General features: G+C 44.1%; 4 protein-coding genes, 1 non-coding gene and 1 pseudogene across 19 annotated transcripts; 1 reads left to right on the top strand and 5 right to left on the bottom strand.

Annotated features, from left to right (window-relative positions):
• Nucleotides 1–17280: 17280 nt before the first annotated feature.
• Nucleotides 17281–17415, bottom strand: LOC138081567 (small nucleolar RNA SNORA70). The gene has a single exon (XR_011145024.1). It is a non-coding gene; the product is annotated as a small nucleolar RNA SNORA70 (small nucleolar RNA).
• Nucleotides 17416–29226: 11811 nt separating this feature from the next.
• GNE (glucosamine (UDP-N-acetyl)-2-epimerase/N-acetylmannosamine kinase) lies at nt 29227–68485 on the top strand. 3 transcript variants are annotated; one of them, XM_068973719.1, is made up of 12 exons: nt 29227–29332; nt 37341–37543; nt 44777–45228; nt 50731–50883; nt 51300–51512; nt 53879–53966; nt 54699–54909; nt 57737–57866; nt 58200–58421; nt 61310–61492; nt 64227–64343; nt 65889–68485. In XM_068973719.1, the coding sequence occupies exons 2-12, from the start codon at nt 37380–37382 to the stop codon at nt 66122–66124; spliced, it is 2169 nt and encodes a 722-aa protein (XP_068829820.1). In that variant the 5' UTR covers nt 29227–29332; nt 37341–37379; the 3' UTR covers nt 66125–68485. The 3 variants fall into 3 exon arrangements, with proteins under 3 accessions (XP_068829820.1, XP_068829817.1, XP_068829818.1); XM_068973716.1 differs by lacking the exons at nt 29227–29332; nt 50731–50883 and having other exon boundaries at nt 37368–37543; XM_068973717.1 differs by lacking the exons at nt 29227–29332; nt 58200–58421 and having other exon boundaries at nt 37368–37543.
• A 3533-nt stretch (nt 68486–72018) lies between these two features.
• Nucleotides 72019–89512, bottom strand: CLTA (clathrin light chain A). 11 transcript variants are annotated; one of them, XM_068973837.1, is made up of 7 exons: nt 89192–89512; nt 87674–87692; nt 84554–84576; nt 82155–82272; nt 77651–77762; nt 74614–74667; nt 72019–72448 (listed from the first exon to the last, which is right to left on the bottom strand). In XM_068973837.1, the coding sequence occupies exons 1-7, from the start codon at nt 89402–89404 to the stop codon at nt 72277–72279; spliced, it is 711 nt and encodes a 236-aa protein (XP_068829938.1). In that variant the 5' UTR covers nt 89405–89512; the 3' UTR covers nt 72019–72276. The 11 variants fall into 11 exon arrangements, with proteins under 11 accessions (XP_068829938.1, XP_068829934.1, XP_068829939.1 ...); XM_068973833.1 differs by lacking the exon at nt 87674–87692 and adding an exon at nt 73412–73447 and having other exon boundaries at nt 84554–84591; nt 89203–89512; XM_068973838.1 differs by lacking the exon at nt 74614–74667.
• Nucleotides 89513–110916: 21404 nt separating this feature from the next.
• Nucleotides 110917–112683, bottom strand: CCIN (calicin). The gene has a single exon (XM_068974721.1). It carries the CDS (start codon nt 112681–112683, stop codon nt 110917–110919), a length of 1767 nt encoding a protein of 588 aa, XP_068830822.1.
• A 4036-nt stretch (nt 112684–116719) lies between these two features.
• GLIPR2 (GLI pathogenesis related 2) lies at nt 116720–136001 on the bottom strand. Of its 3 annotated transcripts, XM_068974406.1 has the most exons (5): nt 135936–136001; nt 126828–126936; nt 126375–126478; nt 124463–124540; nt 116720–118070 (listed from the first exon to the last, which is right to left on the bottom strand). In XM_068974406.1, exons 1-5 carry the CDS (start codon nt 135946–135948, stop codon nt 117910–117912), a joined length of 465 nt encoding a protein of 154 aa, XP_068830507.1. In that variant the 5' UTR covers nt 135949–136001; the 3' UTR covers nt 116720–117909. The 3 variants fall into 3 exon arrangements, with proteins under 3 accessions (XP_068830507.1, XP_068830508.1, XP_068830509.1); XM_068974407.1 differs by lacking the exon at nt 124463–124540; XM_068974408.1 differs by lacking the exons at nt 124463–124540; nt 126375–126478.
• A 2569-nt stretch (nt 136002–138570) lies between these two features.
• Nucleotides 138571–139320, bottom strand: LOC138081546 (small ribosomal subunit protein eS6 pseudogene; annotated as a pseudogene).
• Nucleotides 139321–143247: the final 3927 nt, after the last annotated feature.

Here is a 143247-nt window from a genome sequence, read left to right as displayed (position 1 = left end):
AAAACAGTGAAATCACCCCCCTTTTAAAACTGAAGAACTAGAACATCAGCTTGTGGAAGCGAATCGCTCAAGGTCACATAACTTGCCAGCAGTAATATTCCTTCCTTCCAACCTGAGTTGCAATAGGAAAAAATTAACTATATATGTGAATTTCAGAAGGCAAGACAAATTAACTTTCAAGTTACTACTCTCAATTACACCCAGAAAACAAATATGCCCAAGATAGTTTATGCCAGAAAGATCCTGGTGCCCCAGAATGTGTCAGGGCCATTCAAACATTGCACTTGAGCAAACAGAGGCCTGAAATTACAAAAGAAGCTCAAAAGCTCTGTTGGTTTAAAAAAAAGTTCCACATACCATAACCAAAACGTCTGCTTTTAGAGAGTTATTTACTGAAAGTCAGGACAGCCTTTACCCACTCATTTATTCTTTAATTTGTTCATTCATTCAGCAGAGTTCCACAGACATCCCTTAGGGAGCTTACTTCAGCCATGGAGACAGGGGAGTAACCAGTAAATAAAAGCTATGTGAGATGGACTGAACTGGAAGAGGCCCCAGTAAAGAATTAGGAGAGGATCCAAAATGAATAATAATAAATAATCTTCCTGGGCACTCATTATGTTCCAGGCGTTTTCTAAGTGCTTTACACGTATTTGTTTATTTAATCTTCACAAAACCTTTGAGGAGAGCAGTAGCCTTCTCCCTACGTTTACCTAAGAAAATTCAGGCACAGAATGGTTTTATCACTCACCGAAGATCACAGAACTAATAAATGGGTTTAGACTGTCTGGCTCCATAGCCTGTATCTTTCATCATCTCACTCCAGCTGTTGGGAAGACAAGGCAAGTGTTGAGGCTGCTTCTAACCAGAGGGAGTGGTGAAGGCTTCGTGGAAGAGGTGGTATTTGGGTTAAGCCCTGAAGGTGAAGGGAAAGAGCATTCCAGGTTGAGAGGGGAAATATAGAGATGCAAAAAGAAAAAATTGTATTGGGGGTAAGCAGTTGCTAGCAGGAGTAGGTGGACAGAGTGGATGGGGAGGGTGAGATCTCTGATAAGTTTCATATTATTCTGAAGGTGTTAGGAAGTCAGAGTTTTTCTGAGCAGGGAAGGGCTCCATTCTAACACTTTCTATGTATCCTTTCAATTAATACTTACTTAACATCTAATTAAACACCTGTTTGAACAGTTAATTTAACACCTAATATTGAGTGCTGATAGAGGGGAATTGTTTCTGCCATCAAAGAAGTACACCTTAATTGAAGGCACAGGAAATAATACTTCAAAAAACTGTACCACATTAAAAAATATGACAACAGGTGTTCCAAGGCAGTACATAAGGAATTGTTCAACAAACCATTTTGTGAAATTTGGCAAATTTCAGGGTCTGTTAGTTCTCTCTCTGGCTTGGGCTGAGGGTTTGCAAGGGCAAAGTAGGGGAGCAGTCTGGGGAGCCAGCTGGAGAAGTTCGTGGTGCCACATACACGGCTAGCCCTTGAGATACCAAACATGGGAACAAAATGGTTAATGTTGGATCTGGCTCCCTAGCACCTTCTTCCTAATCCGCATCATGGCTAGGGAGAGGAGAGTTCCCTGTAATCAGAGGCTAGGAGGAAGGCACTAGCTAGAAATAGGAGCCTATTGATTTCCTTGATTCAGAGTGAGAAAATTCCAACGCCTCTCTTCTAGACTGCAGTCTGCTGCTGCTGCTGCTGCTGCTAAGTCGCGTCAGTCGTGTCCGACTCTGTGCGACCCCATAGACGGAAGCCCACCAGGCTCCTCTGTCCCTGGGATTCTCCAGGCAAGAACACTGGAGAGGGTTGCCATTTCCTTCTCCAATGCATGGAAGTGAAGAGTGAAAGTGAAGTCGCTCAGTCGTGTCCGACTCTTAGCGACCCCATGGACTATAGCCTACGAGGCTCCTCCGTCCATGGGATTTCCCAGGCAAGAGCAGTGGAATGGTGTGCCATTGCCTTCTCCAAGACTGCAGTCTAATGATCTACATATCACTGGGGAAAACTGTCCAAGATTTGGAAATGGACAGGGGAGATTACTAGGTTTCCTTTCAGTGGAATGCTTATTACTGCCTATTGTAATCGCTGTGATTTTCTGATTCTACAGGTTTATGCAATTTGATTTCTTATTGGCCAGGCTATTTTTCTATCTCTGGAGGAGTTGAAGTAAATTTGTAGAAAAAATTATAATAATGCAAAAGTTTCTTGTTTATAGCAATGCAAGTGAATTTTATTTGGTGAAGGTACAACTGATTTCTCCTCTGTAGAAAAGGTAACCCCAAACATTATGCTTTATTGCATGAAGATATTAACCAGTTTTACATGTATTAGCAGAACCATTTTATCTTTCCTCATTACCTCTTCCTCAAATTCTCCTTTGAAACAGTCTTAACATCTTTCTGGTGCCTTCATTCATAACCCTAACCTTAACCCCCTAATTAATCTTTACTGTGGGACCATTGTATTTTTCCATTAAAAAAATGATTAAAAATCATGCTTTAACACTGTTAATTCATGTAGGTTTTCCAGCATCTAGGATAATCAGAAGAAAGGAAATGCCACAGTTTCCATTAGTGAGCCAAAAGTTGTTTCCAGAAATTCTAACTGAGACGCTTGTTGGCAATTCTTTGAGAATTCTAAATGGAGTTTTAAAACAAATGCTTTATGAGAATTTAGAAAGAAAAAGGAAAAAACATTTACTATTATATTGCCAATTACTGCATTAGCTGATTTATCTATATTATCGTAACCCTTGGGAAATCTTTGAAATATGTATTATTGTCCTAATTTTGTAGGTGAATAAACGGGAGATATTTGATTAAGTATTGTAGCGCCTATCTGCAGATCAAATCACATAAGTGGAAAATTATAGTAATGGTTCATAAACCACAGCAGTTAAAAGGGTACATGGTAAATAAGGGTATAAAATTCAATAAAGGTGAGTGAAAGGACAACCAGCAAGACTAACGTCCTAAACAAGAAAAACTGGTGGCGGTGCTTGGGCGGGAGCTCTTAAATACATGAGTACGGCTTGAAAGCTTCTTTAGATATCCTGTTTCTTTAGACCTCACCTCACGACAGACCTGCCCACACATCCGCCCTCTGCTGTCTGCTGGCCTTCCTGAGCAAGAGAGAGGGAACTTAGGACCACGTCAATGCCTGCCTTCCTACGTCACTTTCAAAGGGATTGTGTGGTCCACGCCCGCAAGGCAGCCCCACTGACCGCGTGGCTGATGGAGATGAAGCAGCTTCTTAGGAAGGCTGGATCCACAGACCCACTGCATCAGCGATATTTCCTCTCTCAACTGCAAGATCTGATGCAAAATGGCATAATGCTAAAACTGTAAACCTGGGTTGGTGCATTCTTCTATACTTGCCTCTTATATCTCATACCAAATAAGTTTATCATTAAGTAAAAAAGGAAAATCTGGAGGGAAAAAGGTTTATTAGTTTTGGTTTTGAAGTGAAAGTTGCTCAGTTGTGTCTGACTCTTTTTGACCCCATGGACTATATAGTCCATGGAATTCTCCAGGCCAGAATACTGGAATCAGTAGCCTTTCCCTTCTCCAGGAGATCTTCCCAACCAAGGGATCGAACCCAGGTCTCCTGCATTGCAGGCGGATTCTTTACCAGCTGAGCCACCAGGAAAGCCCAGTTTTGATCTGGAGCCATCCCTTATGAGCAGAGACAGAGGCAGAAGGAAAGCAAGGACGGGTCCAGGTGTGCCTAACAAACCTAATTAGCTGAACCATATCACTGCCCTGCTGCTGCCAGACCTCAGGCTCTTCTCATCCGTGTGGCCTCCTGATCAACAGTGCTTTTTACTTCTACTTTATCAACACTCCTGTTTTTGGACACCATCTCCTCAAAATGCAGGACAACTTTTTGGGAGAACTTTCAAGCATAAGATCTGGGACGTCAGGCCCCTAGAGTCTCTTCAGTCCTCCTCTGACTCTCGAGTCCTGCCCCTAGGTGTCACCCACCCTACCGTCCAGCTCTTCTATCCCTCCTCTCTGTGCCTGCGTCCTGCGTGCTTTATTTTATATTCTCATGAACGTGTCCCCCATCAAAGGCACGCACACATACATACAGCCCAGACTAGTGTGTTAGGGGTTCTGCAACTTATTGACATATATTTGTTAATAGAAACCAAAGCCTGGGGCGGGAATTTTGCCTGACGCTAACACAGCTCCTCTGCCTCTGGAAGCTGCCACTGTAATCAGGTAGATGGGAGCCACCTGTTCCTACTCCCTCATTACATTCTAGGGCGTCTGCTCAGGTGTTTGAAGGAATTTGGGCCTCCTGTTCCAGTGGCACTGGGACACAGCTCTGGGAAAGCACCCTTTGTTCCTCCCCAGGACGCCTGTTTTCTGAAGAGTGGAGAACCTTCTACTGGTTGCATTCAGAACCCGCTGCTATTTAAAGCAGGTATTGCCACTGTTTGATAAAAGGAGCGTGTGTGTAAAGGCCTCTAATCTGGTGCAGTGTGGATGGCTGGGGGAGCCAGAAGCGGCGGCGGGGAGAAGGCCCTGCCCACGGGCTGTTCCTGGAACACTTTCCGGGGCCTCTGTCTCCCTGTCACTGTTGCTGGGCGAGCCTCACCCAGGTCGTCTGACACAGTCTGGTGCCTCAGGAGCCCTGCTTCCTCCCTGTGTTCCCTCCATGGGTGCTTAAGCTGAAGGCTTGACTTCACTCTCACCTGGCACCCAGGTTGCCTTCCCTTCCATAGTTTATGATGATAAGCTGTGACTGTCACCTCCTCAGCCCTGACCTAGGCACCCAAGTCTGCGCTTGGCCCTGGCAGCTCCTCAGTTGGCTCCCTGTCAACAGAGGCAGCGTGGCCGGTCTGCCGCCCTGTTCTTTGTGAATCTCCTCATTCCTTGGGCCACCTGCTCCCAAGGCTCACACTTCTTTTCTGAAACTCTGAGCTGTTCCCGCCAGCCTTCCCAGAGGCCTGGTCATGAGGCTCTGGGCAATTCTGTTTTTAGTTCTGGGCTCTGAGAGGGGAGGGGAAGGCAGACTTTCTCTCTTGCTGAGGCCAAGGGCTGATGCTGGGCAGAAAGAGGGACACAGAGGGGCAGGAGAATATGAGTGTGGGCAACGGGAGGGCCAGACGGCCCGGGTCTCTGCGTGCCCTGGGCCTGCAGGCAGGAGGAGATGGGTTGGGAAGCCTTGAGATGGGGCAGCTCGTGGCCGTCTGGTGCTGGTGGCTGGGGAGGGTCCACACATCCCAGGCTACTGGGGTCAGCGAGGCTCCTGGGAAGGCCACTGCTGGCTCTTAAGAGAGCCGTTTCAGGCAGGGCCTGAAGACAGATGGGGAAAGTCAGCAACGAGTGGGCAGTTGGCAGGCGGAGACCCTATGTGTACCTCATTCTCCCAATATGCTTTCATGAGGAGCGGTGCTGACATGCAGGGGACATTAACAGGGAGAACTGGTTTGCATTGGTTGTGTTTGTTTTTGCCCTAGCTGCTAAGTCGCTTCAGTCATGTCCGACTCTGTGCGACCCCATAGACAGCAGCCCACCAGGCTCCCCCATCCCTGGAATTCTCCAGGCAAGAACACTGGAGTGGGTTGCCATTTCCTTCTCCAATGCATGAAAGTGAAAAGTGAAAGTGAAGTCGCTCAATCGTGTCTGACTCTAGCGACCCCATGGACTGCAGCCTACCAGGCTCCTCCATCCATGGGGTTTTCCAGGCAAGAGTACTGGAGTGGGGTGCCATTTCCTTCGCCATTTGCCCTAGAGACACATGCAGATACTCAGAGAGGAAGCCCTTGGAGAAAGGGACAGGCTGAAAAGGTGTTACAAAGGACATATTGACAAAGCCCAGTCCCCAGATCACACTGCAGGTGGGAGGGAGGCAGCCTGTGGAACCACCGGTGTGACTGACGGGCTCAGGTAAGGCCCACTAAGGCCCTTGGCTTAGAGTCTAAAGGTGGCACCTTCTATGCTCTCCCCAAAGCTAAGTCTCCCCCAAAGTTGAGTCTAACAGGGCCTTGCCTGAAGCCCAGGGCAGCCTTGTGAGAAGAATATGGGCCCCTCAGGGGAAGGAAGAGGGTGAGTCACACACACACACGTATGACGGCCAAACCCACAGAGCAGACATGAGTCATGAATTTTTCTTTCAGTCACCTATAAGGAAGAATTAGATGGGAAATAAGAAAACACCCAGGGTTAAAATAGACCCCTGTCCTTTCTAACCCCCCTCCCATTGCACAGGGGCAAATGCAGAGCAGAAGAAAGCCTCCAGTCTGGACTTTAGTGCACCCTGACTAGGTGTCTTGGTAAACACACGACAGAGCTTCCTAACCGGTGCAGCAGGTCATCCACTGACCCTCTCAGCCCTGGGAACGAGTGGGGTCTGAGGTCAACTGCCTTGCCTGCTGCTCAGAGCTTAGAGTTCTGCCAGGCTGTTTATACACATTGGATCGACCCAAAAGTTTGTTCAGGTTTTTCCATTAGATGTTATGGAAAAACCTGAATGAATTTTTGGGTCAACCCAATAAAAAGACACTCTAATACCTGCTGAATGAATGACTGCTTGAATGTATTCATTTTGATGCATATTAGAAAAAAGATCTATAATTAGCATGTTAATCCTATTAAGATCATAAAAGGCACCACTGAATGAGTAACAAAGTGTATTTACTGTGCACTGGAAACTATGTATAATTAGCAAGTTAAACCTATGGTTTCACAAATATTATCTAGGACAAGGCTATGTTTAGAAAAAGAATTGATTTAAAGTTGATTTCAGGAGAAACAAAACAGCATAATTACAAGCAGATCGGACGGGCAGTCATCAGACAACATACACTGTCTCCACCACTGCCTGTATCACTCACGAGGGCCTTGCCATCATTCTGTCTGGGTCTGGGGAGAGCAAGGAAACTCACTGAGTGTCAGAGGCTGCACGTACATTTTGCGTAGGTATCTCCTTCCACCTGGTACCAGCCTTCTGAATATTACCTCTTCAGAAGTACTATCAGCCTTAGAAAAGTTAAATAACTTGTCCAAGATCAGTCAACTGTAAGTGACAGAGCCAGAATTCAAGCTTGGCTCCCGCTGACTTCACAGCCCCACTCCTGTCACTGTGTTCCAGGCACGAAGAAGAGTGAGTCAGTCTACAGCACATGTTCAGTCTAGGGTAGGAAGAAGGAGGGAGTTTCCTTGGAAGGTTCTCTCTCTCCATGAAGTCAGTGATGAGTCCATCTGCTGAGCCACGGTGGGGGATTTGAAAAGAAAACACCCTAACTGATAGAAAATGAAAAGAAATAAAAGAACTGGGAAAGGAAGACCCTTAGAGAGGGTAGAACACCCATGGCGCCCCATGTCAGGAACTAATACTTGTGGATTTGTTCTCTGCAAGATACCTTTACACTTATCCCCACATTCAGGGGGAAGTCTCAAGTTTTCACAAGTCCCCTCCTTTCCTAGAGTAGGTACTCGTGTGGCAGGTTGAACGGTGGCCCCTGTGTTGGTCAGGGTTCTCCAGAGAAACAGAGCCAATAGGATGTATTATTTATAAAGAGAGAAAGAGGTTTATTTTAAGGAATTGGAAAATGTGATTGTTGGGGCTTGGCAAGTCCAGAATCTGATGGGGGAAGTGCCAGGCAGAGACTCGGGGAAGAATTGCAGTTGAGTCCAAAGGCAGTTAGGCTGGAGACTCAGGAAGAGCAAATACTGCAGATGAAGTCCAAAGGCTGTCTGCTGGCAGAAGTGTCCCTCCTGCTCTGGGGAGGTCAGCCTTTGTTTTATTCAGGCGTTCAACTGATTGAGTGAGGCCCAATCATGGAGCATGGAGGACAATCCCTGAATAATGTTTGAGCACATATCTAGGCACCATGGACCAGAGAAACTGACACATAAAATCTACCCCATCATATCCCCCAAAAGATATGTCCACGTCAAATCCTTGGAATCAGTGGGTATTACCCTATCTGAAAAAAGAGTTTTGGGAATTAGGTATTTGGAGATAAGGAGATCATCCTGGACCATCCAGGCAAGCCTTTAATCCAGTGACAAGGGTCCTTACAGGAGACACACAGAGGAGAAAATGCACAGGAGGGAAAAAGGCCACGTGGAGACAGGAGACGGGAGTGACAAAACCACAGTCCAATCAGCCCCTAGAAGTAAGACGAGACTAAGAAACGTTACTCCGCCAGAGCCTGCAGAGGGGGTGCAACCCTGCCAGCCCTCAGATTTTGGACTTACAGCCTCTAGACTGAGGGATATACTTATGTAGTTTGAAACCACCCAGTCTGCAGTGATTCCTTACAGCTGCCTCGGAAAACAAATTCAGCAGGGCAATGGTGAGTGCCCCCCTCCCTTGCTTGCGTGTTGTGGTTCCTCAACCTCAAACTTGCACACACAGAAGGAAGGCGAGAGGCAGTCTTTCTCCACTCCTTGTTCTTTTTGGGTACTTCAACTCCAGGCCCCCAGTCCCCTAACAGGACCCTTAGCCTCTCTTCTCCATCTCCTGCCCAGGCCTCACTCTGCCAAAACAGCTCAGTTCTGCTTCCCCACTGCTAGCTGGCATCTCTTGCCTGCTCAGCACCCCAATCCCCTGTGCCTGCTTCTTCCTAGACTGCCTGTCCCCAAGGACATGGTTCTGATTATCTCATTGGACCCAGGAGGATGTTCTACTCAGCCTTGGACCCACCTGCTATTACCGTCACTCAGGTCAGCAGCATTTGTCCTGTGTAATCCAGGAATCAGACCTCCTTCATATTTCTAGAGGTACCTTAAAGTCCCTGCCCTCTGTAAGTTTACCGTCTGCTCAATAACTTCCCATCTCCTTCTTTCCTGGAACACATAGCCTGTGGCCACCCGTTTCTAGCAGTCTGCTTTGTACCTGCTCCCCTTCTGACTTTCTAGGGGCAAGGATCTAATCATGGGCCCTCTTTGAAGTGTCATTTGTTGATCTTTGCCATGGAAGAAGCCATAGGCCAAACGGAAGTAAGGCAGGGGCTAAATTTAACACAAAGAGTTACGAATTGTTATTTCATCAAAGCTGTGTGTTATTTCATCAACACAATGCTTACCTATGTTTGTATAAGAAAAGATAAGAAACAACGATGTAATGTTTCCCAACCTAGAGTAGTTAAAATTGACATAAGTGTTAACAGGGTCACCAGAAAAACAGGAAGTGAGGCCTGATTTTAAATCTTATATCTTAAAAAAAAAAATTACATTGCAAAAGCCACTGTAATAATCAAGATATTTCATCAGTATAGATTTGTATTTATTTATTAATATATCATATTCTTTGAGTACAAGTATGCTTTCTCTACATCTGAATTTCTTAAACAAAAAAATCCTCTTTCATATCTTTGGTATAGTCATTCTCACTTTCAGTAATCTAAAACATGTTGAATCACTTTCAATAGTTCAAATAATCTACCCTAGACATAAATCATGAAGATTAAAACTGAACTGGAAAATTCCCTGGCAGCCCAGTAGTTAGGACATGGTGGTTTCACTGCGAAGTGCCTAGGTCCAACCCCTGATCAGGGAACTAAATTAAGATTCCTGATCTAAGAGAGCTAAGCCACCCAGTACAGCCAAAAACACAGAAACAAACAAATAAAAAGACTGAACTGAACTTCAGCTCCAAAAAGTCCATTCTGTCTGTCTCAGCTTTCTTTTGCCATCTCATAAATACTTTATCCTAGCCCATTTTAATTTAATTCACAATTCATTGAATGCTACTATATTCATTGAGTGCTTCTATGTACTTGGGGCTCCCTTTGTGGCTCAGCTGATAAAGAATCCGCCTGCGATGCAAGAGACCTGGGTTTGATCCCTGGGCTGGAAAGATCCCCTAGAGAAGGGAAAGGTTACCCACTCCAGCATTCTGGCCTGGAGAATGCCATGGACTGTATAGTCCACGGGGTCGCAAAGAGTCGGACATGACTGAGCAACTTCATTTTCACTTTCACTTTCATGTGCTTGGCACTATGCGAGATTCTGGAAATACAAAGATGAACAAAATAGCTGTGGTGCTCCTAATGGGGCCTACTCCCGGGGTCATCCTGTTGAACTGCTGGGTACTGGAGCAGCAGTTTTCAAAGTGGTCTCAGGACCCTTGGTAAGGGAGGAGCGGTCCCTGAGACCAGCTGTGTGTGAAGCCCAAATATATTTCTGTGTTCATCATAATACAGATTATTCTCTTTTTTGGTAGTACTTAGGGTCCATACAGTTGCTGTGAAGGCCAAGGTAGTGAATACCAAACTGTTTATTGCATCTAAGAGAAGCAAAAGATTAGGTTCCTGCAAACCTCTGGTCACAACATTCTTGTCAACTGATTGATATATAACCTTGTTTGGTGTGTGTTTCTGTTTAAAAGACAACTTACTGCGAGAGAATGGGAAACTTCTAGGGCATCTCCCATCTACTTCCCTACCTTCCCTGGGAGGATATCATGGTATGATTTCTCAGGCCTTCCAGGTTCTGAGGAGGAAGGGGCTTCTGCCCCAGTCCCCTTAAAATAGGGCTTCAGAGTGTGAAACTCCTTGCTGCAGCCTAGAGCAGGCTTCAGCAGTAAGATGTCCCACATTCCACATTGCAGTCAACGGGCCCTTTTTGTCTCTGTGTTGTCATTTTTGGTGTCTGTACAGGGACAAAGGGAGTTGGCACCCAAAAAGTAACTTGTTGTATATTCACTCTTCAACCAGCCAGGCCCATCTTTGGCCTGATGTGTGTTTAACAAATATGAGCAACCGAAGGGCAGCTGTCGCCTGAGTGGCCTCTCAGGGACACTGCTCACAGCTGAGCCATGGGGCCCCCAGAGCCGCAGCCTGAAAACCAGCCATGAGACTATTTCCCAGGTCAGCTCTCAGTGCTGGGCTTTACTGATAGAGACTAGAAAAGAAGGGAGAGGACTTTTTAAAACAAAATTTTTATGTGAGAAAAAGCAAACTGGATGTGAAGAGATGAATGGGAATGAAGAGTGGACATTAATCAGAAAATGCTGCTGAGGGTTATGTATACCCTTCATCATATTTGGGAAATGTAAGAAAATTTTTGAGCTATTTTAGAATTACTCTTTGGTGGTCCAGCTGGTTTCTCTGGTTGCAGCACTGCTTCAAGACCAGACCATGGTTTGCTTCAGAGTCCATAAATACTAATATGTAATGATTAACTAGGAATTTCTGTGCCTGGGGGGGAATCCATGATGCCTAACACTCCTGAACTTCCCAACAAAATTGCAGGAGACAATTCTATTATTTTTTATGTAATTATAAATTCCATAAGCTTTCTACATGTAAATATTTCAGTGGAATTTCTTAGTAGAAATATTCCCATCATTTGATATTGTGCTCAGTCATGTCTGACTCTTTGCAACCCTTTGGACTGTAGTCCGCCGGGCTCCTCTGTCCGGGGGTTTTCCAGGCAAGAATACTGGAGTGGGTTGCCATTTCCTCCTCCAGGGGTTCTTCCTGACCCAGGAGTCGAACCTGCAACTCTTGTGTCTCCTGCATTGGAGGCAGATTTTTAACTGGTGAGCCATCAAGGAATCCCATCATTTGGGGCAGAAGAAATTTTTATCATGCAGAACAATTTCTGACATTGCAAAAAAGTTCTTATCCAGTAAAACTAAAAGCATCTGTTGCTCATTGTCTCCCAGTACACATTTTGTAATATATCCCTTTGGGTATGGAACTGCCTCCCTTGAGAATGATTGCCACCCAGCAGTAGACGGAGAATACCGGGGAATTTCAGCTCCAGCCTCCCTCAGCCTAACCCTGTCGTAAGGTTTATTTCACTCCTGCAGTCATCTTGATGGGCTGAGTAAAGGGGCCCCATCCTGAGAGGCGTTGTTATGAACTAAACGTTTGTGCCCCCTAAACTCATATGTTAAACTCCCCCCAAATATGATGTCTTGGGAAGTGGGACCTTCACTGGGAAGTGGCAGTAGCATAAGAGGTTTTTGGTTTCACTGTCACATGTGATGCTTGCTCTGGATTTTGGTTGTTGTACTTTAATGAGTCAAGGAAGTTTCCAGATATCCTACATGACAAAAAGAGCTTTTCTCTTGGTTTCAGTTTTTTAAAATTGGAAACAGGTGTAGCAAACACTTTTTCAAAATCTAATTTTTGCAATTTTTATCTTTTGTTAATGTAACAGATCATATCAAAAGACCTCTAAAGCTGGATCATCCTCACAGTCCAGAGACAAACATTTGGTCATTTGGTATTATTCTTTTCATACATAGTTAGATTTTATTTACTATTCTTTAAGTCAATCTCATTTCTCAGTTTGTGCCTGCCTGTGATAGTTCGGTAAATGTGCTAGCCTATGCTCAGCTATATGCTCCCCATTCCATTCATTCGTTTTTAAAAATAGCAGTATAGAGTGTTCTCTTCTTAAAAACTGATTATTTTTTTTGGCTGTGCAGCTTGCAGGATCTTATCTTCTCAACCAAGGATAGAACCCCAAGCCCCCACAGTGAAAGCCCCAGACCACCAGGAAATTCCCCCAAACAGATTACTTCTAATCTTAGCTTTCCTTAAGTAGAATGTACAGTTATGTGGTAGATAAGGCTAGGACGGTGATGTGTTCAAATGAACATATACCAGTGAAATTAAAATAAGCAAATCATCAGCCTATATCCCTTGCCACCAATCTGGCTATGGGGCGTCCCTGAGCCCCTCAAATATAAGATTCCCCCCTTATACAATGTGTTAACAGTTTTCAGTCCTAATGCAGCTTAGATAAAGTGCAACAGGATTGATTTTCCTTCAGTCTCAGGAAATTAAGGGTTTTAAGTATCTTGAGGCCTGTGACTGTGAAGGAACCTTAAATCCTCTTGTTTAATCTCTTTATTTTCCTTCTTTGCTCTAAACAATACATCAGTAAATGTTTTGCCTGTGTATGAAACCAATATGAAGAACACTACTGAGATTTTGATCGTAGATTTTTGTTTGTACCTTTAAGAAACTCAGAAGAAAATAATTTTTCTAGTGGAAAATAAAATCATCAGGTAGAATAGTGCATCCAAAACAGGAAACTAACACTCAGACACTGACTGTCCTACTTTTAAGCTACTGTCCAGGCAGACAGGAAGAGTTGAGAGTCACATTTTTTTTTTCTTCCTTTTCAGAGAGGCGGAGCTCGAGATTTAGTTTGGAATTCAGACGTCTATTTAAGACTGCTCTGTGGTAGTTAAACCAAGAAAACAAACAGCTGCTCTGCTCACTGATTCAAACACCAGGTACAGAGCTCCAGGATGGAAATTAACGTGTATCCTCACCATGCCTTGGGGTTTCCAGGCCCCCATGTAAGTAACTTAGCGATTTGACAGACTTTTATCATTGAAAATGCAATCAGGAAAAAAAGGAGAAAATGGCCAGGAGGAAGAGGAAAAGCTTTGGTTTTAAATCTATCACACCTAGCAGTTTTTTCTAATGTCTTTTTTTTTTTTAAACTGCTGACTCCTGGTAGCAGTAATTCTCTGGTTGCTAGTTGTCTCTAAGCTCCTGTGTCGAAACTCACAGCCTCTTAACAATTCCAAACACAAAACCGAAAATGAAATCTTTCCATAAGATTCTTGATGCTTTCATCACATAAAGAGGATAAGCTTTTACTTTTTGAAATATCTGCTTCATAAATGTAGTTTTTTTTTTCTATAAGTGCAGTGTTTACTGCAGTTACTTTTATTTTTTCCTTTGCTTTTAAAACATGGTATATAGAGCTGCCTGATTTATAGTTCTTTTTCTCCCAGCTATATACCTATTGACTGACTATACTGGTGAGGGAAGTACATTTATTTTTAATTTAATTAGTATCTGAGCCAAATTAAATGGAAATTACTTATGTTTATCAATATATAATATATCATATTATAACATAGCTTATTTAACCTCAAATTTTTACTGAGAAATACGGAAATGCAGATGTTTCAGAAAATCATCATCACAATTCAATTTGGTGATTTATTAAAAAATATGTTTATATATATTCAATTTAAAGATCATTTATAGTTAAGGAATTGATTTATAAGCACCTTTTAATCAAATTATGTCATTCTTGCAATTATTTTCAACACAGTCTACTAGTTACATCGCTAATGCCTAATTTCAATTTATCTTCTGAGAATTTATTATTTTTTATTTTTTAGAAGCACTTCCCTTTAAATTCACGGTCAGATTTTCTGACCTTCTAGCTGGAAATTTGTAGGGTTTTTTTTTCCTCACGTCATCAATGAAATGTGAGAAATGGTTGCCTCTGGTTATAAAGTTACTCCTATTTTTCAAGTAACTGCTATTTTAAAATGCACTTTGAAATGACCATTTCATCCATCTGCTTAATGTGTGGTCGCTCTACAACCACGTCAGTTGTGAAATACTCCGTGTCTTTCACGTGGAGTGTGGCCTCTTTCAAGTCACTCTCCCACTTGATAGTCCAACCACGTTTTCCAATATTTCTCAACAAAACTTCTGTCAGGACTAGTCTCAATCCCTCCTTATTATCTTCAACCACAACGTATTCTCATCTAGGAAAATGCTCATTTAAACTGTAAAATGGGTAGGATTTCATGGCAGACTGAGTTTGAGAAAGAAAAAAGAAGTCAGGAGCAGCTCCCAGGTTACTGGGAGGGTGACTACTATCACTGAAAATTAGAATGGAGAAAGGCCACGTGTGGGGGGAAGAGGAAAACTCCACTGCGGCAAACTGAATTGAAATGCCCGTGGAACACATGCAGAAAAAGGTATCCTAAAAGGAGTTGGATACTTGGATTTGGACTGAGAAGACTGGGCCACAAATTCCGTCTAGTCAAGGCTATGGTTTGTCCTGTGGTCATGTATGGATGTGAGAGTTGGACTGTGAAGAAGGCTGAGCGCCGAAGAATTGATGCCTTTGAACTGTGGTGTTGGAGCAGACTCTTGAGAGTCCCTTGGACTGCAAGGAGATCCAACCAGTCCATTCTGAAGGAGATCAGTCCTGGGATGTCTTTGGAAGGAATGATGCCAAAGCTGAAACTGCAGTACTTTGGCCACCTCATGTGAAGAGTTGCCTCAATGGAAAAGACTCTGATGCTGGGAGGGATTGGGGGCAGGAGGAGAAGGGGATGACAGAGGATGAGGTGGCTGGATGGCATCACTGACTCGATGGACATGTCTGAGTGAACTCCGGGAGATGGTGATGGACAGGGAGGCCTGGCGTGCTACAATTCATGGGGTTGCAAAGTCGGACACGACTGAGCAACTGAACTGAAATGAAAAGGAGTTGGATATTTGGATTTGGACTGAGAAGACTGGGCCACAAATTCAGATTTAGAAATAATGTTAATGGTTGTTTTTTAAGCCCCGTAAGTGGATGAGATCACATTTGCACTAAAATGAGATGAAAGGAAGGCTAAATAGGGAAGCCTAGGAAACTTTAAGAAGGGGTTTGGTGACATATAGCAGCCAGAGAAATTGGAGGGAGGTGGAACATCAGGAGATATCATGAACCCAGGAAGAAGAAAGCTTTGAGAATAAAGCAGTGGGGACTTCCCTCCTGTTCCAATGGCTAAAACTCTGAGCTCCCAATGCAGGGGGGCATGGGTTCAATCTCTGGTCAGGGAAGTAGATCCCACATCCCACAAATATAGATCCCGCATGCTGCAACAAGGACTGAAAAGCCTGTGTGCCGCAACTAATACTCGGCACAGTTGAATAAACTAACAACCACAACAAAAAAAGATAAAGCTGTGACCATAGTGTAAAGAAGGGGTTAAGGGAATAGAAAGAGGGCAGAGAAGATTCTGTGCCTAGGCAGTTGGATGAAGTGAGCTGGAAAAGAGGGAACCTGGCCAGGAAACACCACGGTTTATTGTAACATAAGGTGCAATAAACTGGGTTTCCACGGAACTTTACTCCTCATGAAATTAAACAATGTCAAAGAGCCTATTTAAGACTTATATAACTACTCTATATAATATAGTACAGAAAGAGTTCTGAACTGGCCAAGAGTAAAAGTATAACAAACTGGGAGCCAGGAACATAATAAAAATCTGGTGAAACAGGTAGGACAAGAAATGTAGTTGGCTGCATTGGGCTAAGAGTGAACAGTGTATTTCAAGACAGATACACATTTTATTGGGTGAGTTGTGCCTATCACAGGTCTGTCTCTCCAACCCATCTCTCGCTTCAGGCCCTCAGTCACAAATTCAACATATCCAAATCAGATCTCACTGTCTTCTCACCCCCTCCAGCCCATCCCCACCCTGCTTCTCTACTTCGGGGAAGAGCACTGCCAGCTACCCCACTGCTCAAAGTGGAAACCTGTGCCATTCGCCCCTTCCCACTGTCTTCTTCTCCGTCTCATCTCTGCCGTCAAGTTATGTCCATTTTCTCTTCACATTCTTTTTTCTGGACAGGAAAGTAGGATTTATTGGTGGGCATGAGTCAGGAGGCAACAGTGTCAAGGCTCTCATGACTGCAGGCCCGCTGTTTGTCCAGAGGGCCACGATTAGGAATGTGTTTGACCCCACAGTCATCCAAGATGAGCTGCTTTTCTGCCACCATGTTTTCAAATCCATCCGCATTAAACTGAGTAAATCCCCACTTCTTGGAGATGCAGGTCTCCTGGCAGCCCAGGAACTTGAATTTGGCCCTGTGTAGGGCCTCAGTTGGGCTTCCCTGGTGGATCAGACAGTAAAGAATCTACCGACAAGGTGGAAGACCTAGGTTTGATCCCTGGATTGGGAAGATCCCCTGGAGGAGGGCATGGCAACCCCCTCCAGTATTCTTGCCTGAAGAATCCCCGTGGACAGAGGAGCCTGGAGGGCTACAGTCCATGGGGTCACAAAGAGTTGAACATGCTGCTGCTAAGTTGCATCAGTAGTGTCCAACTCTGTGATCCCATAGACGGCAGCCCACTAGGCTCCTCTGTCCCTGGGATTCTCCAGGCAAGAACACTGGAGTGGGTTGCCATTTCCTTCTCCAATGCATGAAAGTGAAAAGTTAAAGTGAAGTTGCTCAGTCATGTCAGGCTCTTCGCGACCCCATGGACTGTAGCCTACCAGGCCCTTCTGTCCATGGGATTTTCCAGGCAAGAGTACTGGAGTGGGTTGCCATTGCCTTCTCCCAGTTGGACATGACTGAGCGACTAAGCACAGCACAGGGCCTCAATCACGTACACCTTGTTCTGCAACTTGGACATTATGATTTGGCCAATTTGGACCCTGGCCACTCTGCCCTAGGGCTTTCCAAAGGCACTACACACACCTGTCTGGAACCTAGATTGGGGACAGCATGCCAATCATAAATGTCTACTGGAAAGGGCTGTCTCCAAGGTACCTTAGGGCAACCTGTACAGGCTACAGGCTTCCGACACTACTAAGGAGGCTGCTGTTTGCAGCCCTTGCACACTAGGCCCCCATGGGGAAAAGAGAACAGTTGGCTCAATGGGCTGCAAATCGCCACATTCTTTTTACTCCATTCTCTTGCTTTTCAGTCCCACCACCACCACTACCGTACTGAAATAGTGTTCTTAACTGGCCTACATTCTCCTGGTTCTTCCTCCTCTTCCCTATCCATCTCCCACAACTCTAATGAAGTAAATCTGATCAGGTCCCTCCATGACATAGCTGGCTGATTAATAAAACCTCCCAGTTCCAGTGATGAGAAAGAAGGTCTGACCTCCTTAGCATGACATCATGCTAACCAGCCCTGCCCTACATCTTACCTGACCCAGCCTAACGTGCTGACCCAGCCTTGCCCTATATCTTAGCTGCATCTCAAGACTTTCTGCCTCCTCACATCCACCTTAACTCATCATGTTCCTTTATATTTGATTTATGCTAAAGCCTGAGCAATAGTATTGTTCTGCTAAGATCATTATCTTGGGTGCTGGAGGAGGGCAGAATGGGAGAAGCTGAATATAAGTGATTAGGACCGGCCATAGAGAAAAGAATAGAGGTGGCCATGACCTTTGTTAATAGATGTGATCCCGTATTGAACTCAGCACTTATTAGACTGTATTTCTTAAATAAATCACAATTCAAGGGAAACAAGTATATCTAATAGAAATAACTTCAAAGACTTTGTAATTTGATGAGAGAAATAAGACATAGAATGAGGCAACTAATGTGACTGCTTTTTCCTGGGTTCATTATAAACCATCAGATTACTTGCTTTACACTCATAAATATATCACTGACTCAATGGACATGAATTTGAAAAAAGTCCAGGAGACAGTGAAGGACAAGTAAGCCTGGCATGCTGCAGTCCACGGCGTTGCAAAGAGTTGGACATGACTTAGCAACTGAACAACAACAACATACATATATACAGACATTCAAAGATACTAGATAACTAATAATATATTAGTATAATAATAGTATAATTAATTGATCAATATACTAATTAATTAATTAGTACAACTAATTATAATTAGTATAATAATATAATATTAGTATTAGTATAATAATAATATAATATTAGTATTAGTATAATAATAATATAATATTAGTATTAGTATAATAATAATATATGTGAAACATGGTGGCAGAAAAATGGATCATCCTGGATGGCTGTGGGATCAAGACAAGTCCTACAGGAATTTGGAGGAAGACGAGTATTTGGGGATAGAGTGTTCAGGTTACGTTTACAACAGAGAGAGAACTTGCAGTCTGAGTAGGGCATACGTAGCAGGAGGAATAACCTTCTAATTATGGGAAATGACACAAACAGAAGTAGAAGAGGATGTGTTCAGGGCAGAAGAATCTGGGTAGGGCAATTATACTGATAAGGACAGGAAGAGGTCAGGGTGTGATTGTGGGGTCCCTTCAATGTGTACTTTGACCCCCTAGGCATACCTACATACTTTACCTAGCAGAGAATGGGTACCACTGAAGTTGGTTTTTTTTTTTGGAGGGGGGTCACACCTTGTTCCCTGGCAATGGATGAACCTGTGCCCTGCAGTGGAAGCACAGAGTCTTAACCACTAGACATAGTGAATGCAGTCTTTTAAGGAGATTAATCAGACAGTAGTGTGCAGGACAGATTAGAAAAGAAAGGGAATTCAGGCTGAAAGAGTGGTAGCACAGTAATCTAGGTCTGAGATGTCATAGTTTTTTATTCTAAGACACTATTGAATAATAGGTTTTTGTAATAAAAAGGTCTACATTAAATGTCTACACTGATTATACAATTTTAGGTATATAAAATTATTAAAATGCTGGCATCTCAGAATTAAGAACATAAGATAAAGACCTGAACTAAGATGATAATGAAAGGAATGAGAAGAGTAGATGCAAAAAAGAAAAAATCTTGAAGAATTTGGATATTAAAAGTCAGAGGAAGTTAAAATCAGACTCCATTGTTTTGAGTCTGAATGAAAGTGACCAATTGTTACCATTAAATAAGCAGGACGGTCAAGAAGTAAAAAACCAAACTAAATTTTATGTAGAGTTGGAGGTGAGGAAATATCTAGCAGACAGTTGAAGATATCGACTTAGGACTAGGAAGAAAAATCAGGCCAGAGTATTATCCAAGGAACTACCTATACACAAGTCATAGTCAGAATGGAAAGTCAGAGTGAATGACATTCTGAAAGACCAAGTGTGCAGAAGACCAGTGGGAAAAGGTGTCATTGCAAGGGAGTGCCCACATTTCAGGACAGAAAGGAGGGTAGGGGGAAAAATTATTTGAAAGTTTCACTTAGATCCAGAGTAGGAGCATGGAAAACATGAGGAGAGGTTGAGGTCTTCTTTTCATGCTTAGAATTTATTGTCGTTCACCATGTATATTTGAGTGTGTCTTAAGTATTCACAGTCTGGGCTTCCCCGGTGATGCAGTGGTAAAGAATCTGCCTGACAGTGTAGGAGATGCAGGAGACATTGGTCTGATCCCTGGGTCAGGAAGATCCCCTGGAGGAGGAAATGGCAACCCACTCCAGTATTCCTGCTTGGAGAATTCCATGGACAGAGGAACATGGTGGGCTACAGTCTATGAGGGTCACAAACAGTTGGACATGACTAAGCATGCACGCCTCTAAGTATTCACACAGGTATGAAGAAGCCCACAGTGGCATTCCAAAGGAACATCCATGTGGGCCTGCGCCTTCATCTTAGCTGGATGCCGAGTATTAACTGTGGGCTGTTCCTCAGCTCCAGAGGTTCTGGACATATACCTGGGCTGGTTCCTCAGCTGTTGTGGAGAAATCATGAGATTTTTCCTAACGTTTATTGCTTAGCAGATCCTTTAAAGTCCAAAAGAACATACTTCCCACATTACTCTTTGATGAGCAGTTATTTAAGAATGTAATTTTGTTAATCCAACTTTTTATAACAGGGTCAAAGTTAAAAACGAACTAGTTTCGAACACTTTTCCAGTTCAGCTGGAGTAACTGTGCCAGTTCAGCTTTCTGGATCCTGCTGGTCAGGGATGACTGAGCTCTCTCTGGGTTAGCTCATTGCCCTAGCAAGACAGATAAGAAATAAAAGTATTTATCAGTGCAAAACATGATACTTTCACAACCCACAAAAATACATTAAATTGTCCAATGAAGGGCAATATTTCACAAAACCACACACATGGTCATTGTATTTATTTGTACTTTTCTTCTATCATTGGGAAAACTAGCACAGGCGTGGCTCACCGTGGCAGGCACTCTAAAATGCTAATTGGCTGACATGATTAGTAACTGGGGATATGAACAGTGATGATATTGTCCCGAAATATGAACCCCAAAAAAGGCTTCTCTTCTTGTCACAAATATTTTAATCAGGATGTGTGTAAGCATGTCTTATAGTCTTATAGACTATAGTCTTATAGTCTCTTACAAACCTGAAGTTGACCCATACAGTTCGTTCACATGTTACCGAATTATTTTCAGCCAGTATAAACTTAACCCTCACATGACTTTCCCAAGAGGAAAAGAAGTGCTTTCTCCTCTATATAGGGAAGCCTCATCAGTGTCACAGAAGTAATTCTCTCTTGTGAGGAGGTACTCACATGACTTGGTTAGGCTGTAAGCAATCTGGCTTATGTAGTGATACTTGCTTTGTAAGCTGTGCTTTATCTCTTCATATACTCAAGAGACTCTGACAGTTAAAAGGTCATGGCTGAAATACAGAGTTGGGTAGAGGGAATGGCTAAGGCAAGGATTATTAAACAGAAACATCCAGATGATATGGTGATTAATTACTCAGCTTTTCCTATCTGAGGTTGATTTCTTCATGATACGGGCCAAGAGCAGGAATGGCAAGTTCATGTCACCATTCCTGCCTCTCTTCCACAACCCCCCACCCACCCCTACCCTCCCCCACCAAAAACCCACGTGGCAGACACCACAATTTTCTTTTCCATTGGACTAAGTCTCGGAGTTTGGTGTTAGTATCTTCTGACTACGAGGAATAGGGAACCTTCAGAAAAAGAGGATTTATTTTAAGGATACACAGTTTGAAGTCAGAGAGTTGTTCAGGATCCAAGGCAAGTCAGAGACAGGATTCTTGCCCTATGGCCCCCCTGTTCAACCTCTTGTAACATATCTGTGCTCTCATTCCTTGACTGACCAATCTTCTTTGTACTCCACAGTCTAATTTCTTCAGAGAGTCAGTTTAACATGCTTACCATTGTATCTATTACTAAGCATAGCTTTGGTTCCAGGTTTTGTCATGGGTCATGGATAGGCAGCTCTTGGTTAGGCAGCCCATGGATACTGGTACTTTTTGTCTTTATCTTAGCGGTAGTTATCCAAGTGTGTTCACTTCATGAAAACCCAAAATTCAACACATGCTTGTTCTGTGCAACTTTCTTTGTTATATTTTAATAAGTTTATTTTTTAATTATGCCAAACTGACCTCATTTTCTTTTTTGAAGCCCATCAGGAGAATGTCATAGGCATATATGTTGATTTTAAAGATATCTTTTAAAATTTTCTAAGACCATTATGTGCAATTCAGAGAGATATGGGCTGTATAGCAGTTATGTGAATTCTTAACAACTTACCCAAAAATTGACAATTAAGATCACCCTGAAGACAGGTTTCTGTCATGATGTATGTGGGTTCTGCAGTACAGAGAGGAAATGTAGGTTGAGCATGTGGGATCAAGGGCTGGGGTTTCCTACTTAATAGCTGTTTGACCTTAAGGAATTTTTGCTTCTATGCTTCAGTCTTTCTATCTATGAAATAGAGTTGATAGAGTCTACATCTTAAGATGGTTAGGAGTACTGAGTGAACATAAAGTGTTCAGAACAGCAGGCTACTAACATGTATGCAGACAGGCTTTATCATTAAGGTAGAGTAGAGGTAGAGGTAGGTAGAGTACTTTGGCATTAAGTTACCAAGTTAAAGAGCAAGACAAGTCCCAGTTAGAATAAATGTGCCCAAAGTGGCCAGGGGAACGTCTGTCAGGGATGCTGTAGAGAGATCTCTTCTGTTAATGAGAAGGCTGAATTAGATGATCTCTCAAGGATTCTTTGACGATCTAATTGTGCCCTGAATCCTAAATTCTGTTTACGGAGTAATTCTATAGAGTTACTCACTAAGAAGGGCTGGAGTCACCCATAACAAAATGGGTGTGCTTTGGAAACATCTGAGAACCCGGAGAACCGGTAGCTCATCTTTCTAACGTTAGGTGAAAACATGAGAAAGTTCAATAGCCACAAGCTTGTGAAAAACACCTACCTGTAAAACTGAAGAATCAAGAAAGAAACAGAGAGGTCTGTCTGCTTCATTTTTTCTTTAAAATGACCATCTGGCTTTAGCCATCATCTGGAATGTACTTTAGGTTCAAAAGGAACAAACATACACCTTCGGTGATTTGCCAAGAGTATCAAGGTAACTGCCTTGCTTTGTTTGCAAGAAATGTTTCCTAAATTTTTAAAACTCTGATTTTATTACACTACAAAGCCATCAGTACTTTTTTGCAGTTTGTAGAGCCCTCAGATTACAGCCAAAGGAAATCAAACCACACAAAACATGTGACTTGAGGAGTGGCCGAGAAGATGGAGCAGGAAGACCTGGTGTTCACCTCCTCCCAGAGGCACCCCAAAATTGCAGTTATTTACAGACAAAGTGTGCATAAGAGCACCCTGAGGACGAACGGAAAAGGTCTTCTACAAGCTAAAGTTACAAAGAAGGAGCCACAGTGGGAAGGGGAGGGGGCAGAGATGCGGCTGGCCAAGACTCGTGTCCCCCAGTAAGTGATGCACAGCTGGCAGGATAATTACAGTTGCGGAGGTTCTCCCCCAAAATCAGGGGGTCCAAGCCCTGCATTGGGCTTCCCATCCCAGGGATCCTGTACTGGGGAGACCAGCCCCCAGAACATGTAACTTTGAAGGCCAGTGGCACTTTCTTTAGGGAGATCCAGAGAGTTATGGGAAATTGAGACTCCACTCAAAGTGCACACACAAAATCTCACACGCTCCAAGATGCATGGCAGAAGCAATCATTGGAAAGGAGCTTGGATCAAACCCACTTGCTGATCTTGGAGAGCCTCTTGTAGAGGCAGGAGGCAACTGAAACTCACCCTGGGGACATAGATGCAGCCATTTCGGGGAGGTCAACCCACCAGGAGGGCACTGGCACTGGCAAGCACCACTTTAGAGTCTTCCCTGTAGCTTATTAGTGCTGGAAACTACTTGCCCACCAGCCAGTCAGCACCAGTCCAGGGATGCCCCAGGCCAGGTGCCCCAGATGAGCAGGGTCTTGACCTCACCCACTAGCAGAAAGGACTCCTTGAGGCTCCAGCCTTGTGCCAGGACACACCCTCACCTACCAGATGGCCCAGGACCCAGCCCCACCCACCTAGTGGGTCTACATCAACTATAGAACCTTCAGCCCCTCAGTCAGAGATCCCAGGACTCAGCTCCACCTGTGGGTTGACACTAGTCTTAGAAAGAGGCCTCACCCACCTCTGGTAGACACCAGCTCCATGAACACCAAGACCCTGCAGCCAACTGTGTCAGGACCTGGTGCACTAACCATTAGACTAACACCAACTCCAGGAGCAGCAGGACCTGGCCTCATCCACTAGTGGATGGGCACCAGCCCTGGGAGCCCTGGGCCCAAACCCCACACACTGATGGGCTGACCCACCCTGGGGTCACACGGACCACTGCCAGCCGTGTCAAGACCAGGCCCATCTGTTAGCAGGCCAGTGCCACTTCAGGGTAGATTAAAGACTTAAACGTAAGACCTGAAGCCATAAACTCTGGAAAGAAAATAGGCACTACACTTTGACACTGGCTTTAGCAATTTTTTTTTTTTTTTTGGATGTATCTCCTCAGGCAAGGGCAACAAAAGCCAAAATAAACAAGTGCGACTACATCAAACTATAAAGTTTTGCACAGTGAAGGAAACTATCAACAAAATGAAAAGGCTGCCTACTGAAAGGGAGAACATATGTTCAAGTGATACATGCAATAAGCAATTAATGCCCCAAACACATAATGAACTCATACAACTCAACATCAAAAGACAATTTTTAAATGGCAAGAGATCCTAAATGGACATTTTCCCAAAGAAGACATACAGATGGCCAACAGGCATGTGAAAAGATGCTGAATGTCACCAAACATCAAGGAAATTCAAATCAAAACCACAATAAAATAGCACCTCACATCTGTCAAAATGGTTAGCATGCGTTGTCAAAAAGATAACAACAGCTGTTGTTGAGGACTTGGAGAAAAAAGAAACTTTGTGTATTGTTGGTGAGAATATATACTGGCATAGCCACTATAGAAAACAGTAAGGAGGTTTCTCAAAAAATTAAAAATTGAACTACCATACCATCCAGAAATTCCACTTCTGGGTATTTATCCACAGAAAATGAAAACACTAATTATTAGAAAAGATAATGCTCCCCTATAGCAGAGACCCAGAAATCCAGAATGGTAATCTTTACCCATAGAAAAGTGATCTTAAAAAGCCAAGAGAAAATGCTTCCTACAGCTTCTTGCTGCAACTTCATCTCAAGAGAACATAGGAGAAAATCCTAAAAAGGGATAATTTAGGGTTAAATGATTCTATGAACACAGAACTATTCAACTATATATGAAACTATAAAATTCTCAATATTGGTCAAAAAACCACAAAATCTATGAGTGGCTTAATAAGTGTACAAATTCTCAAAATTGTATTTCCTATTACTACAAGTATTTATATTTCTAGTTACATTTTCCCCAGCTATCATCTTAAGCATTAAGTATTTTAGAAACATATTGTACTTACAATATAAACACAAAAAGTGCACATACCTTAAGTGTACAATATGAAATTTTACAAACTAAACACATCCATGTAATAAGCCACCAGATAAAAGCTGAACATTAACAGTTTTGATATAAATTTTTATTCAGGAAAAGAAAACTCTTGTTCTGTTCTGGATAGGGTCTTCTCCAGCCAATTTGAAAGCATCAATTCTTCAGAGCTCAGCCTTCTTTATAGTCCAACTCTCACATCCATACATGACTACTGGAAAAAAAAATTGCTTTGACTATGCAGACCTTTCTTGGCAAAGTGATATCTCTGCTTTTTAATATGCTGTCTAGGTTTGTCATATCTTTCTTTCCAAGGAACAAGCATCTTTTACTTTCAAGGCTGCAGTCACCATCCACAGTGATTTTGGAGCCCAAGAAAGTCAGGTCTGTCACTGTTTCCATTTTTCCCCCATCTATTTGCCATGACGTGATAGGAATAGGTGCAACAATGATCTTAGGTTTTGAATGCTGAGTTTTAAGCATCAAGAGGCCCTTCAGTTCCTCTTCTGCTTTCTGTCATTAGGATTGTACTGCTTGCATATTATCTACTACTATCTGCATATCTGAGGTTATTGATATTTCTCCCAGCAATCTTAATTCCAGCTTGAGCTTCATCCAGCCCAGCATTTCTCATGATGTACTCTGCATATGTTAAATAAACAGGGTGACGATATACAGCCCTGATGTACTCCTTTCCCAACTTTGAACCAGTCCGTTTTTCCATGTCTGGTTCTAACTTGCTTCTTGATCTGCATACAGGTTTCTCAGGAGACAGATAAGGTGGTCTGGTATTCCCATCTCTTGAAGAATTTTCCACAGTTTGTTGTGATCCACACAGTCAAGGGCTTTAGCATAGTCAATGAAGCAGAAGTAGATGTTTTTCTGGAATTCCTTTGTTTCTTCTATGATCCAACAAATGTTGGCAATTTGTTCTCTGGTTCCTCTGCCTTTTCTAAATCCAGCTTGTACAACTGGTAGTTCTCAGTTCATGTACTATCAAAGCCTAGCTTGAAGGATTTAAGCATTACCTTGCTAGCATGTGAAATAAGCGCAGTTGTGCAGCGGTTTGAACATTCTTTGGCATTGCCCTTATTTTGGACTGGAATAAAAACTGACCTTTTCCAATCCTGTGCCCACTGCTGAGTTTTCCAAATTTGCTGGCATATTGACTGCAGCACTTTAATAACATCATCTTTTAGGATCTCAAATAGCTCAGCTGGAATTTCATCCCCTCCAGTTCGTATTAATGCCTCCTAAGGCCTACTTGATTTCACCCTCCAGGATATCTGGCTCTAGGTGAATGATCACACTATCATGGTTATCCCGGTCATTAAGACCTTTTCGTACAGCTCTTCTGTGTATTTTTGCCACCTCTTCTTAATCTCTTCTGCTTCTGTTAGGTCTTTGCCTTCTGTTAGGTTGTTGTTGTTTAGTCGCTAAGTTCTGTTCAACTCTTTTGCGACCGCCATGGATTGTAGCCTGCCAGGCTCCTCTGTCCATGGAATTTCCCAGGCAAGAATAATGGAGAGGGTTGCCTTTTCCTTCTCCAGGGGATCTTCCCAACCCAGGTATTGAACCCACATCTTGTGCATTGCCAGGCAGATTCTTTGCCACTGAGCCCCATCAGGGAAGTCTGAAGGTAGCCTTTAGAAATTGGAAAAGGCAAAGATACAGATTCTCCCCTGCAGCCTAAGGAAGACAAAACTACTGATATCTTTTTTTTTTTAATTGAGCTATATTTGACATATAACTTCACATTAGGTTCAGGTGTAAAACACAAGGATCTTGTGAAATGATCACCATGATAAATCTAGTTAACACTGATCACTACACAGTTATAAATTTTTTTCTTGTGATGATATCTATACTGCTTCTTTTATTTTAGCCCCTCAAAAACCCGTTTCAGACTTCTAACCTCCAGATTGGAAGTTATAATTATATTTTTAAGCTACTAAGTTTTGTGTAACTTGTTATAGCAGCAGTAGAGTCCATCTAGAGTCCAGTGAATCTGTGTGTTCAGATTCATATATCTTTTGTATACATAATTTTATTTATTTTTGGCTGCACTAGGTCTTTGTTGCTATGCAGGCTTTTCTCCAGTTGCAGTGAGTAGGGGCTTCTCATTGTGGTGGTTTCTCTTCTGGAGCATGGGATCTAGATGCACGTGAGTTTCAGTATTTGCAACTCCCGGGCTCCAGAGCACAAGCTCAACAGTTGTGGTACTTGGGCTTCGCTGCTCCTTGGCATGTGAGATCTTCCTGGACCAGGGATCGAACTTGTGTATCCTGCATTGGTAGGCAGATTCTTTACCACTGAGCCACCAGGGAAGCCCTAGATTCATGCATCTTATTGCCTTTATAATACTTTCCTGTGGCTGTCTCATAGGCATCTCAAATCTAACACATCACAAATTACACCTTTACTTTTAAATCCCTAAACCTGACCGCTCCCCCAGCTTTTCATCTTGGTAAATGGCACCAATCACCCAATTACTAATACAAGACATCTGGAAGTCAACATTTCTTTTCTCTGTCATCCTTGCATGTATACTAAGTCACTTCAGTCATGTCCAACTCGTGACCGTGTGCACTGTTGCCCGCCAGGCTCCTCTGTCCATGGAATTCTTCAGGCAAGAATACTGGAGTGGGTTGCCATGCCCTTCTTCAGGGGATCTTCCCATGTCTCTTATGTCTCCTACATTGGCAGGTGGGTTTTTACCACTGAGCCACCTGGGAAACCCCATCCTTTCATACCTAATTCATAATTAAGTTTCATCAGTTCTACTTCCAAACTAAACATCATATCCAACCATTTCAATCGAGTTTCACTGCCACCATTTTTTTTTACCATCAATTTTCTTTTCTTTGATATGGAATGTATGCATATACTACAAAATACAAAAGATATTATAAAAATAAATTCAGTGAAAAGTCTATCTCTTCCCAGTTCTGCCAAATGCAATTAGTGGTATGGGTTTTGTGTGTATATGTGTGTGTGTGTGTGTTTCCTTTCAGAGATTTTTTTCCCACTACCACCATTCTCAACTTTCAACCAGTCCATTCTCCACAGAATAGCAAAAGTGATATTTAAAAAAGAAATCTTCTGGTACTTGCTTGCAGGAAATCCCCTAATATCTGTCCTTTTGTAGCTGATGTGACCTTTTGGTGACAACAAGCTAGCTGCAGGGGAACTAACGGTTCACAAATATTCTGTAAATTAGAGCATCATTAACTGAAATAAATTAAGTGCAAAAGTTTATTGGGCTTGAAATTCACTTTAGCAAAACTGACAGTGAATCATTAGGCTGTTTAAACAGTTTCACTTGCGGTAAGTTATTTACTAGCTGTAAAAAATATTTTAATATACTGTATCACCAACTCAAAGCTTGTCAGTGGTGACTAAGGAATTTGAAACAATCATTAGAAACTGTTCATCAGGAGCTGTGTGAGGCCTTTCCCGCCACTTTCTCTGCCACCTCTGTGTTCCTCTCTGTAAGTCTCTGGGGCAGGACGGCCTGGGGGTTCCGCGCATCATAAGGATCAGCAGGTCTCCGCCTTGCCTTGGTCATCAGCATCCACAGATCCTTCTAGTAGACGCGATTCTGGAGGGGCACGGCTTCACTCGGGAGAGAGCTCTGGGTGGACCGCCACACGACCGTATTGTTTTGGTCCTGCCTATGAAATGACTGCGTGAGAAGCCTTCAGACATTGCCTCTAGGGCGCAAGGCCAAAACAACTACCCGTAAGGCGCTCGGGTTCCGAACTTGCACTTGACAGGCGGAGAAGCTGTCCAGGGGCGGGAACACCGGCTGAGAACAAGAGCTGGTCGCCTGGGGGCTACGCCACGTTCACGGAAGGCGCCGCCCCGGCCTGTCCTCCTCGCTCAGCCAATCGCAGAATTCCTCGCCGCTGACGTAGGGCGCGTCGGCCGATTTGGCGCTCGGGTGGGTGTGCAGGGCGCGCGGGGTGCGCTAGGAGCGGGTCGAGGCGAGTCATCGCTTGCGGTGCAGGGTGGCGGAAGCCGAAGGGGCGGTCTCGCGCCGGCCTACGTTCCGGATCGGCCCTCCGTTCTCACCCGCGAGGTCTGACTGCGGCGACGCGGGAGAAACAGCGGACCCGCTACTGGTGAGACCTGCGTGCCCGCCAGGGACTTGGGGAAGGGGGACGCGGGCTCGGGGAACGCCACCTGTCGGCCCGCAGGGCCTTCCTCTTTCGGCCTCCACCCGGAGGCCTCAGATCCCCGGCCGGCGGCTCCGCACCTCATCACGCCGCAGGTCCGCACCCGGCCCGGGCCTCGCTGTCTCCCGTGGGCCTGCACGTCAGGGCCGCTCCTTAGTCCAGTTGTGGGCTCAGCTGTTGGCTGGTGCAGCAGTTTTGAGTGCGGACCCCGGGTGAGTAACCCCGGAGTGGGGTTCGGGGTCTCAGAGGAAGGCCGGCTGCACTCTGTTCCTCCGGCTATCCTGAAAGACAGCGAGCAGCCGCTCACAGAGAAGTGCAGGAGAAGGCAGGGGGCTCCTTGAAGATGAGTGGCCCTGGGATGTAGTGTCTGACGAAAGATGATCTTCAAGGTCTGCGCCTAACCCTGACTGTACTCGGAGTCTGAGCTTCCCTGGAAGCTTGATATGCATTTATTTCACTATCCCCCTCCCCCACGTCCCCACCGCGCGCCGCAGCACAACACTTGTAAAATTGTTAGAGCACGAAAGTTTTTTTTTTTTTGAATCCTGATGGAGAAGCGGCGTAGGGTACAGCTTGACATTTAGAGATAACTGTTCGAGTCGACTGTGGAAGCTCTGGAAGGAGTCACACCCGAGTATAGCTCAAGATAGTGTTCTGAATTTCAGACCACTTTCGATAGACCTCTCCTGATTCTTGTGAGCCTCATCCGGTCTGCACTGAGGGAAGGGAGGGATTCATCATATGTGCCCTTCACTGCCGCGGTGCCTGGCAGGAAGGTTCTCACTCATGAGTGCTTATAAAATGAACAGACAGGCAAACACTGGATATGAGCACTATCTTGAATGCTGATTTGGTGTTTGGTTTTGGCAGTTATTAGCCAATGGCATCCCACTCCAGTACTCTTGCCTGGAAAATCCCATGGACAGAGGAGCCTGGGAGGCTGCAGTCCATGGGGTCGCGAACGGTCAGACACGACTGAGCGACTTCACTTTCACTTTTCATGCACTGGAGAAGGAAATGGCATCCCACTCCAGTGTTCTTGCCTGGAGAATCCCAGGGTCGGGGGAGCCTGGTGGGCTGCCATCTATGGGGTCGCACAGAGTCGGACACGACTGAAGCAACAGCAGCAGCAGCAGCTATGATTTGGGGCAAGTAAATTGGTTTTCACTGAGGTATGCCCATTTGTAAAACAGGGCTAATAAGATAGGGCTGTGAGGATGAAGTGAATTAATGCTTGTAAAGCTCTTAACATGTGCTTGGCAATTGTTTACTTTGATGGTGTCTTCTGCTCAGAAGGACTTCCCTTGTGGCTCAGCTGGTAAAGAATCTGCCTACAATGTGGGAGATCTGGGTTTGATCCCTGGGTTGGGAAGATCCCCTGGAGAAGGGAAAGGCTACCCACTCCAGGATTCTGGCCTGGAGAATTCCATGGACTATAGTCCATGGGGTTTCAAAGTCCATGGGGTCGAAAAGTTACTCAACTGAGCAACTTTCACTTCACTTCTGCTCAGAAACTGCTTGAGCCAAGTGTCTTTTTAGATAGTTGAATGGGACCACAGTATTTATTTCCCTGGAAGGGGTCACTCACCTTTTTGTCAGTATTTGTAATAGTCTTGAGAGAATGTAGGTTTCTCAGATTGCCAGTGAGTTCGAGGTGAAGGCTTATTTTCATACCAGTATCTATGTTTTAGTGGCTCTGGTTACTCTCATGGAATTGAGTGAAATGAATGTAAATATCCAGTCTATCTGCTTTCTGAGCTTTAGGCTTTAAGGACTGTGGACAGTGCATCTTTGTTGATCATTTAAAAGATTTCTCGTTTTCCATACAATATTTTATATATGCTGAAAAGGACAGCAGACAACATGACACCCTCTACCAATCCTCAAGATTTAACACATATTAATATGTTACCATGTTTATTTCAGATCTCTACTTAAACGATTTTTTAAAAAATGTTTACACAGACAACAGAAACCTTCTAAGCCCTCTTTTCCTTTACCTTCCCTCCTCCTTCAGAGGTAACTACTTTCTTGAGTTGCTGTATAATTTTACTATAAATCAGTAAACAACATATAGTAATGTTTTACATATTTTTAGATGGTGCCCTGTTGTATCTTTTTAGAATATGCTGTTTTCATCTAACATTATATTTTAGATGTTTATTAATATTGACACATTTCAACGTAGTCCATTTGTTTTCATTACTCTCTGGGAGTCCACTGTGTAAATAAAAAAGTTTTATCCTGTTTTACATTGCACTTTATGCAACTTTAAAACTCCTGGTATAGTTTAAGTCCATTATGTCACATTTATTCATTTCATACTGGTCATGGAGACTCTGATCACAGTTCTTAGTGTAAAAATGGATGCTTGGACATGACATTTTATCCAGAACAAATAATAATTATACTGGGCAGTGAAAGAAAATTTGTTACTTTTGTTTCTCATGCTTCTGTTGGGAAGGTGATCTGTTAATGTGGCTTGGTGGCATGTACTGGATTCTAAGCTCCTAAAAACTAGAGGTGAGATCTTCCTCGGCTCCGCATCTCTGCTTTCCATTGCTCTGCACAGAGTCAGTTCTCAATAACTGTTTGTGACACTTTCACTCTCAGGGCTCTCATATATTTGAAAAGTTGATGGCCAGCAATTTTCAAAATTGCACTGTAAAAAATACAATTTTATTTATTTATTTTGGCTGTGCTGGATCTCCACTGCTGTGCAGGCTTTTCTCTAGGTGTGGAGAGTGGGGGCTACTGTTCACTTGGGGTGTGCAGGCTTCTCATTGTGGTGGCTTCTCTTCTTGTGGAGCACTGGCTCTGTGGGACGTGGGCTTCAGTATTTGTGGCATGTGGGCTCCGTAGTTGCAGTTCCCAGGCTCTAGAGCACAGGTTCGATAGTTGTGGTCCACAGGCTTAGTTGCTCTGCAGCATGTGGGATCTTCCCAGACCAGGGATCAAACCCACATCTCCCGCATGGGCAGGCAGATCATTGAGCCACCAGGGAAGCCCAGACTTGCACTTTTAGATTTCATATCTCTGACCTGCCTCTTGAGAAACCTATATTCAGGTCAGGAAGGAACAGTTAGAACTGGACATGGAACAACAGACTGGTTCCAAATAGGAAAAGGAGTACGTCAAGGCTGTACATTGTCACCCTGCTTATTTAACTTCTATGCAGAGTGCATCATGAGAAACGCTGGGCTGGAAGAAGCACAAGCTGGAATCAAGATTGCCAGGAGAAATATCAATAACCTCAGATATGCAGATGACACCACCCTGATGGCAGAAAGTAAAGAGGAACTTTTTAAAAAGCCTCTTGATGAAAATGAAAGAGGAGAGTGAAAAAGTTGGCTTAAAGCTCAACATTCAGAAAACGAAGATCATGGCATCTGGTCCCATCACTTCATGGCAGATAAGTGGGGAAACAGTGGAAACAGTGTCAGAGTTTATTTTTTTGGGCTCCAAAATCACTGCAGATTGTGATTGCAGCCATGAAATTAAAAGATGCTTACTCCTTGGAAGGAAAGTTATGACCAACTTAGACAGCATATTCAAAAGCAGAGACATTACTTTGTCAACAAAGGTCCATCTATTCAAGGCTATGGTTTTTCCTGTGGTCATGTATGGATGTGAGAGTTGGACTGTGAAGAAAGCTGAGCGCCGAAGAATTGATGCTTTTGAAGTATGGTGTTGAAGAAGACTCTTGAGAGTCCCTTGGACTGCAAGGAGCTCCAAATTCCAAATTCTCCACATTCTAAAGGAGATCAGCCCTGGGTGTTCTTTGGAAGGCCTGATGCTAAAGCTGAAACTCCAATACTTTGGCCACCTCATGTGAAGAGTTGACTCATTGGAAAAGACTCTGATGCTGGGAGGGATTGGGGGCAGGAAGAGAAGGGGAGGATGAGATGGCTGGATGGCATTACCGACTCGATGGACGTGAGTTTGGGTGAACTCTGGGAGTTGGTGATGGACAGGGAGACCTGGCGTGCTGCAATTCATGGGGTCGCAAAGAGTCGGACATGACTGAGCAACTGAACTGAACTGAATGCCTTTAAGGGCTTCCCTGGTGGCTCAGTGGTTAAAGAATCCCTCTGCCGATACAGGAGATATGAGTTTGATCCCTGGGTCAGGAAGATTCCCTGGAGAAGGAAATGGCAACCCACTCCAGTGTTCTTGTCTGGGAAATCCCGTGGACAGAGGAGCCTGGCGGCTACAGTCCATGGGAGTCACCAGAGTTGGACATGACTTAGTGACTAAAACACTACAACAACAACGTCTTTAAACTTTCCCATTTTACCACTTGATTCAGAAACGTAATTAAGAACAATTAAAAAGCAAGGTATGTGACAGTAGTTTGTAGAATATATTGCTAATTGCATAATACACTCTCTATATTGTATTTATATATGTGAAGAAATATATGTGTATTTTTTGTATATATAGTTTATGTAGGAGGATGGATAAGTGACTAGCAACTCTAAGCTCCCAGGGAGAACTCCACGTCTGAGGACACAGATGAGAAGACTTTTAGAGCCTCTTGTGCCTTTTCAGTTTTAAACTGTGTGAATGTACTATCTAATCAAAAGTTAGTTAAATTAAAACTATTTTTTAAAAAGAATTCTCCCCTTAAAGAAGGATTTTTACCATTATTACACTTTTAAAAAAAAGATTTAGCTTTTTTCTTTAAAAAAACTTTTGGTCTTAGTAACATTATTGTATTTTTCATAGTTTGTGTAATATGGCTACTTTCACTTTTGGTAGAATAACCTTTGAATTACCTGCTAAGCACTAAGTGTTTTAGAATTGCCAGATAGAAAGTTTACTATTCTAAAATAAATACAAATTTACCAACCATTTGGTCGGTAACAAAATCCATTTGCTTTGCCTCACCTAGCAAATTAAATATCATCAGCAATTTATTCAGCTCAATTTTAATGAGTGGAAGAAGGTTTATGTACAAGAACACTTAGGCCAGCTGGTTTTGGAAAAATATCTTTGTCTCTTTGGTTAGGTAGTGCTTCTGGGAAAAGAAAATGTGAAAGTGTTAGTTGCTCAGTTGTGTCTGACTCTTTGTGACACCATGGACTGTAGCCCACCAGGCTCCTCTGTCCATGGGATTCTTCAGGCAAGAAAACTGGAGTGGATAGCCATTCCCTTCTCCAGAGGATCTTCCCTGCTCAGGAATTGAAGCCTGGTCTCCTTCATTGTAGGCAGGTTCTTCACCGTCTGAGCCATAGCTAGTGCTTAGACCTCACAAATACAACTCTCTTGACAGAATGTTCATTACACGATCTTATAAATGCTTTCCATTGGGTGGAATTAGTTCTAACTGGAGATTATAAATTCTGAGTGGGCCTAATGATGGGCAGTTTGTGTGATTATAGAAGTTCCAGCATAAGAGAGATGAGGTATCAACAGCAGAAGGTTACTGGCAGCATTTCCACCAAGTCTGGGTCTACCTTGATTGAAAAGGCAGCTCCCCTTTTATTGGCACCCTTACTCAAGCTTCTCTGGATTCCTGATCACAAATTCTAAATGTCGATACACTTCCTGAGACCTAAGCATTGAGATTAGTCCATGAAGTTAAACTTTACATTGATATAAGGAAGTGTTAAAAACTCCATGAAACATAACTCTTACACCTTGTCCCTGGTTTTTACTTTTTGAACAGAGAGTACAGGATGGTGGGGGATAGGGGTGCAGAGGAGTTGAGCAGTAGTAGGTAGCTCAGTGGTAAAGAATCCACCTGCCAAGCAGGAGTCTCGTGTTTGATCCCTGGGTTGAGGTGGTTGCCTGGAGAAGGAAATGGCAACCCACTCCAGTATTCTTGCCTGGAGAATCCCAGGGGCAGAGGAGCCTGGCAGGCTACAGTCCATAGGGTCACAAAAGAGTCGGACACAACTTAGACTAAACAACAATCCACGTTGACAGCTGTTAGAATAGTTCTGACCTGAGGTCAGGTATTGGACTAGGAGATGTCCTGGTTGAGGGGGATGGAGAGGAGATAGATTTGAAAGATATTCAGAAGGTAGAATTGACAGGGGTGAGGAAGAACAGGGTGAGGAACAGAGAAGACAAGGATGTCAAGGCATTTGGATGAATGGGAGTTCATAACGCAGTTAGAGAATAGGAAGGAGGAACAGGTTTGGAAAAGAAAATGAGTTCCATTTGGGACAGTGACTTTGAGGTGCCTATGGGGCAGGAGATAGCTGGTAGGCATTTGGAGTTGTCAAGTTTGTAGGCACTGGCTAGGGATGTGAATGAGGCCTTGAAGGTAGGGGGTTTTGTTTCATCTTGCTCATCTTTTCCTCAGCACTAATCACAGTGCTTTGTGTGTAGTGTGAGAGTGAGTAACTCATTTGTTATAGGATGTGATCTTGAATCGTGGGGAAGTAATTTCCTCCCCCAAGGCTTGTCTTTCTCTTTCTGTAAGTGGGGAAGCTGAACTAGATCAATGGCTCTCAACCAAACTTCTTAGTCTGGTATGTTGGGATTAATTGTGAGGAATGGCAAGTAATTTTTAATTAATAATAAAGAGCTGATGTTTGCTTACTTTTTAAATGAGAGTTGATTTGTTACTCTTTTTTTAAGTAACAAACAATATTTTACTAAAACATAAGATTTACAAAAATTTGCAGACAAACCATACAAAATGGTCACAAGCTTTTGCTTAAAGGGAGAAGTCTACACTTGACAGTTAAATCACAGTGTTGTTAGTGAGTTTGTTTAATGTTCCCATTTTAGTTCAATCAAGCTTGTCCAGCTATAGTGTCTAAATAAAGTTAGACTTGATTAGAGACCATATTCTAAAGAACTGATTAGTTGCTTTTAACCAGTGCAATTAGATCACCATAAAAGGGGGGAAAGGAGCCCATAAAATTAAACTAAAACTATCTTTCCCTCACAAAAAAAAAAAGAAGAGAAAGAGATACAGTCACACCCTGCAACTAACCCTGACGACTACCTTCATTCACAGTGGTGGTGGTTCAGTCACCAAGTTGGACTCTTCCGACCCCGTGGACTGTAGTCCACCGGGTTCCTCTGTCCGAGGGACTTCCAGGCAGGAATGCTGGAGTGGGTTGCCATTTGCTTCTCCAGGAGCTTTATACTTAAACCATGATGGGGAAAATGAATAAAAGCAGAAAGAGGCTATTGCTTTTAAACATTTCACCACAATCCAGATGATACTTCTAGCCTCTGCTCATGCTAATTTACAACAGTGAATGAGGACAAGACATAAATTTGCTAATGTGCATTTAATCAGCAAAGGACTGGCAGTCTGGGCTTTTATTCTGTAATGTTTCTAAGACTTTATCCATTAAATGCAAACAAAAAAGGAAGAAGTCTTGGCAGAACAGGGGAAGTGATGCGTACTTGATGATCGAGGGATCTGAATATTATCTGGGGCAGACAGCCTGGTCCCTGCTTCAGCTGTTTCTATGGCTGGGGCTCCGCCGGTCCTCCGCTGCTCCGCCACATCATTTGTTAGTGGATCATCTGGACTGGGAGCACTTAACCAAGTCTGGATTGATAACAGAACTATGCACATCTGCAGTGCTGGGGACTGCTTGTCTTTCAAAATATCTAAACATTCTTCCCAACTTGTCTACATTAGGGTGATAGATTCTGGTCATGAAACATACTTTGGGGGCTGCTATTGGGTATTCTTCTGAAGGAATGGTTCAGGTTTAAAAGTCCCTCCCTTTATCGCTATACTTAATGATGGTTAAAGATGTAAGACTGCAAAATTTTATGTTTATATCTTGGATCTATCATTCTGATTATAAATAAACTTTTTGTCTCTGTAATGTCTTATTATTGAAGTATAGTTGAACTATAATGTTAATTACTGTTGTACAGCAAAGTGACTCAGTTATACATACATACGTTCTTTTCATATTTTCTTCCATTATGGCTTATCACAGGATATTAATTTTTATTTTTGCAACTTCAGGAACTCTATTTTCAGAACCTCTCAAAAAGAAAACAAATCATGGAGAAGAAAGAGAATAACCGGAAGCTTCGGGTTTGTGTTGCCACTTGCAACCGTGCTGATTATTCTAAACTTGCCCCCATCATGTTTGGCATTAAAATGGAACCTGAGTTCTTTGAACTTGACGTGGTGGTACTTGGCTCTCACCTGATAGATGACTATGGGTAAGATGAAAGCGTTTTCTTATGATATTCTTCATTGCAACGTGGTGTACTACTGAGAACTTGGGTCCTGGAGCCATGTGGACCCAGCTTCAAATGCCAGTTCTACCACTTAGTTTTTAGGTGGCCTTGGAGAAGTTGCCTAGCACTTCTGAGCTTCAGGTTCCTCAGTTATAAAACGAAGTGGAAACTTGTATTGCAGGTTACTGTGAGGAATGGAGATAGTGACATAAAATGTCTATATAGGGATGCTGCCTATTAGATGCTTGGTAAATTACAGCCATTATTATTACTATTATTTGCTACTACATTCAGAAATTCCATTTACAAATGAATATTGTGTGACTATAATGTGATTCTATATAATGTTTTGTGAGTTCTAATGCTAATCCTACATGAAAAAACTGTATAAAGTAGTAGACACTGAACAAGATTTTAAAAATCTAATCTATAAGATAAAGTAGAATTACCATTACCATTGATACTTATTTTGATGACATTAGGTTTGTTATTGATCACAGTCTAAATATTAAAGATGAAACTTGGGAAATCTTTGAGGGACAGAAAGAATGTATATACCAAAGATAGAACATTTCATTTTGTTATGTGTTAATAATAAAGTGGCTTTAGTGCACCCTTGTGGCATGAAAACATTAATGCAGCCTCTGAAGAAGGTAAAAAATACAATATGAAAGAAGCTTGTGTTAAGGTAAAATTGTCTTTTTCAGACTGTCCTTTAACAATAAGATAATGACAGCAAAAACAAAAACATGCTTCCAAAAAAAAATTTGGCAATTTACGATAAGAAAACACTTTTAATGACTAGAGAAGAAACTTATGGATAGCTTAAAAGTTCATAGATTTTTAAAATGTGAAATGAATTTTGGCTATCTAAGAAAATCCGCTTGAGTGTTCTTACATTATTGAACAGAAATTGGACAAAGTAAAAGAGTTTTAGTTACAAACTGAGGTAAAAATCTAAGTGTGTTCTTTTACTTCTTTGAAAAAAGTCTGGCAGAAGACTGGTAGGGGAGGGGCTTTCAAAGAGAAGGTGGTAGGTTTCTTACCTGCCTGCCACAGTAATTAAGGGGGAAAGTAGTGTTTGTCAGGTGAGACTGTTAAAATGGAAACGTGACTGGTACTGGGAATACTTGTCTGTAGTGCGTTCTCACACAAGAAACTGGTTGCTTATGGGGAGAAGCACTGGATGACTGGAAAACAAAAGTGAGAAGTAGCCTTTTCACTTATAACCTTTTGTATCTTGCATTTTAAACCATGGGATTGTATTATTTAAGAAGACATTAGGGCTTCCCTGGTGTCTCAGTGGTAAAGAATTCACCTGCCACTGCAGGAGAGGTGGGTTTGATCCCTGGTCAGGGAAGATCCCACCTGCCATGGAGCAGCTAAGCCTTTGTGCCACAACTGTTGAGCCTGTGCTTAGAGCCGGGGAACTGCAACTACTGAACCCTCGCACTGCGACTAGTGAAGCCCGAGCACCCCGGAGCCCACGCTCACAGAAGAAGCCACCAGTGAGAGAAGCCTGAGCACGGCAGCTAGAGGAGAGCCCACGCAGCAACGAAGGCCCCGCACAGCCAGAAACTAATGCACAAGCGAGACTGTAGGAGAAAAGAAGACATTAGATATACAGAGCCAATCAGCTACCTTTCTACCTCAACCAGTTGAATTTTTTTAAAAACATCATTTTTATACTCTTAAGAATTGGGCAAAACAATTAAAATGAATAACAGACTCCTTAGGAATTCATCGGTTCATTTATTCAGCACATTTTTTTTTCAGATTGGTGTTACAGGTTTTGTTGTTTTTTGAAGTATAGTTGGTTACAATGTTGTGCTAATTTCTGCTATATAGCAAAGTGACTCAGTTATATGCACATATACATTCTTTTTTGTATTCTTTTCCATTATCCCAGGAAATTGGATTTCGTTCCCTGTGCTATATATACAGTAGGATCTTGTTGTTTATCCATTCTAAATGCGATAGTTTGCATTTACTAACCCCAACCTCCCAGTCCATCCCTCTCCCTTCCCTGATCGCCCTGGTAACCACAAGTCTATTCTGAATGTCTGTGAGTCTGGTTTTTGTAGATAAGTTCATTTGTGCCATATTTCATTTCATTTATTAATTTGACCACGCCAGGTGGGCTTAATCCCTGACTAGGGATTGAATCCTGACCCTCAGCAGTGAAAGCACCAAGTTCTAACCACTTGACTGCCCAGAAATTCCCTGAATTACCTATTTCTTCTTGATTCAGTTTTGGTGGGCTGTATGCTTTGTCTGTTTCTAGAAAGTTGCCCATTTCTTCTGAGTTGTCAAATTTGTTGGTATGTAATTGTTTATAGTATTCTCTTAGGGGTTTTTGTATTTTGTGGTATCAGTTGAGATTTCTCCTTTTATATTTCTAATTTTTCAAAAATTTGAGTTCCTGTCTTTCTTTTTGGTGAGCCTGGCTAAAGGTTTGTCAGTTTTGTTTGCCCTTTCAAAGAATCAGCTCTTGGTTTTACTGATTTTTATTTCTATTGTTTTTTTAAATCTCTATTTTATTCCCTCTCTGATAAATTTATATTTTATTTCCTTCTTCTGACTTTAGGTTTTGTTTGGTCTTTTTCTGATTATTTTAGGTGGTAGGTTAGGTTGTTTGTTTGAGCTTTTTCTTTTTTTTTGAGGAAGCCCTGTATTGTATGAACTTTCCTCTAAGAACTACTTTTGCTGCATCCCATAGACGTTTGTATAGCTGTGTTTTCATTGTCATTTGTCTCAAGGTATTTTTAAATTCTGTTTCGATTTTCTCACTCACCCCCCCCTTTTTTTTTACTAGCATGTCATTTAGTATCCATGTAATCATTTTTTTCCCTCTTTTCTCGTAATTGATTTCTAGTTTTGTGCTTTATTTCAAAGGGATTTTGATTATGGTTCCTGATTCAGATGGTTATGTATGAACATTCTGTAGGTAGGACAGTCTCAGAATTAAAGCTGTGTTGCAATTTTAGAAGACATACCTGCCAGAGGCTTCCAAATTTAGTATTAAAAAAAAAAAACCCAGAAAAACCCAACATTGATGTACATATACAAAAAGGTCAACAACTCTCAGTAAATAAATACAAAGAAAACTACATGTAGACATAGCATAGTCAATTTGCTGAAGACAAGAAAATCTTGAAAGCAACAAGACCAAAAATTATATTTCTTACAGGGGAACTAATGATAAGAATAATTAACTCACTGACAGTGGAGGCCAGAAGACAATGGAACATCTTTAATGTGCTCAGAAAAGGGGAAAAAAACCTCTGCTAACCCAGAATTTTTTTATCCAGTGAAAGTGCCTTTTAAAAATAAAGTTGAAGTAAAGATACTTTCAAGAAAAGCTAAGCAAATTATCACCAGCAGGTATGTGCTGCTAAAAATGCTAAGGGAGATTCTTGAAACTGAAGAGAAATGATACCTGTTGGGAACTTACATCTACAGGAAGGAGTAACTACAAATGGTAAAATACATGCGTATATATAAAAGAAAGAATGCCTTTAAAAATAGATTTATTTTTAGAATAGTGTTAAGTCCTGCGGCAAAACTGAGCAGAAGGTACAGAAGTCACTCATATACCTCTCTTCCTCTATACAGGCATAACACCCCCCACTATCGGCATCCCCTACCATACCTCATTAGTACATATTGTTCAAACGATGCACCTCCACTGACACATGATTATCACTCAGTCATAGTTTAATTGGGTTCAACTTGGTGGGATAAGTTCTGTGGGTTTGGACAAATGTATATTGACATGTATCTACCATTATAGTATCACAGAGTCATCTCACTGTTCAGTTCAGTCAGTCAGTCATGTCCAACTCTTTGTGAACCCATGGACTGCAGCATGCCAGTCCTCCTTGTCCATCACCAGCTCCCAGAGTTTACTCAAACTCATATCCATTGAGTCGGTGATGCTATCCAACCATCTCATCCTCTGTCATCCCCTTCTCCTCCTGCCTTCAATCTTTCCCAGCATCAGGGTCTTTTCAAATGAGTCAGTTCTTTGCATCACCTAGCCAGAGTATTGGAGTTTCAGCTTCAGCATCCGTCCTTCCAATGAATATTCAGGACTGATTTCCTTTAGGATGGACTGGTTGGATCTCCTTGCAGTCCGAGGGACTCTCAAGAGTCTTCTCCAACACCACAGTTCAAAAGCATCAATTCTTCAGTGCTCATTTCACTGTTCACTGCCTCCCAGATCTTCTCTTCTACCCATTCATCCCTTCCTCTCCCCCCAACCCATTTCCTGGCAGTAACTGATCTTTTTACCATTTCCATAGATTTTTTGCCTTTTCCAGAATGTCATATTGTTGGAATATCCTACATTATGTAGCCTCTTCTTTCATTTAGTAATATGCTTTTGAGTTTCCTTTATGTATTTTCATAGCTTGAGTCATTTCTTTTCAGTGCTGAATAATATTGCATTGTGTGGATGTATGGTAGTTTATTTCTGCATTCTCTTACTGAAGGATATTTTGATTGCTTCCAAGTATTGGCAGTTATGAATAAAGCATATTTTTGTAGATTTTTGTGTAATGTAAGTTTTCAGCTCCTTTAGGTAGATCAAGGAGCATGATTGCTCCTTGTAAAAAAGTATGTTTAGTATTGCAAGAAACTGACAAACTATCTTCCAAAATGGCTGCTGTATCATTTTGTATTCCCCCAAGAGTAAATGAGAATTCCTGTTGCTCCATATCGTTGCCAGAATTTAGTGTTGTCTGTGTTCTGGATTTTGTCCATTCTAATAGGTGTGTAGCAGTATCCCTTTTAATTTGCGTTTCTTTGATGACACATGATGTGGAGCATCTTTTCATATGCTTATTTGCCATCTTTATATCATCTTTGGTTTAACCCATTTTTAAATTGGGTTGTTTATTGTTGAGTTTTAAGCTCAGGGGCCAAACAAGAAATCCTAAAGGAAATTAGAAAATATTTTGACCTAAATAAATATTACAGTGTATCAAAATTTGTGGGTATAGATTAATCAGAGCTTATGGGGAAATTTATCATTTTAAATATTAATACTTAAGTGAAAAAAGAGGTGAGAGTCAAGGATCCATTTCCACTTTAATGAACAAGAAAGAAAATGAAGCCCAAAATAAGTAGAAGGGAGGACCAAGGGCCAATAGAGTCAAAATCAATGAAATGTAAAAGTAGACTAAACAATAAAGAAAGTTATTTGAGCTAAAAGTTATTTGTTTAAAATAAGAAAATCAGCATGCTTCTGCAGAACAAGGATGGGGTAGCACAGAAATTACCAACATAGGATAACAAAGAGGATGTCACTACTGATCTCAGCATTAAAAGAATAAAAGGAGGATATTAGGCCAGTAAACTGACAATCAATTTAGATGAAATGGACAAGCTTTTGAAAAATACAGCTTACGGAATTTTTTTCTACAGAAAAGATAGAAAATCTCAATAGCTCTATATTAAAGAAATTTGGTTCATTGTCAAACCCTATAAAAATAACTTCCTACAGAGATACCTTCACTTTTGAATCCTGTCAAACATTGAAGATCCCATTAAATTCCTATGGGAATTCTCACAGGATTTTCTTTATTTACAATGTCATAGCTTTTGTAGGAAAATCCAGAGAAATCTATAAAATGACTGCTAAGCCATCTATATGATGTATGTAAAAAATCCTTCATAATCTGAGAAAATATCATAGTGTTAAGTGGGTTAAATAGATTACAAAGTTGTACTATGATGTATTCTCAACCATTTAAAAATATTATGGGAAAAAAGTATGAATAAAGTGGTTAGAAAGGAGGACTTCACTGGTGGTACAGTGGTTAAGACTCCATGCTCCCATGTAGAGGGTGCAGGTTTGATTCCTGGTCAGGGAACCAAGATCCCACATGCCGCATGGTGTGGCAACAAAAAAAAAAAAAGGAAGAAATCATGGTAATACTGATGGTGCTGAGTGGTAGGTTTATGCATGATAATTTTCTGTATTTTTCTAATTTTTAAGTAATGTTTTATATATTTCCAGAAACAAAGTCAGATCTTTTAAAATCTAGTCATAACAAACAGGAAACTTTAAAGCATTGAGAATTGCTGTTGCTGTTGAAGCATGAAACAGACTTGAAACTGCATTTTACAGCCAATTTAAGCCTACATTTTCACCCTAGTCAGAATTATGCTGCATGAATGGTACCATACGAAAAGAATTCAGGAGATAATTTCCATCATTCAGAATTTATAATATAGTACCATATCAGGTATCCCAGTTCCATACTACTTTTTTAGGAGCATTTATAAGTAACATTTTTTCTATTAAGTAGCATGATTTCTTTTAAAAAATTTATATATAAGTTTCAGTTCAGTTCAGTCCGTCAGTCGTGTCCAACTCTTTGCGACACCGTGGACTGTAGCACGCCAGGCCTCCCTGTCCATTGCCAACTCCTGGAGTTTACTCAAATGAGTAAACTCATGTTTCTTGAGTAGACTCATGAATTTACTCATGTCCATTGAGTCAGTGATGCCATCCAACCATCTCATCCTCTGTTGTCCCCTTCTCCTCCTGCCCCCAATCCTTCCCAGCATCAGGGTCTTTTCCAATGAGTCTGTTCTTCACATGAGGTGGCCAAAGTATTGGAGCTTCAGCTTTAGCATCAGTCCTTCCAATGAATATTCAGGACTGATCTCCTTCAGAATGGACTGGTTGGATCTCCTTGCAGTCCAAGGGACTCTAAAGAGTCTTCTCCAACACCACACTTCAAAAGCATTAATTCTTCGGCGCTAAGCTTTCTTTATAGTCCAACGCTCACATCCATACATGACCACTGGAAGAACCATAGCCTTGACTAGATGGACCTTTGTTGGCATATAATATTTTTAAAAGGAAAGAAAAAGTCGTGATCACTGTAAAATTTAGTCTCTTTTTTCCTAATAAAAACATTCTCCCTCCAAAGTTCTCCCTCCGGGTGCTCACTGAAGCGGGGCATGGGTGAGACCTACAAAGTGTGGGAGGTGTTGATCTAGGTGGTGACTACAGGGGTGTTTGTGTAGAAAAAGTAATCAAGTGATCTGTATATTTATGGCCTATGCTTTTAATTTTTGTGTGTAAGTTATACTTCAGTTTAACAAGGAAATTTTGTGAAATATTTCTCCCTTCACAGTTGATGTTTTTATAGCCCTATATTTAAGAACATGCTCTCACATTTTAATTTCTCCCTGCTTTAGAAACACGTATCGCATGATTGAACAAGATGACTTTGACATTAACACCAGGTTACACACGATTGTCAGAGGGGAAGATGAGGCAGCCATGGTGGAGTCAGTAGGCCTGGCCCTTGTGAAGCTACCAGATGTCCTTAATCGCCTGAAGCCTGATATCATGATTGTTCATGGAGACAGGTTTGATGCCCTGGCTCTGGCTACATCTGCTGCCTTGATGAACATCCGAATCCTTCACATTGAAGGGGGAGAAGTCAGTGGGACCATTGATGACTCTATCAGACACGCCATAACGAAACTGGCTCATTATCACGTGTGCTGCACCCGAAGTGCAGAGCAACACCTGATATCCATGTGTGAGGACCATGACCGCATCCTGCTGGCAGGCTGCCCTTCCTACGACAAGCTGCTCTCTGCTAAGAACAAGGACTACATGAGCATCATTCGGATGTGGTTAGGTGTGTGCCAGACTTTATTCAGTCTAATGGTTGCTTTTGTGCCAAAGTATGTTTATGTCTCAGTCCTTTTGGTAACTGTTGTATAGAGAAGGTACCATTAGCAGTCAGAAGGCTAAATTTTAGTTCATGAATCTTGCCCTGTAGTATGACTTCACCTCTCTGAGACTCATCTTTTCTAAAAGATGGGCTTAATGGACTGGATTTTTTAAATCTCTGCTATTTTTATATAACAGAATGCTTTTCATCTGTTAAATACAACGTTACAGGTGAATATTTAGTGACAGGGACAGATCCTGCCATATCAAAAAGGGAAAAAAAGGAAGCTACAAATTGTATACAAATTGTATAATGTGATGCTATTTTTATAAAAAAACAACAGCATAATAGAAAAGTTGGTAAGTATGTACACCATTTATAATATTTACTTCTGGTTAGTAGAATTATGGGTATATTTTTTCCTTTGTTTTTTTAGCACAATGAAAACAATTAGTTTTAATGCCTTATGGGCCTGTTGAAATATTCAGATGAGATAATGTTGAAAGCAGTAAGCCATAAGTACTTATAAGGGATTATGATTATTGTTAAAAAGCAGAAGTCATAGTTCTACGATTAGAGTTTGTTAGCCCTGTAAGTAAGCCTTAAGGAAGGTTGTTTATTTATCTTCAGATCAATGATCTAGATTCCTGGAAGTCACTTTTTGCTAATCAGAGGCAAAGAAAAAAGGTTTGCAAACAATGTCAGTTGGTTAATTTATAATGAGTGTACTATCTTGAGGATAAATCAGAACTAATTATCTGTTTGGGTATTTAGGACTCTCTGTGAAAAGGTAGATCAGTTGAATAATGAAGTTAATAAATAGTAAATTGATCTAGTGGTTGTATAATTTAAGATTTTAAATCCAGATCATATTAGAACAGGAAAGAAATTGGATTTTTTTTTACTCTATAGTTTAGCCCATTCTGTGTATTTCTTACCTCTGGACAGATTCATAGTTGTCAGGGAACCTGTCGAGATAATCCTGATGTAACAGACTTCCGTCTCTCAGTCTCCCCATCCTGCATGCTTCTAAGCAAGCATTCTTGCACTCTGTTCTGGTTATACTGTTAGCTCTGTATGTCTTCTGAAAAACTTGTAATGAAAGAAAATAACCCTTATAAAGCAGAATACAACAAATTTGTAATTGCAGGGCTTCAGGTTCTATTTGGAACCATTTAAGCAGTTTCTCCTACAGAAGCAGAAGATACTAACAAGAGGTGGCAAGAACACACAGAACCATTTAAGCAGTTTCTCTTAAAGAAGCAGAAGATATTAAGAAGAGGTGGTAAGAACACACAGAAGAACTGTACAAAAAAGATCTTCACGACCCAGATAATCACAAGTGTGTGATCACTCACCTAGAGCCAGACATCCTGGAATGTGAAGTCAAGTGGGCCTTAGGAAGCATCACTGCGAACAAACCTAATAGAGGTGATGGAATTCCAGCTGAGCTATTTCAAATCCTAAAAGATGATGCTATGAAAGTGCTGCACTCAATATGTCAGCAAATTTGGGAAACTCAGCAGTGGCCACAGGACTGGAAAATGTCCATTTTCATTCCAATCCCAAAGAAAGGCAATGCCAAAGAATGCTCAAACTACTGCACAATTGTACTCATCTCACACGCTAGTAAAGTAATACTCAAAATTCTCCAAGCCAGGCTTCAGCAATACGTGAACCGTGAACTTCCAGATATTCAAGCTGGATTTAGAAAAGGCAGAGGAACCAGAGATCAAATTGCCAGCATCCTCTGGATCATCAAAAAAGTAAGAGAGTTCCAGAAAAACATCTATTTCTGCTTTATTGACTATGCCAAAGCTGTTGACTGTGTGGATCACAAGAAACTGGAAAATTCTGAGAGACAGGAATACCAGACCACCTGACCTGCCTCCTGAGAAACCTATATGCAGGTCTGGAAGCAACAGTTAGAACTGGACATGAACAACAGACTGGTTCCAAATAGGAAAAGGAGTATATCAAGGCTGTATATTATCAGCCTGCTTTTTAAACTTATATGCAGAGTACATCATGAGAAATGCTGGGCTGGATGAAGCACAAGCTAGAATCAAGATTGCTGGGGGAAATGTCAATAACCTCAGATATGCAGATGACACCACCTTTATGGCAGAAAGTGAAGAAGAACTAAGGAGCCTCTTGATGAAAGTGAAAGTGGAGAGTGAAAAAGTTGGCTAAAGCTCAACATTCAGAAAACTGAGATCATGGCACCTGGGCCCATCACTTCCTGGCAAATAGATGGGGAAACAGTGGCTGGCTTTATTTTTTGGGGCTCCAAAATCACTGCAGATTGTGATTGCAGCCATGAAATTAAAAGATGCTTACTCCTTGGAAGGAAAGTTATGACCAACCTAGACAGCATATTAAAAAGAAGAGACATTACTTTGTCAACAAAGGTCTGTCTAGTCAAGGCTGTGGTTTTTCCAGTATGGATGTGAGAGTTGGACTATAAAGAGAGCTGAGCGCCAAAGAATTGATGCTTTTGAAGTATGGTGTTGGAGAAGACTCTTGAGAGTCCCTTGGACTGCAAGGAGATCCAACCAGTCCATCCTAAAGGAGATCAGTCCTGAGTGTTCACTGGAAGAACTGATGTTGAAGCTGAAACTCCAATATTTTGGCCATCTGATGTGAAAAGCTAACTGTTTTGAAAAGACCCTGATGCTGGGAGGGGTTGGGGGCAGGAGGAGAAGGGGATGACAGAGGATGAGATGGTTGGATAGCATCACTATCCAATGGACAAACTACCCAAACTCAATGGACATGAGTTTGGGTAGACTCTGGGAGTTGGTGATGGACAGGGAGGCTTGGCGTGCTGCGGTTCATGGGGTCGCAAAGAGTCGGAGATGACTGAGCGACTGAACTGAAGCAGTTTCTCTGTGAAAAGAAGAATGACAAAATAGCAAAAACTGGATTTTTTTTTTTAAGCCAGTGAGGGAAAAGAAGACATTTTCTCCAAAGCTTTTACCTGCTTCTTGACCTACAATTTCTGATGTTATCGTTCTCCTTATAGGAAAAATAGCATTGGGTAAGCCACTCAAACATGCAGCTTTGTAACCAGAATAGTAATAATAAGAGCCCTAATAAAAATGTTAGCAAAGTTGAAAAGACATGTTAACATTTCTAATAATGAAAAAAATACCATAGTAAATATAGAACTTTTGACACAAAACCAAATAATGGTACCATAATAGAAAGGCTTTAAATAAATGCTTTAAATGTGTGGAAGGACTGAAGCTGCTGAGTTCTGGAGACAAAGGCAGATAATGTCAAAGTCCTACATCACATTGAGGAACCAGTGTGGGATTTGCACAGAATATGTTGTTGCTAGGGATGGGTAGCTCCAGCTCATTGTCCTGTGTTTTTTCATTTTTTTTTTAAAGATGTCTAGTTTTTGCTCTTCTGTTTTCCTTTTTTAATGAAGAAACTGCTTAAATGGCTCCATATAGAGCCTTAAGTTACAAAGTACAGTCCTGCTGCATTCTGCATTATAGGGTTATTTTCTGTATTCTACAAATATTTCTCAGTCACACTTAAAGTAGAAGATAAATGAGGTGTGGAAAACTCTCATGGGGTAAACTGCCAGAATTTTTCTTCCTCTTCGCCTTCCACTTGCCCCTTAGCAGTAAGTTGTGTAGAATGATCCTCTGCGTGGGACCACAAAAGCTCCGTTCATCCCCACTCTCAAAGAACAGTTGCCACCAAAAAAGAAAGGCACAAAGATCAAAGAGACTTGCCCAATAAGTGTTCTCAAGACAGAGTAAATGGGCAGAGTGAACTCCAAGAAAGACCATGGGGTGCGGGAGCCTTGTGACAATCACACTATTTCACCACAGCTTGTTGTCTATGTTTCCTTTAAGGTTCTTAGCCATCAGCCTTGGGGAATCATGAACGAATAACTTGACTACTGCATTAAAGGTTGACATCATTCCTCTGTTTGCCAGTCACAGATGAGCTAATTCACATTGTAGCAGTCACACACCATAGTGGGACTAACTTGTACCTGTGGCCAGATTGCAGCATATACATAATGTTTCCAGATCTGTTACAGCAGACACCGCTTTTGTTGGTTTGCTTCTCCTCAAGTTTTTAATTCTCTTTGAACTAGTTTCTTTCTAATGGCCCTGATCTATATCTGATATATTGCCTGAGTTTGTGTTGACGGCATCTTTATGTTTTTGATAGTCTTTTAGGCCTTTAGACCTTTTTTCTGCTTTGTACCAAAATGTAATGATGATATCCCCATGCCACCCCCAGTTTAGAACATGATGGGTCCAATAATTTTTTTAAATAAAATTTTGGAGCCTGTAGTCTTTTGAATAATACTGTAGATTCTTAGGAACAACTCTCTGTTACTATTACATCATAAACAATAACTGCTACTGGTTGAATTTGGATTAATGATACACATAGTTCATGATAAAGTTGTTCATTGAAATTAATATCACAAAGATATATATTCTTTCATTAAAACTTAGTGAGTAGGAACTTCCCTGGTGGCTTAATGGTAAAGAACCGGCCTGCCAATGCAGGAGAAACAGGTTTGATCCCAGGTCTGGGAAGAGCCCACGTGCCACAGAGCAGCCTAGCCTCTGCACCACAGCTCCTGAGCCTGTGCTGTAGAGCCCAGGAGCTGCAATGACTGAAATCCGAGTGCCTTAGAGCCTGTGCTCCACAACAGGAGAAGCCTGAGTACCACAATGAAGAGTAGCCCCCGCTCGCTGCAACAAGAGAAAGCCTGCTGAAACAATAGCAGTTGCTGCCCAGCGCAGCCAAAAATAAATAATTTTTAAAAATTAGCAAGTAGAACTAATTTCCAGTTCTATGGGATAATATAGGCACTGTTGCAAAATGGTTTGTATTATTTGACATAGCACTCTTCATCCAAATTTTTACACTTTACATTTTTGCTGAGGAACTGTCCTTGAGATCCCTGAGGATGAGTGAAGCCTTTCTTTTGAACAGAGTTAGAAACACTGGCATTCTATTGAATCTGGTGAGTGAGAGTGGGGAAGCTCCTGTGTATTACATGAAATTTATTTAATGCTCAGTCAGTCTCTGAACCCTCTGATTTGCAACACATTATTACTCATTGACGATAAGTCATTAGAAACACCAGTTAGAAACTGGGAAGAGGCGCATTTTTCTAACACTTTAAAATATTTTGGATTTTAAAACAATGAAGTGTAGTGTCTGCTATTTAAAGTTTTATATTTTGTTTGTGGTAGCAAGCACCTTTGTAAAATGTTAAGTGCTGAAGAATCCTTGGACTTGTTGCTAAAAGTTCTTATTGTTAGATCCTAATTTGGATTCCCTGCTTAGATTGTGACAAACTGTTTTTTCCTTAGAATTTTTAAAAGCATAGACCTGGGGGTCCTGCTGTTCAGAATTTGCTTCTTCCTCCTGTAAGATTCTTAATTAATGAAGCCATGTAATTTGATTTTCTTTAAACAGGTGATGATGTAAAACCTAAAGATTACATTGTTGCACTTCAGCACCCTGTGACCACTGACATTAAGCATTCCATAAAAATGTTTGAATTAACATTGGATGCACTTATCTCATTTAACAAGCGGACCCTAGTTCTGTTTCCAAATATTGATGCAGGTAATTGAACTTGAAAATATGCCACCTACCTTTCCAGTTTTTTGTTTCTATCATGTCTTCTTTGACTGACATTCCTGTCCTGCTCATCTTATCATTGAAGGCCATTCTATTCTGAAAGTATTCTGTTTTCAAAGGGTCATGACCAATTTTTCAGTAGATTGAAGAGTTTGTGATATTATTGTCAAGTCTAGTAGAAACTTAATAGGAAAGAAATACTTCTAAATCTCCACTCTATTTTCATGTTTAGTCTCTTCCCTCCAGAGAAAATGCAGTAGCCAAGAGATATAAACCTTAGAAGTTAAGTGTCTCTTGGAAACTAGTGATCCCACTGACCACAGTAGAATAGCCATTAGTTATTTCTTGTGAAAAATTTTCCTTTATCTTGTAAACCATTTAACAGTTGGTTCTTTCCATAGGGAGCAAAGAGATGGTTCGAGTGATGCGGAAGAAGGGCATTGAGCATCATCCCAATTTTCGTGCAGTTAAACATGTCCCATTTGACCAGTTTATACAGCTGGTTGCCCATGCTGGTTGTATGATTGGGAACAGCAGCTGTGGGGTACGAGAAGTTGGAGCTTTTGGAACACCTGTGATCAACTTAGGAACACGTCAGATTGGAAGAGAAACAGGTATTTACCTTTATCTTCAACTGACTAGGCTTACTACGTTTGTTTGCATTGTTACAGGTATGCATGTATCAGTGCTGTCATATGTGTTTATGAATAAATGAGTAAATGAGGTTAATGACCAACTGTAGCCTGAAACCTGTAGATAGCACACATACTACCAAAGTTTTAGGGCCCTACTTGTATTTTTATTGTCTTTGTAAGAGCAGAACTAAAAGTTTCTTAGTTAATTATGGTCTTTAACAGTTGTGTTTGAGAATGTGATTGAATGTTTAAGTATATGAATGCTAGCCTTTCATCTTCCTGGGTCCAGTAAAATGAAGGGAATCAACAATACCCTTACACTCTTGGTTTGAGCCATGGGGGTTCTCTCTCCTGATACGGAGGACCCTGAGGAAGGAACAGTTTGGGAGGGCGTAGAATTAAGAGTTCTCTGCGCTGTGCTTAGTTGTGTCTGACTCTTTGCGACCCCATGGCCTGTAGCCCTCCAGGCTCCTCTGTCTGTGGGGATTCTCCAAGAATACTGGAGTGGGTTGCCATGCCCTCCTCTAAGGGATCTTCCCAACCCAGGTCTCTCGCACTGCAGGTGGATTCTTTACTATCTGAGTCACCAGGGAAGCCCAAGAATACTGGAGTGGGTAGCCTATTCCTTCTCCAGGGAAACTCCCCGACCCAGGAATTGAACCAGGGTCTTCTGCATTACAGACGGATTCTTTACCAGCTAAACCACCAGGCAAGCCCAAGAGTTCTCTGATGGCCATGTTAAGTCTGAAATGCCTTTTAGATATTGGAGTGGAGATGGTGGGCTAGCACCTATATTGTTCCAGGAAGAGCTGAAATTGAAGATACAAATTTGAAAGTGATTGGCAAATGGGTGGTGTTAGGATATCAGTTCAGCTGCTATAACAGACACAAGAAAATAGTGCTTCAAACAGATTTTCTTTGTTTCTCACTGGTAAGTCATCAGAGACTTAACTTCCATCTCTTTTTTTTTTTTTTTTCTGTCTTCTTGATGGTTGCTCCAGCTCTTGCTCTCACTTGACACACTGGCACATTTTACCCATTGGGGAAGGAGGAGAGGGGAAGACACCCTTCCCCCTAAAAGCACAACTTGGAAGTTGCAAGTATTTCTTCCTACAGCTTAGAATGTTGTCACGTGGCCACATCCAAGGGAAGCTGAAAAATGTGTATAATCTTTAGCTGGGTGATCAGATGTCAGACTAAAAATTCTGCTACTGGTACAAAGGATATTGAGGATAATGGCACACTCTGCCAGGAATGATACTGACATTTAAAACCAAGGGATGAAATGAGATTACCCAGGGGGGAACATGTAAATAGAGAAGAGAATGGAGCCCAAGACCAACCTCTGGAGTCTTTCTGATGAGGAGGGAAGAGCCAGGAAGAAAGACTGAAAAGGAACTGTCAGAAAATCAGGAGTGTGATCTCATTAAGGCCCAGAAAAGAAAGAGTTTCAAGGAGATGGTGTTGAATGATGCTGAAAGTTCAAATTAAGACATGAATAGGGAATTGAACACTGGATTTGGCACCAGGGTCGTCTAGCAAAAGCAGTGTGTCCTTTCTGCCACCACGCTTACACAAACACATGCCCTCCATCCTTTCCTTCTTACCTTCTTTACACTGGAGTATGTGGGGTATGGGGTCACCCCTGCCTGTCCATTGCTTAGCCTTCTGTGTTCTAAAGCCCCACCCTCCTGTCTTCGCAAGGACTATCAGTCATCCTTTCTCTTCCATGTTGCTTCCTTAGCATTTAAACATGCCTAAACCTCTGTTATGTTAAAACTACAAAACAACCCCTTCTCTGACCCCACACCTCTCCCCAGCCACCACCCTTCTGCTCTGCTCTTCCTCATAGCCAAGTCTGTTGAAAAACATGTCATTGTCACTGTATTTACTTCCTCAAATTGGTCGGAAAATGTATGGAGAGAATGTGACTGCATCAACAGCTGACTGGCTAACTGACTGATACCCTGGCCTGACCAGATCCAGCAACTGGCTGAGTAGATGGAAGTCAGGGCAGATGGAGAGAGTGGATGTGCTGGATGACTTTATGAGTGACAAGTGGATACTGGATTAATTACCTTATTTATTTCAATAAAGAAACCAAAGTTTTATTTATTCTCTTTGGGAATAAAGGAATCTATGCCCCTCAAGTATTTGATATATGGAAATATTGCTGAGAGTGCTTGCAAAGGTATAAAGTAGAAAAGTTCATTTCTCTAATAGAAGACGACTTGTTTGAAGCCTTCTGGGTTCAGGACTAATGATGAGCACGACACACTGCTCATTTCTGTCTTCTCTTGTTTCTCCCACTTCTGAATCACCATGACATCACTGGACTTACCTAGGCGAGAATGTCCTTCACGTCCGGGATGCTGATACCCAAGACAAAATATTGCAAGCATTGCACCTTCAGTTTGGTAAACAGTACCCTTGGTGAGTGTACACTTTTAAAGTGATTTAAAAGGGGAGTTGCCTTGGGCACTATTTTCAAGCTGTTTATCCTAACAGCATTCTCATTCTGCATTCTTAGGGGTCCCTGTCTGCTGGTGAGATAGGGCTTGTTAATACCCGCTATGACTCTACCAAGGGTTCCAGTGGAGAATAATTTATTTGTCTTAGTTAATTAATGTAGCACTTCTACCAGGAAATATTGCTTTAGCCTATTTTGAATTTATGTAAGTATTAGAAAATAATGTAACTGATTTTCTTTAAAAATATTACATTTCAGTATTTTAATTTAGACTATCCTTTCTGTTTCAAATTAAAGATGTTTTCCTTTACTTGAAACTGTTTTTCTGAAAATAACTTTTTCGCCATAGAAGTAAAGATAAAAAGAAAAAAAGTACTTTTTTATTATCCCAAACTATGATATATTGGCTTAAAAGAGGTAATTTTCCTTTGATCTTATTGGCATTTTATTAATGATATCTCAGGCTAGAAACAGTTGTATTTCAATCAACAGTAGTTTTAGATATTCCATTGATAATATGAAGGTACTTAATTAAGTGCTGCTGAAGAGATCCAGGTATTATTTTATATTTTAAAGGGAAAAAGCCCAAATTATGAATTACCTGAAGTTTCAGATTCCAATAATACCATGTCCTCCATATAATTTAATATGTGCAAGAGAAACATTTAATTTAGTTGACTTTTTGGACATTGCAGTTCAAAGATATATGGGGATGGAAATGCTGTTCCAAGGATTTTGAAGTTTCTCAAATCTATTGATCTTCAAGAGCCACTACAAAAGAAATTTTGTTTTCCTCCTGTGAAGGATAACATCTCTCAAGATATTGACCATATTCTTGAAACTCTAAGTGCCTTGGCTGTTGATCTTGGCGGGACGAACCTCCGAGTTGCAATAGTCAGCATGAAGGTAAAATAACACCTAAGGTTATAACTTTATATCCCACGAGTAGTTGATTTTCTTAAAATATGGTTGGAAGGTGGAACTATAAACATACATAAGAGCTTGTAATCATTTGCCAGTAGTATTGACTTACAGGTCCATTACAATGCTTGTCTTACTATTTACTAATCACTAACATTTTAAAGAGGTAAAATTCTCAAGGAATTCAAGTTTGTAGATTTGAGCTGACAATGGGAGACCCATTAGACACCAGAGAGGGCATCTACCATGCAGGAGACCTGAAATTCTATACTCAGTAACAGCTTGGAGCATGGAGCATGTTGATTACTCTCACTGCCCTGGGGAGGGTATCTTCAGATGGTGAGGGGAGTTGCTTCTCCTCTAGATCATGATTTTAGTTGAGTTCAGCATACATTCAGTCTCTTAAGCAAACCAGCACCATAACGTTGACAGAGCCTTTATAAAACACCAAAACGTCCGTGATAAAATAATCTTTGATGATGTGACAAGGAAGAATAGTTACCAGAAAAATCTTTGAAACATTATAGGTGTATGACGTTTCAGGAGTCCATGAGAAATATAAAGGACTTTAAACACAAAGTCATTTAGATCAATTTTTAAAAAGGCAAAACAAAACATGATTTTATCTAGTGAAGCCAAAGGGCCTCCTTTATAAAAATTTTTTTGGGGGGCCACACTGCGTGGCTTGTGGGATCTCATTTCCCTGACTAGGAATTGAATCCAGGACCTTGGCAGTAAGAGTATGGAATCCTGATCACTGAACTGCCAGGGAATTCCCTATAAAAGTATTAATAGGGAACTTCCTTGGTGATTCCTTCCAAGAATATGCCTGCCAATGCAGGGGACATGGGTTCAGTCCCTGCTCGAGGAAAATTCCACATGCATTAGGAGCAGCTAAGCCTGTGCACAACTGCTGAGCCCAAGTGCCACAGCATCAAAGACCCAGAGCAGCCAAAAACTAAATAAATTAGTTTAAAAATATTACTAGAAAAATGTTTTCTTAACATATGATGGTGATGATGATGTGAAGTCGCTCAGTCGTGTCTGACTCTTTGCAACCCCATGGACTGTAGCCTACCAGGTTCCTCCATCCGTGGGATTTTCCAGGCAAGAGTACTAGAGTGGGTTGCCATTGCCTTCTCCAGGGTTCTTCACATACATTCCATATCAATGACCAACACCCTCAATAGTGGCAGGTCTAAAGATAGTCTCATTAAAATCACATGGAAAAGAAGGATATTTTCTGGAACATTATTTAACATAATTCTCAGAGTTAGGAAGGGAGTAAAGCAGGAATGAACAGCAAAAATGGCGACTGTGCACAGGATAAAAAAAAATTATAGATAATACGAATAAACCAACAAGCTTGTAGAATAACACAATTGAGTAAAATGGTTAGATATTATGATAAATATGTAAGTATCAATAACTTTTACTTATATGAAATTGCAGATAAAGATTTGAGTTTTTCTGTAGGTGAGTATTTGTCAACCCTGATTGCACATTATTAGTGTTACATGGAAGCTTTAAAAAATTATGTGGATGCCTAGCCCCCACACCAGACTAGATAGATGCCAGTCTCTGGGGGTAGGGACCAGGCATCAATATTTGTTCAAAGCTGTCCAGGTGATTCTGATGCACAGTGAAGGTCAAGAAGCACAATGAGGTTTATTTTTAATGACAATCATTAGTGACAGTTTTAACCCTTGTAAATGGATAAAAAGCCATTAATTGGCCTCCCTGGTTGCTCAGTGGATAAGAATCCACCTGCCAATGCAGGAGACATGGGTTTGATCCCTGCTTTGGGAAGACCCCACATGCCAGAGCAGCTAAGCCTGTGCACCACAACTATTTAGACTGTGCTCTAGAGCCCGGGAGCTGCAACTACTGAAGCCCTTATAGCGCCCTAGAGCCTGTGTTCTGCAGCAAGCCACCGCAACGAGAAGCCCCTGCACCACAACTAGGGAAAAAGCCCACTCAGCCATGAAGACCCAGCACAGCCAAAAATAAAAAAAAAATTTTTTTTAAGTCATTAGTAACAGAAGAATGGAAAAAGAGATCATATTTAGAACAACATAACCTCTAAGAAAAATCTAAACCAGAAAACTATGTGACCTATATAAAGAACATCTAAAAACTATAAAATAGAAAGCCTTGAAAAATCTCCTGGATGGGAGTGCTGAGTATTTTTTAAATGCCAGGAGTTTCCAAATTGAATTGAGTTTAACATAATTTTAGTCAACATTTCAGTGAGGCTTTTTAAAGTTTAACAACATTATTCTGAAATTTACTTAGAAGACACAAGTGGGAAGAGCACAGAAAAAAAAAATTTAAAAACAAGAATAATTAGGAGGGACTATGCCTGATTGGTATTGAAACATGTCACCAAGCACTGTAATTTAATAAACACCATGGTTCGATACCATTATTGGCTTCAGTTATAGGAGATGATTAAAGTTTACTTGGCATTTTTATTTAATTGCTTCAGTATTTAAACAAGGGAATTTTATCAACCTGAAAGAGTAAAATATGACCTTTCAGTGAAGATGCGGATTAGCCAGAAGAGAGGGCCCATCTGGTTGGCTGTGGAGTTGTCACTGCTTCAGTGGCCATATGCCAGGTTGGCTTCCTGGAAACTAGTTGGGTGTAACCAAGGGCTGGCCCAAGCCAGCAGGGGCTCTCTTCCCAAGCAGTCATCTGAGTCTGCAGTACTATGCTAAAGCAATGTCTGATTTATCATGATAATGGTCAGAGATTCACTGTATACTCCTCAGCTAAGACCAGTGAGACAGATCTGGTTTTTCTCTTTCAGGGTGAAATAGTTAAGAAGTATACTCAGTTCAACCCTAGAACGTATGAAGAGAGGATTAATTTAATCCTACAGATGTGTGTAGAAGCCGCAGCAGAAGCTGTAAAACTGAACTGCAGAATTTTGGGAGTAGGTGAGATTGTGAATTACATATCCAAGCATGTTCATTCCCATATACAAAGTTTGCTAAGTTCTGATGCATGACACGGAACATCAGGTCACTGTTGTGTGTGTAGATGGCTCCAGTCCTGTTTGTGGGCCCTCAGCAAACACTGTGAAAAGTATTGATGGAACTGTCAGTCTATGGGGAGGCACAGGTTTAGCCTTACATTACCTTGCAGTCCTTGGTAATGTTTGTTTTAGGAGATCTTGGGTGAATAGTTTGTGTTCTAAGCCCAGAAAGCTAGCATAGTCTTCTGAGATTGCTCAACAGAATTATTTTCCTTGTGTTTGTCGTGGAGCTCAGGCATTTCCACAGGTGGCCGTGTAAATCCTCGGGAAGGAATTGTGCTGCATTCAACCAAACTGATTCAAGAATGGAACTCCGTGGACCTCAGAAGCCCCCTGTCTGACACTTTGCATCTCCCTGTGTGGGTAGACAATGATGGCAACTGTGCTGCCCTGGCAGAAAGGAAATTTGGCCAAGGAAAAGGCCTTGAAAACTTTGTGACACTTATCACAGGCACAGGTAAGAATAGAGAAGGCTGCTTCGGATCTCGGTGTGTGTTGGGCACGTGCCTTTACCTTCAGGCAGTTTTCACCTTCCCTTCCTGCTTCAGTAAGGCCTGAAGGTGAGAGCTGAGAATACCCAGGTCTTTTCTGAGCATGTGCCCGGCCCTGGGCGTGAATGTGACCTTCTAAATTGCCAGGAACTGTCAGAGCTCTTCAAAGCCCTTATTCCGCAGAGCTTCTCATTGCTAGTTCCCCAGCCTTTCTTCCCACTCTCTTTGGTTAGTATATTGTTTGTCACAACTATCATCCATTGCCTTAAGCAGTAGAAACTAGTAAGTATATCTTGCCTTTAAATGTCTTTGACAAGTGCCCCCCGGGTAGCCTCTCAGCCCTTTGAGCTAGAGAGTTCTGAGGAGGATGAGATAAAGACCAGCCCTTTGAGCTAGTCCTCCAGGAACCACCAAGCAGGTCTAAACAAACCACCACAGTGTTTTGAGAATAGTTCATTCTCCTCCCTCCAGTTACTCATGGCCATCACCAAGCTGGGAGGTGAAGGGTAGGGGTGATGGGACCAGAAAATGCCAGAAATCTCTAAGATTCAGCTGTTTTCTCTCAATTCCCATTTGCTGTAAATGTTTGGTTAGTTTCCAGAGTTCCAAAAAAAGTTGATTCTGACAGTTTTTGCTGGTTTATCACTGCTTTAGTGGAGGGGTGGACTTCTGGACTTCCTTCTTTGTCACTTCTGCTGATGTTCCAATTCATTTTTTAAATGAGGAAACGGATTCAGCGAGTCAGTGTTGGAGGCAACACTTGGTCTCACATTTCTCCCTTCAAACCCTGTGTGCTCTTCAACTCCACGTCAGACTCCCTCCACGTCAGACTCCCTCCCTAAACGGATCACACACTTAGTCTCAGCCACAGTTTAACAGCTTGGATATCATTTCCTAGTTCAGAGGAGTACAAGCTTAGTCACTTCAGTCGTGTCCGACTCTGCGACCCTAGGGGCCATGGCCTGCCAGGCTCCTCTGTCCATGGGATTCTCCAGGGAAGAATACTCGAGTGGGTTGCCATTTCCTTCTCCAGTAATAACCTGCAAATTAGAGGAGTGCAGATTGAGGAGTAGGTGCTACAGAAAGTAAGAGAGGGCAGCTCTAAAATGCAACACCTATTAAGGCCAAATGCCCTTTCTAACTCCTCAGCTCCATGACAAAAAAAATTCACTGATATTCATAATTATTGAATCATACATTTTTAGACAAGGTGGCATTAAGAAGAGCCAAAACTATTTAATATTCTAAGAAAGTGAAAGTGAAGTCGCTCAGTCGTGTCCGACTCTTTGCGACCCGTGGACTGTAGCCCACCAAGCTCCTCCGTCCATGGGATTCTCCAGGCAAGAATACTGGAGTGGGTTGCCATTTCCTTCTCCAGGGGATCTTCCCAACCCAGGGGTCGAACCCAGGTCTCCCACATTGCAGGCAGACGCTTTAACCTCTGCACCACCAGGGAAGCCCTTAAATACAAGAATACAGTCTCTCAGAAAACCTCCTATAGAGACACAGAACTTCAGATCCAAGTACTAACATCAAAGATTTCAAGGGAGGAAAGGAAGCCAGGTTGAAAGAAGCGGAGGAGGCGGGAGAGAGGGGGCAAAAGGGGTGGCCTCACAGACATCTCCTGCCACCTACAGATGCCCAGGCGTCATGGGACTTTTCCCTGGGCCTCCAGAGAAGGGAGGACTGGAACTCAGCCCTACCAGAAATCAGACCAGACCAGAACCAGAATTCGAGTTCTCTGCCAAGAGAAGGTGATCAGTCTCCAACCCTCAGCTCAGGCTAAGGGCCCTTTGACCAGATTCCTGCATCCAGGACTGGGGGACTAGAAAAACAGGGAAGGATAGGAAGGGTTAAGGAGAGGAAAGAGAGAGGGAAGGGGAGAGACGTCAATAAAGTCTCTTGTTCCTTACCAGTCAGGGCACTCTGGCCAGTTGTCCACATCAGGAGGAGACCAGGGACAAAAGGGTCCCAGTTGCGGCCGCTGGGTCTGGTCCATTTGCAGGCAAGCTGGCCCCTGAGTACCCCGAGTGGTCAGGATGTCAGTCGCAGCGAAGAAGAGTCCGCGCCAGAGTTGCCATTTGTTGCAGGAAGAGGGACCCCTTCCAGGGCCCGAAACCGGGCTCTCGTCTAATACTCGGAAATGAGTTGTCCGAGGAGATACATGTGCTGACAAAGCAAAAGATTTTATTGGGAAAGGGCACCCGGGTGGAGAGCAGTAGGGTAAGGAAACCCAGGAGAACTGCTCTGTTTAAGAAAGCAGGTGTTTAAAAAAAAAAAAAAAAAAGCAGGTGGTATATGAAACCTTTTAAAAAGATTATCTTATCTCGCATTTCCCCCAAAGCAGAGCCTGAGGCAAGGAGTTTGGTGTGGGTACTTTATTTTGGAGGTGATTCTGAGACACAGGACTGAGGCGGTGGGAAGAGTGGAGCAGAGCAGAACCACTAGAAGATGCATTATCAAAGCTACCTTGGAAGCCTGTAGAATCCACCCAGAGCTGCCCACTACATCTGTTGGCTCCTGTCTCTCCTTGTTGAAGGTTGCCTCTGGGCAACGTGCTCCCATGGCTGCTGGCTCTTACTTGAGTGCCAGAGAAGACCTTGGTGAGAACCAAGCTGAAATCACAGTGATTCCAAGCAGATGCAACACAGGGCATCAGAGGATCACTAAACATTTCCATCCAAAAGGATTCCAGATGAAGTTTTGGTACTTGGTCAAGTTTTAGCTATTTAAGGAAGTAGGCACCATACAGGACCTCACATTCCAAAGTCTGCTAACAGAGGAGGCATCGCCGTAGCTCAGGTTTCTGTTTCAGGTGCAGAGCCACTTCAGTGATTGTCGTCTCTCACTATAGGAATCGGCGGGGGGATCGTCCACCAGCATGAACTGATCCACGGCAGCTCCTTCTGTGCTGCAGAGCTTGGCCACATTGTGGTGTCCCTGGATGGGCCTGACTGTTCCTGTGGAAGCCACGGGTGTATTGAAGCATATGCCTCTGGAATGGCCTTGCAGAGGGAAGCAAAAAAGCTACATGATGGTGGGTTTCTTTCATCTGAGGGATAAATAGCCAAGTGGTAGATATTTTCAAAGTAAATATTCCAAAAAGAGCTGAATGCTGGAAGCCAGAACTTTCAAGCTTTTCACTCTCTAGAGGAAAATCAGGACTCCGCATACTGAAGCTCAAAGCCTCTCTGGTACTGACCCCTATTAACACTCTTCCTCTCCAGCAGTGGACAGGGACTAGGGTCTTGAGCTCCAGGAGAGCAGGGGAGATTTCTTTCATTTTTGTCTTCTCAACCCCTAGCACAGGTTGGGTATCTTAATACAGATTTAATGGAGAAGTAAATGGATAAACATACAGTTTTTCAAGTCTGAGCGGTCTTTTGAATTACAGTTGTTTCTGGACATGTTATAAATATCAGGATGGTTTCCAGTCTAATGTAAAAGGGAATCATTTAATATCATTATAATATGGTGTGTTGAGTGCAATGAGAATGATGGCCAAGGAACATACACGCATCTAGGAAGGACACCAGTGTCCCCTCCCTGCCCTCTCCATACAGGGAAGGGAGCATTGGGCTGTCTAGTGGAAAGTCAGAGGGTAAATAGAATGACTGAGGCAAGTTCAGATGAGCCAGGCAGCACTTCCAAGCATAGGAAACAGAGGTGGTGTTGCATAAGGGCAAGGCAGCGTATAGTGTAGCCAGAGGTTTGCCAGGACCAGCAGCTAATGGAGAAGCCACTAAAAAACTTTAGGGAAAAGACAGATCTGAATTTTAGGTTGTTCACAAAACTTGTTTTCTAGGAAGACAATGATAGTTGAGTGGAGGATGGCTTTAAGGGGGACAGTGTTCTGTATGACTTGCAGTTCTCTGGCTGGGTAACTGTGGTTGGGAAGCTAAGAGAAGGACTAGAGTCTGGCAGAAGATGATGGTTGGGAACCAGTGGGATGTGCAGGAGCAATGCACAGAAGGCAGCTGGCTACAGGGATCTGATGCTCAGGAGAGGTGACGGGGCTGGACTTGGAATCCTTGGCATTGAGGTAGTTATTAAGCGTGTGAATGAGCCTTGGAGTGAGATGAACTGAGGGTGGAATCCTGTGAAACATCAGTACTGGTAGGCAGGGAGGAAAACCAGGAAAGGGTAAAGCCACAGGAACCAAAGAGGGAGTGGTTCAGGGAGAGAGTGGAGGGTAGTGTCAAGTGCTGAGCAGAAGGCAACCAGCAAGTTCACTGGTTTGACCCTGAGGAAGGACCCCAATTGAAGCCATGAAAACAGTGTTGATTTTCCACCTCATTTTTATCATCAACCCCACTAAGAAGTCTAAATGCTTAGACACTTTTTCCTAGTCATACCACCCCATGAAACTTGAATACCACAGAAACGTTGGTTATTTAAGTATTCTCTGTATAAAATTTTTTTGCCCCTAAAGATCAGTTTTTGCCCCCATGGGGATAAATGCTCATCTTAAAGAAAGAAGTTTGGTCAGGTAGTGGGAGCAGAAAACTAACTACCCTGACTAGGAGGGAAGAATGCCTTGAGGGCGAGGCATCTGGGTGCCCGCACGGGCGGAGAGGAGACAGCGAGGGTGCAAGGAGATGTGGGAGCAGAAGTGGGGGTTGAGAACCCAGGAGAGGATCGGAGAGGGGCCCGTACAAGGCCCTGGGGCAGCAGGGAGGAGTGAGCTGCAAAGCCCAGGTGGGGGGGTGTGAAAACACAGGAGAGGATCGGAGAGGGGCCCGTACAGGCTCTGGGGAGGCAGGGAGGAGGGAGCTGCAAAGCCCAGGTGGGGGGGTGTGAAAACACAGGAGAGGATCGGAGAGGGGCCCGTATAGGCCCTGGGGAGGCAGGGAGGAGGGAGCTGCAAAGCCCAGGTGGGGGGTGCGAGAACACAGCCCTGTTTAGAGGCAGGGGCAGAAGAGTAAAGGGAGTTCCTGCCTGGAGGTGTCCTCTCCCTAAGAGGCCAGAGATGTTGACAGTGGGGGCAGGGAGAGACAGTCTGAGGAGATGAAGGCTGAGAAGGGCCCTGAAGGGGACTGGCAGAGTGGGCAGGGCAGCTGTGAGGGCCCCTGAAGATAGGAAGCCCCCAGCTTTTGTCTAGGTAACCGTGTTCTTGGTTGGGATTTTTTCCCATCAGAGATGGAGTAACAGCCGATGAGGAGGGAGAGTGATCTAGGTTGGTGATTCGGCAGTGTCAGGGCAGAGGACAGGGACTGTAGATAACAGGAATACTACATTCATTTAGCATTTCCTCTGGCCAGCACTTGGAATCCTGCTAGGGTAGGTATCGTTACCCTAGTCTTCGAAGAGAAGCGCGTGGAGGTGACGCGTGTGGGCAGGGTAGTGCAGCCAGCGGGGGCGGAGCTGACAGCTGAACCCAGGTCCCTCAGCTCCGGAGGCGCTGGGCCTTCCTGCTGCTGTGGGGCCCTGGCAGCAGCCTTGCATCTCAGCTAGACAAGGAAGGAGATGAATGCAGAGGAGTGCTGGTAATTTGCAGGAAAAAACACTTCTTGACTGTTTAATACGGAATGGAGAAGCGAGGGAGGGTTTTCTAGTTAAAGAAGTTTTGGATGATGTATAACCAGGCAGCAAAGGCTTCTTTGGCAGATGTAGTATATGGATATTTATGATGACTGCAAAGTGCGAAAAAAGATGATCATCTTCCCACTTGGGGGCCTGCTGCCCACAGACACAGTTCTAAGTGTGGCCTTCCCACGGGGCTGCCGCAGCTTGTGAATGACTGCTGCTCCTTCTCGCCTCTGCCCAAACAGAAGACCAGCTCTTAGTGGAAGGGATGTCAGTGCCAAAAGATGAAGCTGTGGGCGCACTCCATCTTATCCAGGCTGCAAAACTCGGCAACGCGAAGGCCCAGAGCATCTTGAGAACAGGTGAGCACACAGCTCTGGGCAGCTCTGCCTGGGGGCAGCCCGGAGCTCCCGCAGGTGCCCAGCTGGCCTCAGGACCAGTGCTCCGTCATGTCTGTCCAGAGGTAATTTTTCTGCTTACTGAGGCAACAAGGAATTGCATTCAAGGTATTTGGTAGCACTGCCTTTCTATTTTTTAATTGGAGTATAAATGCTTTACAGTGTTGCATCACTTCCTGCTGTACAACTATCAATCAGCTCTAAGTACATAAACATATATCCCACGTCCCCCATCCTCCTCTAGGTCATCACAGAGCACCAAGCTGGGCTTCCCTCCAGCTGTCTGTTTCACACATGGTAGTGTATACGTATCAATTCGTTCCACCTTCTCCCCTCCCCAACCCCGTTTCCACAGATCCATTCTCTCTGTCTGCACTTATATTCTTGCCCTGCAAATAGGTTCATCAGTACCATTTTTCTAGATTCCATATGTATATGTTAATATATGATATTTTTCTCTTTCTGACCTCACTCTGTATGACAGACTCTAGGTTCATTCACATCACTACAACTGACTCAATTTAGTTCCTTTTTATGGCTGAGTAATATTCCATTATATTTATGTGCCACAATTTCTCTATCCATTCATCCACTGATGGACATCTAGGTTGCTTCCACATCCTGGCTGTTGTAAATAGTGCTGCGGGGAACACTGGGGTACATGTGTCTTTCCGAGTATGGTTTTCTCAGGGTGTATGCCCAGTAGTGGGATTGCTGGGTCATGTGGTAGTTTTATTTTTAGTCTTTAAGGAACTTGCACTGTTCTCCATATTTAATTTTTTAAAGACCTTCCTTACTGTTCTCTGTAGTGGTTGTATCAATCTATTCCCACCAACAGTGCAAGAAGATTTCCTTTTCTCCACACCCTCTCCAGCATTTATTGTTTGTAGATTTTTTGATGATGGCCATTCTGACTGGTGTGAGGTGACACCTCATTGTAGTTTTGATTTGCATTCTGTAGTGATGCTGAGCATTTTCTTGTGGGCTCACTGTCCATCTGTATGTCGTCTTTGGAGAAATGTCTGTCTAGGTCTTGTGCCCATTTTCTGATCGGGTCATGTGTGGCACTGTCTCCTGCTCCCTTTTGTGTGTCGGGTCTTCGGTGCTGCTCGGGCTCTCTCTAGTTGCAGTGAGGCTTTTCACTGCAGTGGCTTCTCTTGAAGTGCGGGCTCTAGGGCACACGGGCTTCAGCAGTGGCAGTGCATGGGCTTAGCAGTTGTGGCTTACGGGCTCTAGAGCACAGGCTCAGTAGTTGTGGCACAGGGGCCTAGCTGCCCTGTGGCGTGTGGAATTTTCCCAGATCAGGGATCGAACTTGTGTCCCCTGCACTGGCAGGCGGATTCTTAACCATCAGATCACCAGGAAAGTCCATAAAGAGCTTTAAAAGCACTACTTCCCATGAGGCTGTATAGGTGAACTATTCCTGGCTAGTGCCCTTTTTCACATTCCTCTTTGACTTTGGATTGGGCTCTCTCCCAAGAACTTATTTTAATTTTTGTTTTCCTGTAGCTGGAACGGCTTTAGGTCTTGGGGTTGTGAACATCCTCCACACTATGAATCCTTCCCTTGTGATCCTCTCTGGAGTCCTAGCCAGTCACTACATCCACACTGTCAAAGACGTCATCCGCCAGCAAGCCTTGTCCTCGGTTCAGGACGTGGACGTGGTGGTTTCAGATTTGGTGGAACCTGCTCTGCTCGGCGCCGCCAGCATGGTTCTGGACTACACGACTCGCAGGATCTACTAGGCCTCCCAGGAATGCACGAGGACAGAGACTCGAGAGCTCCTTGGTGGAATCAGGTTGTCTTCTAGATGAGCACTGGCAGGTGACTACGGCAGAGAAGTTTTTGCTTTTAGTCTCCTCTTCCAAAGTCAGTTTTCCCAACCTGATTTTGTAGATGCTGCTCCTCCTGGGGTTATTTAAGCTCAAACCTTGTCATACTCTTCTGTGCCAAAAGGAGCTACAACAGTAGCCAAGGACGCCTTAGGACTCCATTTACTAGATGTACCACTCAGACCTGCAGGCCTTGCTTGGGGTGGGACCTTGATACTGGAGTTTTGAGTTATTAATCCTTCCTCCTCTGACCCTAAATTCAGAACACAGAAAGGGATCCAGTCAGGGAATGGAAGGAAATCTCACCACGAAAGGCTTAAGTAAACTCTTAAAAAGCAGTTTTATTGAGGTATTTTTTTAAGTGCACAATTTGGTAAGTTTTGACATCTATATGAAATCATGGCCACAATCAAGACATCAGGCGTATCTCTCACTGCTGTACATTACTTGCTGAAAGATGTCATTTGCTATTACTCTCTCAGAATCTTGAGCAACTGTAGATCAGAGGTCTGAATTACAGTGGCCTTAGTGACCTTGTCCTTATCTTCTTAAGGACCGCTGAGAAGCCACTAGGACTTACAGTCTCTGAAAGATTAACCATCCCAGAAGGATCTTTGCTACTGAGAACAGACACGTCTCTCTCCAGTAGCTTTTCACATTGTGTTGAATATGACTGGAGTACTGATAAATGCAGTGTTTATTGTGTGTTATATACCTAGAGCCCTGGTGGCTCAGACTTACCATCTGCCTACAATGCGTCTGCCTACAAAGCGGGAGACCTGGGTTCAATCCCTAGGTCGGGGAGATCTCCTGGAGAAGGAAATGGCAACCCACTCCAGTATTCTTGCCTGGAGAATCCCATGGATGGAGAAGCCTGGGAGGCTACGGTCCACGGGGTCGTGAAGAGTCAGACATGACTGAGCGACTTCACTTTTGCCTAGAGCCCACATCTGTGAATCTGGATTCTGGCTAAGTGAGATTCCATGTTTGTATTGGTGTCAAGATGCAGAGGCCAAGGTTCTTGCTATCAATTTCAACCTGGAAGAAATACTAATAGCCACCACTTATTAAGTGCCTATTGTGTACCAGGCTCTGAACTTGGTGCTTCATATACATTATTCTAAATTCTCACAACCAGTAAGGTAGGTGTTTTAATTCCCATTTTATAGAGCCCCAAACTAAGTCTTTAAGTGGTGTGCCTAGAACCACATGGCTAATGAGTCTTAAAGATAAGGTTTGAGGCAGGTCCCTCTGTGCTTTTTCTGCTAAGCTACACAACCTCTAGTAATATCAAAATCTTCCAAAGTGCAAATACATTCTGATTTACTCCAGGCTACCAAAAGCTTTCACAAGAATATCTCAGTAGCAAATGAACTGATTTATCCTTGACACTCTCTCTCAGTGGTGAATTTAATAAAATATTCTTGTATGCTGTGGAAATTTTGCCAATATAGTATTTCGTCTAGTGACAGGTTTTTATGGGTACTTTTAAACAATCTATAAATTAGCATATGTTTTTCAGATTTATTATTTTAGGAAAACCTGAAGGTTTCTACAACATATTATTTCACTTGTTCACATGTAAAGGAATCAAGATTGTATTTGAATTCCTTCCTTCCTGGTGGGTTAATGTGAAAAGATAGGCTGGCTGATTCCTAGAACTCTGTCAGCTCTGAAATAATCTCCAGGTCCTGGCTGAAACATTCCATGCTGATTCCTGGGAAGGGAGCTTGCTGGCTTGGCCATCAGCGTCTGGGGCCAGTCTGTACTGTGAAGGGGCATCTGTTGTTCCTTGGTGAAATCTACAACTACTGTATATACCAGACAGTTGCATTGCTATCAAGTTTCATACCAAGTATTTGGAAGAATGGTACTGAATCTATAAAACCAGATCTCAGTTTTTATTAAATTCATGGAAAGGCTAATATATTCCAACATAATTATTACAACTAGCTAAAATGATCACATCTTAATTTATTTTAATGTAAATATTTTTATGTTACTGTTCTGAGCCAAATTCTAAAGAAAAAATAAATTATTTCCTTGTGGAAATTCTGACATTTTTCTATTTTGTTTTGTTCTTAATTAGCTCATTAGCTAAAAACATTTCCCTCCCCAAGAGATTTGTTATACTGCTTACTATTTGAAGGTCTTATAACTTCTTTAAGGTATTTAACATGGACTTAACAATCCCCCCAAAAAAACCTTGTTAATAGAAAGCATTGTTATATAACTTTAAAAATATATATATTGCAAAATGATCACTGCACTGTTAAGCTAACATCATCACAATCCATAGTTAAAAGTTTTTTTCCTTGTGATAAGGACTTTTAAGATTGATTTTAGTAGCAACTTTCAAATTTGCCTTATGGTGTTATCAACTATAGTCGCCATGCTGTATATTACATCCCTGTGACTTATTTTATAACTGGAAGTTTGTACCTTTTAACCCTCTACACCCATTCCCCACCTCCCAACCCCGTCTGGCAACCACCAATCTGTTCTCTGAGCTGGGTTTTGTTTTTTTGAGATTCCACGTAGCACTTAGATCATATGGTATTTGTCTTTCTTAGTCTGATGTCTTACTTATTTAGTATAATGCCCCCAGGGTCTATCCATGTTTCACAAATGGGAGGACTTCATTTTTTTTTTAATGGCTGAATACTATTGTCATCTGTATTTACACCAGATTTTATCCACTCATCTGTTGATGGACACTTAGGTTGTTTCCGTTATCTTGACTGTGTAAGTAAGGCTGCATATACTTCTTGGAGTTAAGTGCTTTTGTTTTCTTTAGATAAATACCCAGAATTGGAATTGCTGGATCATATGGGAGTTCCATTTTAAGTTTTTTGAGGACCCTCCATACTGTTTTCCATAGTGGCTGCACCAGTTTACATTCTCACCAACAGTGCGCAAGGGTTCCCTTTCTCCTCCTTCTCTCCAACACTTGTTATTTCTTGTCTTTTTGACAACAGCCATCCTAAGAAATGTGAGGTGGTATCTCATTGTGATTTTCATTTTCATGATTAATGATACTGAGCACCTTTTTCCTTTACCCATTGGCCAGCTGTATCTCTTCTTTGGATAAATGTCTGTTCAAATCCTCTGCTCATTTGTAAATTGTTTCTATGCTATTGAGTGTATGAGTTCTTCATATATTTTGGATATGAACCCCTTATTGTATGTATGATTTGTAAATATTTTCACCCTTTCAGTAAGTTGTCTTGTTGATAGTTTTCATTTTGCTCTGCAGAAGCTTTTTTGTTTGATGTAGTCCTACTAACTGACCATATACATGTGAGTTTATTTCTGGACTCTTTATTCTGTTTCGTTGATCCATGTGTCTGTTTTTATGCCAATTATTATTTTGATTACTATACTTTGTAATACGATTTGAAATCAGGGAGAGTAATGCTATCAGCTTTGTTCTTTCTCAAGATTGCTTAGGCTATTCAGGTCATTTGTATTTCCATACAAATTTCAGGACTGTTTTATTTTTGTGAACAAAATGCCATTGGAATTTTGATAGGCTACATTAAACCTTAGATTGCTTTGGATAGTACGGACATCTTAACAGTATTAATTCTTCCAGTCCATGAGCATGAAGTCTGTTTCAATTTCTTTCATTGGTGTCTAATAGTTTTTAGTGTTGGTTATATTTATTTCTAGGTATTTTATTTTTTGATGCAGTTGTAAATGGGACTGTTTTAACTTCTCTTCCTGACAATTTGTTATTAGTATACAGAAATGCAACAAATTTCTGTAATTGTTTTTATACCCTACAACTTAATTCATTTATTAGTTGTTACTGGTAACAGTTTTTAAGAGTTTAGTCATGTCATCTGCAAATAGTGACAGTTTTATTTCTTCCTTTCCAATGTAGGTTTTTTTTTTTTTTCTTGCTTAAGTGCAGGAACTAAATGCTGAGCACCACTGAGTTCTTGGACCAACTCCTTCCTTTTTATGAAGCCCCACGTGGGTACTGTAGGCATTAGAGACAATTCAAAGTTACCATTGCTGTGTAACAAATCACCTCAAAACTTAAGAGGCTTAAACAGTAATCATTTTCTCTCATGGTTTCTGTGGGTCAGAATTTTGGAAAGGCTCTACCTGGCAGTTCTGACTCGGGGCATCTCATGTGCTTGCAGTTAGGCAGTGGCTGGGGCTGGAACAGGGCTGGCCATGCATCTCTCTGCTTGTAGTTTCAGGGTCTCTCCACGTAGGCTGGTTTGGGCTTCCTCATAGCATGGTGGCCTCAGGGTGGTAGAGATTTACACATGGTGGCTTAAGGACTACCAGCTTGTTTGTTTCAATAAACCAGCCGTAAACTATGTCGCCCTTTACAACCTAGCCTTGGAAACATATAGCATTACTTCTGTCATATGATGCAGTCACCTTAATTTGGAGAAAGTCAGACTTTACTGACATAACCGCCACATCTACCTTCAAGATACCCATCCTATGTGAGACGCAAAACCAGGCCAGATGACACCATCAAGACATTATCAAAAGGTAAGCTGTCCCATGTAGAGGGTCATGGGAACTCAGGGGAAAGGAAAGGCATCACGTAAGTGGCCTTTGAGCTAGTTCTTAAACCCAACTTTTCAATGTGATCTTTTCAATGACATTAGCAAGGCCTAAAAGCAACAAATGGTTGGTGAACAGCAGCAAGCAATTGCTTGATTGCAATCTCAGGTGGCTAAAGGGGAGGAAGAGCAATAAGACCAGCAATGCAGCCCAGATCAAGGAATGCCCAACTAAGTAGCTTGGCGAGGGGAAGAGAGGCAAAAAAGTAAACACTCCTGTCCCTCCCAGACATAATTACCACATAAGAGACGACGGACTTTCCTTCTTGGCAATGGCAAGACCTAACCCTGCCCACCCACCTCCTGAGTGTGGCACTACAGTTGTTTACATCAGCCTGCATCCTGGAACTAGTATCAGGTAACTCTAGCAGATTTCTGAAATATGGTTTTATTAGTCACTCGATCCATCACCTGTAATGTGACAGGTTCTGAGAGCAAGTAGTGAACGTGCTGATGCCTGAAATGGAGCACAGCCTCCTACAGGCACCTGTTATATGGATCAGTGTGGTCCAGAATGTTCTGTGATGATGTAAATGTTCCATAGTCTGCCCTGTGCAATCCAAGTGCATCCTAACTACATGTGGCCACAGCGCATATGAAAAGGAGCTAGGGCTAGAATTGTGTTTTTAATTCTGACTGATTGATTTAAATAGCCACTGCAGCTACTGTACTGGCCAGCAAGGTCTAAATGAAGGATCTGACAACAGGAATATGAGCCAAGTGCTAGGAATGGCACAGCTCTCAGTGTGTACTACAGGGATTCAGAGAAACAGGGCCAGGCATGCTCATGCCATCCCAACTCAGGTTTACTGGCTGAATCCAGAGGAGTAAGTGTCTCACTAGTTTCTACTGCCCAGGGAGAACCCTGCTGAAATACACTACCCAGGCTCCTACAGTCAGGACAGTGACAAACGAGCCACCTGGGAGAAACCGTCCAGGGTGGTGAGGGGATTCGTAGCTCTATCTTCAGTGGGCAGTGAGAGGTGAACTTTCAGGCAACCTTAGTCCCCTTTCAAATGGAAAGGTCCACAGACTCCCACTACAGACAGTGGAGACGCAGAGCTGTTTTAGTTCAAGGCAGGGTGGGCACCCAATGGCTGTGCCTCCTTAGCCCTAGAAAGGATAAAAGGAAATTCCTCACTGACCTCACTCCCAACTGCAGCACACCTTGAGATCAATAATGAAGCTTCATGTTTATTTCTTGGAACAGAAATTTATTCTCAGAATAATGCACAAAAGCATAGGTTGAGGCTGCCGTTGGGAGGCCTCCCTCCCTTCCTCTGCCGCCACCTCCCCTCCTCTTTGAATGCCAGGGAGAACACAGTTGAAGGAAACATGCAATCACAAACAATGATCAACTCTAAAGACAAAAGGTTTGGTCCAAAAGAACTCAACATAATTAATCCAATTACCGTGAAGAGCTTCACTGAGTAGGATTAAGATATTGCAGATGTAGTGTTTCCACAGGGTGGCTCTTCAGTGCACCAGGGGGGCCTGCTTGAGGGAGATGAGGACAGAACGCATGCGGGAGACATCTTTGGCCTGCTTGCTGGACTTAGGGTTAAAGTCACACAGCCGGGCCACCCGTTCCCACTCAGTGCCTGGGGACGACTCCTCAATGTCATTTACAAAGGCTTCTTCTGCTGCCCTGAAAGCAACAACAAAAGATGCTGATTTAACGCAGACTCCCCATGTGAGCTACCTAGTGGCTACCTTGTTATGGAAACAACTGCCTCTGTATGCCTGACCTAAAAGCATTCTGATTTTCCGAAGACTAACAGCCCTGGCCCAGGTCAAACTCAGGAGCAGACACATGGCCAGCTTTCCTAGGCACAGGGTGCCCGGACTGCTATGTAAAATGTTGGAATACAGGTGTTTGGTTCAGGGCTCTCTCCCTCTCTGTTGATACAGAGAATTAAAGCAAGTCCTTAGCCAGCTACTTACTGCCTTCTTTAGCAAGGGCAAAACAGCAGGCTGGCCAAGAACTTGAACAGTGGTTTATGCTGGCCTGTACTGAATTTTAAGTAAATTTAGAGACTTCAAAAGAAGCCCACAGGTCACTCTGCACAATAGCCTCTGGATTTATTCCAAAGGCTGGAGACAAACAGGGCAGATCAAAAAGGAATTCAAGAGAAAGCACCCATGCTAGCAGGCACTAGAGACTAAAGCCATTCTAGAAGGGTTCGTTAGGACATTCTCCAGTTCAGCCAAAAGGTTTGCCATTTTCCCTCCAGCCAGGTGCCGTGGGCCTCTCGGGACACTCTGGCAAGGTTGGGCACCCAGCGGCTGAGAGCCGATCAGTGTGAGTTGCTTTTTGGTAGGATGCTCTTCCAACATTCGTTCACACCAAGGTCAGCCCATCCCCAGCTGGGCACTAACTGGTAGGAAATACAGCCTAAAAGGACAGTGATAAGAGGAGGGAAGACATACTATTTCATCTACTCCAACAGGCATCACGGGCAAAGCAAAAGCAATGGAGATGACTGGTCTGTGGCAACAGAGGGGTGGCACTCTCACAGGGATGGCCGTGGCAAACACTGCTGAAGCCCAGAGCCACTACAACACTCGACTTCATGGCACACACAGGGGCAGTGGGGAAGGTTTACTTAACTGTTCTAGGCTGTAGCAAGGATGGTTTATGTTTGTGCTTAAAGGTGAAGAGAAGAAAAACGAGAAAAACTTTAGGTCAGATACAGAAAATGAGAATGAGCTCAATGCAGATGGTCAGTAAGCTAGACATGCCCTTGCCACTCTGTACTCTGAGGGACGTGCAGCTGGCTTTGCTTGGCCACCCTGCTGCCCAGCAAACCCAGACTAGACCTTTCTAGTCTCCATCTCTACTCCAGAGAGAATGTGCAAAAAGCAAACCCAACACCACCTGTAAGTCCAGCATTTCACAAGTCTCACTGCAAACGCACCCAGGGGCCCAAGAAACTCAGCTCTACCTCCTAGCTGGTTGACGAGCTCAAGGTCAAGGCCCTAAGAGGCTCTACCAGACCTCAGCCTGTGGTCTACCCTTCCCACAAGTTCTCTTCCTCCATTCCACCCTCACCTCCCTTATGTCAAAAGGCTAGTAGGCTAGTCCTAAAAGGAGGAAACACACAGTTGAGCAATACTGCTGTGATAACAGGAATTCTTAAAACAAACTCTCTCAGAGAAGATGCAGTTTTCTTCAGGGGTAAAAGCCACCATGGCCTGTATCAGACAGCTTTGGCTATCTGGCTATCTTGACCTCAAAGTTGGGGGTCTCTCTATGTCAGTGTGGGGGACACGACATCAGAAGCTGGCAACTAAACAACTATTTCTGATATGAGGCCACAGAGAAACAACTGCGGACCCCCAGAGGAGACAGCCCCCTCTGCTCTGACTCTTCTGCCCGGAGGAAGAAGCAACCAACCCCATGTTCTTCAAAGGAATCAAGTATGGAAAATGCTGCCCACACTGGCTCCTAACCCAGGACTTTCCCCTCCCCCTCCCCTTCCCATCTGGGGCAGGGTGGCAGCAACAAGAGGTCAGAGTCCCCAATCCCCAATTCCAAAACCTTCCCAGATGAGATCACAAATGACCCACATTTTAAAAGTGTTAGCTTCCTTCCCTCCAAAACCGCAAAATGAAAAATGGCAACCAGAGTTGCAGAGAGATGTGATTCTGTGATAATGGAACATACCCCCAGCTTATCAACTCTTAAGCAGCCCCCACAGTGCCAATCTGAAATAATTTAAAAAGCAAAGCAACTTGTGACATAAAAGGAGCATTAACTCTAAACAAAAAGTAGGAATTAAAACAAGAAAAGGAATTAGTTTTGCAACATACACATAACCAATCACGTCAGCGAAGGGTTGTTTGTAGAAAGCTTCATCTGCCACCCTAGACAGCAAGAGGTCCAAAAGGCAGGCAAGCAGGCAGGAAAAAAGAGAGAACATTGAGAAGCAGGAACATCTCAAATCCATAGTAGAGGCACAGTGCTCTGGGGAGCTGCTCCCAAGGCTCCATCCTAACCCAGCGAAGGCGCCAGCACTGACACTGCAGGTAAGGCTCCCTCTGGCCTTCCCCACAGGCTTCTGCAGACAGTGCTGTCAGCTTCACCCCCAGGCCTTACCCTAGCAACGACGAGCATCTCCTAAGTATCCACTGATGGGCTGAGCCCTTTGACAAGACGTTGTGTCCGTTCTATCCTCAACCCCAAACAACCTAGGGACACTGAATGTTACTTTACAGATGACGTGATAGGAAGGGAGGCCTCACGATGAAGCAAAGTGTTCAGCAGTAAGTGGCAACAGGGGCAGCAGAGCTCACAACCAAGGCTGCCTGATTTCTTCCTTGTAGTTACTGCTGCTCCCCAGCTGGTCCACACTCGGGAAGCCACGCCCCTTCCTGCCAGCCTCAGTAAACATCCCTGGGCACCAATGCTGCCAGACACCAGGCATGCTCGGGCCCAAAGCCAGCTTAACCTTGGATTATCCAACTACTACTTCCCCACACTGACTGGCTGGGACCAATCTTCTATATCCTGGGACCATGCAGTCATCTCAAAACGGCACCTTAAAGAAGAAAGCTGCTGGAGGCAAGCAGCGAGAGGCCTGCAGACAGGGGTCCTGGCTCCGGCACCAGTGAATTGCGGGTCCCTGAACACAACTGTCTGTCCACTCAGTTCCTGCCAGACTTGACTGCTTTGATGATGGACAGCCCAGAAACCAGCACCTCATCCTTAACTTTCACATTGGAATGGGTCAAAATGGGAACTCTGGGACAAGGAGGAATGGGGTGAGCTGGGTGGAGGAGTTTACAAAGCAGGGGAGAGGCTCAGTCCCTGGGCAGCCCAGCCCCCCTCGCCCAGCATGGGTGGACAGGGAACCTCCCTCAAGGAGTCTTACCCTGTCCTTTGCCTGGTGAGTTTGGGGCATAGGAGTGGGAGGGAGGTTTTTAAGGACAGTCATGACTGGTCATTAACCTAAGCTCACATATTTATTTGAAGAGAAATTCTAGTAATTTATTTTTAAACTCAGACCCTTGCTTTACTCCCATTTTGGTTTATACATAGGAGGTGTTTTGTGGAAATTTAAAGAAAGCCTGATTGTAATTCCCCAGTGAGTCAGGAGAAAAACAAGAGTAGTTTGTGGGCACACGGAGTGGGAGGGAAAGGGAAGGCAGGCCAGCTTGTAAACCCAATCCTTTCAGTTTACAGAAAGGCCGAAACCTAATCAATTTCAACTTGTGTCTGCCTCTACTGGGAGAGAATAAAGGTTTAATGACTCCTGTTCAAGGCGTGACTAAGACAACAAAAGTTTGTGCCAGGCTTTTACTCCTTTGCAGCTAGCTTGAGACGAAGGAGCTGCTGGTAACAGGACAGCACAGCACCAGAACGAAAGGAAAACCACACACACCAACTCGGGCGCCCTTCCACCTGCTTTGTTCTTTACCCACCAGACAGAGGGCCTGAAAGCAGCAATCCTTAGGCAAGGCGGAAAAGGACCCTGAACATGGAGGGCCAGCTGGGTTTTACCAAGTACTTAGAGCAGACCCAGCCTGACGCAACTCACTAGGGTAAAAGGCGCCTCTCACGGTGTCTGTGCAAAGCACCCACCCTTCTTTCTTCAGAAATCTGAACTTGCACCTGGGGGGAGTAATCTTGAATGAGTACATTGTAAAGGAACCTGGGCCCATCAGCTTCAAACTAACCACAATCTCTCAGCAGGAGCCCCGGTGGCTAACGCTACTCTTAGCAACTCAACTCCAACCAGAGAGCAGCCCCACCATATTTGCAACAGAACTGCAAGCGGAACCGGACAGCACGCCTGCAGAGTCCATGCCCCAGAGGAAGGCGGCCAGGGGAGAGGCTCGAGCCCGGCGCCCGAGGGAGTGACAGAGCCGAGAAAGGCCAACGGGAGGCAGGCGGCGAAGGCTGCTGCGCACGCAGGCCGCCTGTGCTGCCGCGGCTGCCCCACAACGGCAAAGAGGCCAGCTCCCTCTTGTCCGGAAGATGTCCACCTAAGAGCTACCAGAGACAAGGGCACGAAGGTTCCTTCCCACGGAAAGTACAAACAGCCCCAGGCCGAATCTGATCTTTCTCTGCACTGCAGTGAGTGGAGTGACTGCAGTGACAGCCAGTTCCGGGTCTGGCAGGGGAAGCAAGCCCACTGCCTGCACCCAGGCAGACAGCGCTGCCCCTGCCTCTCTTTCTGAGCTGCTTCCAAGTGGACTCCGAGAGCTCAGAGCATTTAAAGGCCACAGTTTCTGGCTGGTGGTCATAGGAGAGCGACCGTGTTTACTCCCTCCAACTACTCAACCTTCAATGAGTGTGGAAATTCAGAAAAGAGTCACCTCAAGATTTTCTTAGACACAGATGACAAGCACCCAGAGAACCCTTAATCCTGAAGTCACTGTGTGGGAACATCCTGGCCACCTGGCGACAGAGCACACATCCCCACTATTGGACCCTTGAGCAGCCTGCAGAGATCTAACCTGTATTTAGGGGCCGTGACATGACGGAGTCTATAATCGTCTCTGAAGTACTGAGATCCTGGAATAGTGATGACAGCGGCCTTTCATTTCAGGGTTAGGTTGTTAGACACAGGCTTGATCCATGAGATGATACTGCCTTCTGCAGAATCACACCATTACAGGCGGTGCAGACTAACCACTCTCAGCTGTAGAGCCAGACTCACCCCAACTAGGGTGGGGAAAAACAGGCTGAGTTACTCTTGCAAAGACCAGAGAGACTTACAACCTTCATGTTTCACATATATTTTTTAAAACCTGCAGACATTTCACACTAAAAGAGGCGGCAGCTGAAAACCTACACTGGCTGGTGGAGATGGACCTGTCTGTACGGGAAGCAGCGTAGACTGACCTGTTGTTGGCTTTTGTCTTCTGTAGCTGCTCATCCTGCCTCGCGTACCACTCGTCCAGCTCCTTTATTGCTTTTTCTTTCCACTCCGCTTCCTGCTTCCGAGAATTGGCATCTTTAAGGAAAGGAAGAGAAAGACAATACAAATGAGGCAAAATGCAAACTGAAGTTCACTTCATTTCTTTGGGGCTTATTAACCTCGCTGTGCGCGGGTGCATGTTAGAAGGCAAACAGTAGGCAATGAAGATTAAATTCTGTTTTCCTCATTTGTATGTCCAGCTGCCTGTATCAGCAATTCTATGCAAGGTGTTTCAGCACAATTTATCCCAGTCCACCTACACCCTAGTGGATCACTAGTTTGGGGGTTTGAAGTAGAGAGAAGTGGAAATACAATTTCTAAAAAGGCTTTTGAGACACCAACTGGGTAGGAAGCAACTACAGATGATTCTTTAATAATGCTGCCAGGTCAGGGTGGACTATTCATATTAGACCATCTTCTAATTAAATCTCCTCACAAACTATATTCCACACCCCAAGCTGGATAATTAATGGTTTTGTGAACAGAAGGCAGCACTCTCTTCACCAGATGCACACTTACGGAGCAGGGAGATATCAAAAAAACTACTCGAGGTAGAGATGATTCCAGAACCAGGCAAGAGCAGCATATAGATGGAATTGAGGGGACCACAAAATATCTACTCCTGCTCAGACAGCAGAGTGAGTTTGTGGCAGAGCTAGGACAGAAGAACGAGAAAAATTCCAGTGGGGAGAAGTGTAGGGGTATTAATCGCTTTCCAAAAGGTTCTAGATGAGAGAGCGCAAAAGCACACCTAGGCCTGCCACACTGGATCCTCAACCATGAAGTTCCTCAGAACTAAATATGAGTTTCCCTAAGATACTGAGCTAAAGACACATGTCAGTAAACGGTACAGAGAAAGAAATACAGGTCATACTACTGCCACAGCTGAGCCCTGAGTTCATCCTGCACTGTCACTTGAAGCACATTCTCAAGGATGTCCTCGCTGGCAGGTTCCTTCACACACATCTCATTTTAATTTTACAACAATCCCAAGAAAGCAAACTAGTTCCACAGTCAGCAGTGAGAAAAACTACAGCTCAGCAAGTCCGAGTAACTTTCCCAACAGTTGTAAGTGGCCAAACCAAGATTCATACCAAGATTTGACTCTAAAGCTCATACGTTCTTACTTCATTGTGCTGTCTCTAGGGTGAGGGACGGAAAGGGAGGCAGACACAACAGTAGTCACAACTGTGACCGCCAGCAGATGGGCACCAGTGATCCAGACTGGAGTCTGGACAATGCAGAGTCAGAGCCCAAAACGTAATGGGTGTCCTTGAGGAGAGTAGAAAGCAGACAACTTCTTGAAGGAAGAAATGATGCTTTCAGGGGCAATTTTAGGGCCTCTGCAAGAAAGGTCTTGCAGTAACAACTGGCAGAACACTGTCTGTAACTACTAGAAATAGTCTGGTAGCAGCTAAAAAATCCCCCAAAGTTTCCTATTATAAGGAACTTTTACCCAGTTTTCTAACTTTTCAGAAGGTGACCAACCTAATGCTCAAGAAAAGTATTTCACTCAAAATTCTCCACTGGTAAGTATACCAGTGAACTTCTGATGTGTGTCTGTCCGTGGCGTTAAGTGTATGTGCAGCGGAGGGCGCTGTGATGCAGGGAGAGATGCTGTGGGCCAATGGCACCCTGTGGACATGAAAATGAAAAAAATTTTAAATATAAGGCCTCCTTTTCAGGAGTTGTTAAATTACTTCCAAAAAATTAGTTTTGGATTGGGGAGTATTTTCCTTTTGTGTCATCTAATGATTTTTTTTTAAAAAAGGTTATATATTAGAATCAAAATATGGAAATGTATCCCTGAAAAAGTAGTCAAAAACTGTGTCCATTTGCACAGATTATAGTTAATGCATAACATAGTGCCTGTAAACCACCTTCTTGCTTTTATAGATTTAAGAAGTGACACTGGCAATGAGAATTTAGAATCCTTAAATGCTTAGCTTGATGCAGCAAAGATCCCAGCTGTAATACAAGCTCCTTCTACCTGGGAGGGAGAAGGCAGAGCATGGCTCACGGACAGCCGTCTTCTCTGGTCATGCTCATTACTGTTCACAGCAAAGTATTGGAAAACACTTCCCACAGCCAAGCTGAAAACCATGGCTACTGCTTATCTATTTTTAGCATCTTGCACTTTCTCATAGTTCTTGCAAGGGAAAAAGGTGAAACTGCAGAAACACCTAATTCATGGACCAACTTAATTCAATTCCATTGGAACATGAGGCCAAATATTTGACTTCCCTCAGGAAGGCATCTTAAGAAAACAACACTTTGTGGAATATTCCCAAAGAGCCCAAATTGTTAACTGAAAATGAAAATGAAATTTTTCCACACACCAAAGTATACTCTTCTCCATGTAGAAGTCAACTTTGCTAAACTTTGGGGAAAGAGAAAAGATATATCTGAGTTCTGCAACATGAAGAAGATTCCAGTAGCAATAATAGTTGCTACGTCAAGTCTTGCCTCAAAGTCTACTCAGAAGAGATACTTAAAGAATAGCAAGGAGCAAGGCTGCTAGCACCATGAAGACCAATCTTCACCTTTTAAAAACTACACTATTCAGTACAGGGACTACTAGCTTCATATGGCTATTTAAATTTATTAAAATTAAATAAAATTTAAAATTCAGTTTCTCAGTCATACTAGCCACAAGCAGCTACTGGTTACATTCAGAACAGCACTGATACGGAACATTTACATCAAAGAAACTACTATTGAATAATGCTGAAAGATTAAGTGTGCCCGCTGTTTGGAAAGCCACATAAATTACACTGGAGAGACACTAATTGGCTGTATTATCTGGGTCAAGTCCTTTCCTATTTCTAGGTGTCAGTTACACCATCTGAGTCATGTTTTCACTAGTTCAGTCATTCTCAAGAAGGAATAATAATGCTGTCACTGTGGTTACAGACGCATATTGCTATTTCTAGAGGTACAATAAAATATTTATGCATAAAGTATCTGGTGTCTGTATCTGAATGGATCAGAAAAAAAAGTTATGTGTATATTCACAATACACATAAATGTGTAGGCATGTGAGTGGGCTTCCCTTGTGGCTCAGCTGGTAAAGAATCCGCCTGCAATGCAGGAGACCTAGGTTCAATCCCTGGGTTGGGAAGATCCCCTGGAGAAGGGAAAGGCTACCCACTCCAGTATTCTGGCCTGGAGAATTCCATGGACTGTATAGTCCACCAGGTAGCAAAGAGTCAGACACGACTGAGCGACTTTCACTGCACTTTCACATTAGTGTATGAAACATATACAGGATTTCCCTGGTGATCCAGTGGTTAAGAATCCACCTTTCGATGCGGAGACATGAGTTCCATCCTTGGTTAGGGAAAGAAGAATCCACATGCTGCGGGGTAACTAAGCCTGCGTGCCACAACTAAAACCTGCCATAGATGAATAAATATTTAAATACCAAAAAATAAAAACGTATACACACACCTCATTTATATAAAGAGCCAAATATGGCAAAATGTTCACTACTGAACCTGAAGGAAGGGGCACATTTTATTCTCACTCTTTCTATGTTTGAAATTTTAATAAAAAGTTGAGAAGAGTACTCCACGGTTAACATCCCCTGCCCCACCACACCTTTTCAACACCCATGGACAGATACCAAGTCTCTCCTAATCTTGACCAACAGCTGACACTCCATGGAGAAGGCTCTTCACCAAAGGCCAGGCTGACTGGCACTGACCTTGGGCTTGGCCTGCCCTGAAAATGCTGTAAGCTAAGTGCAATGCTGCTGAGAGATGGGTATGGATTCTGAAGCAGGGCAGATTTAAGCTGAAATTCTGACTCTACCACTTTTAGCTGTGTGATTCAAAAACTTACTCTTCCTATGATCCTCCTTTTCCTCACCCATAAAAACTTAAGAACTCACAGGGATGTTAGCGTAAGAAGACCCAATTGTACATATTTCCTAACATTCCTCACGTTTTCCTCTTATTACCTTAAATTCAGCCTTCAAATTGTCAATGGACTGTGCAGTCCCTCGCATGGATATAACATCTTCAGGTTTATGAAGCACTTTCATATATACCATCTCTGACTACCCTTGGGGTTGGTAACACTGATCTTACTTCACAGATGAAGAAACAGACTCTAAGGTTTGAGCAACCAAGTGCCCGCAGCTAGTAAAGAGTTACGGTTTGGCCTGGAACCCAGTCTTTCACTCCAAGACTCTTTCCACAGCACCACTCTGCCCTTTCTGAGAAGGGAGGGTGCACTTGTGACTCTGGGCTTGTGACGAAGCATCTCCATGTAGGTGGTGGTGTGATCTTCTCATTGTGACACATACCCTCCCCAAAACTGGACAAGGACATTACGGCTAATTCAAGTTAAAAATGGGTAACAGTAGAGCCAAGGTCAACTATTCCACTGAAAACAGACACCCGAAGACAGAAAGGGATTCCTTACCAAGGGCTTCCAAGCGTTCCGTTTGCTCTTCTCTCCATTTACGGATACTTTCAGGCTCTGACTGCAATCGATCCACTTGTGAAATAGCTGCGTAACTGTCTGTCGGCCCATTACTCTCCTTAACAGAAAACACAGTTGTGCTCTATCAATTCCAAAACCTCCTCCCCGACATGCCCTTCACCCAAGTTAGAACCCCTGGTTACGTGCCACACTGATGGCTGCTCTAAATGTGAAGGAGCAACAACATCCTTACATGCTGGTAGGAAGCTTTCAACGTGATGCACTCAAGCCTTACAACCCACAAGGTAGGCAGAGTAGCTGTTATCCGGCTACTAAATGAGTGGGAGAAAGCAAAGTTGGGCAAGTGGGTAATGGACTTACTAGGAAAACAGTATCATCAACTTTGTTTTCCTTACTTGACAAAGAGACTGTAATATCTTCAAAGTAACAAAGGTAAATACACGATACAGTAAGGCCTAGAACCTGACACTTCCAAATGCTTATTATACAATACCGGGAAAAGTTCTCTGTATACCACCTAGGCAAAATACAGTGAATTCTAGGGAAAAGAGAGTCCAAAACAAAATGCATAGTTAGTACAGTCATACCAAGAAAAAGAAAAAAAGGCAGGCAAATGTGAATCAGAGTGTATGTGGCAGTGGGTAGGAGGGAGCAGGTGGGTAGGGGGCTGACTCTTCTTTATAGTGGCTAAGATTGGGGAGCTAGTAAACAAATTGATAAAGATTCAAATGGAATCTAATCTTTAGAGAATTATTGCACCTACTGAACTAGGAACATTACCAGCTTAACCTCAGCAGACTATAAACAAAGATGGAAAGCAAATGATTTACAGTAGTATTCACTTATTATTAGAACCGTCCATGTTTCAGCCATATGAACCCTTTATCTCCCAAACACCTTGCAAGGCAAATTTTTATTCCCATTGCACAGCTGGAGGATTAAACGGAGACCCAGGTAAATGACATGTCCAAATTCATAGCTAGTAAGAGACAGAGTCAGGACTGAACCCCATTCCATCTCCCTCTAAAGGCCAAGCTCTAAACCAGGGTTTGGAAACTATAGCCAGCTCAGCCACCTGTTTCTATAATTAAATTTTATTGAAATAGAGCCATGACCATTTATTTACATACTGTCCATGGATTTTTTTGGTATAGCAACATAATAATCTGACACAGAACTTACGCTCTACAAAGCTTAAAATGTTTACTATTAATATCGGTCCTTTACAGAAAGTTAGTCCACTCTTGGGATAAACCAATTAAGACTAATCTCATCCTTCTTGACAGTTAACTGGTTAAGGCTGCGCAGAAACCCAGGCAGAGGCAAAGCACCAAGCTATTTCCCTGAACTACAGTGAAAAGGGAAACATCTAGTCAAAAGGGAAACAGAGGACTTTTGTTGAGTGGTTGGGAGAAACCCCCTGCTGTTCTAGATGGTATGACACGGCCATGTTGAGACCTGAAGTGCTTGCAGTCATTCTGCCACCATGAAAGAGTATAAAACTGCACAGTCAGCTAGCGGAACCAGAACCCTAGAGGAAGTGAGTCAGAATCCTGGTTCGAGGACCCCTGGCCTATCGGAGTTCTTTCAATTCTAAGAAATAGTAAATTCTCTGTATTTAAGCCCATGTCAAGTTGGGCTGGTGGGCTTCCCTGGTGGCTCAGTAGTAAAGAACCTGCCTGCCAATGTAGGAGACACAGGTTAAGTCCCTGGGTCGGTAAGATCCCCTGGAGAAGGAAATGGCAACCCACTTCAGTATTCTTGCCCGGAGAATCCCACAGACAGAGGAGACGGGCATGGTACAGTCCATGGTTTCACAAGAGCTGGACATAACTTAATAACTAAACAAGTTGGGCTGGTAACCAAAAGCTCAACAACACAGAGGGAAAATAATGGTAGTTATCACAAACACCAGCCACCCCCACCGTCACTATAATCTAAAAGCTAAATGGTTCAAATGTTGGTCCTACCACAGACTACCTTTGTTACTTTCAAACTCCTGGTTTCACCTCTGTATGCCTTATGTGTAAATGGGAATAACAATAGCATAGCCCCCTCAGGTTGCTGTGAGAATTAAAATTCAGTCCAGTGTTTGACACCACATGGCACACTGTCAGCCACTGCCACCATCATGATGAAGGGTCATTTCTTGAGAATAAAGTTGGTACCACTAGGGCCAGGCCAATCACGTTTTAAAAGAATGCTCTATCAATGTCTCTCTTCAAATCCTTCCACTTTGGCAGGTAACATACCAGTTACTGATACACCCAGCAAAGTCAAAGGAGTGGCATCCTTTCTAGGTCAGTCAGTTCAAATCACAGAGAAGACTCTCAACACTATCATTCAACATCATCAGAGCTGTTGTACAGAGTCTGTACCTGGTAGTATTCTCCATTCGTCACTCCATCAACAGCATCTGCAAGACATAAGATTTCAATCTGTCAGTAAGTGCTGGGCAAATGCTAGGTCAAAAGGTTATAAGGCAGGACATAGTATTACGTGTTGTTAGTACTCTAAGTTACTAAACACTATCCCCGTGCGAGATACCAGGGAGAACAATGGACAACTTTCTATTCAGTGAAACCAAGATGTGCTTATACACAAATGACTTCACCAAAATGTGGACAAATCTGTCTAAAAGCTTTTCATGAATATCTTCTGGCTTACAGAGATAATACTTAGAAGCCTGGCAGGAGAGCCTCACAGAGCAAGTTTCTCTATGAAGGTTCTAGAGAAGGCAAAGGTATGAAAGGGTGGCCTAGAATCCTTTACAGCAAACAGAGATATGCAGCTTTGTGTTTCAACCAAGGTGCTTTCTTGGGGGTCAGGACTCTCCATCCTTTGGCTGGAGTAGGTTTGGCGCCTGAGGGTCTATAGGTGAGACTTCTTGCTAATTCCTCTAGTTCTCTTGGAATTAGCCCAGAACAGTAAGATTTGGGCATATCAAAATAAAATCAGTGTTTTCAAGGATGCAAGTTACAAAAACTCATAGTATCTGATCTTATTAGCACAACTAATTATTCATGAGCTAAATGAGAAAGTCCATATCAGAAATATGAAAAATGTCTAAGACCTCGAGATTTTCAATCCATACAGTATAAAATGGAGGTCCACAGGCTGAACATATTTTCTTTAAAATACAAAGTACTTAATCAGGAAATTTCACAAAATCAGGATTTCGTGAGTGTGTGTGTGTGTGTGTGTGCGTGCGTGGATGTGTGGAGTGGGGGAGGGTGCACAGACAAGATCTGCTGATACTGGGCCTACATTCCTTAAATGAAGGCAGCCTTTATGTGCAGCATGCTCTGGACAACCTGCCAGTCCCCACTGGCCCCATTTTATGTTTTTAACCCATTCTGTGTGTCACTAATTCAAGTTACCTGACTGGTCCAATAAGCATGTGTTTCTAATCCACGCCCTGACCCAACAGCTATCACGGAGAGTCTGTACAGGGCCACACAGCAGCCCTTAGCCTTTCCCTGAAAGCTTCAAATATAGGCACCATAAAAACGCAGTGTCCACCTACATATTCTACATATTCTTTATCTGTTGGCTGACTTATCTTTACTGCCTACTATGCAGGACTTCTAGTATTTTGTCCAACTGTTTTCAAACTACCATGACTGTGTTACTGTGTAAGAGAGAAGAGATGAACCTAACAGACACAAGAACCCAAGGAGTAAAAGGAATGCGGAGGAGCTGGTGTGCGCCACCATCACAAGGTCCTCAGAAACATCCGAGCTCTTCCGAGCAGCCAGAGGCAAGGTGCCCTCAGCCACATTCTTTCCTTTGACCAGGCAGAGATTGCAAACCACTCCTCCAGTCGTCTTGGTTTCTAACTATAATAATTAAATCCAACTTAACTGCCTATTTTCCAAATCAACTTCATTCTCTTGCTTCTCCCAATTACCCTCTGCTCGGCTTTGGGAGTACTGAAAACTTTCATTTCCCCACTTAAAAAAAAAAAAAGGGAAAATGGAGACAAAAGGCCACATAATTTCATTACTCAGTCTACTAGTTTCTATTTTTTTTAGTTTATCTAATGCATATACATAAAACTTCTTTGAGCAAAATTAGACTCCGATAACAGGTGCTTTTAGTAATCCATTTATCTATATCATTAAATTCTCAACTTTTTAAGAATTAAAACACCCACTACTTACTGCTTCCATGTGCCAGGCACAATGTTAATTAAACACTGTCAATACATTAAGTTTTAATCTTAACAAATCTCTATGTATCAGCAATTGACAAATGACCTTAAAATATGTGTATAGCTGGTCCCTTGAGAGGTAAGTAAGGTGTTCTTGAAGGAGCAGGTAACTGGTGACAATGTTTTCCCTCTTAAATTTACTTTTGAGTTTGAGCATGTTTTAAAATTTTTGCTAAGGTGACAGCAGGAAAAAAACTTTAAGGTGCCCTGGTTGTGCCAAACTTCTATCCTGAGGTAATCAACCTGACATCTGAATTTCTTCTTTACTAAACTGCCTGAGTTTTGGCCATTTTTCTGATTTTGATCTCTAAGTATTCTTTCTGTATTAATTATTTGTTCTCTCACATTACAAATATTTCCCCCATTATCTTTTTGTATGATTATAATAGTTAATACCTAGAACTACTTAACTTGTATGAGACAACATCAGGCTTTTTTTCCTTTATGAGTTCTTTATCTGTTCTTATGATAAAGGCCTTTCCTACTCTTAGGAAAACAAAAAGGTATTTACTTTTATTCTGGTACTTTAAAAAAAGCCTCTTCCATCCACTTGGAGTTTATTTTTGTATAAAATTTACAAAGCGAAGTAACTGTAAATCTTTGAGCCTCAATGGCTAGTCCAGCCAGGCCTACTTTCTGGTTAGTATATTATAGTTAACAATTATCCAGTTAATATAGTCCAACCTAGGGCCATTGGCAGTGGGAGAGACTTTGATCACTCCTCCAGACACAATTCTCATCCCATAGCTCCAAGTCACGTTACTTATCCTTTAGGTCTGAAGACTCACCCAGCGTTGGCAAGTCCTTTGAGCTTTCATTAGTTACTTTTCTACTGTACTTACTGACATTCAATTGGCTCAAATGAAAGGCCTGTCTGTTGCTATAGAAACATGCAGAAGAAAGGCCACCCCAGGGCCTTGATGCATTAGGACAGCTAAGCTAGGCAACTTAATGCTCCAGAAGGAAACTTTCTAGGGACCTCAGACAGAAACAAGGACCAGAATACATTTCCAGAGAGGAAAGACTATCCCAAACCCACTTCAACTTTCACTTTCCCCAACCACTGGAAGTCAGGAAGACCTGGGTCTGAATTCCTATGGAGTCCTGTATTAGCTGAACACTGCTTAATTTCCACAATGATCAATTCTCCCCTGAAACAGAATGACACCACCACTCTACCTGCAGAGTTGCTGCATGGATCTGAAAGTACAGGGCACTGGGGCACAGCAAATGTGCGAATCACTAAGTACCATGCCTGCAATTTCCCTGAGCTTTCCTCCACCACTGCTACCAAGAAAATCACTCTCCTTAAATGTACATGCCTCTCTTACCATGAGTGCCTCTCTCAGCAGCTCCTTGATTGCTTCTCTTCTTCTCCTCCATCCATAGCCCTCAGGATTGAGGGCTTTTCCTCAGCTCTAGACTGCCTTTTCCTGACCACGTGTTCTTCCTCAGTATCCAGGAGCCACTTCACTCAGCTGGTTACCTCCCACCTCTAAACTTATGTTTTTCTCCGCATCTACTAACAACTGAGGACATCATCCAAGGCTCAGGCTGAGCCCCTCCTTCATGGAAGTTTTCCCCCAACCTGGGGGAGTTCAGATATGTTCCTCTTTCCTCAGTCTCTGCTACTGCCTCCTGTTCTGCACAGTAACACATCAGATACAGAGTTCCCTCCTAAAATCTGTTTCCTCAGTGCACCCCAAAGCCTCTCGGCTTTGTAACACCCTTCTCACCCCACTCCCAAGGAATAATGTGTATACACATCATAATAACGTGTACAGTAATTACTATACACAGCAGGAACTGTGTACAGTAATAACATACCAGGTTCTGTGTGTAAGCACTTTACAGCTGCTCTCCAATATAATCCAACCCTGTGTGGTGTTTATCTGCACCTTTTACAAAGAACATTGAGGCAGGGCAGTAGCAGTGGTTATGTAGGCTGTATGGGACCACAAAGCTAAACCCACCCTCAAGCAGTCTAGGCCAGCACAGGATCTTAACCACCAGAGACAGACAAAGAGCGAGAGAGAGAGGAGGAAAAAGAGAAAAAGAAAACATGTCCAACTAGTGCTCTAATCCCTATGGGACGTGCTGACCACTGCACGTTGTTGGTGTTTTTTTTTTTTCCTGATCAATGCACTGTTACCAACCTCAACTACGCTGTCAAGAGATCTGGCTTTAAGTCTCTAAATGCTTAGTTCACTAAGAAAGTCCTTCCTAGGAACTAAGTCAGCAATCATCCCTTCCTTCCCTTTGCCGAAAGCTTGATGACCAAGGGATCCATGTGTCCAATTATACTCTTTTCCTTTTACCTCTGCAAACTGCCATCGCCAAGATCTGCCATTCTATCCAGGACCTCTGCAGCTGGATGCGGAGTTTTTGCACATTTCTGTGTACATACTGTGTGCCTGGCCCTCCTTCCTACTAACTGGTCGGTGTAGGCTCAGATTTGCCTTAAGTCTGGCCCAGCTGCGCCAATGCGGTTGCGCCTCTGAGGCCAGGCTCAAGGCACAGCAATTGCTCAAGGAAAAGTTCCTGAACTGAATGGGCTTCCTCTGGCTCCTAAGCTTGTCATCCCGTTTTCTTGGCTTCTTCGGCACGTGCGTGCCCAAGAGCGCTCAAACACACTCTTCGGACGGACTAGGCCTGCCAAGCCTAGGTTTCCGGATGACTGGGCCGGGGGCTCGTTTCCTCTTCGCACTCCTCAACCTCCCGGACGGAGAGGCACAAGAGTTACACAGAGCTCTCAGACCCACTGTGGGCCGAGTTTCCGGAGCAGCGCTTCCGCCCCGAAAGCACCCGCACTACCTGGAATCCCCGGCGGCTCGCCGTGAGGCTGGGATCCGGGGGCGCCGCCGTCCAGGATGGCGAAGGCCTCGTCGTTCTCGATGCCCGCAATCTCGCTCTCCTGCTGCGCCAAGAAGGCCGCGGCAGGGTCCTCTTCGCCGGCCACTCCGTTCCCCAGGGCGGGACCGCCAGCGGGGACGCCGAACGGATCTAACTCAGCCATGGCGGGAAGTTCGACGGCACCGACTTTCAGAGAAACACCAACCGACCAGCAACTACCACGTCCGGCAGCGGCCGCTGTGCTTGCGCCTGCTATCAGAGGCAAGCTGGAGGAGGGAGAAGGCGGAAGCGGAAACCCGGCCCCAATATCCGGTCGGTCCAGGCGGTGTTGGAGAGCCGAAAAGGTAATACCCAATCAGAGGGCAGAAGTAGCTCCAGAGTTAACAAATCAGCAAGAGGAGAGGCGGGCCCCCGAGTAACACTCGTGACTCGGGAAGCACCTGCGTGGAGGGCGCTGAGCCGAGCCAGCACTGGGCGGGCGGGAGAAGTACGTGGTTTAAGGTAGCCTTGCTTGATCCGGCTTTAGGGCTGTACTGACCCGGGACCGCCATCTCGGACGGGACTCGCTTGCTGAACTGGGAAGTGAGGTGAAGTTAGGGCGGCGATGATTGGCCGACTGCAGAAGAGTCAAGCCACGTAGGCTTTCTGAATCTCAGTTTCCTCATTTGAAAAATAGGAACAAGAATCCGGCAGTACCTCCCTCCTAGGATTACTGGAAAAACGGAATCCTTTTATGGCTATGTACTGGCTTTCTTAAAAAAAAATTTTTTTTTCTGTTAACCCGTTGACTCCTTCTGGGTGGTTTTCTCCCTTAGAGCCGCCTGACTTATATGTAATCAAATCCACTCTGATTTTTCTCCCCCATGGTATTATCATAGGGCTTCCCTCGTGGCTCAGATGGTAAAGAATCTGCGTGCAGTGCAGGAGACCCAGGTTCAATGTCCGGGTCAGGAAGATCCCCTGCTAAAGGAAATGGCAACCCACCGCAGGATTCTTGCCTAAAACATTCTGTAGACAGAGGAGCCTGGCGGCCTGCAGTCCATGGGGTTGTAAAGAGTCGGACGCGACTGAGCAAGTAACAGAACAGTATTATTATAAAAACACGAATATACCCCCCTTTTACAAAGCCCTTTTGCAGCCGTTAGTCTTTTCAGAGCTAGACTGAAGTTTCTAAAACTGAAAAATTCCTTAAGGATCATCTGGTTCCTAGGAAAACTGAGTTCCCCCTCCCCCCGCCGCCCCCGATGTAGGAAAGAGTCAGTCCCACAGGAATTCAGTGGCCAAGAGGAAACCTAGGTCTCCTAGGCAATTCCAAACGGTGCTAGCCACAACATCTTGAATATATACACACGTTTCCTACTTAAGGACAGCAGGAATTTTGTTTAAAAACAGTTCTGTCAGTATGTTAACATTAACATGGATAGTTAATTTTGCCTATAATATAGAGAGGATGATCCTGTGATTTCCAGTTACTCATATTCATGTTGAGGTGGGTGCTTATGCACTGGTGAAAAGAAGGACCTTTCTCTTTCACCACCATCACGCCAAAAAATAAAAAGTTGAAAACAGAAACAAACCAAAAAACCCTCCAGAGGTCTAAGTTGCCTCCAGAGGTAGTCAGCAAAGGACAACCAAGTGGTTTCTAAAAATATACACTAACACTTATTGACACAAAAGGGTAATTGTTTCCTTAATACGTGTATTACCTTTAAAATCATTTAAAGTATGGAGTGTAGGAAAGTTTTGAAGAAAAACATTTAAGAACATAAAATTGTAGGACCTGAAATTTACTCAATTCCCTACCCCCTTTTTGTTTTAATGCTCATCCCTGAACATGAATTGGCTCCTCTCTAACATAAATTTGCAACAATGCATGAAGCAGTTTCATATTCATCTTCTCTTTGAAACAATATATCCTGCCCCTGTTACGGGGATAAGGAAGAGGGACTACCCTGAGGGGGTCCAAGGAAGACAACCTTTGGCTGCTTACAGCAGTAGTAGCTGAGGGACAGACAGCATTCTTTCAGAGGCAAGAGCATAACTCTGGGGAAGCCATCCGGAGAGTTACTCGCTAAAGGAGGAACCACTCATCATGCAAAGCCGACAGGTGTTTATACAATCAAAATTGGGGAAATCAGCTGAGGGCTTTAGGGATGACTTCACAGGGGAGGTGGCTTGGAGCTCAGGTATGGAATTTGGTTAAGATTTAGAAGAGATTTAGAAGATTTAGAAGAGTTTTCCCAAAGAGAGGCAATGCCAAAGAATGCTCAAGCTACTGCACAGTTGCACTCATCTCAGTTCAGTCGCTCAGTCATGTCTGACTCTTTGCGACCCCATGAATTGCAGCACGCCAGGCCTCCCTGTCCATCACCAACTCCCGGAGTTCACTCAAACTCATGTCCATTGAGTCGGTGAACTATCCAGCCTTCTCATCCTCTGTCGTCCCCTTCTCCTCCTGCCCCCAATCCCTCCCAGCATCAGAGTCTTTTCCAATGAATCAACTCTTTGCACGAGGTGGCCAAAGTACTGGAGTTTCAACTTTAGCATCGTTCCTTCTAAAGAACACCCAGGACTGATCTTTAGGATGGACTGGTTGGATCTCCTTGCAGTCCAAGGGACTCTCAAGAGTCTTCTCCAACACCACAGTTCAAAAGCATCAATTCTTTGGTGCTCAGCTTTCTTCACAGTCCAACTCTCACATCCATACAAAGGTCTGTCTGGTCAAGGGTATGGTTTTTCCAGTAGTCATGGATGTGAGAGTTGGACTATAAAGAAAGCTGAGAGCCGAAGAATTGATGCTTTTGAACTGTGGTGTTGGAGAAGACTCTTGAGAGTCCCTTGGACTGCAAGGAGGTCCAAGCAGTCCATCCTAAAGGAGATAGTCCTGGGTGTTCATTGGAAGGACTGATGTTGAAGCTGAAACTCCAATACTTTGGCCACCTGATTCGAAAAGCTGACTCATTTGAAAAGACCCTGATGCTGGGAACGATTGAGGGCAGGAGGAGAAGGGGACAACAGAGGATGAGATGGTTGTATGGCATCACCAACTCGATGGACATGAGTTTGGGTAAACTCCGGGAGTTGGTGATGGACGGAGAGGCCTGGCACGCTGTGGTCCGTGGGGTAGCAAAGAGTCAGACACAACTGAGCGACTGATCTGAACTGAACTAGAAGAGTTACTCCTTGGTGGCGTAATACTACACTTGTGTAAGGTTTCATAGCTTGGCATGTTTGGGGAACAGAGAGTAAGTTAATTTTGCTGGGCCTGAAGGGCCTAAGAAGAGGAATAATTGAAGGTAAATTTAGAGACATATGCTGGGGCCCTGAATGCTAATAAAACAAGGAGTCTTTTTAGCAACGGAATTCTGGAAGGTTCCAGAAAAAGGAATGCTTTGATCACCGTGCTACTTAGGAAATTAATCTTGTCCCTATGTGCAGGATGGATAGGGGCAGAGGCTGTGGGGAAGAAGTTAAGGAATGACACGATGAAGGTCCAGGCGGGGCAATAGTACAGAGCTGGATGGGGAGCATTGATGGGAAGTCCCTACTGCCACAGGAAGTAGGGACTGGGAGAGATGCGAGGAGGAAAGAATGATCATAAAGCATATCTGCAGTCACCAAAGCCACTAGTTTACTGCCTCTGGGGAGTTCCAGTGATTGACAGGAGACAGAGAAGGCCTAGGAGACACACAGGAGGTAGCTCCAGGTCTGCACAAGGAGGGGAGCTCCTGGCCTGGGACGGGAGAGATGGGCAGAGGGAAGTACTGGGTGACACAGCGGGGAAGAGCTCTTGGTTCTGGGGAGAGGCAGAGATGAGACTGCACAGGTCCTTCATCAGCACTCTGCCAAAGCCTGACCAAGGGCCACATGGTGACATCTGAAGGGTCTCTGTTGAGAGATTAATACTCAGAGCGCACTCTCAAAAGCCAGAAAGGATCTGATCCAGAAGAAGGGTGGTAAGAATTGCATGTGTGCTAAGTCGCTTCAGTTGTGTCTGACTCTTTGGAACCCTGTGGACTGCAGGCCACCATGCTTCTCTGTCTGGAAGCACTGGAGTGGGTTGCCGTTTCCTCCTCCAGGGGATCTTCCCAACTCAGGGATCGAACCTGTGTCTCTTACGTCTCATGCTTTGGCAGGCGGGTTCTTTACCACTAGTGCCACCTGGGAAGCTTTACAAATTACTATACGATCGGTGCAGATGATGGTGCAGTAGGAGTGTGAAGAGGACAATGGTGAGCAAGCAAAGAGCTGAAAAGACAGAAGGGAGGCAAGTCATATTTGAGAAGTCCTAGAGAAGTTTCATACAGGAGATAAGTTCAGTATCTGTTTCTCCAACTAGACCTTTAGGGGAGGGCAGGGGCCATGTATGCCTTACATATCTTTGTATTCTCAGGGTCTTGCATTATGCCTGGCACATAGCAAGTGTTCAACAAATATTTGTTGCTGGACTTGAATGGCACTTGAGATGGGTCTCAAAGGAGACAGGTTGTGCAATATATATGATGGAGAGGAAGAAAGGCAGGCTATCCTCTGGGAATGATTCGGCTAGATGATGGAAGAGAAGGAAAGTAAATGGGTACAGCTGAAGAAAGTGTGTGGGAGTCAAATCATGGAGGGCTTGAGTGCCAGGTAAGAGTCACTAAATTTGCAGAAGCTGTGAGGAGACTTTTAAGGATTTTCCCCGGCCAGGGACTCAGTCAGAACCCTCTTCTGGAAGCTTAGGCAGTTAGCTAGGAGAGGATTCTGAAAGCAGAGAAAACAGGAAAGACTGTTTCTGTGGCTCAGGAGGAGAGGCAGGGGGCCAAGGATGATAGGTAACAGATTCTAGGTAACAGAGCAGTGAGCTTAGGTAGAAGGAAAATAATGCAGATAATATACATAGTATTTGGTAAGTGGGAGGCAGAAGCAGAGATTAATACTTACAATGTATTAGAAATTATGTCCCTTGCAACTAAGTTTTGAAAAAATTTAGATGTCACTTTAAAAATTCATAAGAAGCATGTAGATTTTAAACAGTTCTTTTAGGGAGGGCACTTTTTATCTTGTTTGGATTTCATGGTGATTCTCTTGAATCTGTGGTTTGATTTCCTTTACCAATTTGGGAAATTCTCAGCCATTTTCTCTTCTGCCATTGCTCCATTCTTTCTTTATTCTCCTTGCTAAAATTACATTATATTACATCATATCCCATTTTTTTTAATGCTCTTTTCTGTTTTTAGGAGGCAGAAAGAGAGAAAGGAGATTCACTGATAACTTTTATAGCTTGGAAAACTGTGAACAGAAATAGCCACAACAGGAAAAGCCGGTTGTGTGGAATGGGGAAGGAGATGAGACAAATGAAGAGGTCAGGTGTGGATGTATCTAGCACAAGTGACCTGTGAGATATTCAAGAGACATTCCACAGGATGTTGGATATCTAAGTCTGAGGTGTGGGAGAGAGGAGGATCTAATTGCAGCAATGGTGGGCAAGTTATTTAATAGTGGTTAGACATAGTTGAAAAGAGAATTAATGAACCAGAAGATAGAGCAGAAAAATATCCATGCTGAAACAGAACTAAAAGGATGAAAAACACAAAAAAAGAGCATTTTTTAAAAAACGGTATGTAAGGGTAAAGGAAATCAAACCACGGATTCAAGAGAATCACCATGAACTCCAAGCAAGACAGAAAGTACCCTCCCTGAAAGAATTGTTTAAAATCTACATGCCTCTTGTGCATTTTTAAATTAACATCTAAATTTTTTCAAAACTTGGTTGCAAGGGATATAATTTCTAATTATTGTAAACATTGATCCTTTCCAATAAAATTGTTGCATTGCTTTTTAAAATATATCTGGTGGCATCTAAATACCATAGAAATTTTATACCCACCATAATCCATTTTAAAATGATAGCTTTTCATTAAGAAATTTCAGATTCTTACTTTTGCTCCTTGAACACTTGCCCCATCTTCCTGATAACAAAAATATATAACATAATTAACTTTTAAAAATACCCCATTACTATAATAAAGCTCTGAATGTTAAAATTTAGTTTTGCATTGACGTCGTTATTAGCAGTATACATTTAATCAAAGCAACAAAATAAACCAGAAAATTTTATAATTACCAAATATTACTAAATATAAAAAGTAAGACTTTATTAGAACTTCACATCTTAAAAGATCTTAATGGGCTTGTATTATCTATTGCAGTGTAATTAGAAATTAGTACCTTAAAATAACCAACATTATTTCTTACAATTTCAGAGGGTCAGGAATCTATGGGGGATCTCACATGGCTTCACATCGCTGTTGTCAGGAAGCCTCAGTTCCTTGCCACATGGGCCTCTCTAAAGAGTTTCCCATGACACAGAAGTTGACACCCTCCAGAGTGAGTAATCCAAGAAAGAAAGACTGACCAAGATGGAGGCATGGTATCTTAATAACTTTATTGAGATAAAATTCACATACCATATAATTCACCCACTTAAAGTATACAGTTCAGTGGCTTTTAGTAAATTCACAGAATTGTGCATGTATCACCACTATAAATTTTAGAACGTTATTGGTGGTGGTGGTGGTCTAGTTACTAAGTCATGTCCAACTCCTGTGACCACATGGAAAGTAGCCCACCAGGCTCCTCTGTCCATGGGATTTCTCAGGCAAGAATACTGGAATGGGTTGTCATTTTCTTCTCCAGGGGATCTTCCTGACCTAGGGATTGAACCAGGGTCTCCTGCATTGCAGGCAGATTCTTTACCGAACCAAAAAACTTTGAGCTTTTAGTTTCCACTTCTCAGTACTCTTAAATCCTCCAGCTCTAGACAACCACTAATTTTCTGTTTTCTGTCTCCACAAAGTCGCCTATTATGTACACTTTATAAAAATGAAATTATAGAACATGTGGTCCTTTGTGACTGACTTCTTTCATTTAGGAAATGTTTTCAAGATTCATTCATGTTGTAGCATGTCCCAGTACTTTATTCTTTTTATGGCTGAATAATATTCCATGGTATGGATATACCACTTTTACTTATGAGTTGATGAACACTTTTAAACTGTTATGTATGATACTGCTATGCACATTCATGTACAAGCTTTTGTGTGGATATATGTTTATTTCCCTTGAGTATGTGCACCTAGGAAAGAAATTAATGGGCATGAACTCAGCATTCAAAAAAGTAAGATCATGGCATCTGGTTCCATCACTTCATGGCAGATACATGGGGAAACAATGGAAACAGTGACAGACTTTATTTTCTTGGGCTCCCAAATCACAGCCATGAAATTAAAAGCACTTGCTCCTTGGAAGAAAAGCTATGACAAACCTAGATAGCATATTAAAAAGCAGAGACATTACTTTACTGACAAATGTCTGTATAGTCCAAGCTATGGTTTTTTCAGTAATCATGTGTGGATGTGAGAGTTGGACCACAAAGAAGGCTGAGTGCCAAAGAATTGATGCTTTTGAATTGTGATATTGGAGAAGACTCTTGAGAGTCCCTTGGACTGCAAGGAGATCAAACCAGTCCATTTTAAAGGAAGTCAATTCTGAATATTCATTGGAAGGACTGATGCTGAAGCTGAAGCTCCAATACTTTGGCCACCTGATGTGAAGAGCTGACTCATTAGAAAAGACCCTGATGCTGGGCAAGATTGAAGGCAGGAGCAGAAGGGGATGACAGAGGATGAGATGGTTGGATGGCATCACTGACTCAATGCCATGAGTTTGAACAAACTCCAGGAGATGGTAAAGGACAGGGAATCTTGGCATGCTGCAGTCCACGGGGTTACAAAGAGTTGGATATGACTGAGTGACTGAACAGCAACAATACCCCATATATATATATATAACTGGTCATATGGTAACTCCATGTTTAATCATTTGAGAAATTGCCAGACTTTTCCAAAGTGGTTGTACCATTTTACATTCCCACTAACATTGTTTGAGGGTTCCACATTCTCACTAATACTTATTATCTGTCTTTTTTAAAATGTAGCTGTCCTACTAGGTATGAAGTGGTGTCTCATTATAGTTTTGATTTGCATTTCACTGATGGCTAATGATATTGAACATCTTTTCATTCACATGTTGGCCATGTGTGTATCTTCTTTGAGGAAATGTATTCAGATCCTTTGCCCATCTTTAAATTGTTTTTTCTCTCATTATTGAGTTGTAAGACTTCTTTATGTATTCCTTGTCTTGTATGTGCTTTTCAATTATTTTCTCTATTTGTGTCTTTTCACCTTCTTGATGGTGTCCTTTGAGGCACAAAAGTTTTTAATTTTTCTGATGGTTATTTATGGTTTTGGAGTAATATCTATAAAACTATTGACTATCCAAAGTCATACAAGCACCTATATGAGACTCATAAAGGTTTTTTAAAAATTCAAAATCAGGAATAAAAATAGGATCACTGGAGAGTCTCAAGACATTATAAAGATCCTAAAAGGATATACAGACAAATGTATGTTAACAGACTTGAAAATGTAAATGAAATAGGGAAATTTCTAGAAAATACAACTTAAAAATAACATAAGGAGAAATAGAACTGTATATTCCTATAACTAGTAAAAATATTTTAATAAAACCCTTCAAAGAAAATTCCGTTTGGCCTCATTAGTGAAAATTTCAGTCTTCACAAAATTCTTCCAGAGAATTTTGAAAAGGGGAATATACTTCTCAACTCATTTTATAGGAAGCATAATCTTGATACAAAACACAACAAAGACAGTAAGAGAAAGGAAAATTATAGGCAAAGTCATTCGTGAATATAGAAGTCAGCACGTTCCCCCTGGTCTTTCCCACTGAATGCAGATACAAAACCTAGCTGCGTGCACAGAGCAGAAGCTGTATGAGGACTCTGAAAAGTAAACAGTGGCAGGCAAACCAAGGAAGACCAAAATATGAAGCCCTGAACTGGCAATGAGTTCACCATTTTTATCCTCTGGTCTTCTCCCACTTGATCTCAGATGTGGGCATGGCTATGAGAAAGTACATGGACGAGTGGGCTAAATATAGCTCTAGCTTTTATTTTCTCTGGCTGGAGAACCAAAAAGAGTAACCACAGGGAACTGAAGAGTATAAGGGAGATCATGGAGAGTGAGGAGCTTGGGAGAATTTACAAATTCCTGGGCGCAGCCCTTAGCTGTAGTTTGATTGATCTGGTCTTAATCCGCACGTAAAAGACTTAGAGAACTGAATTTACCTTCAGTCATGTCCAAGGACAGAGAAGCCCCAGTGAGATGGTAGGCGCTGGAGCCACTTTGAAGAGATACCTCATGTCCAAGGGCAAAGAGAAGCCCCAGCAAGATGTAGGAGGGGCGAAATCATGTTTAGAATCACACCCCATACCAGCTAGAGGTGCTCAGAGGGCTCAAACATACCTTGTGTGCACCAGGACACAGAGACCCCACAGAGACCCACAGGGACTGAGTCAGAACTGTGTTTGGTGAGCAGTGGACTGCTGCAGGGGCGGGGGCTCTGGGTGCAGCAGACCTGGGTACAGCATAAACCCCCTTGGAGGAGGTCACCATTAACCCACCATAGAGCCGCCAGAACTTATACAGGACTGGGGAAACACTCTTAGAGGGCACAAACAAAACCTTGTGTCCACCAGGACCCAGGAGAAAGGGGCAGTGACCCCACAAGAGACTGACCCAGACTTGCCCATGCATGTCCAGGAGTCTCCGGCGGAGGTGTGGGTCGGTGGTGGCCTGATGCAGAGTTGGGGGCTCTGAGTGTAGCAGTGTGTGCATGGGACCTTTTGAAGGAGGTCACTATTATCTTCATTACCTCCACTATAGCTTGGCCTCAGGTCAAATAACAGGGAGGGAACACAGCTCCACCCATCAACAGAAAACTCTATTAAAGATTTCCTGAGCATGGCCCCATCCATCAGAACAAGACCCAGTTTCCCCCTCAGTCAGTCTCTCCCATCAGGAGGCTTCCATAAGCCTCTTATCCTTCTCCATCAGAGGGCAGACAGATTGAAAACCACAATCACAGAAAACTAACCAATCTGATCAGATGGACCACAGCCTTGTCTAACTCAATGAAACTATGAGCCGTGCCATGTAGGGCCACCCAACACAGATGGGTCATGGTGGAGAGTTCTGACAAAACGTGGTCCACTGGAGAAGGGAATGGCAAACCACTTCAGTATTCTTGCCTTGAGAACCCCGTGAACAGTATGAAAAGGCAAAAAAATAGGACATTGAAAGATGAACTTCCCAGGTCAGTAGGTGCCCAACATGCTACTGGAGATCAGTGGAGAACTAACTCCAGAAAGAATGAAGAGACAGAGCCAAAGCAAAAACAACATTCAGTCGTGGATGTAACTGGTGATGGAAGTAAAGTCCAATACTGTAAAGAGCAATATTGCATAGGAACCTGGAATGTTAGGTCCATGAATCAAGGCAAATTGGAAGTGGTCAAATAGGAGATGGCAAGAGTGAACACTGACATTTTAGGAATCAGCGAACTAAAATGGACTGGAATGGGTGAATTTAACTCAGATGACGGTTATATCTACTACTGTGGACAAGAATCCCTTAGAAGAAATGGAGTAGCCCTCATAGTCAACAAAAGAGTTCAAAATGCAGTACTTGGATGCAATCTCAAAATGGCAGAATAATCTATGTTTGTTTCCAAGGCAAACTATTCAATATCACAGTAATCCAAGCCTAAAGAAAGAAAGTGAAGTTGCTCAGTTGTGTCCAGCTCTTTGAGACCCCATGGACTATAGCCTACCAAAATCTTCTGTCCATGAGATTTTCCGGGCAAGGGTACTGGAGTGGGTTGCCATTTCCTGCTCCAGGGGATCTTCCCAATCCAGGGATCGAACCTGGGTCTCTAGCACTGCAGGCAGACGCTTTACCATCTGAGCCACCAGGGAATGCACCAACCAATAACGCTGAAGAAGCTAAAGTTGAATGATTCTATGAAGACCTACAAGACCTTCTAGAACTAACACACAAAAAAGATGTCCTTTTCATTATAGGGGACTGGAATGCAAAAGTAGGAAGTCAAGAAACACCTGGAGTAACAGGCAAATTTGGCCTTGGAGTACAGAATGAAGCAGGGCAAAGGCTAACAGAGTTTTGCCAAGAGAACGAACTGGTCATAGCAAATTCCCTCTTCCAACAACACAAGAGAAGACTCTACACATGGACATCACCAGATGGCCAATACTGAAGTCAGATTGATTATATTCTTTGCAGCCAAAGATGGAGAAACTCTATAAGGTCAGCAAAAACAAGACCGTGAGCTGACTGTGGCTCAGATCATGAACTCCTTATTGCCGAATTCAGACTGAAATTGAAGAAAGTAGGGAAAATCACTAGACCATTCAGGTATGACCTAAATCAAATCTCTTATGATTATCCAGTGGAAGTGACAAATAGAGTCAAGGAATTAGATCTGATAGAGTGCCTGAAGAACTATGGACAGAGGTTCGTGACGTTGCACAGGAGGCAGGGATCCCAGACCATCCCCAAGAAAAAGAAATGCAAAAAGGCAAAATGGTTGTCTGAGGAGGCCCTACAAACAGCTATGAAAAGAAGAGAAGTGAAAAGCAAAGGAGAAAAGGAAAGATATATCCATTTGAATGCAGAGTTCCAAAGAATAGCAAGGAGGGATAAGAAAGCCTTCCTCAGTGATCAGTGCAGAGAAATAGAGGAAAACAATAGAATGGGAAAGACTAGAAATTTCTTCAAGAAAATTAGAGATAACAAGGAAACATTTCATGCAAAGATGGGCTCAATAAAGGACAGAAATGGTATGGACTTAACAGAAGCAGAAGATATTAAGAAGAGGTGGCAAGAATACACAGAACTATAAAAAAAAGATCTTCATGACCCAGATAATCATGATGGTATGATCACCAACCTAGAGCCAGACATCCTGGAGTGTGAAGTCAGGTGGGCCTTAGGAAGCAGCACTACAAAGAAAGCTAGTGGAGGTGATGGAATTCCAGTTGAGCTATTTCAAATCCTGAAAGATGATGCTGTGAAGGTGCTGCACTCAACATGCCAGCATTTGGAAAACTCAGCAGTGACCACAGGACTGGAAAAGGTCAGTTTTCATTCCAATTCCAAAGAAAGGCAATGCCAAAGAATGCTCAAACTACCGCACAATTGCACTCATCTCACACACTAGCAAAGTAATGCTCAAAATTCTCCAAGCCAGGCTTCAATAGTATGTGAACCGTGAACTTCCAGATGTTCAAGCTGGATTTAGAAAAGGCAAATGAACCAGAGATCAAATTGCCAACATCTGTTAGATCATCAAAAAAATCAAGAGAGTTCCAGAAAAACATCTACTTCTGCTTTATGGACTATGCCAAAACCTTTGATTGTGTGGATCACCACAAACTGTGGAATATTCTTAAAGAGATGGGAATACCAGACCACCTGAGCTGCCTCTTGAGAAATCTGTATTCAGGTCAAGAAGCAACAGTTAGAACTGGACATGGAACAATAGACTGGTTCCAAATTGGGAAAGGAGTACGTCAAGGCTGTATATTGTCACCCTGTTTATTTAACTTATATGCAGAGTACATCATGAGAAATGCTGGACTGGAAGAAGCACAAGCTGGAATCAAGATTGCTGGGAGAAATATCAATAACCTCAGATATGCACATGACACCACCCTTATGGCAAAAAGTGAAGAAGAACTAAAGAGCCTCTTGAAAGTGAAAGAGGAGAGTGAAAAAGTTGGCTTAAAACTCAACATTCAGAAAACGAAGATCATGGCATCTGGTCCCATCACTTCATGGCAAATAGATGGGGAAACAATGTACACAGTGGCTGACTTTATTTTGGGGGGCTTCAAAATTACTGCAGATGGTGACTGCAGGCCATGAAATTAAAAGATACTTACTCCTTGGAAGAAATGTTAGGACCAACAGACAGCTTATTAAAAAGCAGAGACATTACTTTACCAACAAAGGTCTGTCTAGTCAAAGCTATGATTTTTCCAGTAGTCATGGATGGATATGAGAGTTGGACTATAAAGAAAACTGAATGCTGAAGAATTGATGCTTTTGAACTGTGGTGTTGGAGAAGACTCTTGAGAGTCCCTTGGACTACAAGGAGATCCAACCAGTCCATCCTAAAGGAAATCAGTCCTGATATTCATTGGAAGGACAGATGCTGAAGCTGAAACTCCAATACTTTGGCCAGCTGATGCCAAGAACTGACTCATTTGGAAAGACCATGATACTGAGAAAGATTGAAGGTGGAGGAGAAGGGGACGACAGAGGATGAGATGGTTGGATGGCATCACTAACTCAATGGACATGAGTCTGAGTAAACTCTGGGAGTTGGTGATGGACAGAGAGGCCTGGCGTGCTGCAGTCCATGGGGTCGCAAAGAGTTGGACATGACTGAGCGACTGAACTGAACTGATGTTCCAGATTGGTCACTAGGTGGCCCAAACATGGGACAGATTCAAATACCGGTACAAAATCTTGGAAGATTGGAATCAAATTCTAACCACAGCCCATAGGTCAGTTAGAACTTATATCCTGAAACTAGTTTGGTCAATTATATACTAGTACAAAAATATCCACATTCTTTATAGGATTTTATAAGACCCAAAGTCTCATGTCATAGTATTCAAAATATTTAAGATACAATCTAAAATTACCTAGCATATGAATAACTAGGAAAATCTCAACTCACACACACACACAAAAGACAATCCACACATATCAATACCAAGATGGTTTAGATATTGGAGTTATCTGACAGAGACTTTACATCAGCTATTATAAAAGTGCTCTTACCAATAATTGTAAACATCCTTGGAACAACTGAAAAATTAGAAAGCTTCAGCAAAGAAATTATAAAATATAAAGAATAATGAAATGGAAATGTTTGAACTGGAAACTTTTAAAAGCAAAAATTTACAAACTCAGATAGATCCCAAAGCAAAATGGAGATGACAGAGGTAAGAGTTACTGAATATGAAGACTGATCAGTAGATATTAGTCTGAACAGTGAGGAAAAAAGCTGAAAAGAGCCCCAGGGACCTGTGGAACAAGAACAAAAAGTGTAACGTTTGTTGCATCAGACTTCCAGAAAGAAAATAGTGTACAAAGCTGGAAAAAATACTTGAAATAATAACAGCCAAAAACTTGCCAAATTTGCCAAAGATATAAATCTACAGATTCAAAAACCCAATGAAGATCATGGCAACCGGTCCCAGCACTTTAGGACAAATATATGGGGAAACAATGGAAACAGTGACAGACTTTATTTTCTTGGGCTCCAAAATCACTGCAGATGGTTATTGCAGCCTTGAAATTAAAAGACGCTTGCTCCTTGGAAGAAAAGCTATGACAAACCTAGACAGCATATTAAAAAGCAGGGACATTACTTTGTTGACAAAGATCCATCCAGTCAAAGCTATGGTTTTTCCCGTCATGTATGGATGTGAGAGTTGGACTACAAAGAAGGCTGAGCACCAAAGAATTGATGCTTTTGAATTGTGATGTTGGAGAAGACTCTTGAGAGTCCCTTGGATTGCAAGGAGATGCAACCAGTCCATTTTAAAGGAAATCAGTCCTGAATATTCCTTGGAAGGACTGATGCTGAAGCTGAAACTACAATACTTTGGCCACCTGATACAAAGAACTGACTCATTTGAAAAGACCCTGATGCTGGGCAAGATTGAAGGCAGGAGAAGGGGATGACAGAGGATGAGACGGTTGGAAGGCATGACTGACTCAATGGACATGAGTTTGAGCAAGCTCCGGGAGTTAGTGATGGACAGGGAATCCTGGAGTGCTGCAGTCCACGGGGTCACAAAGAGTTGGACATGACTGAGCAACTGAACTGAACTGAAATGGATCATGCTTTTTGCATGTCATATCTAAAAAATCTTTGCTTAACCCCCCCGTTACAAAGATTTGGTCCATGTTTCTTTCTAAAAGTTTTGTAGTTTTACATTTAGAGCTATGATTCATATTGAGTGGAGAGAAGATATTTACCACATGTACAACTGAAAGAGCTCACATCTGGAATATATAAAGATTCCCTACAATCTGCTAAGTACAAAATAAATATACAGAAATCAATGTATTTCTATAGACTAAAAAGAGGAAATGAATTTTTCAAAGAATGCTATATATTTTAAAAGAATATTATATCATATACATGACTATATATATTTTAATAATATATATTAATTTTAAAATGTCCAGTACATAGGAATAAATCTAACAAACATTGTGTGAGACCTCTTACAAAGTATAAAACATTAAGAAGAATTACAGAAGACTCCCTAAAATGGAAATATACCATGTCCATGAATTTTAAAAACTGATATTGTAAATATATGAAATTTCTCTAAATTGATCTGTAAATTCAGCACAATCACAATCAAAACCTCAACAGTTTTGTGGATCTTGACAAGCAAATTGTAAACCACATTGGATATGACAAAGCTATAGAACTGGAGGTGGTACTATTGGTGTAAGGTCAGATGAATAGACCAGTGGAATAAGAGAGCTCACAAGCACATCCACCCATGTACGGACATGTGATTTACAACAAAGGTGGCGCTGCAGAGAAGTGGGAAAATCGGTTCTGGGACAATTACATATCCATATTGGATATTTGTGACCTCAGGGTAAAGAATGATTTCCTCAAGTATCAAGAGCAATAACCAAAAATGAAAAGACAAATCAGACTAATTAAAATTAAAATATACCATTATGAGTGGAAGGGCAAGCCACAGAATGGGAGAAGATATTTACCACATTTGAAACTGGTAGACGACTCGTATCTAGTCTATATTAAGAATTCCAGGGACTTCCCTGGTGGTCCAGTGGTTAAGAGTTCACTTTCCAGTGCAGGGGGTGTGGGTTTGATGGTTCCTTGGTTGGGGAGTAAGATCCCACATGCCTCCCAGCCAGAAAACCAGAACATAAACAACAGAAGCAATATTGTAAACAAATTCAATAAACTCTAAAAACTTAAAAAATGGTCCAAATCAAACTTTAAAACTTTAAAAATGGTCTAACTCAAAAAAATTGAAAAGAAAAAAAAAAGAATTCCAACAAGTCAAAAAGAGAAAATAGTCAACCAAATAGAAAAAAAGATTTCACAAAAGAGGAAATCCCAATGTCCAATAAACATTAAAAGGTGCTTAACTTTTAATTATCAATCAAGAGAATGCAAATTAAAACTGCATTGAGATAATACTTCATATCTGATTGGCAATAATAAAAGTCTGCCAATACTAAGTATTGGCAAGCATGTAGAAACAACATGAGTTCTCAAGTACTGCTGATGGCAATGTAAAACTGGCACAATCACTTTGCGAAATAGTTTGGCATTATCTAGAAATGAAGACAGCAATTCTACTTATGTTCTAGATAAAGCTGAGTATACATGTATCAAGGTACATTCATAAGAATAGCATTGCTTGTAATTGTCCAAACTGGAAACCACCCAGATATCCATGAACAGGAGACTGGATAAATAAAAGGATACACTCATATAACAGAATACTATACAGATGATGAATGGGAAGAACTATACCTACGTACAACAACATGGATCAATTGTGAACACAACTTGAGTGAAAGAAGCCAGACACAAAATAATTCATACAGTACAAGTCTCTTATGTAAAGTTCAAAGGCAGGCTGAACTAATCTATGTATTAGAAATGCCTACTTAGATGGTAAAGCTATGTGCTATGCTTAGTCATTCAGTCGTGTCAGACTTTGTGCAACCCCATGAACTGTAGCTGGCCAGGCACCTCTGTCCACAAGGATTCTCCAGGCAGGAATAATGAGCAAGAAACAGGGAATTCCCTGACGGTCGAGTGGTTAGGAGCCTGTGCTTTCACTGCCGAGGTCTTGAGTTAGATCCCTGGTCAGGAAGATGAAAGAAAAGCAAGGAAGGCATTATAAAGCTCAGAGAGCAGAGAAGGGATGTAATCAGGAAGGGGCCACACTGGAGACTTTTGAGGTATTAGCAATAATCTATTGCTTGAACTCAGTAATGGTTACATGGATATTTACAATAGTTATAATTCATTAAGCTATACAATTATGTATTGTTGCTTTTCTATGTGGGTTATATATTCGTAATAAAAAAGGTTTTAAATGTTTCTTACAACTCTGAATAAAGCATTCTAATAATAAGCATTCTAACGCGATATATTTACTTTTGTTCAAAGATGTAACATTGTTCTTTTGAACATAAGTGTGGAATGTTTTATGTCATCTTTTAAATGCTACCAAATAGATCCAGGAAAATGGGAGCATTTTTCTCATTACTGAGAATGGTGAAAATGCAGAGAGGATGTGGTTGGTAGTGGATATTTTCTCACATACTTTAAAAAATCTTTAATATTCTAAGATAGATGGCTTGGTAGGAAGGAATAGAGACTTGGTATGATTCTGTGGCCTGAATGAAATAATGGCACAAAGACTGTCACATTTCTGAGTCCCACTACCTTTGTACCTTGAGAACTCTTCCTCAAGAGTAATACTTTCTCTGATAACAACAGTCATCAAAAATAAGCCCCTGAAAAGATATCCAGCATCACTAGGCATCAGGGCAATGCAAATCAAAACCACAATGAGATGCTGCTTTCTCACTAGGGTGACTGTTTGTGGAAAGACAGATAATAAGAAGTGCTGGTGAGGGGGCAGAAAGTTGGATCCCTCATACGTTGCTGGTGGGAATGCCAAATGATTCAGCTGCTTTGGGAAATAGTCTGGCAGTTCCTCAAGTGGTTAAACAAAGAGTTAAAATTTGATCTAACAATTCTATTCCTAGGTGTATACCCAAGAGAAATGAAAACCTGCATGAACACAAATCCTTGTACACAAATGTTCATTGAGCACTATTTGTAATAGCCAAGAAGTGGAAGCAAACCAAATGTCAATCTATTAACTGATAAACAGATACATAAAATGTGGTATAACCTCACAATGGAATAGTATCCAGCCATAAAAAGGAATGAATTACATGCTATAACATGGATGAAACTTGAAAACATTATGCTAAGTGAAAGCCAGAAAAAAAGGTCACATTTTATATGAAATGTCTAGAATAGATTAATCCATAGAGTCAGAAACTAAATTATTGGCTGCCTGGGGCTGGGGAATTGAGGGGGCTAGAGAGTTACAGCTATGGGGTAGATTTCTTTTTGGAGTGATAAAAATGTCCTAAAATTGATCGTTGCAATGATTGGAGAACTCTGTGAATATATAAAAAACCATTGAATTCTATACTTTAAATGGGTGAATTACTAGTCAGTAATGATTTTTTAAAATATGTCCTCATAGCACTGTGCTACTTAACATTTTTAAAGACCTATCTTGGACCAAAATACCCTAGTTTAAAACACCAGGCTTCACATATCAACACAGACACTGTCTGGAAAAGTCAAAAAAGTATTAATACCACAAACTCTTCTTTGGATATTGGTGTCTTGATTAAAGGAATCTTCGCCAGACACTTCACTGACACTACTAGTTTATATCCTCACATGGCATCCGGGGCGGTGCAGCCTGGGAAGATTTGGAGAGGTTAAATGTTGCTCTCTGTGTGTACGTAAAATGTTTGACATATTATTTTGAAAAGGAAGATGGGAAAAGAGAACTAGAATGAAATCTCCACCACAGTTTTATTCTCAGGTCAATTTTAGGAAAAAAGTTGAGGATCTGAAAACTGATTCCCTTCAAACTATGCTTGTCTGAATTTCCCTTGGAAAGACTTCGTGTATTCCAGTTTGAAGACTTGGATTATGGTACAAAAGTCATGCCTTTCAAGACCATAATCTCTGCTATGAATTGCTGAAGCTCTTCTAGCAACAGAAGCCAAGAGTTGAGCTCTGATTCCTACATTCAGCTGTGCCAACCTCCTCAGGGCAATAAACCCTGAAGCTTCAGCTTCATGGTCTAACTTTGAAGGAGCAAGGAAGGACCACATTGGTTAATATATCAAATTATAATCTCACTATTCTAAAAGGAAAGGAAGGAAGGAAATCCCACTGCAAGGAAAAGAAAGAATGTTGAGAAAAAGACAACAGTGTCATCAGGAGACAGTTTGGTGGTGTGGTGGGAACAGAAGCCAGACTGAGTGGCTTAGAGTTTGGTCTGGAACCAGAGAGCAGAGGCAACATTCAGGAAGCTCAGCTGAGGAAAGCGATGGGCAGATAGCAAGAGCTGGACCTCAAAACTGAGGAAGGTTTGTCTTCAGGTTAGCAGAACCTTGAGAATATTGCTGGAATGAAGAGAAGACATCAGGAAGGGAATGTGGAGAGGGAGGGAACTGGGGAGCCTGGCGAGTTGTAAGGAAACAGAACAAGACAGGAGATTGCTTTGAATCATGGAAGGACACCTCTTCCTCAAAGGGGCAGAAAAGCAGTGGAAGCTCTGGAGAGATTTTTTGGGGGGACAACAGATTACTTAAGGTGCTAGATTGTCTGACCTCTATTTCTCTGGAGTTCTGGCAGCAAAATGAGAGGTAAGTGGCTGAGAAGAAACAGAAAGAAGGGCAGGGCCCCAGGACACCAGAGAAGGTTGGAGAATCAGCAGTAGGGAATGGCCATCTGGTGTCGTAAGAGGTGACTGGGTTAGCCAAGCCTGGTGGGGTGGGGCGGGGCAGCTGGGCTTAGCTGTGTGGGTCCATAGGACCCTCTTCTTCCAGCTGGGAGATGCACTGAGGTGAGCAGAGGCAGGGGCTGCCCAGGATTGGAGAAGAGAGAAATGTGGGGTAAGTTCCCAGGGGAGAGAGACTCAGCTGTGAAGTCCAAGGTCCTGGACTGGAGGGAGCGAAGTTAAGACCTGGGCAGAGGGGTAGGCTTTGAAGAGAGAGGCCACCCTTCAGGGAAGTCAAGAAGCTGCAGCTGAGTGGGTGAAGCAGGATTGAGTGGGAAAATGAAGGGGATGGAGCAGATGTGAACCATAAGGATATGTAAAGTATCCCACATGCATAATATAGTAGCCATTAGCTTCGTGGGCCTTGAGGTATGTAGTCAGTCCAAAATGAGCCATGCTGTAAGTGTAATACACACTGGGTTCTAAAGACAAAAAAAAGAAGTTAAATACCTCATTAATAAATGTTTCCATTGATTATTTGTTTAAATGTTAATTTTTAGGTATATTGCATTAAATGAAATATATTATTAATTTTACTCATTTCTCTTTATCTTGTTAATATGGCTACCAGAAAAGGTGAAATTCCATATGTGGCTTGTGTACCACTCCTGCTTCCTGGCACTGGTGGACATTCTCTCCCAGGGACAGGGACTGTCTGTGCCATCGCCCGAGCACCCAGCACAGGGACCTGCGCAGAGAGGCCCCAGTGAGTGTGCGTGTGTCTGTGTGCAAACTGATGAGCAGATGAGTAAGTGAATTCATGAAGGGACAAGTGAATGGAGGAATGAGGATTATATATGGTGTTCAAGGACTTGGTCAGTTTCTTCCAAATTGTTTAGGATTATATGGAAACACACAAATGAAACGGAAACAGGTAGTTAGAATTGAGGAGAGCTCACTAGGCTTTGAGGTAGGGAGTCCCAAAGAACATTTTATGGAACCTAACTCAATATCAGGGTCCAAGAACCTAGACCCTTGCCTCATCCCTCTTCCTTTTTTTTTCTTTTATAGAAGTGCTCCTGCAGCACTTTAATATGTGCCAGGGATTGTCCTAGGCACTTTGCACATCACATCAGCCAGTGAGGCAGGTGCTCTTATTGTCCCCCCCTTTACAGATCATGGAACTAAGGCACAGAGATGTTAATAACTTTCTCAGGATTACTCAGTAAGTGGTGGAACTGGCATTTGAACCAGGCCATCTGTCCCTAGTAGTCAGGCCCCTAACTACTAAACCGTCCTGACTCTCATCCCATCATCTCCCTTATGTCTCCAATAGAGATGTAGGTTTCTTTTTTCTCCCTTTACTCACCTCTCTTCCACCCCCAGTTCCTCAGACCTTGTATTCCTGGAGAAAGTTCCCAATGAACCTTGCTTACTGGAAACATGTAAGTAACCCTCCAACTTGCCCACAAATGAGACACACCATAGCTGCATGGTCCAGCCCAATAGCCAAGCAACCCTGCCTCCTCTCCTGTCCCAACCCCACACCCTCTGCCCGCATCCCCGAGCCTGGCTCACCACCTTCTCCCTCCCTAACCCAGGAGGCTCCTCTCCCAGACCTGGGATTGGCCCTCCCCTGCCTTCCTGGGCAGACTCAGAAATGAGTGTTGGAGGAGCCTGAGGCTTCACAACTCTAAGCAGGTGCTTTACCTGTCAGTCTAGCATGTGTCTTCAAGGTGACTACAAGGGTATAGGATAGGGGGCCTTTCAGACATCACCTTGGCCAGGGCCTGGGAGATGCCTTGATCTCACCCACCCAGGATCCCCTTCCAGCCTCTCCTTGGATCCCTTCAATGATGGAGTAGCCCTGAATCTTCACCCACTGGGAGCCAGTGCCCAAGATACGCCTCAATCCCACCCACCAGGGACTCTCTCAGCCTCAGCCTGGATCCCTTCAGTAACAGGGCAGCCCTGAATCTCCCCGCACTGGGAGTAGCCAGAGCCCAGGATCTCCACCTTCGGGGCCAAACAGAGACTAAAAAGGAACCAACGCCTTCCTCTCTATTTCTCTCTCACTAAATTGTGAATAATAATGCATTTACTTATTCTCCCACTTAAAAAGTTGTTTAAATCCTTTGAAGAATCTTGCAAGGTAGCTTGGCTAGACAGCAGGCAGGACAGTCCAGTGCCTCCGGTGGGGGGGCCAGGGTCTTCCACTCGCCTGCCTTTTGGTCCAGCAGGTAGGCGTTTGGGTTGATGGTGTAGTCCTTTGCCTGGACATCGCTGGTTGTGGTGACACCTCCGCACACAAACACTCTGTTGTCTCCAACAGAGCATATAGCATGGGACACATCCAAGGGGCAGTTGTTGGGCAAAAGAGGCACTGAGGTGGTTGTCTTGTTGGCCTTTACCTTCTGCAGGTTGATCTCCACACTCTGCCGGTGGCTGTACACGCAGAGGATGTTGTCCTGATGAAAAGAGAGCAGGGGCCGGTGGTTGAACTCAATAGGAAAGGTGATACACTGGACCACCTCCCCAGTGTTGGTATCGAAGCAGTCCACCACCCCAACCCGGGAGATGTAACCCTTCACCAAGCACCGCCCGGTGACAATATACAGGTTCCGGTCACCCTTGGTGATCACGGCTGTGCCGTCCATAGGAATGCTCATCTTCCCTGCCAGGCACCAGGTCTCCTTGCGCTCATCATAGCGATAGATGTTAGAGACATAGCGCCTCGGGGCAATGCTGCCTCCCACTGAGTACACTGTCCCCCCGCAGGTCACCATGGTGTGGAAGACAAGCCCAATTGGCAGGTCGGGCAACTTGGTCCAGGAGTTGTCATCCATGTCATACCGCCAAGCCGTCTTTAGCCCTGAAATCTGCTCAGTGGTTCCACCAGAGATGTAGATGTAGCGACCAGCAGAGGTGGCACTCAGTGCTGCTGCCCGGTAGGGCATCTCTGAGAGTTTCAACCACAGGTTCTCCTGGATGATATAAGCAAACACTCCATCGTTGAACTTGCCGTGGGCCTTCTGGCCACCTAGGATGACCACTGAATCAAGCAGGGCCCCTTTCCGCTGGTAGCTCAGCAGACTGGTTGGCCTCTCCTGTTTGCGGTCTACAAGGACACTCTCAATCAGGGTTGAGTGGGCTGAGCTGTTCTCCATGCCCATCAGCTTGTTGCTGGCATACATTAGCGTCTTGTTGGAGACAGCATTGAGGTTGATGTAATTGAAGAACTTCTTGAAATACTTCTCCCGCTCATCCTTCCGGAAGCATACCCAATTGATGAGTGCATTGAGAGCCTGGTCTTCGTTGAGTACATGCAAGTTTTCATCTCGGAGCAGGCGGCCAAAGATGACAGGTGGACAGCGCATGAAGTGCATGCTGCCCTCAGGACTGGCCCAGTAGTGGAAGTTGTCACGAATGCCAGAGTAGGCCAAGTCTGACACCTCTTTGAGCTCAAACAACTCAGCCAAGAAGAGGTAGCGCAAGCAGTTGGCACGGCGGATGGACTTGATCAGGAAGTCATTGCAGTGAATTCGAAGGCGGGGTGTGTTGAAATACTGGGCCCCACGAAGGAGCTCTTCCACGTTCTGTTCTGAGATCACCACCTTGCCACTGTAGAAGTAGTCTAGGAGCTGGTCCACTGTGGTCGGACTCAGGTAGTTGGGGTCAATGGTGATAAAGAGCTCATCAGTGGTCTTCATGTCATGGTTGGAAATGAGGTTCTTCACCAGCGGGGAGACTGCAGCCAGCACATTGCGATGTGCAAAGAAGACATGGTGGTCCACAGTCAGGGCTATGTCCCAGTACTCTTTGCGTTTTCTCTGTTTGTTCAGGTTCTGCAGTACGAAGCTGTTGTAGTTTTTCTCGGTGAATTCCAATTTCATGGTGCTTCTTGCTGGGTGAGACAGATCAGCAGTAGGTACTGGTGAACAGACTTTCTCAGGCCTTTGGGATTCAGACTGATGGTTGTTTGCAGAGCAGTTGATCAGGGAGGAGTGGGAATAAGAGAGAGGATGATGTCATAGAATGGATGAGGTCATCACAATGCAGGCCCCCCTCCCTGAGGCCTTACTCAGAGGCACAGGGCTTTTCTCCCCTCTGATGGCTCTGATCTGCCAAGGCCAGATACCCTGCCAGGACCTAGTCCAGGGCCCAGAACTCAGGAGGAAACTCGGAGATGGGTCACAGCTCCCACCTGGGACCTTCAACCTCACTTCAGGGAGGCTTCTGGAAAGTCAAGGCCAGTCTGGGCGGGGCTAGTATGGGGAAGGCTATTAGGAAGGCTGGGGTAAGGATTTTTACATCATCCAGAGGAATGTACATTGCACAGAAGGGAAACCAAGGCCCATAGAAGAGCATGAACTTGCCTAAGATCACGTAGCTAGTTGGAAGCAGAGCAGGGCCTGAAACCCAGTCCTTCTGAAACCCACCCTTCCGGGATGCTCCTAACTACTCAACTTTCCTCTGTCTGTGATTCTCAAGCCCCAAAGCACCTTTCACTACCAAGGCTCCTGGATATTAGAGAAGAAAAAGCTGTGTTCTTTGGCTTCTGACCATTGCGGCTAGAGACATCATTCTTCACATTGGGTCGGCCAGAAAGGTCGTTTCTTTTTGGCTGACCCAATAAAACGGAGAGGTGGCGGCCCCTCAGGGAGCAAGGACGCAGGAGTTACTCTCGGACTGGGGGATGGGAGGGCCCTCGAAGCCCTGATTATTTCAGTTTCACGGAAAATCGGGTCATTCTGTCCACACTTCCAAGTCTCTAGCTTGTAAAATGTTGGAGGCTGGGATAGGTCAGCTTTCCCCATCAGCTGGGGACTTGGACAAGTTTCTCATTCTCTCTAAACCTCAGTTTCCTCCGCTGTGAGATAGGAATAATAGCTGCATCCGCTTAAAAGATGATTAAGAGTTCACAAGAGAAAAGGACCGGAAAATGTTAAGCCCAGTGTTTGGTTCGCAACAATCGTTCAACAAATGCTAGCTGCCATTTCACTAGTTCGCCAGGCTTCGGTGTTCCTGGCTGGCTGCTCCTTTCGTAAACACTTGTGGTTCTGTGATCGTTGGCAAGCCTGGAAATCCCCATCGCCTCGGGCTGGGCTCCGTGCGCCGCCTCAGCCACGCGGTGGCGCTGGAGAGTCACCTCCCGCCTGGGAACGGCGAGCTCATTACCGCCCCCGGTGCCACCCCCTCTTCCCTGACCAGATCGGCGCAAAACACCCTGTGCCCATTTTTCAGACAGAGGTAAAGCCCCAGATGGCGGGCGCATGGCCGAGGGGCTAGAAAGGAGACATCCAGAACTCTAGGCGTCCCCCTTGGTGCCCCGCCGGGTGCCACGTCCACGGCCCACCCCGCCTCCGAGCCGGCATGGGGGCTCCCCAAGTTCCCGTGGCGCTGCTGTGCCCAGGAGGGGATAAGGACCAGCCAGAGCCTCCCACGGAAGAGGGCCGGCTCCTGCGGGTCCCACCCGGACCAGCCTTAGGGGCTCCCAGCACCCGGCTCAACAGCGTAGACCCTGGCGGCAACAGCAAGGTCGTACAGAGAAGACTTGGGCTCGGACCGCACCCTTGATCCCTGAGCCCCACTCCTGACCGTCAGGCCGTCTTTAGCGTCCTTACTAGGAAAACTGTCGCTGCAGCCTTGGGAATGTGAGCCTGCCAGCTCTTTCCCTCCCGGTGCAAGCAAGTTCTCATTATTAATTGCCGGTCTTTCCCTCCTCCTTTCATTCCAGATCTGGCTTTTTCTTAATTTGAAAATTATTTTAGAGTACTTACCTTTTAATGCTATATTTGTTCACCTTGACGTCTCCAGGGTGAGAAGCACTCAGTCTCTTGAGATACGTGTCTGCACAAGGCTAGAACCTTCTGTTTTCCCCAAGGGAAGAAGGTTTGGCTTTCTGCCCTTCCACGGACTAGCTCTGTGGCTTAGGTGAGTTCTACCTGGTCCCTTCTCTCCCTGTGAAGATAATTAAACTCTAATTGCTTCTCCAGCTCTGATCTCTGGAGAGGAGAGGCCGCTGTGATTCAGGTGAAGGATGAGGCCTCTTGGTGCTGAGGCCAGACACTTATCACTTCCATTGGCTTCTAGGCCTGCCCACCCAGGGGTAGGGGATGAGTGGGTCATCATCACTCCTTTGCCCCCACCCCAGCGTTGATGGAGGAGGTGGCCATGCCCCTCTGTTTTTGTTTCAGGTCCCAGAAACCATGGCCAGAAGATCTCTCATCAGATGCTTCCTTCTGGTTTAAGAAAGTTAGGTTTACAGGGTGTCCTGGAGACCTTAGAGGATCCAGTAAGCTTATTTCCATGTGTCAGACCTTGTACAGCTAGACAGATTGTGGCCCAGAGAGGGGAAGGGGCTCATTCAACTCAGTTCACAGAGCTAGGAAGCTAGGACTGGAAGCCAGAGTGCCTGACTCCCTCTACCCTCTGGCTGCAAAGGAGAGGTCGCAATCTGGCTTGTCTTCTGCTCACGTGGAATTTATGGTGGTGGTGATTTAGTTCCTAAGTCATGTCCAACTCTTGCAACCCCATGGACTGTAGCCTACCAGCTCCTCTGTCCATGGGATTTCCCAGGCAAGAATTCTGGAGTGGGGTGCCATTTCCTTCTCCAGAGGATCTGCGTGACCCAGGGATCGAACCCACATCTCCTGCATTGCAGGCAGATTCTTTACTGACTTAGCCATCAGAGAAGCCCTTGAACTTTTAGGAGCTGCCATCTTTACAAAATCCATTGTAAGAAATTAGCTTTGTGCCCACTCACTCAGCCAGCTTTGTTATCTGGCTTATCTTCAGCTTAGAAAGCTCCTCTGGTCAGCTTGTTCCTTACTCCAGCCAACTGAAGAAACAGACTCCAACCTAAAGGGACGGGCTGCCTGCCAGGGTCCATCAGGTGGTTAGGTATACGTGTGTATTGGGTAGAGTATGTCCCTAGGAGCTACGGGATGTTCAATGACTGGTGGCTGAGTTTGTCTTGTTCGTGGTAGCTGCCCAGGTATGGCCAACGCCCTCAGCTTCTTGCACAGGTCAGCATTTTCTGTTGCTGGAAACTCCCTGGAGGATGGGGGTTGGGGGGGCCTCTATCTAATATTCTATCCTTCTGGGGACCATCAATTAATATATCAATTTGTTGGGAAGCCCTGAAGAAAATGAAGGGTATGTTTTAAATATAGATTTGGCCTGGAACTGGAAAGGATAAGAAGAGTCTTCCTGTCTTTCCACCTGTTTTATACCTCTTAACAACTGGCTTTCTCACTTCCATATATTTCCAACTCATAACTGGGGTTACACATAGCTTTGACTTGCCGTAGTCTTAATTCAAACTCATAGCATCCTTATTTTTTCAGCTCCACTGGTCAATTCTCTCTGTATTTCTTAGCTCAAATTCCTGGTCCATGGCCAGGCTAGAGATTGGCTGCCATGAATCACATGTCCACTCTAGTCCTGTCAGCTATGAGACGGTAGGTCACATGATTCAAAACAAGTCTACAGGGGAGGGGTTGGAGGTATTCAGAATCTTGAGTTACCTAAGATGGAACTCAGAGTTATTGATTACCTTAGTTACTGGTTAAGAATCAGGCACGAGCAACTTCCCTGGTGTTAAGACTTCACCTTCCAGTGCAGGGGATGCAGGTTTGATCCCTGGTCAGGGAAATAACATCCCATATGCCTTGGGGCCAAAAACATAAAACAAAACAAAAAACCCAGAAGCAATATTGTAACAAACCTGATAAAAGATTTTTTTTAATGGTTCATACCAAAGAAAACCTTAAGAATCAGGCATGAATCACATGGGAGTAAGATATTACACTAAAAAAGATTTCATTACTGTCCCTGGGTGAGACGAAGGGCACGGCAGAAGCCTGTGTTCACAACAGAGACGTTCAGAAAGCACGTCTCAAAGACTGGCCTGCACAGACTCCCGGCCCTGCTAGCTCACTACCTGGAGATGCCGTGGTTTCAGGGACACACAGCTTGGCCCTTCCCACCTGGACCATATGGAGTCCTGATTTTAGAGGACTTTGTATAGTTTGAGGCAAAACGCAAAACTAAGTTAGCGCCTCTAAGCCCCCGCATGGAATATCTCTTTGGAACGCTTGGGCCTGTGACACATTCCTGGAGGAGCAGCAGCACAGCTGCAGTCACAGCTGCCAGGAACAGGCTGGGGCTCCCACCCTGTGTGGGGGGAGGGCACAGGCTGGAGGGCTTCCTCTGGGGACTCTGAGTGAGCTCACCCTCACCCCCGCGCTCACTGACTTCATCATCCAAGGCTGCTTGGCCAAGAGCCCAGGCAGAGTGAGGGGCTTTCTCCCAGAACAGGCCCCGGGCCACCAGGCAGAGTGGGGGATGGGTGAGTTGCAGGCCTAGCCCTGCTCCCTAGAAACCAAGGTGGTGGTGGAGGGGCGGCATAGTGAGCTCTGAAATGCCAGAGGATCTTTAGAAAAAGAGGGTGGGCCATGGGTGGTGGAAGATAGAAAAATGCAAGGAAGTCAAACTTTTTTTCTCCATTTGTTCTTTGGCAATCCCACTAGAGAATTCCAGGAGGCGTGCAGATGACATCATGTCTTACAACTGAGAAATCTCAGTAATTCCGTGAAATGGAGTCCCTGCCTACCCTGTATTTCGGATGGAAACCGCTTTGTATTTACATGTTTAAAGTTGTATTTTTGTCACATTTAAATGAGGGTTTAATATTCTTAAATATCTACCAAAAGTAGATTACAATGCATGAAGGTCCCATAAGATGAACTTCACTTTCTCAGCATCACAAACAGTTGGAATACAGGAAGTCCAGGGATTAGGGATGGATATAAGTAAGAAGGTACAAAAAAAGTTTGCTTTAAAAATTTTTTTTAAAGTTTAAAAATTGAGTTTTTCCCCTCAAAGTCCAAATAATTGCAGCCCAGGGAATCATTGAGATAAAGGCTTTGTATGCTCATTTCTTTGATGAGAAAGATTTCATGCACAACTGTCTAACCAAGTGCGTGTGCAAGAGACTTAGCATCACACACACAGCACACACACCCACAGGGACAGACACACAGCTGAGTTTTGTTGTTCTAGGCACTTCATATCCAAGTTCTTAAGTCTGCCACCTTCCCATTCCACTGGACAAATTACTTCTTTGGAGGCAGGACATTTTCCTCAAAGAAGCCTTGGTTGACGACATTTCCTGCTGGGAAGTATCTGGCCACCACAAAAGAGGACCCGTCACTTGCAGACGCCTTCCCCACTCCCATCTTCTTTGTATTCTTCCATACCATGGCTGTGAAGTGTCCTGTAGGAACAGGCATGGGGAGAGGGAAACAGGCTAGTTAGCAAAGCCTGGAGAATGGTGTTCCAAGGGACTCTTGAACTCCTGTACCATTCTGCCATGCGGGGGGACGCTTGATCTTCAACTGCCAATCAGAAGAAGGAGATACAAGACACTGACTAATTTTCAAACACATTGGGTCCTCTCAATCAGCCAAATAGACCCTACTCATCTCACTATCCAATGCTCAAAAGTTTCATGGTCTCCTAGAGATTATGGCAAAGCCCAGTGACCTCAACAATTAGAAGGTCACCCTACTTGGCACCTACTTCCACCCCTCGCCCCTAACCACACTTTCAAGGTCACCAACGATCTCTGTGTTCCTTCCCAGTGGTCACTGGTTGTCCTCATCTTACTCATCTCAGGAACATTAATATAATAGATTCCTGCCCCTTTCAAAGGACTCTCCTCTTTTGGTTTCCTCTCTTGGCATTCACCCCACATCACTCTCTTCCTCCTCCTCTTGCATCTCACTTGTGAATATTGGAGGACCTGCACTTCCCAAGGTTCAATCCTGGGCTCTCTTTTCCTGTTGCCCTCTTCACACAATTTCATCTTTCCTTGGCTCCCAAATATCTTTGTCCAGCCCAAATCTCTCCTCTGTGTTCCAAACACAACTACTTACTTGACATTTCCACTGGGATGACTCACAGGCATCTCAGATTTAACCTACCCAAACCTCACTCTTAATTTTGGTCTCTCCCATTTCCATGACCAGTACCTCTGTGCACACAATCCTCAGGGTTGCTCTGCATTCCTCCTTCACCATCATTTCCCCAAACACTCATTCAATCCTGAAGAATCATAACTTCAAAATACATCTCTAGTCCTTTCATTCCCAAAACCATGGTCTCAAGCATGAACTTTTCTCTCTTGGATCACTGCAATAGCCTTCGCCTGACTCTCCAGCATCCACACTTGCTTCCTCAATTTACTTTCCACTGATGTAGCCAGAGTGATCATTTTGAAACATAGATCATATCTGTTTACTTCTCTACTTAAAAATCCTTCCATTGCTTCTAGTTGCACCTAAAATGAAAATGAATGCTTTGGTCCAGTGGCCTCCTTTCCATCCCTTGAACACATCCAGTTATTTCTTACTATGGAGCCCTTGCACGCACTGGCCACTGTATGCAATGCTCGCCTGATGACCAGTGTTTTCTTATCCCTTAGGTCTTGGCCCAGATGTCACTTGTTCAGAGAGGCCTTTCGCAATCACTCTCATTTCCTGAACACCTCCCTCTCAAGACGGCCTTACTGTACTGGTTCCCCCTCACAGCATTCTTACCATTTGCAGTGATATATTTGCTTGATTACTTGCTAAGCACTTGGCCCCTTCACTAGGCTATGAGCCCCATATGGGCAGGAACCAAACTGATTTATTTATCAAAGTATGTGCAGTACCTGGCACAGCCTGACACATGGAATGTGAAATAAAACTTTGTGGAATGAATAAATGGAATGAATGAATGAAAGGCATATGGAAGAACCAACTTGGAATAAGTTCTGCCATCACGGGAAGTGCAGGCCTTGTATGTTTTGAGCTCTTTGAGACCCAGACAAGTTAGAGCCTCCTTCAGTTCCCTCTGCTCTGAGCCACATAGCTAAGTTCCTTCTCAAGCTATTGCTGGCCCCTCCAGATGCTTCTGTGGCTGCTGAAGCCTCCTGGCATCATTCTCCCACTGCTCAGGCTGCCTGCCCCGCACTCACTGGTCTTTTCCAGCTGCTAACATAGCTTAGCTTCTAACCCTGCTCCTGTTTTGGGGTCAAAGAACTGATGCTATAACGTACTCTTTGCTCAATGACCATAAATTCTCGTCTCCTGGGAGCAGAGATCAGGAGTTCATCCTTTTCACCATTACTGCTGAAGATTCAGAGAGATCATTTGACAGGTCTGTGGGATATTTACTTCCATGTCACAGTATGGCATTCATTTTCTAAAAACAACCCTGATGAGATTATGTTTCCTCTTTGAGAGCAGGCACCATATTTGTCTTCTTGACCAGTGGGCTTGGTACACAGTAGGTGCTTAATTAATATCTGATGAAGAAAGAAGAGACAGAGGGAAGGAAGAAGGAGGAAAATTGTAATCAGAGTAGCTAAGCTTCCCACTGGGTGGTTAAGAAAGAGGGTAACCACTTTATACTCATTAAGATGGATATTATTTAAAAAAAATAACAAATGTTACTTGTTGATGGGGCTGATGGGGAGAAATTGGAACCCTTTTGCTTTGCTGATGAGAATGTAAAATGGTGCAGTGACCGCGGGAGACAGTATGGCAGTTCCTAAAATAATTAAATATAGAATTACCATATGATCCAGTAATTCCACTTCTAGGCATACACCCAAAAGAACAAAAAGCAGGGATTCAAATATTTGCACACCAATGTTCATATTATTCATAATAGCTAAAAGGGGGAAAGAAAACAACTGCCCATGGATAAACAAAATGTTGTTATATGAGTAGAATAGTCAGATTTGTGGAGAAAAGTAGAATAGTCATTACCACGGCTTGGGTAGGGGGTGGTAGGAAGGGATAGGTGTTATTGTGTAATGGGTTCAGAGTTTCACTCAGAATGATGACAATGTTCAGGAGGTGCACGGTGGTGACAGCCGCACAACAATATGCGTGCACTTCATTCCAGTGAACCGTGTGCTCAAAAATGGTTACAATGGGGCTTCCCTGGTGGCTCAGTGGTAAAGAATCCTCCTGCCAACGCAGGAGACGTGGGTTTGATCCCTGGTCAGGAAAGATCCCACATGCCTTGGAGCAACTAAGCCCGTGCACCACAAGTGTTGAGCCTGTGCTTCACAACAAGAGAAGCCACTGTAATGAGAAACCTGTGTATCACAGCTGGAGTGTAGCCCACGCTCACTGCAACTAGAGAAAGGCCCGTGCAGCAAGGAAGACACACCACAGCCAAAAACAAAATAAATAAAATTTAAAAAAATTATAAAACAGGGTTAAAATGGTAAATTTATTTTAAGTGTATTTCACCACAAAATGAAATAAAGAAAGGAAGGAAGAAGACAGGGCTGGTATCCATACTCTTCCAGTCAGGGAAGAGACAAAGTTTCCCATTGTGTCTTGTATTTGGTAAGGACTAAATAAACATTCATTGATTAAACTGTTTTTCTCCTATAGATGAACTCTATTTTTATAATTTAAAAATTTTTATTTATTATTTTTATTTGGCTTCACTGGGTCTTAGTTGGAACATGTGGGATCCAGTTGCCTGAACAGGGAACCTGGGCCCTTTGCATTGGGAGCTCAGAATCTTAGCCACTGGACCAGCAAGGAAGTCCCCATTTTTATAATTTTAAAATTTAGGCATTATTTCTTTGTCTACATCTCTAAAAGATTTGTGATTACTAAATTGTTTTTTTTTTTTTTTTCCAACTCCTAGCGACCCCATGGACTGCAGCCTACCAAGCTCCTCTGTCCATGGGATTTTCCAGGCAAGAGTACTGGAGTGGGTTGCCATTGCCTTCTCCAGATTTGTGATTACTAAATTGTTTATGAAAACAACCAAACATAAACACTAACCTTCAGGGGTGCTGTGATCTAATCAAAGCAAGGATTAAAAGGAAACAAACATTAACTACAGTTATGCATCCTGACCATTTACCCTTAAGCTCATGTTAACTGTTGCTCAATACACCCTGAGTCTCACCTCAGAAAAGAGGAAGCACTATTTTCCAATTCATCCTTGGTCCTTAAACTTTTAATCACATTTCTTTCATCTCCAGCTCTTCAGCAGCTTTGCCAGGTGTCACTGCTTCTATGGACTGTCTTTTCATTAAGGCCCACACCCTTTTGCCCACAAGCCTTTTCTCCAAGAGACCACATGCTTTGGCCACTGACCTACCCACTGTCTCCATCACCCAGACAAGGAAGAGCTGTCATTTATCCACTGGTTGCCAAGAAAATGATTACAGACGCCACATGCACACCAGCAGTATGAATGTCTGTGGAAGCCTTTTCCAAACAGATAAAACTCAGTCATCTTTCCTCTGACTTCAGAGGTTTCAGTCTGCACAGGGATAATTAAGTCTGTGTATTTAGAGATGAATTAGAGGACACAACTTCCTTAGCAACCATCAGATACACACTGGTTTCTAAGCCTAAATTACTAACAGCTTCCTTCTTTTTCTTTTTTTTCCTAAAAGGATCACATCCTCTTTCCTGCTATGAACCCAAACTTTCCAGAATATACATCTGAAAAACACATTAAATAAGTTACAGTATATCCTTCCAAGAGAATAAAACAGAAAGCTCTTTCCCGATTGATATGATACAGTCTCTGTCAATCTGCTGTGTGAAGAAAACAAGTGTGAAAGAGATCATCTACCTGACACCAGAGAATAAAAAAAGGAAAAACCACAAATGTTGGTTTGAATGACTCTATAGGAGACACAGAATCTGGTATTACTGGTTGGGAGGCAAAGCACTGGAAGTCAGGGATGGAAGGAAGACTTTCCACCTTATACAGCTTGCAAATCTCATGTCATATATATGTATTACTTATTCAGAATAAGTCAACAAGCCTATGCATTAAAAAAAAAAAAAAAGCCCAAAATAAAGGAACTGCTAGAAGCTATTTCTCTCAGCAGAAACAGAATTGTGTCCTTCATCACAAGACTTTGACCTGGGTAGGGGTGGGGTGGGGTCAGGGATATTTTGAAGGCTCTTTCCCCTACAACATGGGCCCAGGTCAGGGACTCCCTGAGCCATGATGCAGTGAGAAGCAGCTCTAGGGGTGGCTGATGCAAGGGGGACAGGCCTGCGCATTTTTAAGAGTCTTGCAAAACCCCTGCTTCTATCACCAGCCAAAGCTGTGCTCCTGTCCAAGGGTCAGGCTCTGTGTGACCCCAGGCACTGCCCACTGGTGCCTGGGATGGAGTAGGGGCTGTTGGCTCTAGGCTTTTCCTCTTGAGGGGTGGGAGATGTAGGATAACAGACAAGACAGAGAGTCAGTGATCATGGAAAGTTGAGACCAATCCCCAGCTCTGACACTTGACAGATTCCTACCTTGCAGCAGGGACCATGGAAAAAGCATCAGATTGAAGATAGAAGGTAAAAAGTCTTTTCCTCTTTCTGGGCCTCAGCTTCCTCCTCTGCAAAATGGGTGGAATAAAGCTCCAGCTCCAAAAGGTATTGCAGGTTACGTGGCCGTGGAGGTGGAGACGCTTTTTACTATCAAGTGGCGTGTACACACGAGCAACACCAATAACTTGCTCTGACACATGTGTGACTGCTCGTGAATCTTGCTCACAGGATGAAATAAAACATCTTCTGGACATTGATCTTTATGAAAAGAAGGCCAGGTTCTGCCTACACATTGTTAATCACTGGTAGGAGGTTGTCATTGTTTCTGCTTCACCTCTCAAATCTAATTACCACAGAACCAGCAGTTCTCTCCCAGGGCCTGGCTGCAGCCTCCTGGTCCTGCCCCACAGGACTGATAGGAAATGCCTCGGTTCAGATGCTGCTACCTCTACCCACACGATTGCAAGAACCGCTGCCCCAAAGCGTGAGCACAAACCACAGGAAATGGTGACTGGCTCTGAGAACATGTCACTTCCTGCTTCTGAAGAGTCCTGCAGAGGGTGGGAGGCTGTAAGTGTCTCCACCCATGGGTGGGATGGGGTGGGGTAGAGGAATAGCAGGATGGACAGAGAATCATCTGTTCAGTTCCTCTGGTGCCTTCTGGTCAGAGGAACTCCCAGCTCCTTCGAAACCATCCTGGGCCCTGGGTGGACGTGAGTCAGTTCTGAGGAAAGACGAGCCTGGTGAGGCCTGTGAGGGGTAGGGGGAACCCAGAGCAGCTAACCAGGGCTTTGGTAGGCTAACCATTCACTGCTCACATGGGAGGTCCATGGGAAAGTCTGGATGGTCCCATGGCCGGCTCCCTGAATCTAAATCCCAGCTCTCAGAATGTCCCATAGAGGCCACCACCTTGTGTCTCTCCCTTGGGGACAGGGAAGGACGGCGCTGACCCAAGTTCATGCAACTCATAGTGCCAGAGCTGAGACTAGATCCAAAAATCTCTGCATTCCAAGCTCACCTGAATCACAAACTAGTGTGTAAAGGAGAAGGGAGAATACTTGGGAGGCAGCTTGGGTGCTCTTGGATGGAGGGGTGTGTGTGTGTACGTATGCACGTGTGTGTGTGTGTCTGTTTTTTCAAAGAGGTGTGAATGGTTTTGCCCTCTGGGCAAAGTCAAACCAGAGAAATATGGATGAAGTAAAACAGAAGGAAAGTGATTGATTTTTAGGGGGTTAGTTCCTCTGAAGTCAGACCCAGACTGCAACCCCACTCCGGGCCAGGTCACTGCTGTGTCCACATCACTCACCTGTCCCAGAGGTGAAGCCAGGCTGCTGAAAGTTGTAGTTCTTGATCTCACTGTACCATCTATCAGCCACCTCCTTTCCTGTAAGGAAAAGACACTGCTGACAACTCAGCAGCATAATTAACCGACTCCCTATTCCTTCCATCTCCCATTAGCTCCAAAGCACTCATCCCTCAATTAGACATTTCATGAAGCACCAACGGGCTGACATGGAGACTCTTGCCCGTGAGCACATCCAGGCTGAAGGGAGGGCCTTCTTGGGGGTTGGGAACAGCCCTGACCTGAGATCAGGGGGCCTGCACCTGTGTCCCTGTCCTGCCACTAATTCGCTGTGCAATCCCGGGCAAGGCCTGCCCAGTTCTGGGCCTCTATACAACAGGGCTGAATGCAACATACTCCAAGGGCTTCTAACAATGCTGTGAGCTTTCCGGAGACTCTGCCCTCATCCCACGCAACTCTTGCTCCTGAAACATCCATAGGAGGAAGTGTAATTGGGCTGGTGGGCCAGGGTCTCTGCTGCAGGCAGAAGGGCCCTCTCCTGGAGCATCCACTGGTCATAGCATTCCCCTGGGAGCAGTTGAACTCAGGGCCAGAGGGCTAGGAGCCTTGGGCCTCAGGGCAGTAAGTCTTGAACTTTTACAAGTGCATGAATCACTCTTGTTAAAATGCAGCTTCGGACTCTGGCAGATCTAGGTAGAGCCTTGAGTCTGTCTGCACTGCTAACACATTTCCAGGTGCTGTGGCTGATCCATGGATCACACCTGGAGTGGCAGGGCCTCTGAGAGCAGTGGGAAGATTTTCAAAATTACTGATGCCTGATACTGATTGTATCAGTGTCTTTGAAGGAGAGATCAGGCACTATACTTTTTAAAAGCACCACAGAAGATCCCAGGGTGCAGCCAGGATGGGGAACTGCTGCCCTAGAGACCACCTACCTAACCCCTCTCTGTAGGGATGGGGACACTGGGGCCAGGGAGGGTAGCAGACTTGCTCAAGGCTCCACGGGGAGCCATCGTGAGGCTGGGAGGGAGTCTCATCTCCTGCTGGCTCTTTCCCGCCCCCCTCCCTTCTTCCCATCCAGGCCCACAGCCTGAGCCTGGGGAGGGTCTGTGGGCCTTGGGCTCCACCCTCCTCAGGGGCAGGCCCACGCTTCGCTTCTCGCTTCTCGCTTCTTGCTTCTCATGGAGAGCTCTGCCTGGAAACATAGAGGCTGTCCAGGGCCTCCCTGGGGAACCCCCAGGAATGTGAGGCCAGGGAGGGAACAGTCATTCTCCTGCAGGGGAGGGAGCCGGTCAGAGCGCAAGGTGGCTCTCTCCAGCATTTTTCCTAAAAAGCCACGCCAGCGCTATCAGAGCCAGGAAGCTCCACAATGTTTGGTCAGTGTGGTGGGATCACCATCCAGGCTGTGACCTTGGGTGAGGAATTGCCTTTCCCATTATTATTACTCTGTCCAACATGGAAAAAAGCTCTATTGCACTTTTCTCATGAAAACAGTTAATACACAAGCACCGAAAAGACTTTCAGAAGAACGTGAGGAAAGTAAAATTCTTCCGTAACTGGGGATGCTGCAGTGCCCACAGGGCCAGGCTGAGGCGCAGCACACAAACGGTCCTTCCCCCGCCCCCACTCTCAGCAGGGAGTTCTTCTGAAGAAGGTGCGGGGGCAGGCAGTCTGACTCATCTCTGTGTCCCTGGCACTCCGCACAGGCCTGGCCCTGAGCTGGCCACTGGAGCCCTTGTGGTGAACTGCAGTCAGCCCCTGGGGGCAGACAGAGAGCTCTGGGGTTCTTTTCCCTTTCTGGGCAGGTAGTGGCATCATGGTGGCACTGTGAGGGCACTGGGGCCAGGAGGAGCCTGAACACTGGATGTCCCAGGCCCAGCTCAGGCAGTGGGTGGGGGGCTGAGGAATGACCCACCTGTCTGATCGTAGGATGCCCATGCCAAGTTCTCTCCACACTGGCCACGACTGGACTCTGGGCTGTGCTTGAGGATCCTCGTGCTGGCCAGGGCCTCTGAATACCTGCAGGAGTCCACGGTGCTTCCTTAGAGTGCGTACAGCCTGGGGAAGCCTCAAAAGTAGGAGCCCTAACCTAGTGTGGCTGAGCTTCCATCCCTGCCCTGGGCTCGTGGAGGCAATCAGGAGCATCACACCTGCATCGCTTCTAAGCCCCTGCTCCAGTTCCACTCTACAGAGGAGCAAACTAAGGCTCAGAGGAACAATGGGACCTGCCTAGGTAAATGGCAGAGGGGCTAGTCAAGCATGGCTGTGTTTGCCCCCCAAGCCCACATCTCTCCTGCATCCTAGCGCCCATCCATGACTGCAGCAGCGGCAGCACCATGAAGGGCCTTGGGCACTGAGGGGCACTCACTGCTGAGCCTCCCGGTTGAGCTTCTTGCAGAGCTTCAGTGGGGGGACACCATGCTGCTTCCGGTACTCATTGTGGGCCTTCAGGACCTCGTCGTTAAACTGCTTGGAGGCTGCAACGAGTTCAAGATGGAGACCATCTCAGTGAGGAGAAAAGAGCCACAGGAAGTAGGAAAGTACCCTGCAGGCTTCAGAGCACGGCCCAGCTCAGACCTGAGGCCACAGGGCCAGGCTTGCTGCCCCAATCTCTGCACATCAACACCCCCAGGACTATGTAGGGCCCCATGGGGCATGTAAGGAATCTGGGTCTTTATTCATGGCAATGGGAAGTGACTGACTGGGGGAAAGGGGGTGAGCTAAGGAGACCTCTGTTTCTGGAAGACCCTGCTGGCTGCTGAGTGGAGGATGGGCTGGAGGCACAGAGCAGATGGAGAGGGGGGTACTGGACAGGGAAGAGCAGGACATTTGAAAGAAAATGTGTGGAGGAGACTGGATATCTCAGATAGGACCTATGGTGCATGCTACGGGAGGACTGGGAAGGGCTGGAGATGGGAGCTCAGAGAGAACAGCCCTAGGCCTGGCTGGAGTGCAGGGGTACCTGCACTGCTCCAAGACAGAGGGACAGATGGAGAGAGGTGGACCGACCAGGGCAGGACAGCATCAGGAAGTGGAGAGAGAAAGAATGCTGTGGTGTGATCAGCTGGCCTCAGCAGGTGAAGGAAGGTGTGCCCAACTGGGTCACAACCTTAGAAGGGGCAAAGCCAAGGCGGCTGGAACTGGGAGAAGAGAAGTGGTGAAGTCAAAGGTAGGCCAGGTCAGTAGTGGACAGAGGTCATATCAATTCGAATCTCAAATGGAACATCCTCCATCCATCACTCATCCATCCACCTATGGATTCATGATGTAAGCAGCAGCATCCAATCACTCATCTATCATCCATCCAACCCCAACTCATCTATCTGTTCATCTGCTCTCTGAGTATGTCCTCTGTGCCAAGTCCCATACCATATGCCAGAGGTTTGGACAAGTTAGCTATGTCCTTCCCTCAAAAAGCTCATACCCAGAAGGGAGAGAGTCTTGAAAACAACAGCTAACAGTGTGGCAGGGTCAAGGTGCAGGTGAGCACAGTTCAAGAGGAACTAGGAGAAAAGCAGCCTAACATGGTTAGGCCTGATTTGAGGCCCCACAGATGTCTGAACGGGAGCTGGCTAGGCTAAGACTCTGACCTCAGCCTTAGGAATCTGGGAGGACCCCCTGCCATCACCATAGAAATGGTTGAGTTATGTGTGAGGGCCACGGGGGGGTCCACAGAACTGAGCTGGTCCCCTCTGGCAGGAGCCTGTCCCTGAAGCCTGCTGTGGGCAAAGGGTGTAAACCAGAGGATGAGAGAAGCACCCCTCCATCCACTGGCCCGAGTCACCATCACCAGCCACCTTTCTCCTCTGCGGTCTTGTCCCCCACAGGCCGTGGAGATGAACCAGCAGGGGTCCTCTTCCCCTCCCTCAGGTCTCCTGGGCCTTCAGATTGAATCCCATTGGGTCGCTAGGGGACTTGAGGGAAGAAGACCCAGGGCTTGCCCTCCGGAGCTTTGGGCTAGACACTGACCAGGAGAGGGAAGGAAACTGCAGGCCATGCCAGTGGTGGGCAAGTGGTCACAACCTCCACACTCTGGGGACTGGTGGGGCAGTCTGGTGGGGCCCAGTCATAGTAATGGGGAGTGGGACAGGGCGGGGAAAGGGTGCCAAACGCCAGGATCTGGGAGGTCTGGATTGACAGGCAGAGATGGGGAGATGCTGTGACAAAGGCATGGAGGGGAAAACCGTGGCCATGGTAACGGGCCATAAGGCAGAGGGTGGAGCTACCACCTGAAGTCCTCAGGCCTCTGTAGCCTAGAGGCCTGCCGAGAGGGAAGGTGCTGTTGAATGAGTACAGAGTTTCAGATCTGCAGGATGAAAAAGTCCTGGAGATCTGCTTTACAACACTGTGAACACACTTTACTAAAAAGTGGTTAAGACGGTGAATTCTGTGTCATGTGATTTTTACCAGAATTTAAAAAAAAGATTTTAGAGGACTTCCCTAGTGGCTAAGACTCGGCACTCCCAATGTGCAGTGGTCAGGGAACTAGAACCCAGTGTTGGGAACAGTGGGTGGAAAGTCAGGATGACAGATTTCAGCTCAGCCTAAGAAAGATCTCTGTCTCCAGCAAAGCTTTCTGAAGACTGTGCTACCTCGCATGGTAGTGAGCTCTACAGCACTGGGGGCATACAATTCCTCTCAGAGGAATTCAGGCAATGGAGGCCCGGTCAGATGACTTTTAAGTCACTTCCAATCCTGAGGGTGAGGGTGAGGAGGCAAGATGACTGACTGACCCCAGACTTGCAGGAGTTCAGTGTGTGTGTGCATGCAAGGGCGAGTGTGGGTACACACAGAGTGGCAGAGGGGCTCTGAGTGACAGGCCTGGCTAGGCCCATCCTGAAGTCCCTTCCAGCTCCTGTGTACCAGGCAGGCCACGGTGACCACAGATGTATCAGGGAAGGCTCCCTGGAAGAGATGAGGAGGAGGCAAAGGTGCAGAAAGAGCCAGGATTGCAGGGGTCTGGTATAAATTGTGCTGTGAGAAAGAGGTGGAGTTAAGGGGAATGGGTGGGTCACTAAGGCAAAGCCAGTTTAAAGATAGCCCTCTGTGATACAATGGACCCTGGACTGCTCAGGCCCTGAAGTCTCCTTGGCAGAGAGGGACATATAAGGCTGCTAAAAACTAGGTCACAGCATTCCCAGAATGTGGGAAGTACTGAAACAAAAAGTGAAAGTTCCAGCACCAGGGTTTCTAGGAAGGAGTCAGCAGGGTCGCCCTCTCTCCCTGTCACTGACTGGAAAGCCTTGGGGCCCTATAACCATACCCCTGGCTGACACAGGGGTTCCTTCCCACCACAGCAGCCAGTCCCAGCTCAGGTGGCTCCTCTGAGCAGAACCCAGCCCCAGGGAGGCAAGATACCTCCCAATGACCACACCCAGCAAGAGACACACCCCCTTCTGTAGAAAGACCTGAGGACAGATAAACACCAGAAAAAGGCGTCAAAGAAAACCCACCCATCCCCGCATCAGGCAAGGAGAGACCTCAGAGTCACCCCATGATGGGGGAGGGAGGGTTATGGCTTCATTTTGTAGGAGAGCAAAAGAGCATTCTCAGGTGGCTTAGCAGTAAAAAAAAAAAGCCCATGCGCCAATGCAGGAACCGCAGGAGACGTGGGTTCAATCCCTGGGTTGGGAAGATCCCCTGGAGGAGGGCATGGCAACCCACTCCAGTATTCCTGCCTGGAGAATCCCATGGACAGAGGAGCCTGGTGGGCTACAGTCCAGGGAGTCACAAAGAGTCATGTGCCTGAGCACACACGCTCGCAAACTGAGGCTCAGAGAGGTCATGCAGCCTCAGGGTACCGGCCTGGAATGAGGGAAGGCCTTCCTTTTGCTTGTTGGCCAACCATTTCTGGGTGCCAGGCCTGGGCAACATCTGATTTACTTTTCACCACCTTTGCTGGAGCTTTCACCATTGTACCCATTTTTTGGATGAGGAAACAGGCTCAAGAACATACTCTGTCCACGTTCCCACAGATGGTCTAGGGGTAGGCCCAAGAGGAGGGGAACCCTGCCCTGAACCCCAGCCCACTTCAAGGGTCACCAGACAGAGGAAATCACTGAGAAAAGGGGGCCACCAGACCCAGTGAGGTTGACAGCTGCCTTCAAATCTGCCTTCCTCAAAGAAGAGGAAGAGAGAAGAGAAGAAAAGAACTAAGATTTCTCAAGAACCTCCTCTGTAGACAGACCTGCCCGAGTCGTCCCAGAGGAAAGCCAAGGGCTCTGGAGAAGAAGCTCCAGGGGGCACAACTGGGGCTTGAGGTCAGCGCTGCTGGAAGGGGCTGCCTGGGCCTGGCTCCTGCGGCCAAGGGGAGGGGGCAGGCCAGGGCGTCTCTGCTAGGTGGAAGACAAAGGCGTCTTGGGTAGGGCTGGACTAGGGGCTCTCAAAGGTCCTTAGGGCAGAGCTTCTAACTATGGAATAGACTCTGAGGAGGTCCGTGCCCCTCCTCCCTCACAACTGTTGGCTGAAACAGGCCCCTCCCTCAGCATTCGTCCTCTTCTGGCCTCCCAGAGCCCAGCTGACTCATTTCTCAGCCCTCTCCCAACTCCCCATCAAAGAGGCCCAGAACCGGCAGGGGCCTAAGCAGGAATTATGAACAGGCCCCTTCTGTCCCCTGGCAAGAGGCTAGAAAGCTTTTGAGGCAAAGCTGGTTTTGCTAGTTTATCAGGAAGGAAAGAATAAAAAGCTGATTAAAAAAAAATAAAAAGAATGAGTTCCAGATGGGTAGCTTTTTCAGCCTGGGTTCCAGGACATTCAAGAGGCAAATCCCAGCCCTGCCTTTTATTAGCTGTGTGATCTTGGTAAAGTTGCTAAATCACTCTGTACCTCATTTCTTCCATACACAAAATGGGGATAACAGTATCTACCTCACAGGGTTGTGAGAATTAAATAAATCAATCTTTGTAAATGCTTTAGATCAGATCTGGAACAAAGTGAACAAACTATAATTCAACTAAATGTCACCTATAAATCATTACTGTTGGGCAGAGATCCATTAGCCTCCTGGCTTTGGGGGAAACTCCCCTCCCTGATTTTAATGGGAGCAGGGCTGCTGGTATTTAACTTGGTCTTTGATGACTTTTTTCAGTACCTCTGAGCTCAGGTACTTACTGAGTAAAAAAGTGAGTACAAGAACAGATGAAAAAAAAAAAAAAAAAGAACAGATGAATGAGATTCTCATACCAGCACTGAGGAAGCCCGAGGACAGATTTCTTCTCATTAAAACAAGGAAATTTTGGTCTTTGGGAGGACATGTGACTTGCCCGAGGTCCCACGGTGAGTCCACACTGGAGTCAGACCCAAGAATGTCCCTCCCTTGCCCTGGATCTCACACTTTCCACCTTACATACTTCTTTCTATCCCTAAGCAAGAATGACAGGGTACGCCTTAGGCTGCCCCTGTGTGGGCGGATGATGGTCACCGAAGAACTGAAGGGGGCAGGGCAGGGACAGTGCTTGTTTTGCCAGCAGAGAGGCGGTCTCTCTCCAGTCCTGCCCGCCGCCACCAGGCCTGCCTGCCAGCATGCTGCCCTGTTTCCTCATCTGTGTGAGAAGGAAGCCTGACATCTGTGGTTTTCAAAATAGCTTCAAAGCAGGGAAACCCTTTTTTGAACCTTTCTTTAGAATCAACAGATGAAAACAGAACCGTGGGGACTAACCTGCCCATGCAGCCTTCCCCTGGAGAGGTGTGAAAGCCCTGCTCTGTAGAAAATTCCTGGATAATTTGGTCCCTGGAGGTCTTTCTGCTCTGATGACCTTGGGCTGAGAGATGTGGATCGAGGGACAGTAAGATTCTTAGCTATAGAGAGTGTGTGGCTGTCCTTCAGGGCTGGAGTCCAGGCTGAGGAGCAGGGTGACAAATGATCAGTGTGGCAGACAGGTCAGCACCCAGCTGGGAAGTCAGAGAACCTGGTGCAAATCTGTTTGTTCAGGGTGTGAGCTTGGGCAAAGTACTCAACCTCTGTAAATCCATTCAGCTGATAATAAGGGCCTTACAGGCTGTTACAAAAGTTGATAACACATATGAAACACCCAGCTTCAAGCCTGGCACACAGTAGGAGCTGAATAATTGGCAATCACTGTTATTAGGGACCGTATTAGAGGCTTCCACTGAGCCCCAGGCTGTTGCCTTTCTCTGCTCAGCTGCAAACTGAAGCCCAGCAGGAAGATGTGGGCCAGGGGCTGGACCTAGGGGTCTCTGAACACTGGACTTCCAGAATTTAAGCTGTGTTGGTTATGAGACACTTTTCCAGCAATGCTTACTACCCCAGTAGTTCTGCTGTATATCTGAGGTTAAAGATTAAAAAGAGATGGGCTCCTGTGCAGTGATGAGGAAACTGAGGCCCAGAAGAGGCAAGCTCCTTACGAAGGTCTTTATGGAACCACAAAGAGCCCCTCTGTGGATGCACGTCTGTGATGCTGCCTGTCCTTTGGGCACAGACAGTCTCAGGCTGGTGGCCTGGAATGACAAGTTTGGGCCCGTGTAACCCAGAAAAGCAATTTTCTCTTGAGGATCCTTAGGGGAGCAGGATACTACCCAGGGGGCTCAGAGTCTTTGGAAGGAGATGAGTAGAATGCATGTGGCTAAGGGCCAGTATTCTGGAAGTTCCCCAGGTCTGTGGAGGTTAACGACGGGAAGGAGGCGGAAACTGCCTGAACCAGCTCTAACTTGCTTTCTGCCACCATCCTGGAGACTCTGCATCTCCAGTCCTAGAAGGTGTCATCACCTTCCTGCACCCAGACTCACACCACTGACCTTTCCTTCTTATTCACAAGTTAGTCACCAAGTCTGCTTGAGGCTACCATCTTGAAAATCCATCCCCTGGAGAAGGAAATGGCAACCCACTCCAGTATTCCTGCCTGGAGAATCCCATGGATGCAGGAGCCTGATAGGCTACAGTCCATGGGGTCGCAAAGAGTCGGACACGACTGAGTGACTTCACTTTCACTTTCACCAAAAAGAAATATAGTCTCCTATTCACTTCCAGCAGGTCCTTCTTTAGGACATCTGCATGTCTAGTCACTTTTTATGTAGTCATGTAGGACCTATAGCCTCATTTCCCAATTTTAGAAATAGAATTTTTTTATATGTAGGTGTCCTGTCTAAAATTTTAACATTCTATTCATTTTGTTTTTGCTAATTTGATACCACTACTGCTTCTAGAAATTTCATTTCTTTGTTGCTTATTTGTATAACTTTGAAATAAATCTCTCACTCCTTAGACTAAAAGAGTAGACCTCCGTGAATGTCATCTCCCCTTTCATAAGTGAATTCTAACTTGTCAGTAAAATATTTTATGTTCATTTAATGCTTAAGTGAAGCTGTTGAGTTGATAAAATCTTTACTACATTTGGAAAAAAAAAAAATCCATCCCCGCTTCTTCTCCAGTCCCTTAGATGTTTCTGTTATCTCTTGCTTGAGTAACTGCAATAGTTTCTCCCTGACCCCTACCTCCACTCTCTCTCCATCTGATCCACCCTCCACCCTGGAACAATTCTGGTCCCGCAGCTTTTAGATCAACGCCTTTCAGTGGCCCCCCAGGTCTCATGGAGAAAGTCCAAAGTTCCAAGACACTCGAGAGTCTGACCACCTCTTCCAAGAATCTTCACTGGACGCTTGGGAAAGAGATCCACTCCCCACCCCCACCCCACCACAAGCTCCCACTGCTCTTCACCTGCACCTGTCTTGTGGCGTGGATCACTTTCCACCTCTTGCTAGAGTGTAGTGCCTGTCTATCCCCCAACTAGCTTTCTGATGCATTTCATAATCCACCCAAACACTCCTAAAGGCAGGGGCCATGCCCTCTGCAGCACTAGGTCCACAGGTTGATACAGAGGTGAGAAATGATGGAAGGGAAGAACAAGGGAGGGAAGGAAAGATGGAGGGACAGATGGATGAACAGAGAAAAATGGGCATTCAGCAGTTCTGGAAAACTGTTTCTTAGGAAAGAAGCCAGAAACAACTGATTAGAATGTAGCTTTAGATAATTTGTGGACTTTCTCCTAATCTGTAGAGAAAGGGACTAATTTCCCAAATAGGGATTTCAAAGGGCCCTCTCACATCTGCCATGCTTTCCCCCACACCCCACTAGCCTGTCCTTTAACTGCATAATAACTATGCTACCTTTCCAGTCTGCAAAAGACCCTGGGGATGATACTGGTCATTTTCTTTGTATAAATGAGGAAACAGGCACAGAGAAGGAAAGGGCTTTGCTCAAGATCACACAGCAAGTGGTTAGCAGGGCCGGGGCTGAAAGCCAGAGCTGCCACTACAGATAAGGCAGGCTAGGCCCAATGCCAGAGAAAGTCACTTACTCCAACATTGGTACCTCAGAAGTAGAGGACAGATTCAGGAAGAGATCCACCATCTGAGGCTGACAACCTCAACTTTCCATGAAGTGGGGCTTTTGAACTCTGTTCAAAATCTGTTCATTCAAAAGCCTCCTGTGAGGCACGAACTATACTGAGATAGACATGGCTCTTGGCTGTCAGAAGTGAGGAGTTGGTGGGAAGCAGGTCTTTGGCTGGGTAAAGTCCCAACCTGATAGCTGGGATGGCTGCAAGGAAGAAGACACCAGGTCAGGAACTGGGGTGCGGTACTAGTCTAGGTGTTGAGCATGGAAGGATGGGGAGGATTTTCAATTTCACCGAAGTGGAAGAGCCGAAGTGGTGGTGGTGGTGAACGCTGGGAAGGGGAACTCAGGGGAAGGATCCAGTGCCAAAGCTGAGTGCAGAGGCAAGAAAGGGGTGATGGCAGCTCCCTGAGAGCCCCACGGTGGAGCTGAAGAGTGTGTACTCTTTCACCTGCACACTATGGGATGGAAGTTGCTCGGGAATAACAAGAGGAGATCTGGGTTTTAGAAAGTTCACCGTGGCAGCCACCGTGGTGAGGATGGGCAGCTGACAGGTCAGAGAAGGGGGAAGCCGTTGTATGTACTCCTGTGTAGCCTGAGTCTGGCACGGGGTGGGAGGGGGTGCTTAGAGGAGAAGGCACAATGTCAGAAGAAAAGGATGCTCAGAGCTGTCTTTCGCAGGGTTGGTCCGGGCAAGCTGCTTTGCATCAAGAGATGCTGTCACAGTTCTGTGGCTTTTTCCAACTCTAACCCTGTCCTGAAACAAAGCAAAAGCCACGCCTTGGCCGGACTCAGCGCTAATCCCATCAGCGCCTGGAAGCCCTCCCTGACGCAATCTCTGGCTCGCAGACAGGAGGACCCTCCCTCTGTCTCGCCTTCGCTCCCTCTCTCCCGGTGGCCCAACGGCCACCTCGGCTTCCTGGCTGCCCCGGAAACTGCCAGCTCTGTGAGCCCCTCCATCCCGCACCCTGCGGTCCCACAGCGCGGCAGGAGCCGAGTCGCCCCGGCGGAGGTGGTCGACCCACTCCCCCTGGGGATCCAGCCAGCTTCGGGAAGAGTGACAGCGAGGACCTCGGAGCCCCAAACCATCACCGCACCCCAGTTCTACTGGCCCGGCTGGCTCACCTGATTTGCCCATGGCAGGCTCGGCGCGCTGCTCCGCTCCCGCTGCGCTGCGCTGCGCTCCCTCCCGGCCCGGCGCGGTTCAGAGCTGAGGAGGAGGAGGCCCGGCGGCTACAGCCCCTCCCCCGGCGCCGCCCGGCCCCCGCCTTATAAGGCAGCGGCAGCTGCAGGAGGAGTTGCCAGGGGCCATCCCGCCGGCTGCCTGGAGGAGGCACCGCGCTCCGGCACCGCGCGGGCCTCTCTCCGACTCCGGAGAAACTTGCCCGCCTGGGGCCGCTCAAAGCTCTCCAAGTGCGGACGGGAGCCCAGGCTACTGGCCCCGAGCTGCCCCTCTCCGGAAACCGAATGGGGGTGAGGAGGGAAGCCCGCGCCTTCTACACAGTTGGTAGATGCTCAGAGACAGATACGCTAAGGGTTCCGCAGGGCTATTGTCGGGGAGTGAGGGACGGTTCCGACCCGCATCACCAGGGGCTTGGTGCTCTCCCTGTAGCGGCCTGACCCCCACAAACCCCTAAGGCCCCGGGCTCCGATGTACGTCTTGTCCTCTCCGCAGCACACACCCTCTGGTGCGGGTCTGGGTTGGAGCTGGGCACTTCCCAACACTCCCCTTCCCCGCGTGGCAGTCCCAGGGAGGCTTCTGCAGTCTCGCTCTGTCCCCTGTCCTCTTGTCCCTCGTTGCCTGTCAGACCAAGTCAAATCCCCCACTCCTGAAGTCTGGCGGCAGACCTGTCTCCTCAGCTTCCTAACTTCATCCCATGCTCCAGTCAAATTAGACTTATAAGGGGGTTGGGGGCCCTCACCGAGTGGCTTGCAGATTCTTAGTTCCCAGACCAGGGATCAAACCCAGCCCATGGCAGGGTCCAAACCGCAGATTCCCAACTACTGGACTTCGAGGGAATTATTCAAACTAAAAAAAATTAAGATCATGGCATCTGGTCCTATTACTTCATGGCAAATAGATAGGGGAAAAGTGGAAATATTGGCAGATTTTATTTTCTTGGGCTCCAAAATCACTGCGGATGGTGACTGCAGCCATGAAATTAAAAGACGCTTGCTCCTTGGAGGAAAAGCTATGACAAACCTGCTGCTGCTGCTGCTGCTAAGTCGCTTCAGTCGTGTCCAACTCTGCGGGACCCCAGAGACGGCAGCCCACCAGACTCCCCTGTCCCTGGGATTCTCCAGGCAAGAACACTGGAGTGGGGTGCCATTTCCTTCTCCGATGCATGAAAGTGAAAGTGAAGTTGCTCAGTTGTGTCCGACTCTTAGTGACCCCATGGACTGCAGCCCACCAGGCTCCTCTGTCCATGGGATTTTCGAGGCAAGAGTAATGGAGTGGGGTGCCATTGCCTTATCCATGACAAACCTAGACAGCATATTAAAAAGAAGAGACATTATCTTACTGACAAAGGTCCGAGTAGCCAAAGCTATGGTTTTTCCAGTAGTCATGTATGGATGTGAGAGTTGGACTGTAAAGAAAGCCGAGCACCGAAGAATTGATGCTTTTGAACTGCGGTGTTGGAGGAGACTCTTGAGAGTCCCTTGGACTACAAGGAGATCCAACCAGTCCATCCTAAAGGTGATCAGTCCTGAGTGTTCATTGGAAGGACTGATGTTGAAGCTGAAACTCCAATACTTTGGCCACCTGATTCGAAAAGCTGACTCATTTGAAAAGACCCTGATGCTGGGAAAGATTGAAGGCAGGAGAAGAAGGGAATGACATGATGAGATTGTTGGATGGCATCACAACTCAATGGACATGAGTTTGGGTAAACTCCGGGAGTTGGTGATGAATAGGGAGGCCTGGCATGCTGCAGTCCATAGGGTCACAAAGAGATGGACACCATTGAGCGACTAAACTGAGCTGAATTGGACAGCAAGGAGATCCAACCAGCCAATCCTAAAGGAAATTAACCCTGAATTTTCATTGGAAGGACTGATGCTGAAGCTGATATTCTAATACTTTGGGCACCTGATGCAAAGAGCTGACTCATTTGAAAAGACCCTGATGCTGGGAAAGATTGAGGGCAAGAGGAGAAGAGGGGACAGAAGATGAGATGGTTGAATGCCATCACCAACTCAACGGATGTGAGTTTGCACAAACTCCAGGAGATGGTGAAGGACAGGAGAGCCTGGTGTGTTGCAGTCCATGGGGTGGCAAAGAATCGGACATAACTTAGTGGCTGAACAACAACAGACTTTCTGATATTCCCCAAACATGTTCAGAGATTCCTCACCTTCTTGCCTTCCTTGGGCTATTTGTTCAGTCTGGTCTGCTGGCCCATCTCTGCCCATTCAAATCCTATTCTTCCCTTAGGGTGTATGGGTCCCTTCAACTTCCACAGGTCCTGACCTCTTCTGGCCTTGGGGCAGTGGTCAGTACACACCTGGCACTAAAGAGACTTGGTTTCACTCATGGCCCCACCCCTGTGTGAGACAAGCAGGGAAATAAAGATGCAGCCTGGGTGAGATTCCCCAGAGTAACTCCTTATGGGGGAAGGGATTCAGTAAACCCTAACTGAAAGAAGCTAATTTTAAGATCTTTTAACTGGGCACTGAAGCAGACTGACTTGTTAATAAGGGTTGATTTTTTTTTTTGTTTTGGTGTCTGGTCTGCTTTATTTGTCACTCTCAGAACACCTCATTTTTGACTGGACTCAGACTTGGAAGTAGAAGCTCTCAGGGAGGACAGCCTCCGTCTCTTGGCGATCTGCTCCTGCCTTTTTTCTTTGGCCTCCTTCATTCTCTTGGCCAAAAGCTTAGCATATTCTGCAGCCTCTTCTTTATTTTTCTTAGTACGCTGTTTCTTCAGAGCAATACGCCGGTGTTTGTGTTGCAGAACTCGGGGAGTCACGAGACGCTGAATCTTGGGTGCTTTAGTCCTAGGTTTCTTACCGTCTTTGTTTAGGGGCTTTTGCACAACATATTGGCGGACATCATCTTCTTTAGAGAGATCGAAAAGTTTGTGGATTCTGCTAGCTCTTTTGGGACCCAGGCGATGAGGCACTATAGTATCAGTGAGTCCAGGAATATCCTTCTCCCCTTTTTTCACGATGACCAAATTAAGAACACTCAGATTGGCATCCACAATGCAACCCCGCACAGATTTGCGCTTTCTCTCTCCAGTCCTCCTTGGTCTGTAACAGGAATGCCCCTTACTCAGAAGCAGGCGAACTCGGCCATGGGTCAAGACACCCTGCTTCATGGGGAAACCCTGCTTGTCGTTCCCGCCACTGATTCGGACCACATAACCCTTCCATTCTTCACCCAGAGCGTCAGCAGCAACTTCTGTGGCCATACGCTTCTCGTAGAAGGTACAAAGTTTTCGTTCATCATCCACTTCAGTGAGCTTCTGGCAGCCAGTGGCCGGGAAAGAGATGTTCAGCTTCATTCTGAAGCGGCCGACAGCCTCCGAGGCGCCACGAAAAAGAGACCCCAAGGGTTGATTTTTAAGGAAGACTGGGCACTGTCCTCTTTACTTGCTCCCCTGTGCCAGGCAAATAAGACCATTTATATTTGATAACATTATTTTCAAATTTCTATGGAACAAATACAAAGGTTGACCAAATATTAGGCCCTAAAATAAACCACAAGACATTCCCCAAAGTAGAAACTATCCAGTTAAATTTTCTGAACACAATGTAATAAAACTAAAATTTAGCTAAAGATTAACTGATAATTTTTGAAATGAAAAAAGTCCCTCCCAGAGGACTGAAAGGCGAAGTCAAAGAAAGTGTTAAGAGATGAATGGCAATTAAGAATACTTGGTTAAGAGCCCAGGGCATGGCCTTGAAGTCACGTGGCCCATGTCCATGTTCCAGCTCTGCTGTCCACTGACTGGGATTCTCATCCAGGTGCTTGAAATGACAGTAATACCTAACTCGGAGTTTTTTTTTTTTTCTTTTTTTAATTAAATAAGATGATAACTAAAGCATCCTTTAAACATCACTTATTTGTGTGTGGGTAATATTTCACAGTAACAGTTTAGATATGTAAAAAGGTCACTGTATAGATCTACCTCAAATTCCGCTGATGGTAGAAAACTTAAACTTGCAAATTGATGGAAACTGTCACATCGACTTTAGTCTCTTGGGGATAAATATTCAAGCAATCCAGAATCTTTCCTGATCCCTTGCTACGCCTCTGGGTCAACTCTTCTAGACTCAGATTCTTGGGCAGGAGCACCTGTTTAGCTGAACTGGGGTCACATGACTTCCCACAAGCTTTCAGAAAGAGAACAGAGGAACGTCTGCCCTCCTTCAGCTTCCATAGTTAGATACAGGATCTTGTGTACTCAAAGACCTCGCCACCTGCTGAGCAGCCAGAACCCAGAAGATATCTACCTTACCCTCCCTTCAACAAAAGGAAATTTTGTTTCTGTCCTAAATGTCTCCCCAGAATGTGCTACACTCCATGATTGGTCCTTTTTAGTGTTTAAAGTCTTATATTATTATAAATTCTTCCCTAAACCATAATGTATTAAATACATTATATGTATTTAATATAATTATATGTATATTAAATACATATAATGCTTTAAGCCCTTCAGCCTTTGGGTCTTGATCTGCAGTTCTGGGGAATAAAAAATTCATTGTAATAGTTTGATGAGTAGAGATTATGGCAGCTAGAAAAGTGGAGGAAAGTAAAACCTTGGCAGAAAGTCTCATTTTATTGAGTTATGCTCTCTTTATTACTGTTGGTAGAAACTATATGGTGGGGGGGACTTCCCTGTTGGTCCAGTGGTCAAGACTTTGCCTTCCAATGCAAGGGGTATGGGTTTGAACCTTGGTTGGGGAGCTAGGACCTCCCATGCCTTGGGGTCAAAAAAGAAAACCCCCAAAACATAGGACAGAAGCAATATTGTAACAAATTCAATAAAGATTTTAAAAATGATTCACATAAAAAAAAAAGATTAGAAAAAAGGAAATATATGGGATTGCCAGTTGTTTAAAAAGAGAAAATAAATAACGCTGGGCCAAAGCAGTTAGACAAGTTATAAAAAATAAAGAATCATAAAAAAATATTGAATTCTAATTAATGAATAAATGCTGAAGTGTTTAGGGGTGAAATATATTAATGTTTGCAACTTACTTTGAAATGTATAAAATATAAGATGGATGGTTAGATAGAAGAAGAGATGGTTAAATAGTGATAAAGCAATTAGCAAAATGTTCATTATAGAATCTGAATAGTGGTATATGGATTTTCACTTTTAAATTGTCTGCCAGTTTGAAATTTTCCATAATTAACTGAATAAAGAAATTAATATAGGTAAAACAGAAAAGTAGCAGAAGTGAAAAAATATATCCCAGAGCTGGAAGATATCAAATAGATAAATTTCTACAAAATCAATAAAAAAAAGTCTAAAAAGAGAAAATTCAAATATACTACATTAATAATAAAAAGAGGAGGCAACCTCTTTTTTAGAAAAACAGTATCGACTCTCCACTAGTAGATTTTCTGAATTGGGCAATTTTCTAGGGGAAAAAATATGTAAGTATTTAAGAAGAGAAAAAAATCAAAATGAACCAATATGGTCATTAAAAAATGAAAATATGACTGCTTACCCAAATAAGAGCTGGACCCAGATAAGCCTGCAGGTAAATTCTATCAAAGCTTTGAGAGACAGATGATTCTGGTACTAAAACTGGAAAATTCTGAAAGAGATGGGAATACCAGACCACCTAACCTGCCTCTTGAGAAATCTGTATGCAGGTCAGGGAGCAACAGTTAGAACTGGACATGGAACAACAGACTGGTTCCAAATAGGAAAAGGAGTACATCAAGGCTGTATATTGTCACCCTGCTTATATAACTTATATGCAGAGTACATCATGAGAAATGCTGGACTGGAAGAAACACAAGCTGGAATCAAGATTGCTGGGAGAAATATCAATAACCTCAGATATGCAGATGACACCACCCTTATGGCAGAAAGTGAAGAGGAACTAAAAAGCCTCTTGATGAAAGTGAAAGAAGAGACTGAAAAAGTTGGCTTAAAGCTCAATATTCAGAAAACGAAGATCATGGCATCTGGTCCCATCACTTCATGGGAAATAGATGGGGAAACAGTGTCAGACTTTATTTTTGGGGATCCAAAATCACTACAGATGGTGACTGCAGCCATGAAATTAAAAGACGCTTACTCCTTGGAAGAAAAGTTATGACCAACCTAGATAGTATATTCGAAAGCAGAGACATTACTTTGCCAACTAAGGTCTGTCTAGTCAAGGCTATGGTTTTTCCTGTGGTCATGCATGGATGTGAGAGTTGGACTGTGAAGAAGGCTGAGCGCCGAAGAATTGATGCTTTTGAACTGTGGTGTTGGAGAAGACTCTTGAGAGTCCCTTAGACTGCAAGGAGATCCAACCAGTCCATTCTGAAGGAGATCAACCCTAGGATTTCTTTGGAAGGAATGATGCTAAAGCTGAAGCTCCAGTACTTTGGCCACCTGATGCGAAGAGTTGACTCATTGGAAAAGACTCTGATGCTGGGAGGGATTGGGGGCAGGAGGAGAAGGCGACGAGCGAGGATGAGATGGTTGGATGGCATCATGGACTCGATGGAAGTGAGTCTGAGTGAATTCCGGGAGATGGTGATGGACAGGGAGGCCTGGCATGCTGCAATTCATGGGGTCGTAAAGAGTCGCACACAACTGAGCGACTGAACTGAACTGAACTGAACTGAAAGCACAGAAAACCTTCCCCTCTCATTTAATGAAGCTAAAATGATCCTGATTCCACAACCTGAAAAATATAGCAAATACAAAAACACATTATGAATATAAATATCAATGTCCTAAATAAAATGTCAGCAAAATGAATCTGGAAGCATATTATTAGAGTAAAATTTATTTCAAGGATATTAAGAAATATATTCATAATTTATAAGTCAAAGGAAAAATGTCATTTAAATGGATGCAGAAAATACCTTTGATACAACTCAATATCCACTAAGGAGATTAAAAAAAAATGTTTTCCCTTAGCAGAATCAAGAGAAACCTCCAGGACAAATACTTAAAACATCATGCTTAATAGTAAAACAATGGGACACTGCCATTAAAATAAAGAACATAAGGTTTCTTGCTATCACCACTGTTATTCAACACTGTTTGGGGAATTCTAGCCCATGCTAGGGCAACAAAATGATGTAAGAGGTATAAATATTGGTAAAGGAAGAGTGAAGTTTTAATTATGGCTTCTCCCTAGAAAAACCTAAGAAAATTCATTAAATTAATATAAAAACCTTCAAATGATAGCCAGATCCAAGAATAATATTTTTAAGAATCAGCTTTTTCACATGGCATCAATACCTAGTT

The sequence above is a fragment of the Capricornis sumatraensis genome, chromosome 6 (genome assembly GCF_032405125.1).
Source record: "Capricornis sumatraensis isolate serow.1 chromosome 6, serow.2, whole genome shotgun sequence".
NCBI lineage: Eukaryota > Metazoa > Chordata > Mammalia > Artiodactyla > Bovidae > Capricornis > Capricornis sumatraensis.
Note: the sequence above shows the minus strand (reverse complement) of the source record. Positions and strands in the feature narration are given on the sequence as shown.

Bases quoted from the DNA above. Each gene is read 5' to 3' on its own strand.
- CLTA (XM_068973833.1), bottom strand. From the start codon at position 89,404: ATGGCTGAGTTAGATCCGTTCGGCGTCCCCGCTGGCGGTCCCGCCCTG. The intron at 82,273-84,553 runs GTACAGACTCTG...TTTTCTGTTAAG, and splicing joins CGAATGGAGAATACTACCAG to GAGAGTAATGGGCCGACAGA. The intron at 73,448-74,613 runs GTATGTTGCAAA...TTCACCTTTAAG, and splicing joins GCTGACGTGATTGGTTATGT to CACAAACATAAACCATCCTT.
- CCIN (XM_068974721.1), bottom strand. From the start codon at position 112,683: ATGAAATTGGAATTCACCGAGAAAAACTACAACAGCTTCGTACTGCAG.
- GLIPR2 (XM_068974406.1), bottom strand. The intron at 126,479-126,827 runs GTGAGTGCCCCT...GGACTCCTGCAG, and splicing joins CTCAACCGGGAGGCTCAGCA to GTATTCAGAGGCCCTGGCCA. The intron at 118,071-124,462 runs GTGAGTGATGTG...CTGTTCCTACAG, and splicing joins TGGCTTCACCTCTGGGACAG to GACACTTCACAGCCATGGTA.
- GNE (XM_068973719.1), top strand. From the start codon at position 37,380: ATGGAGAAGAAAGAGAATAACCGGAAGCTTCGGGTTTGTGTTGCCACT. The intron at 51,513-53,878 runs GTATTTACCTTT...GGACTTACCTAG, and splicing joins TCAGATTGGAAGAGAAACAG to GCGAGAATGTCCTTCACGTC. The intron at 58,422-61,309 runs GTAAGAATAGAG...CTCTCACTATAG, and splicing joins GACACTTATCACAGGCACAG to GAATCGGCGGGGGGATCGTC.